This window comes from Taudactylus pleione, unplaced genomic scaffold (assembly GCF_031769625.1).
Source record: "Taudactylus pleione unplaced genomic scaffold, aTauple2 ptg000016l, whole genome shotgun sequence".
NCBI lineage: Eukaryota > Metazoa > Chordata > Amphibia > Anura > Myobatrachidae > Taudactylus > Taudactylus pleione.
This window is the reverse complement of record NW_028284418.1, coordinates 41,507,866-41,613,765: the sequence shown is the minus strand read 5'-3', so window position 1 is coordinate 41,613,765 and position 105,900 is coordinate 41,507,866. Positions and strand designations below refer to the sequence as shown.

General features: G+C 44.1%; 1 protein-coding gene across 5 annotated transcripts; it reads right to left on the bottom strand.

Annotated features, from left to right (window-relative positions):
- Positions 1-18,428: 18,428 nt before the first annotated feature.
- Positions 18,429-88,799, bottom strand: P4HA1 (prolyl 4-hydroxylase subunit alpha 1). 5 transcript variants are annotated; one of them, XM_088475740.1, is made up of 15 exons: positions 88,569-88,798; positions 55,386-55,480; positions 53,854-53,950; positions 50,514-50,665; positions 47,796-47,933; positions 47,201-47,440; positions 45,409-45,593; positions 45,108-45,284; positions 42,381-42,451; positions 35,880-35,979; positions 27,578-27,631; positions 25,981-26,046; positions 22,608-22,676; positions 20,375-20,471; positions 18,429-20,247 (listed from the first exon to the last, which is right to left on the bottom strand). In XM_088475740.1, the coding sequence occupies exons 1-15, from the start codon at positions 88,571-88,573 to the stop codon at positions 20,177-20,179; spliced, it is 1,617 nt and encodes a 538-aa protein (XP_088331866.1). In that variant the 5' UTR covers positions 88,574-88,798; the 3' UTR covers positions 18,429-20,176. The 5 variants fall into 5 exon arrangements, with proteins under 5 accessions (XP_088331866.1, XP_088331865.1, XP_088331867.1 ...); XM_088475739.1 differs by lacking the exon at positions 42,381-42,451 and adding an exon at positions 43,519-43,589 and having other exon boundaries at positions 88,569-88,797; XM_088475741.1 differs by lacking the exon at positions 42,381-42,451 and adding an exon at positions 43,519-43,589 and having other exon boundaries at positions 88,613-88,797.
- Positions 88,800-105,900: the final 17,101 nt, after the last annotated feature.

Genomic DNA, 105,900 nt, shown 5'->3' with positions numbered 1-105,900 from the left:
CAGTGAAAAGGGCAACTTTGGAAGAGGTATTCTCAACCTGCACCCCGTGGATATTGGGATTCAATCAGATTAGGGATGCCAGAGGTTCTATCACCAGGGCAAAGATCAAAGGGGACAAAGGGCAGCCCTGTCTGGTGCCATTTGAGATAGGGAAGTGGTCGGATGGGACGCCATTGATGGAGACTGTAGCGGAAGGGTTAGAGTAAAGGGCCATGACACCAGACAGGAAGTCTCCCGATATCCCAAATGATCGCAGGATTTAGGACATAAAGCTCCAGGAGATCCGATCGAATGCCTTTTCAGGATCGAGAGAAAGAATTACAGCCGGTGATCTCCTAGAGTTCACAATATGAATTAGGTCTATGGTTCTACGGGTATTATCTCGGGCCTGGCGTCCTGGCACAAAGCCCACCTGATCATAGTGGACCAAGGAGGGAAGGACCTGGTTGAGTCTGTTAGCTAAAATTTTGGCATAGATTTTAACACTAAGTTAAGAAGGAAGATGGGTCTATAACTAGCACAATTATGTGGGTCCCTACCCTCCTTAGGTATCACAACGATCCTAGCCTCAAGCATATCCATAGGGAAGGAGCCCCCATGTAGATCATTAAAAAGGGAATGCAGGTGGGGAACTAACTGCCCCATAAATTTTTTATAATATGCAGCCGTAAAGCCGTCAGGCCCAGGAGATTTGCCAGATTTTTGCTGCTTAATTGCAATTTTAATTTCTTCCTCTGAGATCTCTCCGCTCAAACCCTCCACCGTCTCCTGAGACAACCGAGGAAGGCCAGCAGCGGAAAGAAATTCTTGAATAGCCGACTCAGTAGCTGGGACAGAAGTTGGGGGAGAGGTAGATTTTAGGTTGTATAAATTACTATAAAAGCTCTGGAATTCAGAACAGATAGCTGCCAGGTCATGAAGAAGGTGATTTGTGGAATTTTTAATCATAAGGATATTTTTATGGGTTTGTGCCACATGGAGTCTAGATGCCAAAATCTTGTCTGCTTTATCTCCTTTTTCGTAAAAGGTTTGGCGTAACCATTTAAGACGTTTAGCAGTGTGTTGGGAGAAAAGGAGAGCAAGAGAATGCCGAACACTGTTAAGCTCCTGTTGTAGGGAAGGGTTAGGGGACTGTTTATGTTGCGACTCAAGTTGTTGGAGCCGAATAGAAAGGGAATTAGTACGAGTTAGGAAGTCTTTTATTTTCAGAGGCCATACTAATCAGATGCCCCCTTAAAACAGTTTTATGAGCCAACCAGAGGGTGGAGGGAGAAGTGCCTGGGAGGTTGTTTAATTGAAAATAATCTGTAAAAAGGGTATTGAGACGGGTGACCATATCGCGAGAATGAATAGTATCATTTAAACGCCAGGTCATTGGACAATGACATTCAGTAATGTAGGAGAGGTCAGCTGAAACAGGGGCATGGTCAGACCAGATCAGTGGATAGATATGAACATCCGTAAGTTGGAGGGCTAGGTCATGGCTGAGCAAGATCATATCTATACGGGAATAGGAGTTGGTATAGTCTCGAGTAAGGGGCTCTCGAACCCGCCAGGAGTCATAAAGGAGTTGGGACTTCATGAGACCAAGAAGTGCTTTAGAGTTACGGCGGTCCGCCCTATCGGAGTCAGTGGTCCTCGGTGTAGATCTGTCTAAAGAAGGGTTTAGAACTGCATTAAAATCACCGGATACAATAAGGGAGCCCTGTCGTTTACGAGAGAGGAGGGTATCTAGTCTAGTAAAGAAGGCAGGCTGGGCTTGGTTAGGGGCATATATGTTAACAATAGTACATAGGTTATTGTTAAGGGTGCCCACAAGGATAAGGAAGCGGCCCTCCTTATCTTCATAAGAGTCATTCATATTGAAAGTGAGGTGGCGGGCAAAAAGAATAGCAACGCCTCGTTTTTTTTGCCTAGAGTCGCAAGCGTGGTAGGTAGGATAGGCTTTAGAGCGGAGTTCTGGATGGAGAGCACGTAGAAAGTGAGTTTCTTGTAGAAACACTAGGTCTCCTTTATACATATTAAGGGTGGTAAAGAGTTTGCTGTGCTTTTGGGGGCTGTTGAGGCCCTTCACATTGAAGGAGAGTACCCTAAGACCCATGCGCAATGGTTGAGAGGAAGGCCAGAAAAGAAAACAGCTGAATATGGAAAGTTAAACAACAGTGGCACATCATCGAGTATATAGGAATGAAAAAGGAATGTCCTGTTTGAGAAAAAAGGGAAACCGCAGAGGGAAATGGGAGGTAGGTTGGCCAAGTGGGACAAAAGTCCAAGGCCATGGGTGCTGACAAAGGGGAGGGGAACTATGCACTACAAAAGCACATAGGTCAGCAAATGGGTACAAGACCCTGGAGGGGCGCGGCAAGGGTGAGCCACTTACATTCAATAATGGCATAGGGAGAAGGTAGAACCCTCCCATATACCCTAAATATACTAAGCAAAAACAGAAAAATGCAGTATCTTACAGGTGGAGTAGAAAAAAAGTAAAATAAAAAATAAATACATAAATAAATAAATAAAGGGAAGGAAAAGAAAAAGGGGGAAGGGAATTCAAAAAAACATGTAAAACAATATACAGAAAAAAAAAAAAAGGCCTAGCCATATATGAATAGACAAGATCTGCACATATATAAATATAAATGTACAAACAACTGAACATAATCTCAGTAGGGTAGTACTGAACGAACAGGCAGAATATGCCTAAAGATACATACTATGATCCTTATAATATAACCTCAGAAAGATATAACTAAAATAAACCTCTATAGAGACAGAGGGGGGAAAAAAAAAAGCCCACCAAACACGTTGAGTTGCAAAGAACATATAGCGAGATATCAATAGTAAGTATGCATAATGGAGGGAGTCCTCAAAAGTTGAGGGGCCTCACCATGTGACCATAAAAACAATACAACAGTACACCTTCAGAGGGACTCAGGTTTTAGAGGTCGGAGTGGAAGATTTGGAGAATGCAGGAACAGTAGACCATTCTGATGGAGGGGGGCGTCGAGTCAGTCGTCTGTCGAGGTCTTTGGGGAAGAGGGGCGGAGGATGTAGGGGCAAGCTCTTCGTCTATACCCAATGTTGAAAGAATAGGTTGAGCTTCAAGGACAGATCGAGCCACATGTAACTGGTTCTGATGCCATATTAAAATGCGGAAGGGGTAGCCCCAACGGTATCTTATGTTGTGGCTACGAAGCAGGTTGGTGAGAGGTTTAAAATCTCTATGTTTAGCAAGGGTCAAGGGGGAAACATCCTGGAAAATCTGGACAGTTGCATCTCTGAAGGTGACCGAAGCGAGCTTGCGGGCCTCCCTCATTATAGTCTCTTTGGCTGTAAAGTAATGCATACGTAGAATAACATCTCGAGGTTGAGAAGAAGATTGAGAGCGCGGTTTGAGTGCACGATGGGCTCGGTCGAGGAGCAGGCGATCTTCCGGGGTAGAGGGAGATAATTGCATAAACAGGCCTTTGAGGTAGAGCTCAAGATGGGGGAGTTCAATATCTTCAGGAATACCTCTGATGCGTAAATTGTTACGTCGGGCTCTGTTATCTTGGTCTTCTTGGCCGTCTTGGAGCTGGGCAACATCATGGCGTAGCTGTGTGAGATCAGCATCATAAGACTGTTGTGATGTAACCACCTCCTCGACTCTACGTTACAGTTGGTCTGTTCTAGAACCAATAGCGGAGATTTCTCCTTGCATGGTATGGAGGGCCTGAACAGATTTTTTGACATCTTTGAGTTCTTTAAACAGGATAAGGAAATCTCTACGAGTAATAGGAGAAAGGTCGTCTTCTTCTGAGTCTGAGTTAGAGTGGTCAGGAGCCGAATCCGGTACGACTTCCTTAGGGTCAGGCATGTGCTTATGTTTCGTAAGGTATTGTGTGAGGTCACCTGAAGAAGGTTTCTTCCCTCTAGGCATTATGGACGTAGGTATATAAAAAAAAAAAAAAAAAAAATTTTTTTTTTTTAAAAATTCCCTGTGTATTTATTAGGGGTGGGAGGGTGTGAGGTTTCAGTTAGTACACATTGTAGCCTGCAGGACGGGGATCCCAAAGGTGAAAGTTCAAATTAGGTAAAATTGACAGGATGGAGTGTACAGGTCAGAGACACACAATCAGCCCAGGGTGATGTAACAGAGTTGTGGCACCACAAGTCCCAGGAATAGCTGGAGAGGCAGGAGACAGGTAGGTACTCACAGTGGGTTGAGGTAATGGATGTTCCACAGTGTGTAGGAACGTCAGGGGCTCCAGCTGTCAGCAAACTGCAACAGCCCAAGATGACCAGCACACAAGGGGAGAGGTTAGCAGAAGAGAGGGGGCCCAGACTTTAAGTAATAGAGGGCAGGTCTCCAGTAACCTGCACAAAGCAGACGGCAGCAGAGAACCAGGTGAGACAGGAGGGAGAAAGCCAGGACAGGCTGGTCTGAGACTGCAGGGAGCCCAGCGTGTCCCACACACAAAATGGCGGCTGCCTGCGATTTGCGGCTCCGGATGTCTCCAGGGGTCCCCCAGGGGTATATATCACCTCCACAGGGTCCTCAGCCAGCCAGTGAAGATGCGGTGGAGGCAGGGAGGTCGCGGTGATGTCCGGCGGGAACCGCGTCAGCGCCGATCTGCAGAGCTCCAAAATCCAGGCCGGTGCTTCTGAAGGTGGTGTAGGCCTCAATGACTCTGGAGCTGTAAGTCACTCCCAGAGCCCGGATAGGGTGTCAGCAGGGTAGCGGGGGGACCAGGCAGGGGGAGAAGACCCACAGGAAAAGTGGGGGTCAGCAGGAACAGGATACTTTAGGGGAGAATCTGGAGAGCTGCAGGGAAGCACGTCCACCCTGTTTGGCAGTTAGGCCACGCCCCCCCAGGTAACTGATCTTCTAATAGAGTACAATTTATAATTCAAGAGCACTGTCCAGAATCTGACATTAGAGGAGGGGGTCAGGCTTCCTGTACCCCAGTCCAACCGGTTTGTCATTAGACAGATAAATACTTAATCTCACTTTAAATGCAAAGAACCTTGAAAATTCAGTGAGAGTCAGGCTCTCATACCCAACCCGTTTCTACCAGCTGTTTGCCCTACCACACTCTCAAAATTGTGAAAGCAGTATAAGGCTGGATACACAATAGACTATGTCACCCAATGCGACCGAGATAGCGCGCACATAGTCTAGTGTATACCCACTATGCGCGCTCCCGCAGGTAGTCAGCGACATCCGCCGTAGGTCCTACATGCAGGGCCAACAGGGGATGTTGTTAGCAAGGGCCATGCTACCGAAAGCAGCATGGCCCCAGCCATCGCTCCCTGCATCGGCAAGTGTGTACCCAGCATTAGATTAGAACAAAGGGGTTTAAGATCTACTGGAGAAACATCTCATCTTTCACGTTTCCATTAAAACCACTCCAGCAGAAGCTGCAGAAAAATGCCAAGTTACCAATAGCTGGTCTTTGCCATCTGTTTTATGCGATTGTGTGATCCCCTCAATGAACCAGTGCTGCAACATAACTTTAGAAAAAATTATATATATATATATTTGCTGCAGTTCATGCTTTCCATGAGGTATACAGGGTCTAAGTTTGTAATATGTCACGTTAATTATCAATGTGTGGGGCATCCATCTACCTGGGAAAGTTGTCCATGTAACCCTGCAGGATACTTTCCACCATGGTTTGTCTCTCTTACTAGGCATTGTTTGTCCAATATAGTCTTCCTTTCCCTATATTTACTACAGCGTGGGTTTTTAGAAGTGGAATTGTTGCCAATATCAACCAGATTCTAGTTATTATCTTCTAGAAGGGGCTAGATAAATGTTTTGGTTGCCATGGGCAACATCGCCACTTCTAAAAGCCCACACTTTTATTAAATATACCCCCTAGTGTCTGGACTCTAAGGGGCATATTTACTAAAGTTTTTTTAAATAGATTCAAAATCAATAAAACATCGATTTTGTGATTTTGCCCCAGAAACAACATTGATAGAGTAAAAATTGCTTAAAAGCTACCCTTAGTAAATACTTAGGTTCTCATTTTCTCCTCTGGTGGAATGTATAATATATTGTAAAGATGAATGGTCTGCATTACAGAGCTCTGGTGTTCCTCTAGCTTAAAAAAAAAAAAAAAAAAAAAAAGTCATGAGTACAGGTTCTAATGCTCCAAGAGATTTCCAGACAGGACCCATACCAAAAATGTATTCTCCCTCATACCCAATATGGTGGTCAAATAACTCAGTTGTCTAGTGTATTCCATTTATTACACTCAAATGTAGGAAATGAAGACTTTTACAAACTCAACTTTAAAATATTATTTTGTTTTAGGTTGGTAATATACAGAATGTCAACATATGATTGCCACTTTTATATCTAAATGTATAACTGATGCATGTCTTTAGTATGTTTACAATTGTAATCAAAAGAATTCCAAATTCCATTGGAGAAACATTCAAAGTTGTACAGTCAGAATACAGGATGAGACAAATACTCCAGAGAACAGTTTTGGAAATTTTCATTCAATGGTGGATATGGCAAACCATATTTGGTCACAGGGCGACTAAAAAAAGTCTTGCGATCTAATCTTTTTTGATACATGTTGGACCGGTTATATGTTTTATTCTCTGTTACAAAACAAATGTAAATTATACAAACAATGAGAAAAGGGACTTACTGTATGTCTTACAAAGGTAAGTCTTCCTTTTAACTCCATAGGGGACACAGGCTTGACCATGGGTATAGGGTGGAGCAGGAGGAGTCCGGGAACCAACTAGTTATTCTACTATCGGCCCCGTCTCCTCCCCCTATACCCCGTCTCCAGGCAGGCCAGTTTAGGTAGCAAGCCCAAGGCAGGAGCGAGGAAGAGAAGGAAACCCGACCTACACATACTGGTCCAACACCCAGAAACGCTAAAGGAGGACTGGAACAGAGTGTAAAAAAATAAATAAATACTAGTCCGGGGCAGACATAAGTCCTCTTTTCTTCTACACAGTCCATAGGGGACACAGGCTTGACCATGGGATGTACAAAAGCAATCCCATTACGAGAGGGACTGCACTGAGAACCCTTTCGCCAAAAACCACATCCGCGGCAGGGAAGGTGTCAAACAAACAAAACCGGAAAAAAATATGGGCGGACCCTCTCTCTACGAAGCCACTCTGCCAAGGCACTGCTGGCGAGCGACCCAAGTAGAACCCAATAAACGGGTGAAAAAAAAAAAATCCCGTGAGGTACCCGAAAATCGAAAGTAAAAACTGACAGGTGCTAAAATATTAATATTTAATATTGATGTAAGAAGACCACAATGGAATAATTAAAATATACAAGAAAAATTAAATGAAGATAAAATTAGAAACGAAGCAAGAGATAATAAAAAGACATTGTAAATACAATTAAATAGAGAAAATGGATGAATTAAGCTGAAACAATATTATGAATGAATTAACAAAATGTATGGATAATTCTAAATAGAGGTACATAGAATCTTAGCTAAACAGAAAAAACGATAATGCAAGATGGAATGTAAAATGAATGTAGCAATATAAACAATGTACAATGACTTGTTATAAGCACAATAGACACAAGTAACATAGAAAGTGATATCGTTGATAGGTAGCTCTTAAATAGTCCGTGTTTAAATGTATGAGAGACATTGATTTATATCCATCTCATGAGACTATAAGAGAGTGCTGTTTAGTACACCATGGTAAAAGTATTTCAGCCTGTGTGGCACAATGTGGGTTATAAAGGGGACTGCCGATGTCCAGTAATATTCTGAAAAAAATTGAAATATATATAGTATGAATTATGCCCTTGGAGCTGGGCTTAGTAATTGTTCGTCCTGGAGCGTATGGCTGTTTAGCGTTTAGAGCCACTCCTGATACGAGTAGACCGCACAGCCGTAAATAACTCTGTTCAGTGTATCAGAGAAATAAAAAATGGAAAATTGTGCACATTTAGGCATGCATGCTTTAGAGGGTTGTCACTCACAGTCTGATTGTGACCATATATCACGCCGTGATCCTCACTAAGCTCTCACATGCAGTGGCCTCACAGCAATCCGAGGAGAGGAATCGGCTCCGATGCAATCACCCGTCGGTGAGCAGCGTGCAGCGTGGTTGTTCGTCCTCCGTATAGAGTGGCCAGTGACTCACTTGCCCAGCTTGCGGTCTCACGTCCCGTCCTCTCTACGCGTTTCTCCTCCTTAGGGATATCGGCGGCTTCCTCAGGAGACAGATTTCTATGGTGTTGGTACAGTTCCGTTTATAACAACGTAGCTCTCATTTGCTCAGCTGTTGTTAGAGACATTACTCAGATGTCAGGTGTGCAGACTGCTGCTGCATTACGAGCCATGTTTTCTGACATAAATTTTATACTTTTTTATGTCTGACATTTTTAGCAAAAATATATTCGGAACAAACAACCACTAACCATTTAAATACAATGCGTTAAATATATAGTTGCAACAATCTAACACTTTTAAAATGTATCTTTTAGGGCATATGATATCAGATGGTTTGGATCACAGATATACTGGATATTTGTAACGATAATTATCAACATACTTAATTCATCGTATCCAGCCTTTATATATTTCTGTTTAGAAACCAGTTCGTAACCTGATATCAATAAATATCCCTCTAACAATCATCAACCCACTTTGTGTAATATATATATATATATATATATATATATATACACACACACACACACACACACACACACACAGTCAGGTCCATAAATATTGGGACATTGACAGAATTTTCAGATTTTGTCCTCTATTGACCACCACAATGACTTTGACATGAAACAAACAAGATGTGCTTTAACTGCAGACTTTCAGATTTCATTTGAGGGTAATTACATCCAAATCAGGTGAACGGTGTAGGAATTACAACGGTTTCTATATGTGCCTCCCACTTTTTAAAGGGCCAAAAGTAATGGGACAAACTAAACAATCCTAAATCTAACTTTCACTTTTTAATACTTTGTTGCAAATCCTTTACAGACAATTACAGCCTGAAGTCTGGAACGCATAGACATCACCAGACACTGGGTTTCATCCCTGGTGATGCTCTGCCAGGCCTCTACTGCAAATGTCTTCAGTTCCTGCTTGTTCTTGGGGCATTTTCCCTTCAGTTTTGTCTTCATCAAATGAAGTGCATGCTCAAATCGGATTCAGGTCAAGGGATTGACTTGGCCATTGCATAACATTCCACTTTTTAGCCTTACAAAACTCTTTGGTTGCTTTTGCAGTATGCTTCAGGTCATTGTCCATCTGCACTGTGAAGCTCTGTCCAATGAGTTCTGAAGCATTTGACTGAATATGAGCATATAATATTGCCCGAAACACTTCAGAATTAATTCTGCTGCTTTTGTCAGCAGTCACATCATCAATAAATACAAGGGAACCAGTTCCATTGGCAGCCAAACATGCCCATGCCATGACACTACCACCACCATGCTTCACTGATGAGGTGGTATGTTTTGGATCATGAGCAGTTCCTTTCCTTCTATTCTCTTCCCATCACTCTGGTACAAGTTGATCTTTGTCTCATCTGTCAATAGGATGTTGTTCCAGAACTGTAATGGCTTTTTTAGATGTTGTTTGGCAAACTCTAATCTGGTCTTCCTGTTTTTGTGGGTCACCAATGGTTTACAACTTGTGGTGAATCCTCTATATTCACTCTTGTGAAGTCTTCTCTTGATTGTTGACTTTGACACATATACATCTACCTCCTGGAGAGTGTTCTTGATTTGGCCAACTGTCATGAAGGGGTTTTTCTTCACCAGAGAAATAATTCTTTTGTCATCCACCACAGTTGTTTTCCATGGTCTTCCGGGTCTTTTGGTGTTGCTGAGCTCTCCAGTGCGTTTTCTTTTAAAGAATGTTCCAAACAGTTGATTTGGCCACACCTAATGTTTTTGCTATCTCTCTGATGGGTTTGTTTTGATTTTTCAGCCTAATGATGGCTTACTTCACTGATAGTGACAGCTCTTTGGATCTCATATTGAGAGTCAACAGCAACTGATTCCAAATGCAAATGTCACACCTAGAATCAACTCCAGACCTTTTACCTGCTTAATTGATAATGAAATAATGAGGGAATAGCTCACACCTGTCCATGAAATAGCTTTTGAGTTGATAGTCCCATTACTTTTGGCCCCTTAAAAAGTGGGAAGCACATATTGAAACGGTTGTAATTCCTACACCGTTCACCCGATTTGGATGTAATTACCCTCAAATTAAATCTGAAAGTCTGCAGTTAAAGCACATCTTGTTTGTTTAATTTTAAAACCATTGTGGTTGTGAATAGAGGCCAAAATCTGAAAATTCTGTCAAATGTCCCAATATTTATGGACCTGACTGTATATATTGAACACATTTTATTTAAATGGTTAGTGGTTGTTTGACATTTTTAGCAAAAATATTTTCGGAACAGACATAAAAAAGTATAAAATTGATGTCAGAGAAACATGGTTCGTAATGCAGCAGCAGTCTGCACACCTGACATCTGAGTAATGTCTCTAACTAACAACAGCTGAGCAAATGAGAGCTACGCTGTTATAAACGGAACTGTACCAACACCATAGAAATCTGTCTCCTGAGGAAGCCGCCGATATCCCTAAGGCGGAGAAACGCGTAGAGAGGCCGGGACGTGAGACCGCAAGCCGGGCAAATGAGTCACTGGCCACTCTATACGGAGGACGAACAACCACGCTGCACACTGCTCACCGACGGGTGATTGCATCGGAGCCGATTCCTCTCCTCCTTGGATTGCGGTGAGGCCACTGCATGTGAGAGCTTAGTGAGGATCACGGCGTGATATATGGTCACAATCAGACTGTGAGTGACAACCCTCTAAAGCATGCATGCCTAAATGTGCACAATTTTCCATTTTTTATTTCTCTGATACACTGAACAGAGTTATTTACGGCTGTGCGGTCTACTTGTATCAGGAGTGGCTCTAAACGCTAAACAGCCATACGCTCCAGGACGAACAATAACTAAGCCCAGCTCCAAGGGCATAATTCATACTATATATATATTTCAATTTTTTTCAGAATATTACTGGACATCGGCAGTCCCCTTTATAACCCACATTGTGCCACACAGGCTGGAATACTTTTACCATGGTGTACTAAACAGCACTCTCTTATAGTCTCATGAGATGGATATAAATCAATGTCTCTCATACATTTAAACACGGAGTATTTAAGAGCTACCTATCAACGATATCACTTTCTATGTTACTTGTGTCTATTGTGCTTATAACAAGTCATTGTACATTGTTTATATTGCTACATTCATTTTACATTCCATCTTGCATTTTCGTTTTTTCTGTTTAGCTAAGATTCTATGTACCTCTATTTAGAATTATCCATACATTTTGTTAATTCATTCATAATATTGTTTCAGCTTAATTCATCCATTTTCTCTATTTAATTGTATTTACAATGTCTTTTTAGTATCTCTTGCTTCGTTTCTAATTTTATCTTCATTTCATTTTTCTTGTATATTTTAATTATTCCATTGTGGTCTTCTTACATCAATATTAAATAGTAATATTTTAGCGCTTGTCAGTTTTTACTTTCGATTTTCTGGCAATTGTTGGGAGGGTCCCGTTTCCTCCATTTTTCTGACGGCTGCTCTATATTATATAGTAATTTCCTGTTCCTCAGTATACTCCCCACCTATCCTTTGGTACATTGAGGTGAACATAGTCCAGCGCCTACTTTTGTTTGTGTCCATGAGGTACCCGGCCAGTCCCATTGACGAAAGACGTAGGAGACAAAAAGGGTATCCATTTCAGGGAGAACCTGAGTATTAACCACAAAGATCTGGAGGGCTGGCACAATCAAAAGAGGCTTCCTCGCTATAAAAATAGGTGCCTGAAACAGAGACCAAACAGACCTGGGTGATTAGAAACCAAGAGACTACCATAGGAAGGTAGCTAAAGCCCCGTCCCAGTGAGAAAAATAACAAAACACACTGGGTAGGAACAGGACAACGCTTCCCAGAGAAACACTCGCTGGGAGTAAAAAAAGCGGTCATCCACTTAAGCTAACGAATGTCAGCAGAACCCAAAGGTTCAAAGGATGACAACTGAAGAGCTCGAAATACTAAAGACAAAGGCCCTCATTCAGAGCCGTACGCTCTGAGCAGAGCGCACGCTCTGAATGAGGGCTGGGCTCCATGAAAATGGAGCGTCCTCCTGGACGCTCGTATAGCTGTGGGTCACCACCCACAGGCTATACGAGCGTGCATTGTGATGGCCGCGATGGTCGTGACCATCGCGACCATCGAAATTGCGAGCCGGAGCCTGCGGTTGAGGTTTTCAACCGCAAGCTCCGGAGTGATTTTGGCTCTATCAGAGCCAAAATCACTCCCACTGACATCACTAGTGATGTCAGTGGGCCGGCTTTTGACGGGAGGCGTTCCCATGGGAACGCCCCCGTCAGGGAGGCACGCCCACCAAAGGGGGCGTGCTGTCAATCAACATTGACAGCACGCCCCCTTTGATAGGACACAACGAGCGAAGGACTTTCCTTCGCTCGTCGCGTCTGGCGCATGCGCACGACGGAGCTCCCTCCGTCGTGCGCATGCTCAGTCCATAACATCGACCCACTTGCGAGCGGACAGCCGCTCGCGAGTGGGTCTGAATCAGGCCCAAAGGCCCAAGCGCCGAGGATCAACACCGTCCGAGGAAAACACCTGGAAGGGAAGTTCGTACGTCAGACATTAGAGTAATGCATCTCTGAAGAGGACAGCAAGTGTGGAAACTTACAACTTCCAAGAAGAGAAGCGGAGGGAAAAATCCAGCTCCACCTGCAGAAGGGAAAGGACCCAAGAGAAGGAAACACTCTAGAAAAAATGGTCAGAAAACCAAGCGAAGGAAATCCTCCAAAGCAGTGACAAAGTCCTGCTGAGGAGAACTTACGGGCATACAGCATAGTACGAATAACTGTCCTAGAGAACCCAGTAGTGCTCAACACTGAGTCAAGAGCACGGGTCCTAAGACAGAAAAGCGAACCAGAAGGAAGATACAGCAGAGCATTGATAGAAGATCTGCGTACCAAGGCCCATAGGAGGCCACCAGTATTACGGCAAGACGTCCAGCCGAAGGGCTCATGGAACCCTGGCAGTACCATGGTAGTCTGTGTCGAGATTCCAACAAGGCAAAGTCTGGCCACTACCAGGGAAGAACTAGAATCCGAAAGACATCTGGATAAAGCCCTATTCGTCTGGGTGGATGCCCAGGTGGCCGAGGAAGCTCTCTTCCCCCTTTCGGACTCGGAAGACTGTCGACAGAGCCAGAAGCTGACAGACTGCCCAGATGAGAGCACGACCCACCTACTTCAATGTGCAGTGACTGTGGGTTGTAGGCAATGGCAGTCACATTCTAGAATTGAACAGGGACCAGACGATGCTGTAAGAGTAGCTGAGCCAGGCAGAAAGCTCAGAAGTTGTACACTGCAAACAGACCTCCCAGAAAACAGACCTCCCAGAAATTCAAGGAGGTTCAGAGATTCCCCAGAGCCAGTGCTAGAATGATGGATAAAACAAAGAAAAGACTGGCAAAAAAGTCCTGCCTCTCTAAAAGGAACTGGGACACATTCTGAAAGCCAGCCGGGAGTGAACAGAGGGCCTGATTCAGACCCACTCGCGAGCGCTGATGTTGGCCCAGTGCGCATGCACTGATGTTGGCCCAGTGCGCACGACGAAGCCGGCTCCGTCGTGCGCGAGACCCGGATAGCGACGGGCAAGCCGTCGCTCCGGGTCTCGTACCAAAGGAGGCGTGCTGTCGACGGTGTGTGACAGCACAGCCCCTTTAGTGGGCGTGCCGGGGGTGTGGCTGCCCAGACTGAGGTGTTCCCTGGGAACACCTACCGTGTGGGGCCGGCCCCACTGACATCACAAGTGATGTCAGTGGGAGTGCTCTAGGCTCTGATAGAGCCGAAAGCACTCCAGGGCTTGCGGCAATGAGACCCTACAACAAGGGTCTTGTCGCAAACCCAATGGTCGCGATGGTCTTGACTATCGCGACCATCTTCCTGGCCGCTCGCTATAGTTGTGGGTGGTCACCCACAGCTATAAGAGCGGCCAGGAGGCCGCTCTAAAAATTAAGGATGGCCCTGATTCAGAGCGAGCTCTCTGTCAGAGCGTCCGGCTCTGAATCAGGGCCAGAGTCCCCCAGTGTTTCCGCCTTGTCTTTACTGGAAAGCCTATGAAAAAATAGGATCTGAGGCCTTTCCTGAAAGGCTACAGCATAGTCCCAGGAGAGAAAACCTTACCCTCAGGCATCCTACACGGTTGCCATCCAGATGATGAAAACAGCAAAGTCGGCCTCCAACACAGGGACTCCCCTAGATGGAGTGTGAAGTGCCAGCTGATCAGCATGCTTGGAGGTAGGAAAACTGGTCAACCTGAGCCGTTTAGCTTGGGGTCTAGTAAGAGTAACCCGGAGCCTGGAGAAAGGCTGCCTTTGGCCCTTTCCTCCGAGGAAAGGAGCGAAAAATAGAAATTCGCAACCTAGGTCACAGAAGGGAGAAAGGCCAACCTGGACGCAGTCATTGTGGCTACAATCCCATCCAAAACAGGATCTCAGCGAATGACCTGAAGCAGAAGAGCCCCTATGGTCTAAATGAAGTGTGAGCAACCGCGCCAAAAATTAATCCAGAGAGTTCGCCTAACGGCCACCAAAGATGCTGACATCTAAAGTCAGGACACCGGTGGCTAAAGTCGCCTCTTCAACATCAGGGGACAACATCTGATTTTCTCACCTGACGCAGCTGAGGCTCTTCTAAAGAGCATCCATCCAACCTCCAACGGCTTTAGCTACATAAGGAGAAGTTAGGACTAAATGCACGTTTTAGAGGAAAGTTCCATTGTCCTGTCTGACTGATGCCAAGGGATGGCGTATTTGGACTAGGAAAGGCAAAGATCTTGACTAGGTGGACCAAATGCGCATTCCCAGAGGAGGAGGCCAGTCCGCAGCAGGTAGAGAATTAAGAGGCGGCGAGGAAACGAGCAAGGAAGGAAACGGTCATAGGAAACGAGTCTATGGCATCCACACTTTGTAGCTGTAGAATAGGTGTACTTGCCCATGGAGCCACCTGCTATACTTAGCTTAGAAACCTGGAGGTACCTATTAGGGCGAGATCTCTGTAGAAGATCCACACGCTGTGGAAAGACGGGAATATAGAAAGTCTTTCAAAGCATGAAAACCGAAGCGCTAGCCTTAGGAGTACCGCACCTGGTATTCCTAGGCGGTCCAAGTACTCACCAAGACCTGACCCTATATAGATCAGACAATATAGAGCGCAATCAGGGTGGTGTGGTCGAAGACCTCGGTAACCTTAAAGCTAAGAACAGTCCTTATCCTGGTTAAACCGGGCACTACATCTAGCGTTGGTATGGGATAGACAAAGGTCTGAAATATCACACAGTGGGTCTCACTTCAGACCCACTCGCGAGACGGGGACTTCACGGCACACGCCACTGCGTCGGCCCTCAAGTGCGGTTCCTGTCCAGCTTTAGCTGGAAAGATGCAGACACCTGCCTGTGAAGCGAGAAGTGCTGCATCCATGGCTCCTAAGGCAGAATGCTATAAAAGCACCCAGCTAGGTCCCAGTAGGAGTAGGGGGAGCAGGCCCTGGGGCTGCCCATCCATGTGACGGACACTGCAGAGGATGTGCATTAGTGCAACCTTACCTATAAGAGAGGCAGTGCATGGCTGACTGACAGTCTGCTGCGGTTTGCGAACACTGGAGCAGAGCCCATCGTGGTCCTGAGGAGAAAGTACAGAGGTACAAGTCCTGCAGTTACACAAAACACTGAAGCACCCCCATCCCTGGGTGCTTTGCCCTTGGAGAACGTGGTAAATAATCCAGGGCAGTCCCCACACACCAGTTAGGTAAACTACCGTGTGCCATAACAGGGTGAGAGCAATGAATGTGACCTCACCCCACAATGAGTGGGGATTTACAGGTGAGGTATTTACTAAACTGCCAGAAATCTATAAGTAAAATGTACTTCTGAACACAAATGCTGTACATGCACACAGAGACATTCAACGCTGTATTAATGGGCAGATACAACAATCCATACCCCAGTCGGTAGGAAGGAGCTTAGTGTATAAACCGGACCCCAGAGGGGATAGGTGTACAGGGAGACACGAGCCCTTTCTGCTCTCCAGTCACTAACTGAAGCAGGCACAGCAGTAAAATGGCTGCGCAGTGTGACAGTTGGGAGGGGAGAATCCCTGTGGCATGGCTTCTGCGGTGAGGGAGCGCGCAAAGGGAGCAGGGGAGGGCTGAATGGGGAGAGTTACCTCCCCCTAGCTGATCTAGATCCCCCAGGGCAATGGCTTCTAATGAGGCGTCCCATTGCCTGTGCCTTGGTGGTTTAACGGAGGCACCAGACGGCCTGGACGAACGCTGTCAGCACCGCTGGTGGTCTCTCCAGACCGGCGGTAACAGCCGCTTCAGCACGGCTCCCTGTAAACAGGGAGCCGCTCTTACCTCAGAGCACCATGCATGCTCTCTTCCCTGGCATCGGGTGCAGGTCCCCGGCGTTTGCTGTAAGACCGGCCGAGGTCACTGACCTGCTCGCCAGTGCCGCGGCCACTGGTGGAGCACCAGTTCGGCCGTCCTATTAAAAATAGTAAAAATAGATCAAATAAAAAAATTTAATAAAAAGGAAGTTTAGAGTGCAGAGCAGTCTCTAGCCATGTGCCTTGCTCTTGCAGGGCACAGAACTGAATTGGCATGCCTGGGGGCGTGGTATAGGGGGAGGAGCCGGGGCTGCTGGAAGAAGTTTAACTAGTTGGTGTCCGGACAACTCCTGCTCCACCCTATACCCATGGTCAAGCCTGTGTCCCCTATGGACTATGTAGAAGAAATATCAAATTTTATTTAAATTTGTTGTTTAGTGACATTATGATTATTCATTGAGCCAAATATAAAGTTCAGCTCAGGTGTATTTATTTCTCTGTCTAGACATTTTCTGTCTGACTTGAAAAAAATCTGAATTTGGAAATTTGGCAAGAAAAAGCATGATGACCAGAAAACCTAGGTCATTCACATTTATTAGGTCTGCTGAACTTTAACAGATGTATTTCATAAACAGACGCCACTTGAAAACCAGACGTAATCTGTAATTTTGGCAGTTACAAAAAGGTATATTCTTTTCAGCAATATACTTAGGGTTAAGATGGGAACTTTATTGTAGTAAAAGGTCTTCTAAAAACAAAAATAGGTTTATGTCCGAAGCAGAATAAACACACACGTTTTTGGCTATAGGACTAATGAAACAGTTACAACTTTGACCCCTTCTGCAATGTTTGCAGACTTCCAGCACCAACCAATAAAGAATATTCACAATGTGCTCCTGGGCATGTGCGCTGTTGGTGGGCAAGACAGAGAAATTAAGCATTTGTTGTGGAGAGAAACTGAACAAAATCTATTCTGGAAGACATCCAATACATATGTAGTTAGAATTGTACACTTATACCCCTATTACACCAAATCCCAGGTCTGACCCGTGTTGGAACACTGTTCCAACACGGGTCAGACCGTATTAAGACCGCGGCTCCGACCTGGGTTATTCCCGGGTCTTCACCGTTTACACTGCACACGGGTGCAGAGGTTCTCTCCTGTTGGCGATTGGAAATGGCAAAATACTTTCCCACCACAGTCTTTGCTAAAGATGTAGGATAGAAGCTATGTAGGAGGTTTTTTTTTTACCACTTTACAAACTTGTGCTTATTCACCTAGTGTCTTTGTGGCGTGACATATAGCACAGATAGCCAGTTTCATATGGTCTTATTTTAGCATCTTTTTCACAGTGCAACCACACGCCAACAGACTTGTAATGTCCTGGGGACTAAGAATTTGATCTTTTCTCACAATCATGGCAGTGTAAATCTACACGATAAAACGTGGCAGAATGCAGGGCTCAGTCATATCTGCCATTGGTTTTTGGCCTTTTTCTCAGATTACCGTCTTACCATCCTTGTCGCACTGCTTTAGCACGCAGTTCCAATAGTAATGCAAAGGCTTAGCATAATTTCTGCCTTTGCCACAATAGCAGTGTGAAAAGATGCAAATTCAGTAAAAATACTGAGCAACGGGAAGCTTTGTCACATTTTACATGGCATGCCGAAAAGGGCTATTTGATCCGATTTACGGATAGCTGTATAGGGACACATCTGTACATACAACATGTAGACAATACTGAGATGTTGCTGGATTCTGGCCAGCAACATGGATAATGAAGATAGAAGAGACCCAAGTACAGAATCTGGAAAACTTGCACTGTAACTCAGCATAGCAAACAGTCTGATCTAGCCAATCTTGCCTACACAATCACACTTCTATTAGCCAATAATAACCCATAGGCACATCCTCTTTTCACCTTGTAACATGCCTCTTCACAGAAAGCACACAGCGGTTTTGTAAAAGAAATGTAATTAGGGGAAGGTTGCAGTGCACAAGAATATAATAATAGCACACTATTTGAACAGAGTGTGGCTTTGGCCAAAACGGTTCTTACATTAAATTACTGTATGTAAATAGAGAACACTTCACATTCCACAACCCATAGAGAGAAGTACAAAAACAAAGTCCTTTAACAAGGGTTATGGTGCATAGACACGGTCAGATTTGTCAGATCTGTCAGATGAACGATTTTACCAAAGATTTGAACGATTTTTGACTGCATTAAAATGAATGGAATCGTCCAAGTCTGACTGCAAACACATCAGATGTCAGATATCGTTATCTGACCATCGGGAACGCGCATCGTTCATCGTCCTGGCATGTCAGATTTTCCTTCAGATATGAACGATTGAACGATTTTTTAAATCGTTATCGTTCAGATCTGAAGAAAAATCTGACTGTGTGTATGCACCATTATAAATAGGTCATGTTTTGCCACAAAAAATGTTACATTTCCTGAACATTGTAGTAACCACTCCATGGTCTGATGGAAGGAGGGCTAAGGCACAGATCTGTCACAGCACAGAGAAAAAGCTAGCTATGTCTGCACCACAATAAATGTATTCTCAGCAGGTTACACCAACACTTACAAGCAACACTGCAGTACAGTGCTTCACAAACTTGGTCCTTCAGGCACACCAACAGTCCAGGTTTTACACATATCCATGCTTGAGCACAGATGGTTAAATCAAAAAGGGACTGATGTACTACTTAAGTCACCTGTCCTCAAGCATGGATATCCTTAAAAACCTGTCTTCACAACAGAGTTTGAGAAGCACTACTGTGGTATAATGCACATTCCCCATGTTACTGAATAGTGAACTCCTTCTGTACAGATATTATGCTTCTTTAGAACAAAATTGGGGGGAGTAACGTATTGCTGCTTTTCTGTGAGCCATACAGACACGATCACCATAGGTTTCTCCATTCAGTTGCTATAAGAGCTCTGCTATACAATAGTCCGGTGGGAAAGGTAGTGTGTGCAGGTAGCTTTACTAACATTCCACACACAAGCGTGAGACTAATTCATTTGGCAACGTTAGTTTGATCAATGCAATGCATTCAGAGCATCATTTAGAAGTAATCGCCACTTACTTGTTAGGTAAATATATATATTATATATATATATTCCAGGAATACAGCATTTCATTATCTTTTGCCAAATGCAGTAAAGCTACAGCTAGTTAGACTTAGGTTTTTATTAAACTACAAAATCAGATATTTTTTAAACTTTCAAAATGGCTATTTCACAATATATTACAGGATGATTGCAAAAAATAAATCTCACCTAGAAAATCTTAAACCACAAATGAAATTTTAGAAGGTAGAACAAAAAACAAACAACAAAAAACCCTGCACCAAATGGGTGGTCAATGAAAGAACATGTGTCGCATTGTTATATTTTTTCTTGAGGTCTCCAAAGCAGGAGGGTAAGATACATTCTTAGTTAGAGAAGTACAGATCTTTGCAATGGCATATCCTCCGGTTTTTATCAATGCATACTAGAAATTTTGTGTAGATTTAAATGCCTATATTAGAGAGGCTTAATAAAAATAATGGATCCTATCCCCCGCAACGGACTCTCCCCCAAGGTTTTTGGGACATCGGCATTGTAGTTCATTGCTAGCAAACTGGGCAAAGTACAGTCTGGAAAGCTTTGCGGACGAGATTTGTTTCTTTTTCACATAATGTAGGGCTGAATCATTCCAATTCAGACAATTTGCACGGCCTTCGGAATTCCTGACCTCGTTCATGAAGCCATTTATTGGATACTGCAAGACAAAGAACCCAAAACGTTGTTTATTCAATGAACTGAAAGACTCTGACCTCATGCAGAAATGTATGCAAATTCTATCATGCAGTTGTGCAGTAATATTAGATAACCATCTACATACTCACCCCATTTATTTCCAACTAACACAGGACAGGCTGCATGCCTTGTACTGTAATCTCCTTCTCCACTTTCAAACAGATTGTACCAAAAGACTGCAGTTCCCTAGAAATATACAAAGTGTGTGACTTTGTGCAAAATGTTGTACAATTAGTGCATTTAAGATCAGTAGAAAAACACTTAAGGTAGGTGAACAAAAATCCAGATGGACTTGATTAGAATTCCTATTTATTTGTGGTTTTGTCGATGTATGTTGGGGTTCATTTTAACAGCAACCTGCCATTATTGACTACTAATAGTGTTGAGGGGCCCATACAACGAACGACGGTTTGCACGATTGAATCCGCCGGTCGGAATTGCCGACTATTGATGTTCCACGATCCATAGGTGGATCAGTGAAATTCTCCATGTTCCATCCTGACCTCACAAGGAGGGGAAAAGAAAAAGAATGTCTATGGTATGGCGCACAACAAATGTAATAGAAAATAAAAATCAATCTTTATTAGATATGCACTGAAATGCCCCCACATGGGACATGACCAGCGAAATAGAGGTTAAAAATAGAGAAAGATAATTATATGAAAATGATAGAAATTAGTGATAATAAAGAGAACCCTTGCTGTGTGACCGTATTTTAATTCTTAAGTCCAAATATGGGTGAAACTCTCAGTCTCTGTGTCACTTGCAAGTGACACAGAGACTGAGAGTTTCACCCATATTTGGACTTAAGAATTAAAATACGGTCACACAGCAAGGGTTCTCTTTATTATCACTAATTTCTATCATTTTCATATAATTATCTTTCTCTATTTTTAACCTCTATTTCGCTGGTCATGTCCCATGTGGGGGCATTTCAGTGCATATCTAATAAAGATTGATTTTTATTTTCTATTACATTTGTTGTGCGCCATACTATAGACATTCTTTTTCTTTTCCCCTCCTTGTGAGGTCAGGATGGTATATACTCCTTTGTCTTTTGGCAGCAGCCCTTATTTATTTAAGGATTGAAGGGTTTCTCTGGAATAGTGTTGAGTGCAGATGTCTTTTCCTTTGTCTTTTCTCAAATTCTCCATGTTAAATTTCATGATCATATTTTGATAGTGAGCTGCAAATCAGTGAAAACAAACATGTTGGATTTCATCGATCCTGCAACCCGGCATCTCTGGATTGCGACAATCCATCACTAGTGTATGGGGGCCATTACTTGGTTACCAGACACTCCCAGACTGAGTCTGCCAAATGCAGACTAGTGGTAGGAGAGTAGTGGCTGCTACCACCAGGAGCTTTCACTGGCACATGGAAGCAATCATTCTGGGTGTTGTAACAGCTGGGATTTTATCCTTTAAGTCTCCTAACCATAATACATGGAGGGAAGACCTAGGATACCCATCAGGCCTGGCCAACTCGCGTCTTTCCAGCTGTTGTGAAACCACAAGCACCTGCATGCCTTACCAGCTGATTGGTGTGAGGGTATGTTGGTACTTTTAGTTTCACAACAGCTGAAGAGGCACAGGTTGACCAGGCTTGCCCTAGATCAATGCTCCTGCAGCCCCCCATGAGTTCACATGGTATAGTCCCTCAACACACTGCACCACAGCAATTCAATTACCATAAAAACCTGCCAGAGGAACCCCAATCCCCACCGGACCATCAGGGTAAGTAAAGTCACATTTAGCCAATATATTTAAATTTTAAAATACAGAGTTGTGTCCAAGATATCTATTTGTATACTTGGCGCACAGTGCTGGGCTTTTGGTGGCACAATGCATTAACATTGCCACAGCAATACATTAAATATACATTATATTAAATACACTATATTCACACACAACAGTAAATTGTGTTGAAGTAGAGAGAGAGACATGTTGAGAGCATCTCAGAGGTCCTGGCTTTCTGATCTATTTGGATTTAAATATGAAAAAAAAAAAAAAAACTAAAACGACCAAAAGTGATAAACTGTAGAGTAGGGCTTCTCAACGCCAGTCCTCAAGTACCACCAACATGTCATGTTTTGTAGATTGCTTTAATCATGCACAGGTGAGCTAATCTATTTTGCTGGATCAGTAATTATCCCACCTGCTACCATAGACAGAAATCCTCAATACATGACCTGTAGGGAAAACTTGAGGGTTGAGGTTGAGGACCCCTGCTGTAGAGATTAGATAGAGAGTATTTTAGATCTAGGTTGTGAATATTTCTGGATCTGTTGCAGCATTCATTTGCAGTACACAGATGTTATACCTTTTTAGGATAAACCGCAGCTCCTACATCTGTAAAGACTGTGGCGCCACCTGCTGCTACATCGCTCATCTGCAAGAATGACATTTTATTTTTTATTGCATCTTCACAGAGAGGAATATCCGCTTTGACAAGTGTAATATTCAAATTGCAGTTTAAAGATCTACTTAATCAAAATACAGAGCAACACAGAATGTGTACAAAGCACTTCTGTTAACTAGGAATCTGCAAGCCATTCACTCCGACAGACTGGTGGATGGTAGATAAGAAACAAGCTAATGAAGTGCAAAGATATGGGACAGACAGCATACCAGAAGGATTTTGTTATGTATGCCATATTACTAATGTACAGTATACTAGTGACTTTAATCCAGGGTTCAGTTAGTCCCAGTTGACTTGCAAGGACATCCTGGTACAGACATCCAGGACAAAAAAAATGAGCATACTTTGTGAAAATAGACCATTGATGTATAATAGATGTGAATGACTTATTATAGTTCAGCTATTGGCATGAATAATCAAGTACCAACTAAAATATTTAAGGGGAACTGGGAATTGATTTTGTAGGTCTGTGACCAGCTTTCCGACTTTAGAGGACTGCCCTTAGTATATGATCCCCTGCAACTTGTTCTACTGTAAATATTTAGTTTTTGACTGTGCTTTCCAGGAATCTCCTTTGTATCAAGGTTGTCCTCTGATGTTGTTCTTTGATACAATTTTATCCAGAGTGCAGCTTTATAGTGGATCAAATTAAAAGCATATAGCAGCTTTGTCATTGCTAATGGTAATGAAAATAAACATTTGCCTGATTACATAAACAAAATTGCTGAAACGCAGAGAAAAAAAAAAAAACTAGAACGATAAGCCATGTATATAGAAGAAGTTACAGAATTGCATGTACCTATAATTTAAAGTCACATTTCATTCTATTGGGTTTAAGGGCTCTATTTATTAACATTATTTTTACTAAAATAACGTGAAAAAGGGTGTTATCAAACCCCTTTTCACATTATTTTAGTATCACCTACATTTACTAAAAGGAAATTGGAGTAGAATTCGTAAAATTCTACTCCAAGCCCTAATTCTCACTATTTTAAGGTGCATACACACACAATGATTTTTTGAACGATTATCGTTTATCGTTCAATCGTTGAAAAAAATAGTTCACTTTCTGAGTTAAAACGATGAACAATTATCGTTCATGCGCGTTCACGTTTGTAGTTCAGTCAGACTGACCAATTTAACGATTTTCAGTAAGGGAATGTGCAAAAATCGTTTGTAGTTTACTAAAATCGTTCATTTACTAAATGTAATGAACAATTTTTTTTTAACGATTTTCGTTCACTTTTCCCTTGAAAAAATGAACGGAAATAGTTTACTATAGCTGCATACACACACAACAATTTAGTAAATGAACGATTTTAGTAATCAAATCGCATTTCCCATAATTGTAATGGGAAATGTGATCTGCCTGGGATTTACTAAAAATTAAATGTGAAAAAATACTGGAAGTAAAAATAAAAAAACCCCAACAACTTACCTGCATCCAGGGCCAGTGATTGGGGCTCTGGTGATGTTCTCCATAGCTCCAGTCAGCTGGTTTCCAATCCTGCACAGTGTCCCAGCCAGCTGACTGGGTCACAGTGCAGGATGGGAGACCAGCTGACCGAAGCCACAGAGGACATCACCGGAGCCCCGATGTAAGGGGGTGGGTGGGGGTCGCGGGGGGGCTAGAGTGACAGTTTGGAAAAATACAGTGATAAGGCTACGGAGGGCATTCGCAGGGACAGAGCTTTATCGCAAGCTCTGTCCCTGCAAGGGATTTTTAATAAATCCCTGTGATATTGCCTGAATTTGCAATGCGAATTCAGTCGGAAATACTCACACTACAATCTGCATTTTAATGCGGATTGTAGTAAATAGGGCCCTAAATGTTACAAATATGTCTCTAGGCACACATATATCATCAAGTAAACAATTTGTCCTGCAGTACGTTGGATGTACAATATATATGTGACAGGTTGGATGCTAAGTATATTTATGAAGCCCATTTTTCTTAAAATTATGCAGAAACCTCAAACCTTGTTTATGCACAGAGCATTTGTGAAAACTGCATGTCAGACAAATAAATTTAATAAGAATGCAATGACATAGGAAATGTTCCATACTTTGGAACCCAAAAACATTGCCACTTCCTTCCTTATAAAAATGTAATATCTAGAAGTAGAATACCACCTGTATTTATACACTAAACCTACATGAGCAGTCATACAAATATTAGATTTATTGTATTACTTTGCATATGATTCTATAAAGTTAATGAGCATGGATTAAAAAAAAAAAAAAAAAATACAGAACAGTCTAGAAAAGACAATAAAACCTGTATTTACAGGTTTGACCCACACAAGCGGACATTTGTATTTATCCTTATATTATTTAGCATAGTTTATGTGCAAAACTTCCATTCTTGCATATAACTGACCATAGTGAGGGATTCCCTAAAAGCTGCAGGAGAAAAGCCCCCATACATCTTGGGCACTTTAATTAATCTTGATGCTTCCCAGCAGGCATGGGGCATAAGTGGGAAGAGCCGCAGACCAGTGTTAGAATTTAAAGTGTCCCCACTCCTCCAGTACACCAAGGTTTTCACAGTAGGCCCGATTAAAAGTTGGGTGCAATTCCCATTGCGGCTGCGATCCCATACACAGCGGTTCTGAGAAAATATGCAAATGTTGCAGCTGCAGGGATTTGCATTGAGACGCCCATTAGCGACATCTTATGTCTGCCTATAGCGTAAAAAGACACCATCTGGCTTCTGAGAAAGAGTATGGTTGCTCAAAATGTTAGTTTCAAGGAGGACGCTGGAGCCTTACCCACTACGTAGGAATTCTGTTGCTGGCTGTGACACGCAACCGAAAAATCACAACACGCCTTTGTTTTAGTCCCCACTCCCGTTACCTTCCACAAACGGTCACTGTCTGTAAATCTCTCTGCATCCTAATCCACACTGACCGCCATCACAAAACCGTTGCGGCACGTGCGCAGCCCGACTCGGACGCATGTGCAGACTGAAAACGTTGACCGCTTGCGACCAATAGACACTGCATCCACCTCTGACCATCAGGCCAAAGGTCTCCCAATAAGTGATAAAGGGGTGCATTGAACATGGCTGTTGCAGGTTTTGCACACTTGTAAATAACCTTCATTATGTGATCACTTTCACTGTGTGAACCTTTACATAGAACACAAATAGGAAATAGAGGTGTCAGTTTGCCCAGTACTAGGCGACACATCCCTCTCATTAAACACAGAAACATAGGTCAGAGAGAAAGAGGCATACAGTAAGAGGCAGTTTTGATTTTCAATAGAAACTTACATAAAACAGCCAGGTAGCTATTCTGTTGCCAGTACCAAGTTCTTTAAAAGCATCAGGTTCATCTTTCTGTGGAATACACAACACTTTAGTAGGATATAGGTCTTTTATAAAAGGATAATTTCACATGCATGCTTACATTCCTTGTATCATCATGAGGGAGATTTACAATGGAACCTTGTGCGCGAATGCGAATCGGGTTACCCAGACATTAAAATCTTGCCTGCTTTAACATCGTGGCCCTTAGTGTAAGGTTCTCCTCACATAATTACCCTGTATGTGCGCAGATGCATAGCACACAAGGTTCCAACAGTTTCCTGTGCTTAACAGAGTCTCCCCCATTGCATTTGAAGATCGATTTAGTTATGTGGGTGTCCTCAAATGATCCTTAATCTGATAATTTATGTAATAGAATGTCTTTATACATCAGATTTTACAATGCCAGTTTATAAAACGTGCAGATTATAAATTGCAGTTTACATATTAAACAAACATTCATGAAACTCTGAATAAAGCCTTAAATACCAGCATTTGATTTGGATGAAAGATTGGTTGAGAGCTCAGAAACTCTAAATCAGGAGTCTTCAACCTTGGCCCTCCAGCTGCTGTGGAACTATACAACCCAGCATGCATTGCCACTTTTTTGATATAACAGCATGCTAAAACTATGGCAGTGCATGCTGGGATGTGTAGTTCCACAGCAGCTGGAGTGCCAAGGTTGAAGACCCCTGCTCTAAATCCATCTCATGCTACAATGCAAACAGGAGCTGATTCAGAGTCAGATGCTATGCCGATATTCATGCAAATGGGCAATGTTTATCACAGAGTCTCATCATCGATGGAGATATACTGGGCGCTCCTGGATGGTGGCTATTAAGATACACCATCTTATACGTGTGTTATGGGAGTGCGTGGGCATGTCACTGAATTTTTTTTCATAATTAGGCGCTTAAATTGCTTACATTGGCGGCCATACTCTGATGGAGGACCAGCACCTGGCATGGGACTGGCGCCAGTTTCTATGAGGCGTCCCATGATTGCATCTAAAGGCGCACCAAGCATGATTGTTGTATCTAATGATGCACAAAGGGGGCGTCACAGTCCTTGCACATCCTGATGCGAGGACACCAGGAAAGGGCTTCTACTAGTATTTAACAAAGTCGCAGACGCAACTGCGGCAAAAGATGCACATGGACGCCTCTATGTTCAATTTAGAATCAGCCCCACAATGAGACCTTCTACAATATAAACATACAAAACGGTAAATCTATTCTCAGTATTGCTTGTATAGTTTCTTTAGAAATTGATTTACCAGGACAGATTAAAATATGGACGTACAATTCAATTGGACACACAAGAATAGAGGCATCAGTGAAACAGCATTCCCATTAACTTCAGCTCAGACACTTCTCTTTTTTAACTAGAGTATCAGCAGACAGGCTATTGCAGTTCTATGTAAGAGCACAGAGGTGGGAGTGCTGCTTGTATGACCTCAGAGCGTTACTTGCCCGTGCAAAGTCAAAGTGCGGTTCATATTGTCCTCCCATTCCATAATTTGCCACCTGGAAGAGACAAAAGACAATATGAAATATGGACTTACCCTTCCAAAATCAAAATGGGGCTCATACTGGCCTCCGACACCATAGTTGGCCACCTAAGAGAAGCAGAACACAGAACACAATGCAGACTGAGAGTGAATAGACATCAATGCGATTCTAATTTCACCAAGTAAAGGGAACCTGGGCAGCTTTAAACAACCCCCTCTAAAATAGCGATCAGGCGGCACTCGCCGGACTTCAAAAACAATTGATAGTGGTTTATTCCATAATCAACGTTTCAAGACTATTGTGACACAGTTAGGTTAGGGGGTCCCTCTCCTGGGTAGAGGACTCCTTCCTTTCACACACAGCAGCTGGGAAACAGTACGCCAGACTGGATGCAAGTACAAGCTGGTCGGCGCCAGTCTTTATTGTACAATATCAGAAACAACATAAAGAAAACATAAACATAAATCCTAGCCCTGTCGGGGCACTAACTTCATAGGTAGTTCCCTCACTACCAGAACCTGGCAGGGCCTAATGCCCTCACCAGCAACAAAAGCACAGCACAACACTCACGGATAGGTTTTCAAATGTCTCTGAGCAAACTCCCTGTCTGCTCTCCCAGGTGAGACCATCAGCCCTAAACACACTAGGCTTATATTGGCCACTCTCAGGTGGAAACCCTAACAAGCCTGTTACCAGGCTAAGAGAACCAAAACCTGGAGTGGCCGTGGGTGGAGCCCTCCCTCTCCTCTCACCCACAACCCCCAGGTCCCAAACCGGCTTTTCAAAAAGCCGAAACTCAAGCCTGCTACACTGCAGACTTTCTCCTGGGGGTTTAAAACACATAAGACAGGAATCTGGGACAAATGTACCTGCCACAGACCACTTTACCAATGATCCTATCACATATCCCCCCCCTTTGTTTCGACCTGTGGGGTGGAACAACTGAAGCCCCCAAACAATGAACGCGTGACAACGCGTCAGCATTGGCCAGATGGCTTCCTGGCCTGTGTTCCACTGAAAATTTAAAAGTTTGTAACGCCAAGAACCATCTCGTAATTCTGGCATTACTGTCCTTCTTTTCGGACATCCACTTCAAAGGGGCATGGTCAGTGATCAATTTGAACTTTCTTCCAACCAAGTAGTACCTGAGAGCCTCTAACGCCCATTTTATGGCCAACGCCTCCTTCTCCACTGTGGCATAGTTTCTCTCATGTACATTCAACTTTCTGCTAAGATAGAAAATAGGGTGTTCCTCACCCTCCTTGTTCTGGGACAGGACCGCTCCTATACCTACTTCTGATGCATCGGTTTGTACTATGAATTCCCTTTCAAAATTAGGAGTCATCAGGACTGGTTGGGAACACAACGCTACTTTCAACTCCTGAAAAGCTTTCTCTGCCTCAGGACTCCATTCTACCATGACTTTTTGTTTGCCTTTGGTCAGGTCAGTCAGTGGGACTGCCATGGTGGCAAAGTTGGGTATAAACCTCCTGTAGTACCCCGTAATTCCCAAGAAGGCTTTCACCTGCTTCTTATTCAGAGGCCGTGGCCAGTTTTGTATGGCATCAACTTTATTGAGCTGAGGCTTTATCAGGCCTCTGCCAATGGTGTATCCCAGATATTTTACTTCCTCCATGCCTAGACAACACTTTTTTGGGTTGGCTGTCAAACCTGCCTTATAGATGGAGTCCAACACTGCTTGTACCCTGGGTAAGTGAGACTGCCAATCAGGACTATGAATGACCACGTCATCCAGATAAGCAGCCGCATACCGTCTATGGGGCCTTAGAATCCTGTCCATCATTCTTTGGAAGGTAGCAGGTGCCCCATGTAGCCCGAAGGGCAACATCTTGTACTGAAACAAGCCCTCTGGCGCTGAAAAAGCTGTCTTTTGTTTGGCGCTCTCGGTTAACGGTACTTGCCAATACCCTTTGGTTAGGTCAAGAGTGGTTAAATACCTTGCCGTCCCTAGTCTCTCAATCAGTTCATCCACTCTTGGCATCGGGTAGGCATCGAATTTTGAAACACTGTTCAACTTTCGGAAGTCATTGCAGAAACGCACACTCCCGTCGGGCTTTGGAATCAACACAATGGGACTTGACCATTCACTATGTGATTCTTCAATAACCCCTAACTCTAGCACATTTTTAATTTCTTTCGACACCGATTCTCTTTGTGCTTCTGGTAACCTATAGGGCTTTAGATTAACTTTAACCCCTGGGTCAGTGATGATGTCATGTTTAATGACCGAGGTTTTCCCAGGTACGTCAGAGAACAGCACCCTATTTCTGATCAGAAACTCCTTGACCTCTTGTTGTTGAATTGCCGACAGGATTTTTGCCACTGTCACTTCGGGAACTAAGGGCCCTGGATTTACTGGAGGGGCTCAGACGGCCGACAGTACCGTTCTATCTTTCCAGGGCTTTAACAGATTTATATGGTATATCTGTTCCGGCTTTCTTTTCCCCGGGTGGTAAACTTTGTAATTGACCTGCCCCACTCTTTCTAAGATTTCAAAGGGCCCTTGCCATTTAGCCAAAAGTTTATTTTCTACAGTGGGAACCAATACTAACACTCTGTCCCCAGGAGCAAAGCTGCGTAACCGAGCATTGCGGTTGTATACCCTCTGCTGTGCCTGTTGAGCCCGTTCCAGGTGCTCTCTCACTATCGGCACTACCGCAGCAATTCTCTCCTGCATTTGAGAAACATACTCAATCACCGTTTTGTAAGGACTAGACTGCCCCTCCCATGTCTCTTTGGCAATGTCTAGTAACCCCCTTGGGTGTCTCCCATACAACAAGTCGAAGGGTGAAAACCCGGTGGAGGACTGGGGAACTTCTCTTATGGCCAACAATAAATACGGCAATAAGTAATCCCAATCCCTACCATCCTTGTCGACCACTTTCCTAAGCATGTGTTTTAACGTCTTGTTAAACCTCTCGACCAGCCCATCGGTTTGGGGGTGATAAACCAAAGTTCTTAACTGTTCGATTTTGAACAGGCGGCATAACTCTTTCATGACTTTTGACATAAACGGTGTACCCTGGTCAGTTAGTATCTCCTTGGGTATACCCAGCCTGCTAAAGACATGAACTAGCTCTCTTGCAATGGTCTTGGTTGACGTATTGCGCAACGGGATCGCTTCCGGGTACCTGGTAGCGTAATCCATTATGACCAGAATATACTGGTGTCCCCTGGCAGACTTCATTAAGGGTCCAACCAAATCCATCGCTATTCTTTCAAACGGCACCTCTATGATAGGCAATGGAACTAGTGGACCCTTAAAATGTGGCCTGGGAGCATGATACTGACACTCAGGGCAGGATGCGCAAAAGTCAGACACCTCTTTATGAAGCCCGGGCCAGAAAAACCTCTGCATTATTCGCTCAGTGGTTTTCTCTACCCCTAGATGGCCTGCCGTTATATGACCATGGGCCAGATCCAACACTGTTCTTTTGTAGGCTTTAGGAACTATTAGTTGTTCCACAATATCTTCCCCCTTCTTAGTCACCTGATATAACAAATCCTGACACATTACCATGTGGGGATAGGACAAAGGACTATCAGGGTCTACGGGTTTACCATCAACTACTTATACATTCTCCCTGGCTTTTATCAAAGTAGGGTCATTCAACTGCTCCACGGCAAAGACCTCTCTTCTGACCTCTAAATCAGGCAGACGATCCACTGCCCAACAACACTTCCCACCTCAATGGGAGGCACATCAGTTGGTGGGCCATCGTCACGCTCCGCATTCTCTAGTTCGCCAACCATAGCAGAAAAAGGGAATAACTCTGACTCAGAAGAAACTCCCTCCTCCACTACATCGACAACCTTCTCAAATGGATCGGGGTTGTTCACCTCTGGAACAAAACGGCTTTCCCACAACTTCCAGAAGTGAGCAAAGTCTCTCCCCAATATTGCATCGTACACCAGACCATGCACCAAACCCACAGAAACTATAGCAGAGCCACATGGTGTCTCGATGTTCACCTCGGCCGTAACATAATATCGAGTATCCCCATGTATGCAGGTCACACCAACAGTTTTCCCTGTATGCCTCAAGGGGTTCACCAGCTCAGCTTTTATAAGTGTCACCAAGCTACCAGAGTCTAACAGTGCCTCTACTCGGTTGCCATCTACAGTGAGTACACACATGTGCTTATCAGTCTCAGCCTGCCGGTCAGCCGTACAGGCTGTCTGTGCAAAGAAAGACCCCCTGCGGTAGACATGAGCAGTATCACATTGCATAGGTTCAGTTGTAAGTGAACAATTAGCGGCAATATGGCCGAAGCCACCACATCGGAAACACTGAGTCATATTAATGTCTAGTCGTTTACGGGGCAAGAACCTTCCTGGCCTGGCAGGCCTGTCTCCAGGTTCTACACCCTCAGTCTTAGGTACATTCCACCGCCCAGCACCCTTCTCCCCTGGAACAGTCTTACCAGTGTCTGTGGGAGTTCGCCGGTGCGCCATCGGGGCTCGGTGGGGCATACTCATCAGCTCCTCAGCCGCCACGTACCTCTCCACCAGCTCGACCAACTGGTCCGCGGACTTAGGGTCTGCATGGCTCACCCACTTACGCAGAGTCACAGGAAATGATCGCAGGTACCGGTCCATCACGACCATTTCCACGATCTGTGGTCCAGTCAGCGTCTCGGGCTGTAGCCATTTTGAGGACAGATGGACGAGGTCATGCATCTGTGAACGTGGAGGCTTGTCCCTATGGAACTCCCAGCGGTGGACCCGTTGGGCACGACCAAAGGTGGTGACTCCCAAGCGAGTTAGGATCTCCTGTTTTAGTTTTTTATAGTCCTTGGCATCAGCCAGGCATAAGTTGAAATATGCTTTTTGTGGCTCCACAGACAAAAAAGGTGCCACCAGACTTGCCCACTGCTCCTTGGGCCAACTCTCCCTTTCGGCCGTTCTTTCAAATGCGGCGAGATAGGCCGTCATCTTTTGGAGGAAGTGACTGGCTCGTACGGAGTGAGTGGCGGTGGGAGGACCAGTATTAACATCGCTGGGTCGGGCGACCAGGTGCTGTATCACCTCTTTTATGGCCTGGCTGTTTTCCTCAATGGAGACCTGTTGAAGTCTGTTAGTCTCCTGCTGAGCTGCTGTAGCTTCCTGCTGAGCCCTGGTAGATTCCTGCTGAGCTGCTGTAGCTTGGAGCAAGGCCTTAATAATGTCCTCCATTTTGTCCTGGGGTGTAGGTTGGAAGCTGAACCTTGCCTCTCTGAGCATTGGCTGACGCCTCCGCTATGGGACTCCAAGGACACAGTGTTATTTCCACACTCACAAATTGGGTGTCTGTCCCTTTAATTTTTAAATGGAAAGTTTTCCTCTTGCTGCAACTTCAGTGTGTGTGGTTGCCCGCATTCTCCACCATATTGTGACACAGTTAGGTTAGGGGGTCCCTCTCCTGGGTAGAGGACTCCTTCCTTTCACACACAGCAGCTGGGAAACAGTACGCCAGACTGGATGCAAGTACAAGCTGGTCGGCGCCAGTCTTTATTGTACAATATCAGAAACAACATAAAGAAAACAAACATAAATCCTAGCCCTGTCGGGGCACTAACTTCATAGGTAGTTCCCTCACTACCAGAACCTGGCAGGGCCTAATGCCCTCACCAGCAACAAAAGCACAGCACAACACTCACGGATAGGTTTTCAAGTGTCTCTGAGCAAACTCCCTGTCTGCTCTCCCAGATGAGACCATCAGCCCTAAACACACTAGGCTTATATTGGCCACTCTCAGGTGGAAACCCTAACAAGCCTGTTACCAGGCTAAGAGAACCAAAACCTGGAGTGGCCGTGGGTGGACCCCTCCCTCTCCTCTCACCCACAACCCCCAGGTCCCAAACCGGCTTTTCAAAAAGCCGAAACTCAAGCCTGCTACACTGCAGACTTTCTCCTAGGGGTTTAAAACACATAAGACAGGAATCTGGGACAAATGTACCTGCCACAGACCACTTTACCAATGATCCTATCACACTACACAAAAGCTTTTATGTATATCCTGATAAGACTTATGTAGTTTTGAAACGTTGATTATGGAATAAACCACTATCTGTTGCTTTGAAGTCCGTTGAGTGCCGCCTGATCCCTGTGTAAGAGGGGGTTGTTTGACTGTACATTTACTATGGATGGCACCTCGGCAACATAACATTTACTATGAGTGCCCCTCTACAAGACAAGCTATATCATATATATAGATATATATATATATATATATATATATACACACATACATACATACATACATACACATACACATACTGTAGGCTGCAGTTACACAATTTTGTTAACAGTTCAGGTCGAGTCACTGTCCATTCAGACTAATGCACAATGGCAGAAAGCTAAATATTGTGTACACCACGCATTATAAAGAAAACCTTGTGTGCACACATTGCATATCAGTTTCCTACACTCCCGTTTGGCAAGCTGTTAAAGAATATTAGTATAATGTTATATGCTATATAGTTGTCTAAAATGTACCCTGTTGCAAACAAGGAATGCTAATTTCATATATTACAATACATGCTAAACTGGCAAAAGCGAATAATCATGTGAGATGCACCCACTCACAGGAACATGGCATAGCACCAGCATCTGGGACTAAAGTAGTCACTACTGTATTAGGATGGCAGGACAGTCCCATAATAGCTGCATTTTTTTATCAGGATGTATGTAGATGCTAAAATGTAACACACTATAATTAAAGTGCTACAACTTTGTGTTATTTACATGAGAGATGTATAAAATAAACAAAAATCTATTTTCTGTCATAGAGAAAAATGAATGAAGGACTTAATTTTTACATAACATCAGGTCATCTTATACACATGATTCCGCAGCACATATCCTAACCCACTGCTCCATGCTCCTTCCTCACTATCTACCCCATCTGTGTCGCCCCTGTCTGTCTGCCCTTCCCCTTTAGAATGTAAGCTCTCACGAGCAGGGCCCTCTTCCCTCACGTGCTTCTCCTCCCCCTACTTATAGTATCATTTACTCCTAACTCCCCACAACAGCACCTAACACCTGGTTGCTCATGTCCTGCTGCTTGTGTTATGCTTATAATTATGTACTTGTCCTGTATTGTTTTATATTACTATTAACTGTTTTTCTTGTGTGCTCATTTATGTACTGTGTAAGGCGCTGCGGAACCTTCGTGGCGCCATATAAATAAAGGATAATAATAATAATTGTTTATTTATAAGGCTCCACAAGTTCTGCAGAGCCGGACGGGCCCAGAAATAATTAAAGTGACCAAAACAAATAAATAGAGACAGGAGACGTGGGAGCAGCTGTGCTGCAGGACTGGACGTGTGTCTGAATTCTCAGAGCAGGTATAAATCAAACAACTCTGAACAGATGCAAATGATACATACATCATACAGCTAGAGAGGCATAAAGGTTCATCGGGCCATCCTCATTACAGCTGATAGTCTAGAGGAAGGAGGTTAATGGTAAATTCTGCCCTAATCTGTGCAGTTTTCACACACTATGAAAATTAATTAAATCAGATTGTCAGCACAATTCTAGCTATGCTTTATCCCAATTGGCAATTGTGATAATGATCAATGTGTGTAATGTCATGTGTGATGTGTACTTGGATACAGGATGCCATAACAAATGTAAATTGGTAAAATAGATATATATTTAAATAAATAAAAAAAAACTACAGATGTGCCCTCATACCCCTAGCCTCAATATGCCATACGTGGCCTGAATCGCTCCGAGAGGTGTAGCATACCATTTCTTTCTTTACATTTTGTGTCTTATTTAGATCATACTATCCTAACTGTACTTGAATTAGTTTTAGACACATACAAAGTCGCAGATAAAGCACAACGGAACTTGGCGTGAGAAAAGGCCACGGCACTGCATTGTAGAACTTCTTATACAGACTCAGAAGCACACACACACATGTATAAATGTCGCACATCAAAAATTTATCAGTGTAATCTAGCAAAGGAGCTTTGTTGCTTCCAGTTTTATTTGTGCAAATAAGATGCACATTTTGAGCGAGAAAAGCACTTGGTGCGGCTGAGTTGCTGGTGACCTGGCTCGCTGAGAGTTTGTCCATTGGACTTTACCTTGCCTGAACACAGTATGTGGATCCTTACCAAGCACAGAGTCTGGGGGTCAGTGCAAGTACTACAAACTTGTGTATGTGCTCACTAAGCCCATGGTTACATTTCACATAAGTATAATATGACTATGTAGCTGCTCACAGAAATACATGCTACATGAAGACATACAACATGAGAAAGACATTCTCCCTATGACAAGAGTAATCATCCTGTACATCCTGTGCTTTCCTATCCTTCAGCATTGCCTAGAACTTACCTGCAGTTCTTCAGCAGTGGACACATCTAACCCTGTTAATTCTTGTATTCTTGCGTTAATGCGAGCAACCACAGGGTCCTCATAACTAGACAGCCAAGCACTAGGGTAAAGAGAAATAAAGGAAACATTATTTTACTTACAGCAAGTATTTTTCCCTATATTCTTTCCCTAAGGTATATTATATGTACAGAGAATACACAATGCATAGAGCATCTACCTGGCTGAATATATGTGCCATACAAAAGCTCAGTTTGTACCAATTTACAGATCCTGTAATAATAATTAGTCAGTGCATCAGCTGAACCAGCCACCGATGTGAGCTCCTAAGAAACAACTGACTATGGAGCCAAATAAAACTCAACCAATATTACCACATCCTAGCCCACCTTGTTGTCAAATGCATATCTAATGCGCTAGTAGCCATGGACATCAGAAACGAGAGATGAAGGACCAAACTACTTCTACTCTTGTCTCAGGCACAATAGGAGTGTAGCTGTATGTGGTTAGGGTTAGAGCCCAGTGTATCAAATAGTGCAATTAGCAAAGGAACTCCTGCTCTATGTTTCTAGCGCAACCCAACATTTTGGATCTGGAGTGTAGTTCCATTGTGGAAGGTGGCCCAATTTTGCAGCTTTATAATAATGAGTAATGTTGGGTGCTTTAGGACTTGTAACTTTAGGACTTGATCAAGAGAGTATGAACCAAATACACAGCCATCTAGGTTCATGAATTAGATTAGGTAGGGAATCCTTGAGCATCTAACTGGGGCAGGATTCTCCCACAGGATAGCCATAAATGTGGTAACTAGGTGGGGCGCTAGCAAATAAAAAAAAAAATTCTAATAAGAGTGAGAAACCATCAAGACCTAGATTTAAGAGCTTAATAGATTCCAGAACTTCATCTACATATGTTTCCTCATACATCAAGCCTCAATACGCAACACCACGCAACCTGTCTGGCGTGAGTGAACAGCCAGGTCCCATGCTACTCTGCAAGCAACTTGCTACTTTAGATGCATTTTCTCTGAAAATGCATCTAAAGTTGCAATGGATGCACCAGCAGACTGTGCTGATTAATTTGATATGCGACACTTGTATATCTGTGTGAGATAGAGTCTGTATATGAACCACAACGGAACTTGGAATGAAAAAAAAGCTGTGGCCGATACATTGTAGCACTTGGTATATTGAATCAGAGACTGAGTCGCACACAGATATACAAGTTACACATATCAAATTAATCAGCACAGTCTGCTGGTGTGTCATAGTCGCATAACATTGCAACTGTAGATGCATTTTCGGGGAGAAAAAAAAAAAGGAAAAAAAGATGCCCGGCGCTATGAAGAGTTTCATGGGATCTGGCACGCCAAGAGGGGCTTTTTAGCGCGACTGCTGCAATGATGTATAAGGATGATGTAGAAGGACACATATACTGTATGAGATTAAGATTCCTTACATGGGGTGCCCAGGTCATTGTCTGCTATGTAATTACATATGTTTGACTTTGAAGTAAGTGGATCTTTGACCAGTGACCAGAAATTGTAAAGATCAGTACCAAAAGAAAATAAAAAAATTGAGGAAAATGCACATATGCAATCAGTTCACTCACTCGAATTATATTTTGGACAGAGGCCATCTTTAGATGGTTGTGCTAATAAATGTCATTAATTCACATTAGAATATAATTTTTGCTTAGTTCAGTCATTGTTCGACATCGCGTTACAGCAAACCATTAAGCACCCCTCTAATTCCTTTTAGACTTTCCCAGATTGTGCAGTCACTTGCACTTTTGTGGGCTCTCTCATGACTTCTACGTTTTATGGTGAGAGAAACATTTGTGCAGTTCTCCTCTGGTTGTTAGAAGCCAAATTAATAAGCAGCTCTACAACTACTTCTTTATAAGGTCTCAAGTTGTGGTAGAGCATCAGTGAAATTAGGTTAAGGAGAGATTCTCATTCCACCGTCTGCTGAACTTAACTAATGCTTGGCATACACTATGCAATTATCTGTCAGATATCTGTCCAATCTGGCTAGTTGGAATGAAAACCTGGTAATGACAATAGAAATTTGCTCCCAAATACTACAAAACGGACCAGATTTTCCTTCCCACCAGACAGATTTGACAGATAATTGTAGAGTGTATGCCCAACATTAGTGCCGAAAAGATCATAATGCATATTGTGCAGTGCCTAACAGTGAGTAGCCAGGGTACACTGCATCAGCAGAAGATACGTGTAGCTGTTTTTATGAATATTGGGGGATTTGCATAATCAATTTTTATTGCATTAACCTGGAACTGGGTAAGAAAACCAGTTGACCCAAAAATACATGGGAGACAGGAAAAAAAAAAAAAAAAAAAGTTTTTTTTTTTTTCTTTTTGGAAGGTTCATGAGACAGGAACATAGACACATTGAAACATGTGACAGCAGATAAGAACCTCTTGACACATCTAGTCTGCCCTGATAGATGGACAGACAATTGAGTAGAAATTCTAAATCATGCAGGTAGGCCCAAAACAGATACTGTTGGTGTACCAGCTATTTTCCAAACTCATGGCATGTGCGAAGTTGGCACAGGTCATAGGGTTAGCAGAGGTGGCCTGGATTAGGTTATACAAGTCACTTGAGCAGGGAGCTGCCATTAGCCTGCTTTTCATGTGTCCTTCCTCATCAGCCCTCATGCAATGCCCCACAGCTCTTTTAAGTTTGTAATCACTTAAAAAATGCACACTGCTGATGCTTCAAGGAGGTCAAACTTGCTTCTTTGAATACTTCTAGGCTTCCATGTGACATTATATTTTATCAAACTTTAAGCCATTACCACACACATCAAAAGGTGCAGAGCGCCATCTGGTGGCAATATCCAATATGGACAAGATTGAGGTTTATAGAAAGTACGTATGCGCTAGACCTGCCAGACTCCATTTTAAGAGTCCGATGAAGGTATAGAAAGCTCTAGTGGTGTGCACAGGGGGCCCGATTCAGTAGGGATCGCTATTACAAATACGCATGGTCGGCCGATTGTTGCGTTCTGCGCATACATCACAGTGAGTGGGTTACGAAGACTCCACAGGCCCATCGCAGAGTGATTGACAGGAAGCACAGTTTGTGGGGGTGGGGAGTCATCGAAACCCAGACGTGTCAGAGCGCTTGAACGCCGTTACAGGGACGTGAATAAATTAGCCACTGTGATGCCATACGCAGCTTGGGCTTTCACTGCGTGCAATGAATTTAGCAATTTCTAAGTAAGATGGTACTCGCCGTCACTGATGGTTCGCTATTTTGCTAAGTATTACAGATGTGCGTAAGGGGATGTGGGTGTCCTTATGTTAGGCTGCGACGGCATTGCGATTGTAATCATTAGCATATTTTCGCAGTGGATCTGGTGTGATTACGTATGCGATTGCAATAGCGATCCCTACTGAATCAGGCCCAGAGTCTGCCCCATATTGTGGATCAGCTCTTCAGCGCCCATATCATATGATAAGGGCAGATTACTCAGTGAATAACTACATTATTACAGCAGAGCTCTGTCGGTTGACCAATGACTGTGTTCTGTGCCCACTGCATCAGTAATATCCTTCTCTAAAGTGCTTGACCAACCATACTATGAGGCTGCTGGCTCACTCCCTCGTTTCATATTTACATTTGCTTCTCTGCACAGCTCTGTGTGTTTATCCAATGCTCAGAAATGGTTAATGGATAGCTGCTTTCCTAAAGTGAGACATTAAGATTAAATCTGACTTGAGCAACTATTACTTCCAAATATAAACCTATACACAAGAAAATGTATCAATCTAAACTACAGTTTCTCCTACCCAATGCAGACTTCAGAATTTGTTGGTACAGCAAACTGTAAAAACAAAAAACTAAAAAAGGATGTGCCGGGGAGGAGAAAAGGCTGAGTTGGGAAATATACTTTTCCAAAGTCATTAAAAGTACAGTGACCCTTTTGAAAGTTGGAATTCCTAGAATGCCAGCAGAAAGCTGTAATTTCCATCTTGTGCGTTTGAAAAATCACAGGCTGCCCTGCTGCATTAAGTCAGAGCCAGTGGTTTAATCCACCTTGTGTTGCCACGTAATGTGTACAAGGACAAGGAAGTATTGTAATGCAGAGCAGGCCAAAAGTAGACAGTATTAAAATAGATGAGACGTCTAGATGGAACAACATACACAAGGACTGTCCTCTTGGTGCCACTTTACACTTCCCACTTTCTGGCCGAATAAGATCTGTACCATACATTATGTATTGTAATATGCTGTACATTATAAAGTACAGCATATTACCATACATAAAGTACAGCATATTACCATACATAAAGTACAGCATATTGACAGGTTGGTGCCACAATCTCTGCTCCATCTCATCATAAAAGGGGCTGCAAATCCATTAAACTGAGCAGCCGGTCTTTATATTCAGAAGAGTGTGTACAATGTCTATATTATTCATTACTACAAATGTTATTCACTGGGTAAGTTCTCAATTCAAGTGCTTTGTAAAACAAGACAAAGTTCTGCAAGGAGAGAGTGTAAGTTGCAGCAGCCAGTACACACAAGCGTCAAATGTGATAAAATGTGTGATTCCAACGCTTAGGCTAAAGTAACGCGTTGTCTGCAGCACATCGCTACACAGTCACAAGATCGTAAGTTTTCTTAACTGGTAAACTTTATATAGGCATACATATAAACCAGAAACAAAAAATGTGTAACAAAGTGTTGGCGAGTATCGTTTAAACATGATTAGACTACAACTCCCAGATACAGTTATAAAACAAGGAAAACTGAACACACGACTATATTCTTACACAACACCATTACAAAACTCTCAATTCATAGAGATACTGTATGCCATCAAACATCTCTGCGGCTTCTGGCTGTGCAAATTACAGTAACTGATCTTTATTAATTTTCTCATACGCCTCTATGGATGAGAGGGAAAATTAGATAAGTTATTTGTCGTGCCTTCACCCAACCATCCTGGAGGGACATGGCAGCAGTCGCACTGAGCAGAATTCCCCTCTATGTGTTCAAAAGGCCCCTACACACTACACAATTTTGTTAATTATTTGGCCGATCCCAACGCATCAGAACGACAAATCGTTAAAGTCGTGCAGTGTGTTTGCACTATATCGTGCAGTGCGCGTGCCAGTGTGGTCATCAGTCGCATCATCTGATCTTTTGTACATGCTGTCCAATCAGACGATGTGGCTGAAGACCCCATGTGTGTACAGGCCGCCCGAGATGCCTGCCCGTCTGGGCGGGGGGGTCGCTGTTGCATCGCTGGGCACACACATAGTTTAGTGTGTACCCAGCTTTACTCTCAAGCAAGCAGACATTAGCTTTTGCTGCTAAACGTGTACTAGATGAATCACAGCTGATGCCTCGCTGGTTGCTGTGGTTACTATACTTTGTTGTTAGCAATTAAACACTGATGTATAAGATTATTATAGATAATTGAACTCAGGATCCCAAATATTTTTTTTTTTTTAACCAGAAATGGGTTTACAATATAAAAAGAAAAAAGAGGGACCAAAGGAAACTGAAATCCAAACAGAGAGTTAATTAAACATTATGGGCCAAATGTAATAGGGTGAGAGTTTAGAAAATGTGTGAGTTTAGCAGTAAACTCTCACATTGGTTGAGTTTTATCTTCAAAATGGGAAAACATCTGAATGAGATTTTAAATCGTGAGAGTTTAAGTCTAAAAAAACATGCAAGTTCGCTCTGTTACTTTGTTTTTGGACTCTATTACCTTGGCAAAGTTTAAAAAGTGTCAGAAACTCTCACTTTTCTAAACTCTCACCCTATTACATTTGGCCCTATATGTCTGAATAAGCCAGAGTCTTATTAGATCTCTCATAATAAAAAGGTCCTTGGAGAGTTGTTACAGTACCTTAATCTAGGGGTTCTCAAAATCGGTCCTCAGGACCCCACACTGGTCATGTTTTCCCTGTCACCCAGCAGGTGCACAGGTGTAGTCATTACTCACATTTTAAAAGATCCACAGGTGGAGCTAATTATTTCACTTGCAATTCTGTGAGGAGACCTGGAAAACATGCACTGTTTGGGGTCCTGAGGACAGAGTTTGAGAACCTGTGTCTTAATCTATCCGCTCAGCACAATCTATTCCCTTGATTCACTAACACAGAGCCCTGAAGCCTAGTCTCAGACATCCAATCGAGATTTCCTTCAGTTATATTCATCACAACAATGTGTAGAAGCCCCTCCTTACATCCAACATACTATAGTTCCTACCCTTATACCCTAGCAAATATTTTGTCCCCAGAGCCAATAATACAACCACCTAAAGTAGTTAACACTAACGGATTAGAAAAAAAAAATAGCATTGTCTGAATACACTATTGTTCTGCTCATTGAAAACGTGACAACTTAAAAAAAAAAAAAAAGTTACCCTATCCCTTAGGGAACAATGAACCAAAAGGACTTTGATTAGACCTCTCCCCATTGGAATCAATGCAAAAGCCTACAGGACTTTACCTTACCTCTTAGAGACTCTGTATTGTGCGGTGGTCAATTGTCCTGTCAGAGGGTCATGCACTGTAGCCCGTTTCAGCTACAAAAAGAGAAAGGACTGTGCTGTAATTTGGGAGCAGGCATGATGCGTGCCGTGCCAGTGGTTCTGATTGGCTTGGGTGAATTTATGTTAGCAGTAGCTTGATTCTCCTTGAGAAGATAATTGAGAAAACTATTTGGTCTGCAGCTTAATGTCCTTTCGCTTTTTTGTTAGAGACACAGAAAACGTATCACGGAATGGTGCAGAGTTTCGAGTACATCTAGTTTTGGAAGTTCCAATTCATATAAAAAAAAATGCCTTCAAGAAGGCTGAAGTAATGCAATTAAAATGGAGATATTATTAAACACTATTTTAGCACTTTATAACTCAAAGTCAAACGCTTCACCATAAAGAGACAAATCCTGTGACATCATTAATGCTCCACATGGTACAAGAGTTTCATTGTACCGGCCGTGTGTGCTTACACATGCATGGCTTTTAATGTTTGAGGCAAGCATATGCTACTAACAGGATCAACCAGGTAGCTTCTGGAGGAGGCCTGCACTTTTCCATCACTGGGGTGGTCAAGGGAGAGAGAGCCAACCAGCATCTAATAAGCAATATTGCTTTTGTCCTTTCTTTCATAGAAATTACAAAAATCAATTTGTGTAGTTTTCCAATGTCTCATGAACAGTAGTACATGATGACTAAGATTTATGTGCTACGAACACAATCATTTGAAAAGGAGAAATTTGTTATGGTGCCCTCTTTAAACGGATATCCCGAAAGATGCCTGGTCATCCCCGCAGGTCCAAGGACGGGAAGGGATCTCATTAAGTACTACTACGGGGGGCTTTCTGGATACCACTTCAAAAGGTTGTGCGGAGCACCATGGACTGCAGCCCACTGCACCTTCAATTAATTGCACAGAGGGCGGGAGAGGTTGGCCCAAAAAAACAAAAAGGCTGTTGCAAAAACTCAAGTACTGAAACAAAAACTTCAGCATTAAAAAAAAAAAATAATAAAAAAATAACTCTACATATGGACATAACCCAAACTCAATTCATTGACACTGCCTGCCCCAAGCAATGCATTACATATAGCGTTATAGAACATTTTGTGCTTACCTTTTGCTAATTCTGTAGTGTGCTGTCTCCAGGACTCCTGTGATAGGGTTTGATATGGTGGCTCGCCTCAGCTGTGAAGCCAACCAATCACATAAAATTGTAATAAACATAAGCTACCATTCACCCAACCAATCAGAAGCCATTTGGATGCACGTTAAGATATACGTAAATTAAAAAAAAAAACATTTTAAAGTCAAAACTAGTAGAGGTACTCTTATTTCATATGCTCGATTCCTAAGTATATGCTTTACAAATCATGGTTTATCAATTTTCTACTGAAGTCTTAAGATGACCACACCAGTTAAGTTGTCCATTTAGTCGACTGAACCAAAATCGACAAAGCTTCACTGTGTGTGTTCTCACCAGACCAAAAACCAAATAGATTGTTAAAGGATTAACTGAAGATGCTAAGAGATTCCTATGTGGAGGGCCATTGTCCAACACATATGTGTTTTTCTAGATAGCTGGCTGGCCAGTGCAACACCATTGAGGCCTACAAGTTACAGGTTAGGTCATCTGATATGCAACTCAAAAATACAGTAAGTTAAAAATAGTCTCGTCGTCATCAATAAGTCATATAAAAATAACCATTATTTGCAAATTGATAAACTGTGATATATAAAAAAAAATTCGGCCAAAGTTCCCTTTCAATAGAAAATAGGCAGCATTAGAGCATGGCAAAACACAAGTTATCAGACTGAGTTACACGTTTCTGATGCCTTACTTATGAACTAGTAAAATACTACCCAACTATGTAACCTTTTAGAATTTTGTTTTGTTTTGAATATTTATAATGCTTAAAATAGATTTTAAAAAAAATAAGACAGTAGTGATGCAAGTAGTAGCATTTATCAATTGTGTTATAGCTTCAATATAGTATTAATTTGAATACTATTATATCATGTATGTTTAAGAATAGCTTGTTGAATTTCAAGAAATATTTCACAAATGGCTATACAATTAAAACATTAAAATACTGCGGGTTGACTTACTAAAGCTTCTAAAAAAGAAAAGTGGGAGATTTTTACCATAGCACCCAATCACATTATCTCTATCACGTTCTGGAATGCAACAGACATAGGATATGCAGAATCTGATTGGGGCTATGGGGGAACACCTCCAATTTTCATTTTTAGAAGCTTTAGTAAATCTACTCCTTCCCCACACAACTATGAATATCTCATGTTAACATGATACCTGAATCTCCCATTTAAGTTTAAAAATATATTTAATATTTCAAATACTAGAAAAAATAAAAGCTGGCCACATAAGTGTGATCCCTTTATGCATCATCTTGCACTGCAAACAATGTAATATTGGGCCAATTGTATGATATTGGCTACATTATCACAGCCTGTACTCAGCAAAGATTATTATTATTTTTCTTTGGAATTTAAGCATACCTGTTCAGAATCACCTCTTACTTGCAAGGTTTCTATTAAAAACTGAATAACTGAAACTGCAGATAGACGCAAAGTCTAGACAGACTGTGGTTCTCCATCATACTAGACACAACTGACAGCATATCCTGTCCAGCTCTTAACTTAGAGACAGAACACTAGTTACAAGGGAACACAATGGTTACTCACCCTGGGCTTTGCTAGCTCTTTGACTTTAGCAATCTCCTCATCAGAAATGATATCATGAAATCTTACAATATGGGGTCTGTCCCATTCATCCTCTTGCTTTGTAGGAGACAAAACGAATATGGGATTCCTATTTCCATCAAAGTAACGGCAGAAGAGTCTCTTTTGTCTGCGAGGAGTCTAAGAACATGGATAAAACAAAAGAAGAACTTTATAAAAGGTCATTGTTAGGCTCCTACGGAGTGTGGCTCACACTGTGTAATGCCCATTCTGTTAGCCATCCAGCCACATGTGGTTTTATTACCATTTTAATACCCTCTCCACGGCACAACATCTCATACTTCTGCCTCTCTGGCAGGTGATCTTTGGGGCGACCTTTCCTTGCTGTAGGATCTACTCCAGCAGAATTGGAAGTGGACTCGTTTGCCTGTTTTGCCATGATATATTCGAAGTACCGCAGATTGCCATTCCCTCTTTGATGATCAGGATCTAAAATTTTAAATTAGGATTAATCAAATGTTTCAAAAATATTATAAACTTATTACAAAGGGGTTATCAGATCTTCACATAAACTGTCCACATGTTAGTTACAGAGAGGACTGCATTTGTTGGAACTTGCAAATAGTTAATTCACCTTCCCCTTAACTGTAGTCATGTTATGCTTGCACTGGTAAATATGAAACATAATGTATAATATGGCTTAAGTCGCTCTCCACAGAGACATTTGTTTCAAATTTGAAAGTGCCGTTATGTGCAGTCCGAGACATTTAAAACATCCTACAGGCTAGTCTCAAAACCCTTTGAAAGTGTCCTTCAACTGTACAAAATCTTTAATTACTCAAATATAGCAGAGCTCTAATCTCCATAGACTAAAGGCGGGTATCCACTTATACAAACGAGAGCACGATTACGACATTGCTGTCGTGCTCTCGTTTGTATATCTAGTGATGTGCTTAGACTGAACGTTCATTCGTTCAGTCCAGGCACATCACTCATCCCCGCACATGCTGAACCTGACGAGATCGTCAGGTTGACCAGCATGTACGGGCGATGTCGGAAGCGACCAGCGGGCACGCGCATTGCTTCCGACCAAAACATGCCCGATGCATGCACGATTTGCAAGCGATTGCACGATAACGACGTCGTTATCGTGCAATCGCTTGGTTAAATCGCTAAGTGGATACCCCCCTTTAGACACCAAATAGAAAAAAAACAAAAACATTTTGACACTTTGCCAAGACACTCATTTAACAATGTAGATTTTATTATGGCTGTAGTTACATTTTTTATTATTGTAAATTACTTGTTCACAACAGTCAACCTCATTTTCTGGCCTTTTAAGAAATCATAGGAACGTTACACAATGTGGTGGTATCAGGGGGTTTGGTAGAATAGGTTGGGATTCATAATCAAATCTCAACATGATCAGAAGGGTATCAATATGGTTTTAAGGCAAGTCTAAACCTAACCCTTAAACCCAAATCTAATGACAACATATTGACAATGTTGTCATCGTCAACATCCAGACTGCATACCATGTAAGGCTAACTGGCAACTTCTTGAACAGATAATATGATGTAAAATAATAGACTACACATTTAGTTCAAATGATGTACAAGTCGCATAATGCTGCCCTACAAAAAATATCCTTGTCAAAACTATCCCCCAAGTGGTGAGCAAGTGAAGCTTCATTATAGACTGATCAATCAATAAACTGATGATGTAAGTCCAAATCATCTGACAAACATGTACTATATAGGACTATATCCATGGTTACCCTCGTGACACCGCACTGCAGTCATGGAGCCTAATAAAGACATTTTGTAACTCCTCTGAGAATTGTGTTCATTTAAAGTATTTTTTACATAAAAGTCCCATTGTATCTTTTTACTTTTTTTTTAAGTCTCCCTACACATCATACCCAAACTGCTGTGACACACGGACCCTAGCTTGGATTTAAAATGGGGTTTGAAATTGCTATTCTATTCGGTACTGTGCCAGGAAAACAGACCCAGCAGATTACAGTTACCATTTTGTTTCAGATTACAATAAATCATTTATAATGCACACGATCAATTATGCTGCTGACGCCTTACCTAGCTCTAGTAGTTTTTTGGTTAGCATTAAGGCTTTGTCCAAGTCTCCTTGTTGGTATACTGAATAACTGAGGTAATCTAGAACCAAGACCTTATCAATGGGGGATTCCTCTCCAGCATTCAGCAAATTCAGAGCTTGCTCCATCCACAGCTCTGTGTGGTAATAGTCAGCTTCCGTGTAGGAAACCTTCCCCAAGTCAAAGCAGTCTTCAGCAGTCAATACAGATTTGTGCGTTACACCTATGGACAGTCAGAGTTAGTAACTCCTACAAACAACCACGTCTTCTCCATCCCCTGCCTAATGCCTGTGGAATACAATGCTTATAGGAAAGAATAGGAAGAGAAAAGAAAATCTATAATACACAAAAACCACATAGAGAAAAAAAAGCAAGTTATCAACCAAACTAGCATAGTATGAAAAGCAAACAATAACAAACAGACAGTGTGCCCTGATTGGACACCTTGGAAGCAGGAAGGTTTAAATATACAAAATATATTTTTAGTTCATAGATGACAAGTTTTACATGAATAAAAATGGATTTCATGTGAAATGAAAAGCTAAGGAAATATGTGAAACCAATAAGCACATGATTACCTGGCAAGTTCCCATTGGAGATGGTCTCTGTGTCTAAGTTATAGGTGTCCTGCAGACGAATCAAAGCCTTAGCTGCCCCCTTCTGGTCATCATCATTGGGGAAGTACTGACGTTGGATAGTAAGGTTGGATATGAATCCTTAAAACATAGAATACAGGAAACAATAGTTTGTAAATAAAATATGAACAAAAACACATTGAACAGTTATGCCAGTTGGAGTAGTATGTGTGTACAATATTATAATAATTTATATATTATATATATTACACACACACACACACAATTATTTAGAGGTCTTGCTTGCTCTTTTCTTTAGTGCACAAGCACAGTAAGGTGTGTCAGGTCTGGGGTTTTAGGGGGATGTGTAGATGTGGTCAAAGTACAGCAAGGTCGCGTTGATGCAAATTGCTTTCAAGATGGTCGGTCAATCACACATATGCCTGTTTGGAGGGATTGGACTTGCAGAAACCAAAACCCTGGTGCAAGTTACAAGCTGATGAGGACGGTCACAAACTATATCGGGTTGGTTAAATGCGCCCAAGTCACACCCATTGATGCAAATAAAGTTAAGTGCTGCAACTGAGAGTTAAAAAAAAGAAAAGAAGATTACATTGTACTGAATACTCAGTTTACAAAAATAAAGTATATTTACTACTCTGTTTGGGAAGGCTGCCCATATTTTTTAATTGTGTTTGTATATAAAAAAAATAAATAAATAAATAATCATACACCTTGATCAGATCTACTAGCAATACACAAGCTCCAACAGACTCGGGCATTTATCTGCACTCTCTGGCCATTTACTACAAGGTGCATTCATTGTGATTATTAACATCTTTTGTACTCAGGGCCTGATTCAGAGCCACTCGTAAGCGGCCGCTCGTTCGCTCTGAGCGATGTTCGCACAACTGCGCATGCGTATGGGTCGTAATGCGCATACCAGTCATTGCGGTCGGAAATCGTGCGCTCGCAAAACAGCGAGGGGCTGCTAATTTGATTGACAGAATGTACCGTTTGTGGGTGGTAACAGGGGAAGGTGCTTGAAAATGGGGAATGGAGATCCGAACGCAGGCGTGCCAAACGGTAAAAAGGGCGTTTAATGGGAGTGCATAATTAGTAGAGGAGCGTCATCGACCACGTCACTTGGTTGTCATTTAGCCTGAACTGCTCGCAGTGATAGCGGTAAGAAAAACCTACCACAACCACTGCGAACAGTTCGGATGCCTTTTGATGTACCCGATTAATCTAATAAATACCGGAGATGACGTGTGTTGTGAACGGCAAAGGGGCGTCTTTACAAAATAGCGAGCGCATTTTTCGTTTGCTCAGACATAGAGGCGTCAACAAACCGCAAAGAGCGAGCGCTCAATTTAAATAGCCGGCCCCTTTTTTGGAACGACCGTCCGCCTCTGAATCAGGACCTCAGTCAGGCCACACCTCGTATCAAATCACTGGCACATATGCTCCTGACACTTGCATTGGGAGGGAGGTGCATTTTCAACCTATGCAGAGTTGATTGCATTTCTCTGGCTACAGTTTGTCCCAAACATAGTGCTGTGGACTTTGGTGGTCCAGGACCAAATCAAATTTATGGTCAATGCAATAGCCAAAACCAGTGCATGTGGCTGCCACACAGAGCCGTAACTAGACTTTTTGGTGCCCTGTGCCAGAAAGAGCATTAGCGTCCCCCCCCCCCCCCACACACACAATTTTTTAAATAGGGACATAAGATGTGCACCCGAAAAAAGGGCCACGGCCTCATGGAGAAGGGCCAGGGAAGAGATAGGGGAGTAAGGGAGATGCTAGGGATAAAAGAAGAGGAATCTACAAGTGAAAATGATAAGACATTTGACATGCCCAAACAGCACCCCTTGCTTTGCGGTGCCCTGAGCCATGGCACAGATCGCACCACCCTAGTTATGGCCCTGCTGCCACACATAAAATATGTGGACAAACAGAAGCGCAATCCTGTCCACCACCACATAACTGACCCCAAGTATGACAGACTGTACCCAAGGATGACAGGTAAGCATTTGATTTAATAATCGTTAAAGAATTTCTCAACGATAGACTTTGGTCTAGGGGTGCTATGGTAAAAATGTTGACCCTCTAGGGTGCTGTGAGTCGAGAAAGTTGCTTTTCCATCATTAAAAAAAAAAAATAAGAGGTGATTTTGTTATGGTCTAAAACAGACCCCAAATAAATATGTTTTGTGTGGAAAGAGCCCCAGAGTTGGCAAGTTCATTTTCAATTTCAGTAAGAAGCTCATTTTGTGGAGTTAGCAGTCAATTCCATGAATCCATATATGAAAAAAGAAAAAACAGAGAAATAGGTCTAATATGGCAAAATTGTTTGCTTAGTATGGGCCATCCTCCATAACAAAGCATAAGCAAGAAAACTGGCCAAACAGTATCTATGGTAACTCTGACAAGATGACACAGTTTGGGAGAATATCCTGAAAAAAATTAAATAAATGCATAAAAAAAAAAAAAAACCCACACAATGCTGATGGAAGATCACATTAAATTTACAACAAGAATAAACTTTTTGAAAATAATGATCTGGAAGATTTACAAAGCGGCAGGTTGCAAAACACTTTGATCGGGTTTATGACAGATATTTAAAAGGGGCAGTGCTTTTACGAGCAAGACAGTGAAACTGCATGTAAATATTTAGCCCAGCTGCATGTCATTTGCAATGTGTTAGACAGGCCATTACCATCAGACATATCCTTGAGCACCAGATTCTCTACTTCTAGCCACTCCGTGTTGAGTCTCTTCATTAATTTGAAAGCATTGACTGGGTGACCCAGGAAACCCTCTGGGTCCTTTATAGCAGTTTCTGACACTGCATCAAATTTCTCTGCCCACCTGAAAAATAAATAAATAAATAATGAAGGTTACTTTAGAAATACCCTCAGTAGCTCAGACAAATCACAGAATCAGCCGGAGAATCATCCTTTAAATGGAAAACTTTTATAATTGTTTCTTTCAGTAACACACATGGAACAGCTGCATCTGTCCAATTCGGCTGCACACATCAACTGGAGAACATTACAATAATGAGTGTCTGCAGGCAACAGTGAAGCATGGAGGAGATTCCTTGCAAGTTTGGGGCTGTATTTCAGCAAATGGAGTTGGGGATTTGGTCAGGATTAATGGTGTCCTCATTGCATGATGAATAAGTACCTGCCTGTATTTGTCAGCATTACCATCAGGGCGATGCCCGATTGACTCCAAATTTATTCTGCTGCAGGACAATGACCCCAAACATACAGCCAATGTAATTAAGAACCATCTTTAGCGTAAAGAAGAACAAGGAGTCCTGGACAGGGGTGTTCTAAGAGAGGAGGGGGCCTCATGCCAGAATCTACAGCGCATGCGCGGGTGTCCGGGAAAATGGCGCCCGCACTCTCTTTCCCAGGGACATCTTTTCTGCGTCTGTGCAGATCACTGGGAAAATGTCCGTCGCCATTTTCCCAGTGGATGCGTTTGCTGCTCTACAGCACCGGTTCGGCGCTGCAGAGCAGCACTTCAGGAATTGGAGAGGTAAGGATAATTACCTATGGGTGCAGGGTGTGTGTCCCCCTGTTAATTGCTAAAAATAAACTATTAAACATCTATTTTTTTAAAGCATTCTTACTCTGCAGCATGTTTTCCACAGTAATGTGTATGTATGTATGTATGTATGTATGTATGTATGTATGTATGTATGTATTGCCTCCAATAATTCGGTATGGTCCGACAACCGTAATGCTGTCGGCATTATAACTTTACACATAATGCTTTACCTTCATGTGTAAAGTTACATAGTTGACAATGTTAAATGCTTTAATTAACATTACTACGGCATCTGCATTCTCTGTTTGACCTTTTTACTGTCGACAGTATTGGATGATTTTCAGGTGCATCAGTTTTCATCATGAGGTGGTATGTGATGGGTAAGTATGGGAAATAACAGAAGTGTTTGGAGACTATAGATGGGTGTCATGCCAGAACACTCTGGAAGTCACCACACTGGTGGGAGGGGTCAGAGTAAATTTACTAAAGGTAGGTTTTTGCTCTAAACTAAACAGACCATCATGGCCATCGTTTTGAAGTGCAGAAACCGGATATTTACCAACAGTTGAATTTTAGCTTCAATTGAAACCAATCATCAATGTCAGTCGGTTTTTGCAGCTCTTTCTTTACATTTTACACCCAAGAAGGCTTCTCAGACTTGCTGTAGTTTTTTCACTTCTATTTGCCATCAGTTTTGAACTGAAATATCAAAACCGATGGCAAATAGAAGTGAAAAAACTACAGCAAACCAGAGAAGGTTTCTTAGGTGTAAAATGTAAAGAAAGAGCTAAGAGGAAAAAAATAAATAAAGAAATAAATGTTTTATTTGGTCGGGTTTGCACCGAACATTAGTAAATCCTCAGGATCTAAAAGTAGTCTTGGTAACACAGGTGGAGTCTCCCATATGCAAAATGCTTAGGACCAGGGGTACTTTGGATAATGGAATATTCCGTATTTTGGAATATTTGCATATCATAATGAAGTATCTTGGGAATGGGATCACAATATACACACAGAATGCATTTATGTGTTATATACACCTTATACACACAACCTGCAGGTAATTTTATACAATATTTTCAATAATTTTGTGGTTCAAGCAAAGTTTGTGTACAGAAATGAAATTCATTTATGTTTCATATACACCTTATACACACAGCCTGAAGGTAATTTTATACAATATTTTTAATAATTTGTGCCTTAGACAAAGTTTGTGTACAATGAACCATCAAAAGGTTTCATTATCTCAGTCATGCCAAAATTATTCAATATTTTGGAATATTCCGTATTTCGGAATATTTGGATATAGGAGACTCAACCTGTAGTATTGATTGTTGGTCAGATGTTCTAAAGTTGGGTTTGCAATCTGTTTTCCACCAGTTTTGCCTTTAGTAAATATGCCGTTTTGGTAGGTTTGCAAAATCAACCGAAAACATAAAACCGACCTTTAGTAATCTTACCCCTAACAGTCATTACATAGCAACGTGATGACATTAATGTGTTAAATTATAAACCTAACACTATTTTCACAACAGAGTCTCTATTAGAACTAGGTGACAACACAGGGTTGTGTTATAATGGGTGATTTTATGACAACTCTGCTGCCACCAAGCTCATTTTCTACACTTACCTTTTGGCCTCAGCTGCCACTTATCAAGAAGGGCACACCCATGGCCTAGTCTCTACTAGTGTCTGCAGGAATCTTTGCGCTATAGCTCTGCCACATCTGACATTCTTCAGCAGCTCCTAGCACCATCCCAACTCTCCCCTGCTCTTACAGCTATGTACTGAAACAGATACAACTACCTTTACTCTGGATACAAAAGCCTATGAGCCTCATTCAGAGTTGTACGCTATGCAGAGGTTTACAAGATTATCAGTAAAACATGCTTGCAGCCAAGTCACACTGCACATGTGCCAAGGTACATTACCGAAGTTGTATGCAGCGATTGACAATCAGAGAGCATTTGGGGGAAGTAGCGGCAAAGAACGCAGGTGTGGCGCGACCGTTTTAGAGGAGTGTCTCTCGCCCATTCCGCAGGACCATAGTTTTGACAAGGGAGCAAAAAAAATAATTAAAACTGTTTTTGGGGGGCACTCTTAATGGTAAATTTTAAATTGAATTTTTATTGGTATACATTAAAAAGACAAAAACAACACTATCGTCTCTCAGGTGATTAAAGACACAACCTGAAAGGCCCTATGGGTAGCCTCCTTGGTACTCTAATTTTTGTTTATTAAATTTTGTATTTTATAAAAAAATATTCACAATGGACAGAATTTTCCAATATTCATCTGGATTTTGTAAGTTTGGGGTGGGTGGATTTTGTAAGTGTGGAGTTTCAGTGTGAGCACTAATTTTTGCCCCCCCTTTACTTAGACATTGCATTGATGATGTAATATTGGTGTATATCATGCACATTGCTGTCGTCATCATGAACATTAAATCAGATCTTTTCATACTGGATCCAGTGTGCAAGGCAAAAGTGCAAACTCACTTCTTAATCTCTTCCAGCTTCATCTCTTCTGCTTTTATATACTCTTTTAGGGACGTTACCAGATCCTTCTCAGTGTGGAGCAGGTCAGTCATGTGACCTGGAATGCAAATGAATAATATAAAAAAAAAAAAAAAACAACTTTTCTATCATGAATACTCTCTGGCTGATATTTAATGTTTAAAGGACAAGAGGACAAACTCGGCAGTAGACTAGTAGTTTATTTGCATGACAGGAAAAGTAACCCTTTTGTGGCCAGGCTATTATTCGTTTAGAAAACCTGATTAGCCAGAGGAGAGTGACGGTCCCCCAAGACTCAACACTAATAAATTCAGTATAATCAATAGATCTACAGGGTTACTGTAGATCTGCTAGGGCTGAAGTACAGGGAGACCTGAACTGGTGGAAATAAATTTTGTGGGTAGAAAAAAAAAAAAAAAAAATACGACTGTAGAATCTATATTTCTATTTTCTGATAATCATCCAGACAAGTTCAAATGATTGGAAATTTTTAAGTCACTCTTAACAAAAATATAAACCCAACAGTAGGAAAAAGACAAAGCATTTAAATAATGGTTTTCTATAAAGTGTGAGACAAATGGAGATTGTGTGCAGGCAGAACTTTAGCTATGGTCCACTAAGAATTTGTAGCTTGTAAAAGCCACCCCCTCCCAGCTTTTAATAGCAAAATATGGGAGTCTTGCCCTTTTAAATGTTGGGCTTAAACACACAAGCAAGCAGCGGCTTTAACAAGCCGATGCCAAGTAAATAAACCCCTTTCACCTACTCGACAGCATTCAAACACACTGCATGATGAACCAAAGATTCAAAAATGTAGATTAAATCGCTCTATAAGACCTTCTTCCAGTCTTCGGTAGCTCACTGGTGCTTCATGGCCCAGACTGGCCATTGTTGCAGAACAGCTGTAAGTTCGTCACCCATTACTTCTTATTAATGATCAAGGCCTTTTTTTGAGGAGTATGAAATGTACATTTTTCAGTTTTTGCCAACCTCGTTTTTTCCAGCCTCTGGCAGTTTACAGCTCACCATTGTAACATTACAGGTTATTTGCTGGATATGGTCAAATTTCAATTCTGTATTTTTTTCATGATAATAGTCAACTTGTTTGACTTATCCAGTGCTCTCTCCCCTCCCTTCCTCTTTTTTCTTTTCTGTACTACACCCCTCCTACCCCCTTCTTTATACGACTGAAAATCTTTCAATAATTAAAAAAAAAAAAATGGACAAATGTGGATGTTCTAAAACTTTTGGCTAGGAGTGTATATTGGTAGAGTTGTGTATTTGCATCACAGATTGGGTGTCCAAGCATCATCTGCAGTCATCAGGCAATCTCTGTTGGTGCTGCAGAGATTGATCTTAGCTCCATTATGCCCTCATTTCTTAAATAGCTTTTTATGGCGGATGATAGATGGATTCTTCCTGTGCTGTTCAGGAGGAGTACATGGTTGTGGTCTTATGTAAAGAAAAAACCCCAACAATACATTTTGTTAAGTATGTACAGAAAGGAGGCTTACCGATTGAAGTGAAAAAGTCAGTATGTGCTCGACATAAGGAAAATAGCACCAAGGCGGGCAAGACATGTAGCACCTTCATGGTCTTCATTGTACACCTGTAGCAAAGTAAGAATCATAATTAAAAGTGGAAATTACATTTTAATTAGCAAGTCGGTTCTCCATTGGCCAGACAATAGCCATTGTATCTACTGAATCTGCGCCATCAGCTGGACTCCGCCCACTCCAGAACTGCCACATTCCCAGAATATACCCGTGGTGGTGGCACTGTTCTTCACTTCAATATCTCTATCTGTATACAGGAAATTAGTAAGGGCAAATTGATGTGGGCAAATTGAATTATTGTAAAAGGAAACGGTCTCCATTTTTGGAAACAGACCATTGACCCCAGGGTTTTATTAAGTCAGATTTACAAAGCTTCGGTGTGCATGCTAATTGAACAGTGCGCTCTGAATTTAAGGATACAGTTGCTAGGTTAATGTAGCCATTTTCAGCAGTATTTACTATAATTTAGTTTAGCTGTTTAGTACATCAATAATCTGTTTAAACAGAAAAAAAAAAGTGAAAAAAGTGATTTTTTTTACAACAATATGGGTATCATTGAGTCACTATGACTACAGCTAACAAGTACATGGATTTCCAGCACATTGTCAAGGTTAACAAATATAAAATTGAAGAAAAATACAACAATTATTTTAACTGTAGACATCCAAGACTAATAATTAAACATTTGCACATTGGCATAAGATTAAATGGGGCTCTATGGGAACATCTATTAAGTACATAATGGGCCTGATTCACAACGCACATAATGCAGTCGCAATTCAGAATGCCCACAGGGAACGGAATTATAACAAACTATATGCCCGTATTCTCAGTTGTACACATCTATGCGATCACACTGCCCACAGTCCGCCCTCTGAAAGGGCATCAGCCATCACAATCAATGCCACTTTCACCTACACCGTGCCAAGTGCAGGACATACAACTGAATTTGGCATACGCAGGACACAGAATAGGTAGTAACTCTGGCTACACGCCCATAGAACGTTTCTCTTACGTGCCGTTCATTCAGCCATTAGAGAGTAAAGACTGAGTTGCATAAGAACCAGAATCGCTTGTAACTTCATAATGATGCGCATGCAGCTCCACAACGCATGTGCAGTTTGCAGCTTAGAGGTGCATTAAAGAAAGCCTTATAAAAGCTAGGACAAAGTATGAAAGACTACCTGGACTGAAAGCATGCAAGACCGCTGCAAAGAGAGTTGTTAGAAGGGCCATATACTATACGCATTAAAAATACAGCATGTATTTGACAACCGACTGAACTGCAAATGCCCCGAGTGTCCCATTTTTTGTGCCAGCAAAGCAATAGGATCTGCCTTGGAGCAGCGGGAAGGAGCTCCTCGGGTACAGCAGTAAAACGGATTAAGCGCAGTTTTTTTTTATGTTTATGAACGCTTCCATCCCTCATATCATTGCACAGTAATGTTGAAAAACAATATATTTCAAGGGCATTATGAGCCAACCGCCAACTTTCAAAAGGGGCACACATTGCCCTTATTTTAGGAATGAGGAAAAAAATCCCCTCAACACCACAAAATCTCTTAGCCCAAAATTCCACTCCAACCTCCCACTTGAGCCAAAATAATTGTACATGCTCTCATACTCCTGACTACCATATGTCTCCGGATCCCACATGTACTTCAAAACTCTCCCACATGCCGCTCTGTCCTCCCTACATGTCCCCTAAACAAAATGTTGTCAGCAAGCCTACACGATATGGTAAGTGCTCATTATTATTATCATCATCATTTATATGGCGCCACAAGTGTTCCGCAGCCCCTTACAAAGTACATAAACAAATTGTAGACAAGCGACTTACAGAATACAATACAATACAGGACCAGGGCATGGATAATATATATTGCTACATTAGCGACCATAACACCCAGATAAGCAACAGAGCATAAGCAACCAAGTGTTAGGTGCCCCAGTGGTGAGTAAGAAGTACATGAAACTAAAGTAGGGAGAAGCACAAGAGGGTAGAGGGCCCTGCTCGTAAGAGCTTACATTCTAAAAGGGAGGGGAAGACAAACAGGTTTGACACAGATGGGGTAGATGGGGAGGAAGGAGCATGTAGCAGGGAGTTAGAATGATAGCTGGAAGGCTTTGATGAAGTAGTGGGTCTTGAGAGCCCATTTAAAGCATTGCAAAGAGGTGGAGAGTCTGATGGGGAGTGGGAGAGAGCTCCAGAGGTGGGGAGCAGTGCGGGCAAAACCTTGGAGGCGGGAGTGGGAGGAAGTAATCAGCTGGCATGAAAGGCGGCGTGCATTAGTTGAATGAAGAGAGAGGAGAGGAGAGTGAAGGGAGATGAGATCAGAGATGTATATGGGAGAAGATTGGGTGAGAGCTTTGTAAGCGAGCGAGAGAACCTTAAATTGGATTCTAAAAGGTAAGGGGAGCCAGTGGAGGGTTTGTAGGAGAGGGGAGCGTTTGGAGAGGAAGATAAGCCGTGCAGCAGCATTAAGGATAGACTGGAGAGGAGAGAGATGGGATTTGGGGAGGCCAGATAGGAGGTTACAGTAGTCCAATCTGGAGATGAGCAGTGAGTGTATGAGGGCTTTAGTAGCATCCTGAGTGAGATAGGGTCTGATCTTAGAAATATTTTTGAGATGGAAACAACAGGACTGTGAAAGGTTCTGGATATGTGGTTTGAAGGAGAGGGATGAGTCCAGGATAACTCCAAGACAGCGCACCTTGGGACTAGATGATATAGTTATTCCATCAATTGATAAATAAATAGTGGGAAGTGAGGTTATATGGGAGGGTGGGAAGACGATCAGCTCTGTCTTAGACATATTAAGTTTAAGAAATTGCTGGGACATCCAGGAAGAAATAGCAGAGAGACAGTTGAAGATACGAGTCAGAAGAGAGGGGGGGAGATCAGGGGAGGAAAGGTAGATTTGAGTATCATCAGCATTGAGATTACAATGGAGGTCAAAAGAGTTGATGAGTTCACCTAGAGAGGAAGTATAGAGTGAGAATAGGAGGGGTCCAAGAACAGAACCTTTGGGAACACCTACTGTAAGAGGCTGTGGGGGGGGGGGGGGGAAGAGGAGTCATGAGAGGAAAGATCAGTTAGAGAGGTAGGACGACAGCCAGGAGAGGGCAGTGTCACGTAGACCAAGGGAGTGAAGGATATGCAGCAGGAGAGGGTGGTCCACAGTGTCAAAAGCAGCAGAGAGATCAAGGAGAATGAGAAGAGAGTAGTGGCCCTTGGATTTGGCAGCAAGGAGGTCGTTGCTGACTTTCGTGAGGGCAGTTTCAGTGGAGTGGAGAGGATGGAAGCCGGACTGAAAAGGGTCGAGGGAGTGGGAGGAAAGAAAAGTGGTAAGGCGGTTGTAGACAATCTGCTCAAGGAGTTTGGAGGCAAAAGGGAGGAGAGAGATGGGTCAGTAGTTAGAAAGAAGGTTAGGATCAAGGTTAGATTTTTTTAAGAATGGGGGAGGCAAGGGCATGCTTGAATGCAGAAGGAACAATGCCTGATGAGAGGAAGAGGTTAATGAGGTGGGCAAGATGGGAGCAGGCAGAAAGAGAGGAAGCGGAGGAGGCGGGAGGGAATAGGATCAAGGGGGGAGGTGGAAGGGGGGGGGGGACCAGATGAGGGCCATGACTTCCTCTCCAGATACAGGGGAGAATGATGTTAGAGTTGGTAAAGATGATGGGGAGGGGTGATCTGGGAAAGGAGGAGGTGGAGAGCTGGGGGACTGGTTGGATATGATGTCCTGACGTATGGAATCAATTTTAGATGTAAAGTAGGTAGCAAAGTCAAGGGTAAGAAAGCAAGGAGGGGAGACGAGAAGGAGGTGGGCGAAGGAGGGAAAATCTGCCTTAGAGCGTGATCTTCTCCGTCGCTCGGCGGTTCGAGAACACTTTTGCAGGTATCTGGTACATTTGGCATGCCAGGGTTGAGGAGTAGATCTGCGAGTGTGAGTAGTGATCGCCGGAGCAACAGAGTCCAGAGCAGAAGTAAGGGAGATATTGTATAGGGAAGTGGCTTGTTCAGGGCAGGAGAGAGAGGATAGGGGGAGAGAAGTGAGTCAAGCAGGGAAGAGAAGAACAATGTGTAGATAGTGTCAATGTTACGCTTAATAATGGTGGCTTTTGGAGATAGAGGAGGGGAAGGAGAGAGGGACAGGTTAAAAGAGAAAAGGTGATGGTCAGAAAGTGGGAAAGGGGAACTGGAGTGATCAGAGCAGGTCAGTACAATACTGCAAAGTAGCAGCACTTTAGAAATATTGGATAATAAACGCTGTAATATATTTGCGCATAACATCTTATTACACTAACTCTTAAAAAGTGATGCCAATTGCAGCATACCTGTGAAACTGAAAGACCATCTCCATACAGGATCTATGGCATCCAAGTAAAGAGTAGTTTCAGCTCCTCTCTTGCAGTTTACATCATGCTGAGTATGTGAGGTATGTGTTAACAGCACTTTCATTTCCATTACAGAAAACGAAAGCCATCCACCCACACAAGTCTATTATAGCACATGCCTGGCCGATTTATTCAGAATGCTATTGTAACTAAAACTATATGCAAAAAGCTCAAAGAGAAAGTCTCCCTCCCGCCTACTATTGTCTTAATTGTCCTGCTAACAACTATAACAACTGTGTTCATATATTAGGTCAGTGTAACCACAGAATCTACATTTCTGATTACTCCACAAATAGCATTTACCATGAGGGGTGAATTTGTGTGCATTTCAAACCCCCCCCCCCCCCCAAAAAAAAATAAATAAATAATAATTTCACCACATCACAGCCAATACCAGTATAATATCATTATTGTATAACAAACAGTGTAAAGTTCTTCCAGTTAAATAGATTATTCAGCTAAACTTGAATTACCATGTTCCTCTGGGCAGCACACAGTTAATGTATCACCCTCACTGACCCCCCCTGTCTGCTCATGCCCCTAGCATTCGCAAAACAATGCAGGGTTGCCATGACTAAGATGGACTGTGTTGCCCAAACGAAGTTCAAATGAGGTGGGGCATGAAATCCTATTTCACATAGAATAAGAAGCCAGCTTATCCTTTGCATCGTTCTAGAGCTGCCAAATGCACGGGAACAACTTGTCACCCAAGCGCATGGAGACAATTCTGGTGTTCCAAAGTCAATTGTTGCGTATCCAACTGGAAATGCTAAAGTTTTACTGAAAAGGTCTTCAAGTGGAGATTAAGGCCCTGATTCAGAGCCGGACGCTCTGACCAGAGCGCTCGCTCTGAATCAGGGCCCTCCTCCATTAAAATGGAGCGTCCTCCTGGACGCTCGTATAGCTGTGGGTCACCACCCACAGCATATACGAGCATGCAGGGTGATGGTCGCGATGGTCTTGACCATCGCGACCATCGCCACTGGGAGCAGAAGCCTGCAGTTGAGTTTCTCAACCGCAAGGCCAGGAGTGATTTTGGCTCTATCAGAGCCAAAATCACTCCCACTGACATCACTAGTGATGTCAGTGGGGCCGGCTTCTGACGGTAGGCGTTCCCTTGGGAACGCCTCCATCTGGGAGGCACGCCCACCAAAGGGGGCGTGCTGTCAATCAACATCGACAGCACGCCCCCTTTGATCAGACACAACGAGCGAAGGAAAGTCCTTCGCTCGTCGCGTCTCGTGCATGCGCACGACGGAGCTCCCTCCGTCGTGCGCATGCGCAGTGCAGACCATCGACCCACTTGCGAGCGGACAGCCGCTCGAGGGTGGGTCTGAATCAGGCCCTATATTTTTTCTTGGCTGATTATGTTTGGACTAATGGACGTACGAAATCAATGGATGGTTAGCCTATCATATACTGCAATGCGTGGAACCACCAATCCGTTTTTTTAATAGTTTAATGATCTTACTAAATATAATACAGTTACATGATCTTACTAAATTCCTGACTAACATGTAACACCTTAGGGGTTAGTGTAAATATAGCACAAGCCTCACCATACAGTACAGATTCAGTATGGCTGTACTAGTTTAGGAAGAAAACGGTTTTGTGTGGAATGCTCATAAGAACATATTACTGCATAAGACAGTGCCACAATTCATTCACTATAAAGTTGGACACTCACCAAAACGTTTGCAGTGTAATTCTCTATTTAAAAGCCAATGATGTCAAGATTTCCAAATATTTAAGAGCCATAATGACTTGTTCACTACGATCACAAAATACATAACATTCATGTGCACTTTACATTTAAAAAAAAAAACACCAGGAAAACTAACTGCTCATGCATTAAAAGACACATTGTCAAATTCTAATAAACTGCATTTATACAACAAAAGAGCCACAGATATTTGGGCACTTTCAAGGCATGTAGTTTAGGAAACCACTCATCACATAGGAAGCGCAGTGCTAAATGCTTTACTTTTTGCACCAGTGCAACTAGATGGTCTGCCTATTAAGTATACAGCTATGTGCATTCAGGCAATCTCTACATAAACTTGCTCGTACTGCTTATTTAAAGGAACTTAATAGTGGGCGAGCAACTTAATACTATAAGCATTGGACAAAACTAGAAGTGCACTTAGGTTTGCCGAGATGTGGTCACATCAATTTTCTAACCTCCTAACACTTTTAGAACTGACCCATCATTAGATTAAAAGCTTTTCATTTAACACACAATTCCACTGATGAAGTTGCTTAAAGGTAGCAACAAAAACGCGCTACAACTATATCTTCAATGGCCCTTTACTGTATATCTTTTTTGGACTTTACAGTTGCCTCTCAGCACGCAACTGGGATTGCCATTATAAAGAGAGGATTCGGGATAGGAAGAATACAATAATGTTGCAAGTTTTCTTGCCAATTTAACTTCCACATGGTAGGTAGACTGAACTGGTAAAAGCTTATGGTATTTTCCCAATCATTGGAAAGGGGTTCAGCTTTGTCAATTACATACTGCTGTCTTTAGGGTTAGGGTCTGGACACACACACACACACCTTGCCCAGGACTTGTTGCTATACTAATGTTTTTTAGCCATAGGGATCAACTTTGGGAGAACGTTGCTGGGGAATTCAACTGAATGCGATGTTGAATAGTACTGGGAATAGAGGGCCTGATTCAGAGTTGGGAACAGAGAGAGAGATAGCACTTAACTATGTACCTGGACAAACCATGTTGCAATGCAAGGGGTATAAGTACATAATTCTTATTTTGCATGTGGGGTAATACTGGCTGCTTTTACATGTAACCCACAAATATTGCAGAGCTTTATTATTACTCTACAATTTAGATGTCAGTTTGGACACCTCCCTCCCAAATCTAAATCTCTCTGCACATTGTAAATCTGCCCCACCTGCAGTGCAGCATTTTTTTCACCATGATTATCAGTTGAGAGAGATATCTCTCTCTCTATTCCCAACTCTGAATCAGGCCCAGGGTGCCCAGAGATATTCAATTTGACCACTCTGTAAACCCCTGACTACAGGATTTCTGCTCGTACCCTCCTGAGGTGTGAGCAGAAACCCGACTAAACTGGTGCCACAATGCTAGTTGCAGGCTTACCGCGTGCGCTAACAGCACACTCTGAGATTGCGGTTTACTGTTACTAAACCCCTGGCATTAGTAAACTACAACTCCCAATTTAAGTGCCAGACATGATGCGGACAATTGAATAACTCCAGGCACTCATTTCTGGTGCTATTCAACATCGCATTCAATTGAATTCCCCACATTGTTTACTGGTCCTATATTACATTATTTTATTAATACAGTCACAGGAGCAACATTACATGCAATTTTATTAATTAACTTCTAATACAAATTTATAGCGTGATCCAAATTGTATTAATTTTCATATCTTTTTTTTTTTGGGGGGGGGGGGGGTTCACAGTGCTGTATTATCCTTTATACTTTAATTTACGGTTTTGTTTTTTTGACATTTTCTCTTCTATGAACTATATATAATCTAATGTCAGCCTATGTTCTGGTGTGGTATCTGAAACTCAAGTGATTTTAGAAGCTATTCTGATTTCTGTTCTGTAAGTCAGTCTGCCTCTGATACACACAAGTACAGACGGTATGAGAATACACCTGCCTGCACTGTTATAGGTGAGGACCATGTAAAAAAATGTAAGGCTGCAGGTGTACTCCAGGGTCCAGTCTTCAACCCGGGCAACGCTGGGTATCCCAGCTAGTTATTAATGATTTAGCACAGGTTAGTAGTAGAAACACAGGATTATAAATGGGGGCAGTATAGGGTCACATTACAGTTGGGGCTAGTCGTGGTAGAAGTAGTGACATGACAGGTGGGTGGGGCTAGAAACAGTAGGGACAGATGACAGCTTGTGTTGGTAGTAGTAAGGGCACATGACAGCTCAGTGGCGGTATAAGTAGTAACATGGAAGAACAGCAGAGTAGTAGTATGGATACATGGGATGACAGGGGGAGTTTTCACAACCAATCGCAGCTGGCAGATTCTCATCTACCTATTGCTGCCGGTGTCTCTTCCACCACTGGGTACAGACCGGCTGGCTAGAGATGGATGCGTGAACAAAAGCTCCCAGAATCCCCATGTCCGCCTTCTGCAGCTGTCGCTCCCTCAGACTTTGGTCACTCTCCCTGTGCTCCTGACTCACTCAGGTCCCTCTCCCTTACACTCTGATCCCGCCTCTGTGATGATGTCGGACCCGAGCAGGGGAGATGCCAGCAGCATCGGCTTGTAGGTGATGGCCTCAGTGCAGAACGTTGCAGACCAGTCGGTGCTGTAAAATACATCCAGAAGCTGGTGCTGCTGCAAGTCCTGGAGTAGAAGAGCACCCTGGAGCAGATGAGGAAGTTCCTATCTGACCCTCTGTGGCGCTGCTGGAGAGGAGCGCCCTGAAAGGTGAGGTCCCCGCCCTGGCCAGCTGTGTGGTCCCTGTCCCTGGTGTTACTGACGGGCTCTGTGACCAGTCACTGGCAGGCTGTGTTGCCCCTTACCCTGGTATTCCTGGCCAGCTGTGCACTCCCCCCTAATTGTGACTACGTAACGGTTTATCCTCCCTGACTGTGTAACTGTGTGCATTCATTCACTAGCCCAAACTGTGTAGCTATGTGTATTTCAAATTTACCCTGACTGTTGACTGTGTGCATCCCCCACCACTGTATGGCCCTAACCTCCCCCTTGCCCCCAACACTACCGCAGCTATCTACCCTTGCACCCTTAGTACTATCTTGCCCCCAGTAATGCCCCAGTTGCTATCCACCATTTCCCCCTCCCTACCCACAGCTCTGCCTGACCTAACTCCCCTCTAGCCCCAGCTTCTCCCTGCCTTTACCCCCAAGCTCTATCCCAACTGCTGCTTGCCCTTAAGCCCCTGTACCCCAACCACTACCTGCCCCCAATACTGTCTAAACTGCTGTCTGCTCTCACCCCCCAATATATGTGATGGGACCCAAAAGCAGTGGAGTAGGACCCCAATTTATCAAAGTAAGGGTTCCCTTTTGTTCACTCTGTGCGATCACTGTGCATGTCAAATGTGTGAGTGTTTTACTGGTGTATGAATTCCCCCCCCCCCCCAAAAAAAATAAATTGTACAACCACAGTTCAAACAATTTTATAACATCACTCCTACTTTTGAGCAGTTAGTATCTTTTATGGAAAAGCCTAGGCTTTTCCATAAAAGATACTAACTGCTCAAAAGTAGGAGTGATGTTATAAAAGTGTTTGAACTGTGGTTGTAAAATTTTTTATGGGGGCTTTGCAATTTTTTGGGGGGGATTTGCAAGTCAAAGTTACAGCATTTCCCGTGGAGCAAACATTGCACCTGTAAATGGGAAGAGTATGGCGGTTTGAGAGCATTCCTTTGCAAGCGCGCCTAGTTTTGCATAAAAGGAAGGTGCCTATTCCTCTTGTCAGCAGAAGAACTTTGATTATCTACTACCTCATATGTCCCAGAGATAGGATTTGGTCTCTGTATGTGGTCTTATTGTATCTAGAAAATCACTTTACCACCATGTAACTACCTTTAAACACTCAAAACTGAAACATGGAATAGAGACTGTCCTGATGTCCTTTCTCACGGTAAGGTAATTTCCCCTTCAGATTCTGTACCTGGAAGTGACGTAAGTGAGGGCAGAAGTGCAGTTTTCTGCCCATACTGTCCACCAAAAAGAAGAAAGTTGTCCCCTAGCAGGCTCGCTTCGGTCGCCACGCTTCGGGCTCGGTGGCTCGCTACAAGATTACATTACCCCTCTATGCACACGTTGGACAGTAATGGATGATGTCAGGGTCTATATACGGAAGGGGATCTAGCTATAACCCCTTTCTCACAGTCAATCCAAGGTATAAATGAAGCAAGCAGCATATTAGGACAAAATAAAAAATTTACAAAGACATGAGGCCTAATGTAATAGGGTGAGAGTTTAGAAAACATGAGAGTTTAGCAGTAAACTTTTTAAACTCTGCCAATGTAAGAGTCAGAGAACATGCAAACTCCCATGTTTTTAGACTAAAAAAACTCACGATATAAACTCATCCAGGACTATTTAGCATGACTGCAACAAAGGCCCGTATTCAACTGCCGGCGAAAAGTCCCGGACTTTTCGCATGCCGGAGATTTCGCAGTCATCGCTAGTTTTGCCTCCAGAAAAGTATTGCGCTTGTCCCCGCTATTTGCCCTATTCAATTGCAAAGGACGCCAGGAACACGTCCTGGCGAAACTCAAATCGGCGAGAAGTCCTGTCAGATTTGGCGAAATCAGCCTGACACCCCCCAAAAGATGCACTGACACGGGGGATCACTATGGATACCCCCAAATAGCCTTGCTGAAGGTATTTGGGGTACTGAAATGCTCTCAATTGCTGTTAATTAGCGTCTTTGCACAAGTGATGAAGAATAGCATTTTGCAATGTTTTTTGGCTAAAATAAGTAGTCCCAGCAAATTTGGGGTACATGAAAATGGCTGCAAGCATGGTTAAAAATCGCTAAAGTGATGTTTTAAAAAAAACTTTAAGAACGCACCTTCTGCAAACAAAAAAAAAAACAACACCTGGGGCATACTTGGGAGAGCCCCTGGATTCTATTTCGCTAGTTTTTAAGTTTTTCGCCCAACTTTGGTTTTACATTTGGGGGACTGTCCCAAGGCTGCAGGGGTGTTGCCGCAACTTTGCACCTCAAACCCCCAATTCTGCACTTTTTTCCACCTCCTTTCAGAGGCAAATTTTCCCGCTGGTTACAAGGCGCAGACTTTTCACAACAGCGAAAAGTCTATGGAATTGAATACGGGAAAAAGTTGTCGCCTGGCGAATTGACATCACTGCGAGAACTTTTCGCTGGCAATTGAATACAGCCCAAAGATATTTAAGGACACATCTTAACATACAGAGTTGCAGCAGTTACAAGCTCTACACAATGAACCATAGACTCATGTTATCTTTATGCAGAGTGGGATCTGGAAGACACTTAATGACCAGCTGCTGGAAATGACCTGTAATTACTGGTTCCGGCTGATTTAACCATCTTCCTGTGAGCAACTCACTGCCACTATATGGAGTTTTACTGTGACCAAGCATTCTTAATTGTGTACCTTCCAGACTCGTGACCCTTGGGTTTTGATTACTACATCTCTGGTACTTGAGCCCCTGATAGATTGAGGGATTTTTTAAATTAGTTTTGTTCCTTTTAACACCTTAAGGAGGCCCATTTAAGCATAATTCTACTCAAGACATTTATTCCAATAAATAACTATTGAGATACTAGGATAAACCATAATCTCTCATACAGATGTGTCCACATACATCTAGTCTCCTTGCGCATTAAACAGCCCTTCTAATCGCGCCATGCAGTGGCGTGACTTGGTAGCGCAAAGCATCTTTTTACCTTCACATGTGTCTTATTTACACAGTGATGCAAATAGCTAGCACAAGCAGCTCCTGCTGATTAAAATGATATGCAGCATGACTAATATAGTCATACACCCTCTGTGGGTGTATCTGAATGCGAAACACTATGTTACAGTGTTACAGCCGCTGACGTTGGCATGCATATACACCTGCAGTCGCACACAGAACATAGGCCCTCATTCAGAGCCACTCGCTAGCGGCAGTACGCTCGTTCCGAGCGATGTTCGCACATCTGCGCATGCGTACGGATCGTTATACGCATGCGCGAACCAGTCAGTGCGGCCGAAATTCATGGGCTCGCAAAATAGCGAATGCCTGATAATTTGAGTGACAGGATGAGGCGTATGTGGGTGGTAACAGGGGAAGGTGCTTGAAAACGGGGAGTGGAAATCAGAACGCAGGCGTGCTTAAAGGTCAAAACGGGCGTTTTATGGGTGTGCATATTTAAAACAGCAGCGTCATTGACCACGTCACTGGGTTTTTTTTAAGCCAGAACTGTTCGCAAAATTGTGGTAGCAAAAACCAACCACAAGAATAGCGAGCAGTTCATACGCTGGTCGATGTACTCGATTAATCTAATAAATAGCGGACATGACGTATGGTGCAAGCGGCCAGGGGGCGTTTTTAACAAATAAACGAGCGTATGTTTTGCACGCTCGTTCAGACTTAGAGGTGTGAACAGACTGCAATTTGCGAACGGATCATTTGAATAGCCACCCCTTGTTTTTGAACGAACGACCGCAAATAGCGAACGGCTCTGAATCAGGCCCATAGTATGCTGCAAATCATTTTAATCAGAAGCTGCTTGTACTAGCTATTCGCATTACTGTGTGAAGACACATTTGAAGGTAAAACATTGCAAGAAAGATGCTCGGCGCTACCGAGGCACACTGAGCTCGCGCGTTGTGTGGCGCGACTTGTTGCGCATGGAGGATAGAGGTATGTGGACAAATCTGTAAGTTTTTTAATATTGGAATAATTGTGTTTTTAAGCTTTCCCATTAGTGCAAACACTTCTATAGTAGGCAACGACCTCTCATTATAATTGTAGCTTGGCCAAAGTCAGTCTCCTAGACTGAGTTTAAAGAGCAATGCTGGATGCCAACATACAGCCAACTGTATGACTTTCAATCCTGATAACATCACGACGTACAGAAAAATTAAAAATCATTAATTTTACTTATTAATTCTGGTACACCACAAAATGTTACAGGGCTATAAATGGAATGACCTTTTTAATGGAGCAGTTCAAGTGTGGTACACAATGTACCTATAAAGAGAAAAAAGAAAAAAAAGGAAGGACAATGTAGAACTAGAATCTTGAAAGGTGTTTTGTTCTTGTATATAGCGAAAATAAAGCTGGCAAACACAGCTGTTGTGTAATACATAAAGACAACTGCATACTAGCGAGGAAAAGGCTGGCAGTACTCACAGTATGTCAGATAGGGTTCACTGCATAAAGGGAACAATTATTCCCACTAAGACATCCAAACAGTATTAAACATCTACAGTATTGCTTCTAAACCACATTGGATCTTATTTAGAGTCAGTCAAACGCAATTTGAGACATTTTAAGTCTCAAATTGTGATATTTTGCACTGCATGAGTATCTGGAATCAAGTGCCTTTTTTTTAGTGGTTGAGATTGCGACAAAGGAACAGACAGCGGGGCTGGAATGGGCAGAGAATCGCGGGAAGTGGCAGTGCAGTTGCAACAAAAGTACAGTGGGTGTTTATTCACAAACTAATAAGACTAGCATGGTCACAGAATAATCTAAAAAAAAAAAAAAGTCTCCAGAAGGGATCTGGCACTGGTGCAAGTGTAAAGTTGATCGTCATGACTGCAAAGCTGCTAATGCTGACTGCATCCAACTGTTCGCAAATGTGAAACACACAGTGAAAGAAACAAAACAAACACTTTATTTTCAGAAGAAATAAAAAATGTTAATATATAAATTCAAGGAGACTTCTGGTAATTCTCCCAATTTTTTTTAACTCGTGAAGTTTGGCTCATCATTTTTTCTATTTTTGTTATTTGTGACCAGTCTATTGGACAATAAGTCCATTTTTTATTCTATGTGATATTTTTAAATTGTGTTCTTGAAATTAAATAGTGTGTGATGTACACCATATTCTCTACACGATTTCTTGTTTTTCATTATATGAAACAATATGAGATATGGTAAGAACTTACCCTTGTTATATCTATTTCTACGAAGTCCATAGGGTTCCACAGGCTACCTTGGGGTATAGGTGTGACGTCAGTCATCGGGCACCAAAGAGTTAAGCTTTCAGCCTCCCAGGATGCACTAGGTCCCCCTCCTAAACCCCGCCCCCGAGCCAAGGCATCTCAGTTAGTTACCAAGCCGGAGGAGGAGAAGGAAGAGAGAGAACAAAGATCTGGACACATACAAGAATCACATTCTCACCAGAGGGAGACGGAAAACCGGTGACCAGAGCAAAGCCCATCTGCAGCACAGGTGCGACAGGGCGGGAGTCCTGTGGAACCCTATGGACTTCGTAGAAATAGAGATAACAAGGGTAAGTTCTTACCATATCTCATATTTTCTACTTCAGGGTCCATAGGGTATCCACAGGATACCTTGGGGATGTCCCAAAGCAGTATCCTTTAAGGGTGGGGACGCTCCTGTGCAGAAAGGAGAATCCGCCGCCCGAAGGAAGCATCCTGAGAGGCGAAGGTGTCAAACCTGTAATACCTCACGAAGGTATGGACAGAGGACCACGTAGCAGCCTTGCAGATCTGGACTGCAGAGGCACCACGTCGAGCTGCCCACGAAGGACCCACAGACCTAGTGGAATGAGCCTTCACAGAAGGAGGAACCGGCAGGCCTTCATGAAGATAAGCTTCAGAAATAGCCATACGGATCCAGGCTGCCAAAGTTTGCTTTGAAGCAGGCCAACCCTTTTTACGGAAGCCATAGAGGACAAACAAAGCGTCCGACTTCCTAAACGAAGAAGTGCGGTCAACATAAGTCCTTAAGGCCCGCACAACATCCAAAGAGGCCTCACCCACGGAAAGACCCGGTGAGTTAAAGGCCGGAACAACGATTTCCTCGTTAACATGAAACTGGGAAACAACTTTGGGGAGAAACTCGGGCCGAGTGCGGAGCACTGCCCTGTTCCCATGAAAAACCAAGAAAGGGGCTCTTTCTTGTAGACCCCCTAACTCAGAAACACATCTGGCCGAAGCAATAGCCAGAAGGAAAACAGTCTTAGCTGTTAGCCATTTAAGATCCACTGAGCCCAGTGGTTCAAACGGCGGTCCTTGGAGAGCCCTCAGGACCACAGCCAAATCCCAAGGCGCCACAGGTGGAACAAAGGGCGGCTGAATGCGGATAACACCTTGCATAAAGGTGCGCACATCCGGGATTGTAGCAATCCTACGGTGAAACCAGACAGACAGGGCCGAAACCTGTACCTTCAAAGAAGCAAGGCGAAGCCCATGATCTAGTCCCGCTTGTAGGAAGGCGAGAATCTGAGACAGACGAAACTCCCGCGGTGCATAACCTCTCGGTCGACACCACTGGAAGAACGTATGCCACACGCGATGGTATATCCTCGCAGAAGACGGTTTCCGAGCTCGCAACATGGTACGCACCACAGAGCTGGAAAACCCCCGGGACCTCAGCATGGCCGTCTCAACAGCCACGCCGTCAAAGACAGCCGTGTCAGGTCCGGGTGAAGACAAGGACCCTGAGACAGAAGGTCCGGTCGTAGCGGCAACCGCAGAGGACTGACCACGGACAGACCCTGAAGGTCTGAGAACCAGTGCCGTCTGGGCCACGCGGGAGCTATTAACAGGAGCGTCCCTCCTTCCTGTTTGAATTTCCGGATTACCCGTGGAAGAAGGGAGACCGGAGGGAACAGGTATGCGAACCGGAACGTCCACCGGACGGACAGAGCATCCACCAGAGACGCCCCTTCGTCTCTTGTGCGAGACCCGTACACCGGCAACTTGTTGTTGTGCCGGGATGCCATGAGGTCGATCTCTGGAAGACCCCACCTGTCCACCAGCAGTTGAAAAACGTCCGGGTGCAGGGACCATTCCCCCGGATGAACGTCCTGGCGACTTAGAAAGTCCGCCTCCCAATTTAGCACTCCGGGGATGAAGACCGCTGATATGGCCGGAAGATTGCGCTCCGCCCAAACCAGGATCCGAGAGACCTCTACGAGAGCCGCCCGACTGCGGGTTCCTCCTTGCTTGTTTATGTAGGCCACGGTGGTAGCGTTGTCCGACTGGACCTGTACCGGGTGACCCTGGAGAAACCGATGTGCCTGCTGGAGAGCATTGAAGACCGCACGGATTTCCAAGATATTTATGGGAAGCTCCGCTTCTGTCGGCGTCCACCTGCCCTGGAACAAGTGTGGACCCAAAACCGCTCCCCAGCCCCGAAGACTGGCATCCGTTGTCAACAGGACCCAATTTGGAACCCAGAACGGACGTCCCTCACTGAGGTGGGTCGTCTGTAACCACCAAGCAAGGGACAGGCGAACTTCCGGGGTGAACACAATCGTCTGGAACTTCAGAGACTGAGGCAGCCCGTTCCACTTGGACAGGATCAGGTGCTGCAGAGGTCTGGAGTGAAACTGGGCGTATTCCACCATGTCGAACACCGACACCATGGAGCCCAGTAACCTCATCGCCAAGTGTAGGGACACCCGGCGGCTGTGCAGACAACTGCGCACCCTTGACTGTAAAGCAGAGATCTTGTCCTCCGTCACGAAGATCCTTTGCTGTCCCGAGTCCAATAAGGCTCCAAGATGCAGAATCCTCCGAGACGGGATTAGAGTGGACTTCTGCCAGTTGATTAGCCAGCCGTGCCGTTGCAGCAGTGCAATGGTCAGGTCCAAGTGGCGTAACAGGAGCTCTGGAGATCCTGCCACCAATAACAGGTCGTCCAAGTACGGCAACATGCGGACTCCCTGCAGCCGCAGAGAAGCCGCCATGACCGCCATCACCTTGGTGAAAACCCGTGGTGCTGTCGCCAGGCCAAAAGGTAACGCCCAAAACTGGAAGTGGTCGCTGCGGCTTGCAAACCTGAGGAACTGTTGATGGCGCAAAAGAATAGGGACATGCAGGTAAGCGTCCTGTATGTCCAATGACACCATGTAGTCCCCAGGTTCCAGCGCCAGAATGATGGACCGTAGGGTCTCCATCCGAAACTTCGGTACCCGCAAAGACCTGTTGAGTGCTTTGAGGTTGAGAATCGGACGATACGACCCATTGGGTTTCTGTACCAAAAAAAGATTTGAATAGAAACCCTGGCCCCTCTGGGAGAATGGAACAGGCACTATAACTCCAGCCTGGAGCATAGTGTGCAATACCTTCCGCAGCTCCGTAGCCTTGTTCCGGTCTGATGGTAGACCCGTGGTGAAGAATCGAGCCGGGGGTCTGTGCCGGAAGGAGAGGGCGTACCCGTGGGAGACCACCTCCAGAACCCAAGTGTCTGTCGTAGTGGTCGACCAACACTGGGCGAACTGCAGCAGGCGGCCTCCCACCCTGGGATCCCCCAAAGGGAGGCCCAGACCGTCAGGCCGCAGGCTTGTCATCTGGCTTGGGGGCCGGACGTCTGGTACTCCGTGTCTGCTTCCGGGGCTTGACCGATTTCTTAGGGCCAGCCTGTCCAGGAAACGACTGTGGTTTGGGCCTGCCCTGGGCCCTAGATGACCGAAAGGACGATGGTCCAGAACCAGAAGGAGCAGCGGCGAGACGGGAGACAAGCCGATTTGGCTGCCGCCAGCGTGGCCACAATCTTATCCAGATCCGGACCGAAGAGAACTTCTCCGGTAAACGGCAACGCCTCCAGACCCTTTTTGGAATCTGCGTCCGCCTTCCAGGATCGCAGCCACAAGGTGCGACGAGCAGCTACCGCTGCTGAAGAAATCCTAGACACCAGAGTACTAATGTCTAGGGCCGCCTCGTTGATGTAGGTGGCCGAATTACGGAGATTGGCAATCAACTCTGCCTGTTCGGCCGGACAGTCGGAATCAAAAGAAGCCTCTAATGAATCCGCCCAGCGCTCCATCGCTCTGGCAACCCAGCAAATGGCCATAGCCGGCCGTGCTGCCCCCCCCCCCCGCAAGGGAATAAGCGGACTTCAGGCAGATCTCCACCTTGCGGTCCGTAGCATCCTTAAGGGAGGACATGGATGGCATCGGCAATGTGGCACTACGGACAAGACGGGTCACGTGAGAATCCACCTGTGGAGGGGATTCCCACTTTGCAAAATAATTATCCGCGAACGGATAAGCCACCGCCAGGCGTCTCTGCGGCTGGTATCTTTTGCCAGGCTGTTTCCACGCCTCCTCTAAATGGTCCACCAACTGACCCGAAAGACGAAAGACTGTGGCATCGCCCTTCACATCTTTGAAAAAGGCATACTTAGATTTAGCCGCTGGGGGAACTTTGTCCTCAATCACCAAGGCTGTGCGGACCGCCCGAATAAGTCCAGGAATATATACTTTGGACTTAGCATCAGCGTCCTTAGCATGGAGAGGTTCCTGATCGTAAGGATCCAGAATCTCCCCATCATCAGACGTCCCCTCGTCATCCTCATAAGGAGCCGACAGACGCCACCGGCCGTTTATGCGGCCGCATCACAGACTCCCCTTGCAACACATCCGACAAGTGCTGTACAGAACTCGTCAGGGAGTTAACCCACGCTGGCTCCTGAGAAACCGGGAGCGGGGAAATAGGGAGACTGTGGGGTACCACCAATTGTCGTGGGAAACCCTGCATGGGTGACGACACCACTGACTGCTGGGACAAACCCATCGGTGTAAACGCGGCCTGCGGAGCTAACTGGCCCACTAAGGCTGTAAGCGCTTGAGCGAAACAAGCCCAGGGCGGCTCCTGTACCGGTGCAGTAACTGTAAGAGGCTGCGCCATAGACAAACACTGCCGGCAGAGGCCCTCCGCGCTACCCTCCCCCTCCGCTAACGGTACTTTACACGTAGTACACTGTAGCCGGAGGAGAAAATCACTTTCAGACATGATGGCACCACGTATGTGACCCCTCTCACCAATTATATATTTAAGAGGCGAGAGACCACCCTGCAGCACCGCACCGCAAGGGCTTAGCAGAAAAAACAGGGACAGTATAAAGCTGACAGTTTAGAAAAAAAGTTACAGGCAGCAGCGCTAGCACAGTCACATACAATGCAGAGAAATAACAATTCCTGCACTACCAGCGCTGATCTCTCAACTACACAGACACAGGGCCTGGTAGGACACAGCGCTGCATACACAGACCTGACCACAGCGGAGGAGAGGTATGCGGGGGGACCCAGACCACGATGCTTCCAATGCAGGCTTCCAGCAGTGTTCACCATGCTTCAGAAAAGATGGCCACCGAGGAGCAGAGAGAAGGCTGGCCTGGGGGAGGAGCGCTGACACAGGGCCAGTCAGCACAGTGCAGAGAGGGCTGTGTGCAGTGGGGGAGGCGCCGCCTGTGAGACAGGGAAGGCGCGCTCCCCTGGCATGCATTTAACCCCTGGGATGCCGCAGCGCTACCGCTCTGCTGCGGTCCGCTGTCCCAGGGGGTAGTGGAAGCGCAGGTTGGTCGCCTGGCTCCACGCTGCAGCCAGTCCCCAGGGAGCCCCCTGCCTGGGGACTTAGGACCATGTGATCAGCGGGGACCCCCCGCGGGACCCCGCTGCTTACCTCTGTCCCCCTTGAATCCGGCCATGGTCCGGAACATCTGGGGTCACCGCTAGCTGTGACCCCAGATGTCCACCAGCATCCCCGGATCAGTACCGGCGTTCTGGTACCGGCGGGGTGTAGGGAAGACAGCATGGACGTCAGGACTGACCGTCCATGCTGTTCATCCAGATGTGCAGCCACAGCTGCATGAAGAAAAAGCTTCAGGGGCTCTTCTAAGCCCCCCTCTAGCAGGTGCCTCCGACTACGGCCGGGCACCAAACGAAACTGAGATTTCTTGGCTCGGGGGCGGGGTATAGGAGGGGGACCTAGTGCATCCTGGGAGGCTGAAAGCTTAACTCTTTGGTGCCCGATGACTGACGTCACACCTATACCCCAAGGTATCCTGTGGATACCCTATGGACCCTGAAGTAGAAAAACCATCTACCCTGAGGAATGCCACTAACACACAAGACCCAATGTGTAGAATTTTAAGGAAAGTATATTATTTAATTTGTAGGACACTAGCGCACTCCGAATTACCTCCACTTCTTTATTTTGCTTATTATATAAATTGATCACCAAAATAAGAAAATTATGCTTGAGGGAGAAGAGATTATACTTTGACCTGCAATGATTAACTTGCATAACCCTAGTCGGAGTATCCATTATTGTGCGTATGCAAGTCCCAGTGTGGGCCATGGCTAAGTCAAAAGCAAAGCGTAACCCAAGCAATAGCCTCCAATGCGTTTCGTGCGATAGCACTTTGTCAAGGATGGCTTGTGTCCCTTGACAAAGTGCGATCATCGCACGAAACACGTTGCAGCTATCAGTGGAGACCGGCAAAAGAAGACTGCACCTAGCAGCTCTACCCGCACACTAGCAACAGTGACGTCATCACCATCGGCCGGTTAGGCCAGTCACACCGCAGAAGAATGCTGACAGGAAGAATCAGCGTGGAGGATATCCAGGTCAGGACTCGGCAAACTGCACCAAGTTGCCGCTGCCATTTTAGAGGTAGGGAAAGCAAGTATCTGGAATATTATTTTACATCAGGATTGAATATCCGGCCTCCACTAACATATCTAAAAAGAGCTATAAACATATTTATGCATCATAACTGATATACTCTGCTGTTCTTTCTCTTTTTTTTTTCTCCTCCCCAATTTTATTTTATTTTTTTAATCTTATTTAATTTTTTAAATATAACTCTACAGTGCCACCAATATCTATAGCGCTCTTATTAATATTTTTTTTGCCCAAACCAGGAGTTTTGAGCGTCTAAACCTGGTGCTTCTGGGCGCGTTAAACACTAATGGGCGTCTATTGGAGAAACAATTGAATTGCTCCGATAGACGACCATTAGTTAAGATGCCCCCAAAAACAATTGAATTCCTCCCATAATATATACAGATATGCCCTTATACATCTAGCCTCAATACGCCCACAGCACGACTTGCCTGGCGTGAGGGAGTCCCCAGATCCAGTGCTACTTTGTTAGCGTCTGGCATCTTTTTTTTTGAGACGAAAATGAATCCAAGTCGCAATGTGATGAGACTAGAACGCACCAGCAGGCTGTGCTGATTAATTTGATATGCAACATTTGTATATCTATGTGCACCAGAGTATATGAACCACAACGGAACTTGGAATGAAAAAAAGCTGCGGCCGCTACATCGTAGCACTTTGTACACAGATTTAGAGACTCAGGTGCACACAGATATACAAGTGTCGTCACTTGTAGATCAGCAAAAAAAAAAAAAAAAAAGACTCAAAAAACGACAGTCAGTGTTAGTGGAGTCTCACGGGACTTGGCGCGCAGAGAAGGACTTTTTAGCACGACTGCAGTAGAGACAAGTCAGGAAATATCTGTATATAACATAATCCCCAAGGACATTTAACCATGTAAATCACAAAGGTACTAGTACAGGTAAGTGCAAGATAAATGTTATATTTGCGTCCTGTATATGGGTAAAAAAAACAACAACATTACCAATCATGTGACAACATGTGTTACATCCTGTACATTAGAAACATCCACCACTTTTCCTTTGAATTCCATCAGGTGAGGCCATATGTTCGGTAATATCAGTCAGCCCTTAGTCTCTCAATCAGCACGTGAAGTGCTATAATGCAGCGGACACAGCTTTTTTTCATTCCAAGTTTGTTTACAGTCTCAGTCGCACACAGATATACAAGTGCCCTATATCAAATTAACATAAAAGAAGACCACTATCTCAGCCATCAACTTGGGGACCGGTATGAATGACCGCCGGACCTATGTCCTATGTTATGGCTTAAACCTAACCTCCCCGTCCCCACAGCCTAAGCCTAACCCTCCTGGGTGGGTGCCTAACCCTAACCTACTCCCGGGGTGCCTGTGCCTAACCCTAACCCTCCTAGGGGGTGCCTAACCCTAAGTTCCCCCTTTGGAGCCCCTAACCTAAAGGACTGTCCGCGCCCGCCGCCCGGCTTACCTTTGTTCAGTATGCCGGGCGTCAGGCTCCCGGCGTAGGGATAATGATAGGCGTCGGGATTTCGATGTCTATCATTTGTCCCGTCAGGATTGCACAGTCGGGAAGCTGACATTTCGACCGTCGGCTTCCTGACTGCATACACAATTTTGTGAAGAGCCTTTGAGCTGAGGAAAAACTAAATGGGAGATCTGAAAAATTGAACATTTCTGAGCTTGCCCTTTGCTGGTATGGATACAACTATAGGTCTGATAGTCTGGGTGATTTGAAATCAGAGCACAGGAAAAACCTGCATATATTTGTATTAACTCGACTCTATATTCGTACATCTCTACTCATTAGAGTACAGTTGTACACAACTTGCAATGTGACCGCCCCCTATGTGTACACATGGCCTTAATCAGAGCACACTAGTAACTACCTTTTACTAAAAGCATACACATTCAAACAGGCATATTTGTCCCTACATGGGAAACGCACAAGATACACTGCACATACAGGCATACATTCACCTCCGCAACAGTCCCATTGTCTCAGTTTTATTTTATTTTTTTTGTATTTAATTAACCAATTCAGGAATTTCAAATTTCAAAATTGTCATGTGACTCCCGCTTAGTTCCTATCAGAGAAGACTGTTGAATGAAGGTTATTTTAATGCTAGCTAAACTTATAAGAGTACTCAGTGGCCACTAAAGCCATTAGTGGTTACCCTCTTATATCAGCCATCTTATCACCACAACTCTTTTCAGTAGCTTAATGGTGCGTACACACTGGGCGATTAAAGTGGACGACTGAACGATAACGATATCGTTATCGTTCAGTCGTCCACTTTATCGTCCATTTTTAACACAAAAAAGATGAACGATGAGTACGACGCGCGTTCCCGCGGGTCGTTCGTCATCCTCGTTCATCGGGCTGACATGCAGGCCAACCTGACGACCTCGTCAGGTTGCTGCATGTCAGGGAATGGGTGAGAGAGCCCGGCGCTGAACGATATCGCTAATGATATCGTTCAGCGGCTGTGCTCAATGTCATGAACGACATTGAGCACAGCCTGCCGGGGACACACTAGACGATATCGCTCAGGGAGCATATCGTCTAGTGTGTATGCACCTTAACATTTCTGATCTAGTAACATGCTGGAATTTATCAGGAATCTCAAGGGCACCCTGCAGCAATGGAAGCCCTGTATATTTTAGTTGAAACTGTATTTTTATCAGTAGTATGGAAAATAATTAAGCAAGACAGGAAAATGAGAATTCACTATTTAAATATATTGAATGATTGCTACACAAATACTCCAATAGAAGGGGTTTTGTTTTCTAAATACCAGTAGTCTATAAATAATAATAATAATTAAAAAAAAAAAACTTTTTTGTTCTATTGGATAAATGTGTTCTAGAAACTGTCCAATCCATGTGTTAAAAAAACAAACCCTACAAAAACTTAATTAATATAGGATTCATATTAAAGAGCCGATTGCAATAATCATAAAATCTTGAATAGGTGACATATATTTGACAACTGAAAACTGTAAGGGAAATGTTTTTCCTTTCTTCCCATTTCACACCAGCCTGCATGGAGACAGCAGTAAATTTAATTCTGTATTTACAGATAAAGTAATTTTGCATTTACAGTAGCAGCATATCAATGCAACTGTAATGTTAAACATTAAGTTCTGTCCAGGGATAAGGAAACTATTACATATTGTAACAGGCACTAGTGAGTAGTGGTGTAACTAGGGTTTTTGGAGCCCAAGGCAAGATTAAAAATAGCGCCCCTCACTTTGTGCCAAAAAAAGTGGATGTGACCACATGCCACAAAGGGGCGTGGCCACTGGAAATGGGGGCATGTCAACATGACAAGCCACCAGTTCTCGTCACTCTGAGAACATTCCTTTCCATTCCATATGCACCTAAATGCCTCCAGTAGTAGTGCCCCTTACATATAAGACACACACACACACAACACAATAATAATTACCAAAATCCCCGCTCCAGCTCCTACCGCCATCCGTTCCTCCTGCTCTGCACTATGGGACAGACGTCATGACGTTTCTTCACCTACTGCGGGAGTCGGAAGGCAGAGCTCATGAGCGAGCTCTAGCCCAGCTCCGGTCCTGGGTGCAGCAGCCAATGAGAGTGTCTGCCTCTTTTTGGCTGCTAAAACAAACACAGCGCCACCGATTAGTACTACCCGGCGGCGGTGTGTTTGTTTTACTGTGTGCCATCGGTCCGACTCTGCCCAGGGCACGTGTCCCGCTTGACACCCCACCCCAACCCACACACACAGTTATACCACTGTTGGTGAGCAGCCTCTCCATGCCTTGGAGTTCTAGATCCTGATTGATAACTTATGCCCACAACCCAGTGGCGTAACTTCATCCCAGGTGCCCGGAGGCAAGATAAATGTTGGTGCTCCCCCCCCCCCCAAACTAAAATGTACCACCCCCCAGCACCTATGCCAGCCCCAGCTGCCGCCGCCCCCCTTACGCAGTTCCTTTTGTATAATGCCCCCAGTAGTGGTCCCCCTATGCAGTGCCCACCTATATAGTGCTTCCCAGTAATGGTCCCCCTATGCGGTACCTCCGGTAGTTGCCCCCTGTAGTGTAGGCCCCTGTAGTGATGGCCCCCACTGCACGCGCACACACACAAAAAAAAAAAAACCACTTACCTTTATCCCCGCTCCAGTGCTACTGCCGTCCATCCCCGGCGCCCGCTCCTTGGCACTATGGGAGTGACGTCATTACGTCACTCCCATAGTGCACTGCGGGACCAGGAAGATGAAGCTCACTCCTGAGCTCTGTCCCCGGCGTCCGCTCCTCGGCACTATGGGAGTGACGTTATGACGTCACTCCCATAGTACACTGCGGGACCCGGAAGACGGAGGGAGCTCCGTCCTCTGGCTGCCGCCGGGGGTTTGAATAGGAGCCGGGCGCTCGCTGGTAACACACTCAGCGGGCGCCTGGCAAATGGAGGGTGCAGGGGGTGCGACCGCACCCCTTGCACCCTCTGTAATTACGCCAATGGAGGTGGAGCGCCGATCAGCGGCGCTCCTTCTCCATGCAGCTCCCGGGGACAATGGAGCCAGGTGCCCTCTTCAGGGCTGACGCCCGGCGGCAAGTGACTCAATTGTCTCCGGGAGTTCCGCCACTGCCACAACCATCTGCAACTCAATAAGACAGCTCAGCGTGGAGTAGTGGTTTTTCCTGTGGAAGACAGGAAAGCCAAACACAGGACCAGATGGATAAAAACAAGGTTTGCCCCGTGAGCTAGATTACACCAAACTAGAAGCTTTTGAGAGTCCGGTATTTATGACAGTCTACTAAATTGACCACTTATGGAGAAGAGGCATCCTGCACCCGAAGAGCTGGAACCAGAGCGATTAGTGGAGTACGGACCCCAGCAGTACAATAACTATACAGTATATTCATGAAAAGTAAAAGGGACGAAGAAGTCTTAGCACTTCCTATGGGGTATAGATTTGTAGTTTTCTTGCTGAATAAAGCCAATTTATGCTTCAAAATCCAATAGTAGACCTGTGTTTTATGCATCCTATGTCAATCACAAATAGCATTGTTAAATTAAAGCTACCCATTATTTGGTTACTACATATAAAAAGCAGGCAGTAATTTTCCTGCAAAAAATATTAATTTGTATCGCAGCTCAGGGGATAATGTGCTCCCTTTATTTGCTATGCTCCTAACCCAGTCACTGACCTTAAGGCTGCTACCTTGGAGGCCTTTACCATTACAATATAAAACTCCCACATTTTAGAAGTTGCCTTTACATTGTGAACTAACATTGTCTTTTTGAAAGCAGACAGGTAGAGTAAATTGGTGTTTGGGGGGCACAGTTTCACTAAGATCACATGAAATTTTACCAACTGCTAAGAAAAAAAGAGACCACTGCCAAAGCCGCAGATAAAAATGAATGGGGATTTTTTTCACTCTGCATAAATCAGAAGGTTACCGCATATTCCAGGTCATACGAGTACATAACTAGACTTTTTTTGTGCCACAAAGATAAACCCATATAAATTAATTGCTGTGTTTTCATAGTCTGTGCCCAGATTCATGCATTTTGGACTATTTTGCAGACGTGCAGTAGGATATAGTTAGCTTATTTAATCATGTCGGGCCAATTTCCAGAAGGAGCAAATATGCCCCAAATCACTGCTGGTGACAGAGTGTTTCAATTATTTTTCATGTCGCGGTAATTAATGGGTGCCCAATGGTGCAATTAAATTGTTTTGGATGCCCATTATCGTGCTCTTCACGGGTAATTAGACTATGTTTAGTTGAGTAAAACGGCCAAGTCCTGGTTAGGGTGCCAAAACCAGGCTTTATCGCACATTTCTGCTAGTCTCCTCAGGACCGGAGGTGTACAGAAATGCCGGTGCCACTACCTGCCGCCGGCGAAAAACAATTCTGAATATCTTCTAGCTTTAATATTGCATTATCCAGAAGAACACCTTGGACTAAATTTACTAAGAAGCAGCTTTTTCAAACAGCTCCTTCGCACCGTGTATAAGCCCATATTTTAAAGCAGCAGCGTATCAAATTACCATTTTAAATTTTGGACTTAAACATGCGATGGCTGGTTAGTAAATATCCCCCTTTGATTGTTAAGCATTACAGTGGTTGCGCATATTGTAGTATCTTATACCATCTTGCCTGCTCATCACTACATCAAATATACTTCCCTATGTTCACCCGAAGGGGTAAATTTACTAAGATGGGAGTTCTATTTAAGAAGTGATGTTGCCCATAGCAACAAAACAGATTCTACTTCTCATTTATCTAACACCTTCTATAAGATAATACCTGGAATCTGATTGGTTTCTATGGGCAACATCACTTCTTAACAGAACTCCCATCTTAGTAAATTTACCCCTGTGTTAGATATCAGATTGAAGCATGAATGATAGATAAAAAAATGATAAAGGAGCATTAAGGCCTGTGGGGGCCCTGGAGCAACTCACTCGTGTGGGCACCATCCAAAAAAAATTGACCCCCTACCCACACATCTGCCGCCACAACCCTTACTGGCAGAGCCGCAGTGTAGTATATCATGTTAGCAATGCTGCCGGCAGTGATCCCCTGTTCTCACGCTTACCACCACCACTACAGACCGTCCAACATAACCCGTTCCACCAGATACAAAATGCTCTGCTCCTGGACTTCCTTCTTAATTTATGATTGCAGACACCTGTGTTGAATCGTAAAAAAAGAGGGAAGTCCAGGTGCAGAGCATTGAGTACCTGGTGGAAGGGGTCATGTTGGAGGGTAGGCTGCTATACCCCTTACCGGCAGCATCACATCATGCCCGCAGCAGTGCCGGGAACCGGTTCCCAGCAGCAGTTGTAATGTAAAACATTACAACACTAACAAAGGCCGGCCAAGGGCCAATGATTGGGTCAGAATAGGGGCAACTGCCCCGTCCACCACCCTATAATTTGGCCCTGTTAATCAGTACACAAGTGTGGTATGTTAATAGGTAGAAGTAGTGTGACATGTGGACAAACACCTACACAGGAAAAGTCAAGCTTAGGCCAGGAACAATATCTGCCATCTAGCTTGAAGAAACAAATGTGGCGTCTCCTGCAAACAAGAAAGGTGGAAGATGGGGCTGACCTGAGCAGGCAGAGCTGAAGTCTTGTACATCACAATGAACTTTTACTCCAGGCAGCTGTGGAATTCTTGTTTCTGGAGGAGCTACAACTCCCCCAGTCCAAGTATTTAACTCCCTACTGGCTGGCAAGCCCTATAGCAGTGCAGCAATGGGTGCAGGCCATGTGAAAATAAAGATCATCAATGCCTCTTTACAGACTTATTTTTGTTATTCTTTATTTATATAGTGCTACCAATGTACGCAGAACTGTAGAGAATGTGTCATTCATATCTGTCCCTACCCCACAGCTTAAGCTGCATACACACACACGATTTTCTGAACGATTTTTTAAAGTGTAATGAACAATTTATTTATTTTTTTTAACTAAAAACGATTTTTGCATATTCCCTTAATGAAAATCATTCAGTTGGTCAGTCTGACTGAACTACAAACGTGAATGCGCATTAACGATAATCGTTCATCATTTTAAAGCTACATACACATGTAAAGATTTTCTGTCCAACCATCCAACTAGTTGACTGGTTGGAATGAAAATCTGGTAACGTATGAGAGTAAATGATGATCAGCAATTTGCTCCTAAATGCCAGAAAACAGATGAAAATGGTCGTCAGACAAGTTTGTTAAATGTTTGAACTAAACAATTTGTTCAAACAACAGTTTGTCCATTTTCCGGCATTTGGGAGCAAATTGCTGATTGTCATTTGCCTTCATACCTTACCAGATTTTCATTCCAACCAATCAACTAGTTGGATGGTTGGACAGAAAATCTTTACGTGTGTATGCAGCTTAACTCAGAAAGTGAACGATTTTTTCAACTGAACGACATCGTTAACGATAATCGTTCAAAAAATCGTTGTGTGTGTGTATTCACCTACACAGTCTAATTCCCTAACATACAAGCACTCCAACATTAGTGTTCATTTTGTCAGATTCTAATTAACCAGTATGTTTTTGGAGTGTGGGAGGAAACCAGTATGTTTTTGGAGTGTGGGAGGAAACCAGAACACCCTGAAAACCAGAAGAAAAAAAAAAAAGATTTTTGTTTAAGTTTTTATTTTTTTCATCTTTTTTTGCACGGTTTTACTACAAAAATTAATCCTGCTTATTATATTAATACTCTGAAACATTACTATGTATTAGAAACCATCTTTTAATGTTTTTTAACCGTACTGAAAACACACACAAGCACTGGGAGAACATATAAGCACCACACAAATGAGCCATGACTGGTTATTAAACTCATCAGTGCATACAATAATACTACCCACTATGCCACCATTCTACCTCAATTGTGTTAACAAGTAGGCTTTGTCGCAGTAATAACAATAATGAAAAGAAGGGACACTTGCTTGCCATGATTATATCTGGACAGTCTCAATTTTTGGTAATGAAACTATTCATAACAGAATGATTATTCTAAGGATTAAAACTCCTGATGACCAAAACCAATTAGTTTTATAAAATTTTAGCACCCAAAAGGATGCACAGGGTGAAACAAGACAGTGTTGCACATAAATCTTTAGCTGCATACACACACGATTTTTTGAACGATTATCGTTAAAAGATATCGTTTAACGATAATTGTTTGAAAAAATCCTTCACTTTCTGAGTGAAACGATCTTTCATGCGCGCTCACATTTGTAGTTCAGTCAGACTTGTCAATTGAACGATTTTCATTAAGGCAATATGCAAAAATCGTTTGTAGTTAAAAAAAATCGTTCATTACACTTTAAAAAAATCTAATCTGACAGATAATCGTTGGTAACAAAATAGTTTTGTGTATATGCAGCTTTTGTTTTTAGATTCACAATCATGATATACCAGTGAAAAGAATATGATTGATAGAAAAACCTATCATGAAGCCAACAGCATACTCTGCTAGAGAAAGTGCGTACACACGTTACGATTAAAATGCACGATATGAACGATAACATCATTATCGTTCATTTTTCGGTGACTCCAACACACCAACGACCTGTGATGTGCGGGCAAGTATGGACGATAAAGCCATCGTCCATCGACCGTGCATGCAGGCCAACCTGGTTGATATCGACCAGGATACTATAGGGACCTGCGATCGTTGATCGCGGGTCGCTGGTGTGCTGGATGATAGATAATCCAGCACACCCGGGACATCGTTCAGAGATATCATTATCGCTGATGGTCGTCCCATGTGTATGCACCATTAGGCACTTTACTCACCGGTTACAAAAATACCAGTGGCATAGCATGTAAAATACGATCACGTCATGTAGTAACCAGTATTTACGCTCATGGCTGACACCATTGATCCAAAGCATTCCCAATACCATTCAAAAATGCACCACTGCAGATCCCGACCACAGGCCCAAATGGTTATGTAAGTCACTGGAACAGGTTACTATACACGTTTATATGCTTTTACTTGTGTTAAATGCTAATGAAATCATGATTTTTTTATTTTATTTTATTTTTAAACAGGGCCTTAAAAATGCTATTTTTGGGTATAAAATATTATTTGGATTATTTGCCTTCTGCATAAGCCACGCATAAATGCTTTATTTTAGTTTCTATCTTTGTACTGTATGTACTACTGCTGCACTGTTTGTGCAATTACTTTAGTACAAGAGTTGAAGTAAATTCCTGTAAGGCATTTCAGCTAGTGCCCTGCTGGCTGGCACTTCAGTATTATGTTGCGCCCCTCATCATCCTTAAAACTTTATTAAGGACTATTTTCTAGCTCATTATTTTTTTTTGTAGAGTTTGACGGACCAACAGTTACAACATATACGTGCTCCTATTTATTTAAATGCTTGGGATACCACCACTGTAAAACCTCTAGGACTATTTGAAACATGAGTAAGGTCCAGCAATGACTTAAAACCAGGTCAATGCCACTTTATAAAAAGAAAACAAATCATTATAAAAATTAATTACCCTTCACTGTAAATACAGAAGTCCTTACGCTGTGAACTCTATTTATATGCCAAAAGTGGAAAGATAGTGATTTGACTATTTTTTATCTATTGTACAGATTTCTACAGGTAAAACTAATTTGTACAATATATTGGGGACACGGTGACTGCAAATGAAACTATGGTTTCATAGAACAATATTTTTTTCAAGCCACCTCAGCATCTGTAGTCCCTACTCACTTTCACACCCCAGAGATTTTATTCATCCAAAGGAAATAATGAAATAAACCTCTTGAACTAAATCTGTTTTCGCTTAGCACACATTACGAATTGACTTCCTCTATCAATTTTTCTTAATCAGTCCAGAATGAATTGGGCATATTTTATGTAAATGTATGTTTTTAGCTGGAATGATGCAACTAAGTACGGATTTTAAATCAGACTAAATGAAAATAATGCAATGGATTAAAGCTAAAGAATGAATTCCACATGTACCTCACCTACATACATTATATATACTGGTTGACCATTATTGGAATTGCCCAAGTCACGTACTCATGAGGTTTTAAAGTATTTTGACTACACCCCTTTGGTGGGCTGTGTGCTACACATAATTTGGAATATGGAGCATCATGAGTATTACAGATGTGCACACTTGGAAAACCAGTTGTTTTAACCATTAAGCCAAAAAACACTTTGTACATGCATGTAACGCATAGGTGGAAAGTAATAGGAATAACATTAAAATTAAAGAAAAAAATATAACTTTATATTAAGTACTGTAATTTTATATTCATTCTGGCATCAAATGGATTAATGATATATTGTTATTGGACACATTTGTTAGCAGAAAAACATTCAGTAGAGAACAACAACATACTAGTATGAAATACTTAATAAATATATATATATTTTTTTAAATGACATTTTATAGTATCAACGAATTCCTAACAGCTAAGAAAATAATTTATTTAAAGTCTGTTTGACGAATACTAATGGATAGTGAATTATAGCAATGTATTACTGTATTTAAAAAAATAAAAAATCTGTAAAAAGAATTTATTAAAAACCAGAGCCAGAATAAAAATCTGAAAAGACTTCTGACTGGCTCCAGTCCAACCATCACAGTGAAACACACCACCCTGCTACAGAGACACAAGACTTGCAAACTATTACCATGACGAATGATAACAAGATAGAAATATTAGACATTAGTGAAATTGTGAAGAGGTTTCTATAAAGAAGTAAAAGTAAACAAAGTAGCGGAAGCAGCTGTTTTGGAGAGGGAATCTGGAGTAGTAAGGTTGAATGTGGAAACCTCTGCCACGTATATATCTATATATACCCCTCCCCCAGCTGGAGAATGTCACAGACCCCCAGAGCACAGGCTACTCTGCAGAAATCACTCAAATCCAGCATTGCTGCTTTCTCACACATCACGTCTGCATTCAGGATCTGTCCCAATCTCTGCCAAATGCTGATTTTCTACATAAATCACTGGGAGGAAGCATAAAGAAGAAACTAGAAATCTCTAGCAGACTTTGCCCGCTTCTGCTGAAAATAAAAAGAGAACAAGCTGCCTGTTTGGCACTGTGTGCTATACCCATCAACTTCTATAACCATCATCACACACACTGGAGGGGTAACTGCTTGGCAAGCTAGGGGAGCCTTATTAGCTAGATGAAGTTAATGCCAATAAGACACAACTTCAGCATTGCCCAGTAAGCAGCTACTGCACAGGACTGTGAGAAATCACCCAGCACTGTGCCCCCCACACACAAGCCAATGACACCTCTAGGGGAATAAACTGCATATCTGAATTCATCACTGGCCTGCTGAGAATAAGGGAGCTCTACTGTATAGTTACTCAGGGAATATTAATGTACAGTTATGCCAAAGTACTCTATCACCATTCATGGAACATTAGTGTAGGGTTACTCAGAGGCTCTTCTCAACCTCTGAAGGAACTTTACTGTATGGTTGCTCAGAGGTACTCCGCCACCACTGAGGGAGCATTACTGTATGGTTACTCAGAGGGTCTTCATTACTCATTACTGTATGTGGTTACTTGAAGGTACCTCAGTACTCAGGGAGCATTACTGTATTGGTACTCAGAGGTACTCCACGACTCAGGGAACCTCACTGTATGATTACTCAGAGGTACTTCAGCACTTAGAGAGACACTGCAGGTCCCTTAGATACTTTATAACATAACACTCATTACCAGTGCGGACAGTAACAGCAGACAAACTCGCTTACATAAATACCAATATTCTGTAGTTTTACAGTTGTCATGGCAAAAGGAAAACATGCCATGTCAAAGCAGTCAAGCACATCTCTCTTACGAAATGCAATAGGAGAATCCCTTCTGACCACTCACATCCCCAGCAACAGTGCACAAAACCTACATTGCAGAGCTGCAGGGGCTGTGATTTATGGGTGCACAGTGCACAGTCTGGGACATGACCAGGCTGTGCACTGGTGACGGCAGAAAAGGCAATGAAAGTTTAGTGAGCTGCATGAGTGAGTGCAGGAACGGCTCTCTCTCTCTTCTGTTTAGTGAGCTGAATGGGTTAGTGTTAGAACAAGTCTCTCATCGCTAAGCGAGCTGCGTGGGTTAGTGTAGGAACAGATTCTCACCGCATAGTTAGCTGCGTGGGTTAGTGCAGGAACGGCTCTCTCACCTCTGCTCAGTGCTGCGCCACTCTCCGCACTTTTACCACTGCCCAGTCCCGCCAGCAGAGTGACTGTCAGCAGCCGAAGGCTCCGGCCCGTGTTTTATATCCCGCTGTGTTCCCTCCACCCCTCTCTCCAGGCTGCTCAGCCCCTGTCTCTGTTCTACGTGAGACTCCTCACACTGGCACGGTGAGCCGGCGCAGGCGCACACCAGCACACTACTGCGCATGCGCCCCCTCCAGCTCCCGAATTGTGCCGGGAATGTACGAGGTCACTCGCCTCTAGTACTGATTTGTTGTTTTGTTTTTAAATCAAAGTAACTTGTTGCAATTTTATTAATAGTGTGTGCTTTTATTGTTTAGAAATGGTTTAACAATCAAGCTCACAGAGGTGTATTTATGAAAAAATTACCAAACTGTTGAAAATTTTTGGCATGTTTTGCCGTGTCAGGCAATATTGGGACACCCGGGAAGGGTGTAGTGTAGTTGGGGGACACAGGCAGGTGACATACTGATATGGACAATGCTATACAGAACACGGAGTGACCACCATAAAATATAGACAGCATCACAGTGTCCACCATACAATATAGACATTAACGCAGTGGTCACCATACAATAGACATTATTGCAGTGACCGCCATACAGCAAATTCGCTATCCCAATGAATGCCATACTGCAAAGACATCATCCCAGTAACTGCCATACTGCTCAGAGAGCATCCTATAGTCCACCATATCACACAGCACGCATGGGACTGCGATACAATACAATCACCACATATATTATATACTAGATGTTGCCCGCGGCTTCGCCCACAATGAAATCGCTTCTGACAACTTTTTTTTATTTGCGGTGTAGTTGTATTGCTTTACATATGGACGAGAGTGGCCCACGTGACCAGCAACGCTATACAGACTGTTGGCAGCAGCGCCCTCACCCACCACTCACACCAATGTCCCTGTGCACAGACTGCTATGTAGTCTATCTTATTCAAGTGACCGCGGGCCCAAAGCCCCTCTCCCCCCACCCATTACTGGCCGCATGCATGGTGCAACACTTATCTAACCAATGTCAATGTGTGCTCTGTGGGGGTCATTCAGACCCGTTCGCTCGCAAAGGACGCTCGCAAACGGGTCGATGTTGCCCCACTGCGCATGCGCACGACGGAGGGAGCTCCGTCGTGCGCATGCGCGAGACCCGGACTGCGACAGCCAAGCTGTCGCCCCGGGTCTCGCACCAAAGGGGGCGTGCTGTCGATGTTGATTGACAGCACGCCCCCTTTGGTGAGCGTGCCGGGGGCGTGGTGGCCAGACGGAGGCGTTCCCATGGGAACGCCTACCGTCTGAAGCCGGCCCCACTGACATCACTAGTGATGTCAGTGGGAGTGATTTTGGCTCTGATAGAGCCAAAATCACTCCAGGGCTTGCGGCAGTGAGACCCTACCGCAGGGTCTCCGTCGCAAGCCCGATGGTCGTGATGGTCTTGACCATCGCGACCATCATCATGGACGCTCGCTATAGCTGTGGGTCATCACCCACAGCTATACGAGCGTCCAGGAGGATGCTCCATTTTCAAGGAGGAGGGCCCTGATTCAGAGCGAGCGCTCTGGTCAGAGCGTCCGGCTCTGAATCAGGCCCTGTGTCCAGACTGTTCAAATCCCAAGGCCAGAGGATTGGCAGGAGTGAAGATCCAGACAGGGGATTAAGGTAAGTAAAACTAACCCTCCCTTAGGGGTGCCTAACTCCAACCCCCCCTAAGTGCCTAAACCTAACCCCCTCGTCCCTGCAGCCTAAACCTAAGTCTCCCGAGGGGGTTGTTTAACCCTAACTTCCCCCCAGGGGTGCCTAACCCTAACCACCCCTTCCCCTAGCCTATCCCTAACCCTCCCGGGGGGTGGTGCCTTACCCTAAGCCCCCCCCCCCGGGAGCTCCTAACCTAAACATCCCCCTCGCGCGGCTGTCCGCGCTCGCCACCCGGCTTACCTTCGTTCAGTATGCCGGGCGTCAAGCTCCCGGCGTAGGGATGATTGGCGTTGGGATTTCGACGCCTATCATTAGACCCCTGCCGGGATTTCAGTCGGGAAGCCGGCGGTCGGCATTTCGACCGTCGGCTTCCTGACTGCATCACGTCGGGAGCTCTCAAATTGCAGTGGCACTACAAGTTCCTTCCAGCACATCCAGTTGACAAGGTGTGCTTAGACTTGTAGTGCCACTACTGCTGGATACTTGTGTTCCCCTCCTTGCTGCCTGGGCATGGTCATGTCAGTTACATGGAGTAATACAGGACTTGCATAACTTGCAGGATCTGTAGCTGTGGTGGCCAAATGTTGTAACATGCTGCATGTCATCTTGGGAGGAAATAGCGAAACAGTGGGATTGGAGAGGAGAACACCATGCTGATCCAGTACGCTGCGCATAAAATGAGTGTGTGCGTCTGTAGTGCCAGCAGCAGTTTGTAAAATAAAAAAATATGCCCTCAAAGTGAAAGGGAGCGGGGGGAATCCAGTGATGTCCAGGAAGAGTAGGGGGGCCAGTGAGGAGAGAGCCGAGGGCTGGTGTTGCGATATACGCTGACATCACAGAGCACTTCAGTCATGCGACTGTCAGTGTGCTGCTGAAGTTGTAGCCACGCTGAGACCAGCACAAAGACATCGGCTGCTGATAAGTGCCGGGGGGCGCGGCTGCTGCCAGCAGCAGCCCCGTGTGAAAGGATGTGTCTCAGAGACATCATTCTTTTTTTGTTAGGCAGCTTAGCGGCAACCTCCAGGTGCCGGCGCTCTAGGCAGCTGCCTAAAGTTGCCTATGTGGTGTACTTTCGCAAATGAAAAAATCTGCCACATATCTGAACAGTACTTGCCGACTCTCCCGCAATGGCTGGTGGCACTCTCAGCCACCCGCAAAAGAGGACAAGTCTCCCAACACCGAGTTAATCAGTTAATCAGTGCATTCACCAACAGTGTGTTCTGTTGGAAAGCATTCCTGAGAATAAAGCAGTGTAATGCCCTTTTCTACTGACCTGATAAATGTAGAGTTTTTGCACGTGAACGCGCATTTACCCGGGATTTTTGTCAGTGGAAACGGCTCAACCCGGGGGGGCCAGTGTCCCGGGAATCCAACCCTGGTAGCTGGCAAAGTTATCCCTGAGAAGGACTCGGGAAAGCCTCAGTGGACCCGATCACAGCAGCGGGAGAGCCTCTTTCCCAGCTCAAGCAGATGATCTCATCACCAAGCTCCGGCATTGCACCCATTTGCAGTGTCAACGGCGCCGACCTGGGAATTTCCCAGGCCGGAGCCGCAGTGTAAAACGGGTTGTCTCGGGTCTGAGCTGGTTTGGAACTGTGGGCCAGATTCAGACCCGCTCGCTAGATGCATTCGCACGCAACCAAAGTATGCAAATCCCGCGATTGCACGGCAAGGCATTAGCACGTCCACTATGTCTTGGCGTGCGATCACAGTGTGTATTGAGACACCCACCAGCCTCTCTTAAGACGCCCACTTTCCCTTAGTGATACATGTCATCTCCAGGAAGTGTATGCAACAATCGGTAACATCGGACCCATACGCAGCACTTGTGGCTGACAATACCCTACTGCAAGCAATGCGAGTGCTTCAGTGTGTAATTCAGCCATGTGACATTATGAAGCTGCATCTTAATTATTCACGCCTCTGAAACGGCGTTAGGATGCTCAGACACGCTTGCGTTCGCACCACCACTCCCCCGTTTCCATCAATTATCCCATCACCACCCACAAATGGCTCGTCTTGTCACTCATTCTAGCGAGGTGGCTATGTGCAGCATGCGAACGCTTCCTGAGCGCATGGACTAGTTCGCGCACGCATACTGCGTCTTTTACGCATGCGCACATTGCAAACATCGGCAGGCTACGTGCGAACGTAGTGAGTGGGTCTGAATCAGGCCCTGTGTTCCAATTCCCGGGTCAGACCCAGGACTTTAGTAGAAAAGAGGTATTTCTGATATAAAAAAAATGTAAGAGCCCTTATCTAAACTAACCATTTCAGTGTGGTATATTATGTATGTATATATATATATATATATATATGTTGCAATTATTATGTCAAAATGTCTTCTATGTCGATATTCAGTGTGACGAATTGTTGTAATGTCGACAGTGGGCCTGATTCAGACCCACTCGCAAGCGGCTGTCCGCTCGCAAGTGGGTCGATGTTATGGACTGAGCATGCGCACGACGGAAGGAGCTCCGTCGTGCGCATGCGCCAGACGCGACGAGCGAAGGAAAGTCCTTCGCTCGTTGTGTCCGATCAAAGGGGGCGTGCTGTCAATGTTGATTGACAGCACGCCCCCTTTGGTGGGCGTGCCGGGGGCGTGCCTCCCTGACGGGGGCGTTCCCACGGGAACGCCTCCCGTCAGAAGCCGGCCCACTGACATCACTAGTGATGTCAGTGGGAGTGATTTTGGCTCTGACAGAACCAAAATCACTCCGGAGCTTGCGGTTGAAAACCTCAACCGCAGGCTCTGGCTCGCAAATTCGATGGTCGCGATGGTCTCGACCATCGCGACCATCACAATGCACGCTCGTATAGCCTGTGGGTGGTGACCCACAGCTATACGAGCGTCCAGGAGGACGCTCCATGAAAATGGAGGCCGGCCCTCATTCAGAGCGTGCGCTCTGCTCAGAGCGTACGGCTCTGAATGAGGGCCAGTGTCTTATTACTGTCACTCTATCCCTAACCCTAATGCACATGTTGACATTTTCACAATGTCAACATTTCATGTGTCAAAAATCTTTCCATGTTGACATTTTCCAGGTGTCGACATTTATGGTGTCTTAATTTTAACCGTGTTGACATTAAAAATGTCAACTTACTGACTGCATGCCCTCCATTTGCTACTGCAATTATTTAGGCTGCATTTTCAACTAAAGAGCAGTGTTTTCTATATCATCAATCAATGATCCACTTTTTTCTGTGATCAACCACTTAACTACCAAAATTTAAGCCATCCGCAGTACTCTCTCTTCTCTCCAGCCTTCTATGCCCACCTCACAGCCTCTACCCTGAGCCATCTGCCTTACCACTCTTTCTGCCTTCTCTCCCACCGCTTGGGATAAAAAGTCTGCATCCTCTTTTCCTTGTCTCTCCCTGCCACTTGCCTCCTTGACTGTATTCCCTCCCACCTCCTTCACTTTTCTATCCAGATCCTCTCTCTCACCTTACCCATCTCTTTCTCATGTCCCTCTCTTCCGGCTCTGTCCCCACTTTCTTCAAACATACCCTAGTCTCCCATCCTTAAGAACCCCTCACTTGACACTGACTCTCCTTCTCTAATTAATGCCCTATATCTCTCCTCCCTTATGCCTCCAAGCTCCTACAGAGGATAGTCTATCTCTGCCTCACTTTGTTCCTTTTCATCAACTCACTTCTTGACCCTCTTCAATCTGGCTTCCATCCCCTTAACTCCACTGAAACTGTGCTTACCACGGTCACCAATTACATTCTCATGGCCAAATCCAAGGGCCACTTCTCTCTGCTTTTCCTCCTCGGTCAGCCGCCTTTGACACTGTCAACAACCCTCTCCTTCTCCACTCCATTGGCCTCTGCGAATCTGTCATTTTGTAGCCAGGTGTAATAGTGTAGAACAGGGGTGGGGAACCTTTTTTCTGGCGAAGGCCACTTTTATATAACATTATTCGCAGGCCAGTGCAGGCCACACCTCCTCTGTGTGACATCACACAGGGGCGGGGCCACAATAGCCAGTGATTACAGCAATGCCCGGAGCTATAAGGGCAGCGGTGTGACCATCTGAAGAATCCTAAGGACGCTCCAGGCGGCACTGCTGCATAGATTCTGGCTGCAGGGTGCCATTCTAGGTACCCTGCTAGCCAGAAGAGGCTAGCAGAAAAAAGCTCAGAGGGCCAGACCAAATGATTCCTGAGGTTCCCCATCCCTGGTGTAGAAGCACACTGTAGATGGCTCTTGGAACTTGTACTCTTAGCAGGCAATGGTAGTTTGCAGAAATATGAAATGTTAACTGCGTACAGGAACTAGGTGGATTGGTGCAGAGAGTTCCAGTGTGATAAATGGAATACACACAAAGTAACCGGCTTTCTTCAAATACTTTGCAGATGAGGCACAATGCAGGCGCGCACGCAGGGGGGTTTCCGAGTACCTGGGAACACCCGCTGGCCCAGTGACGGGCTGGGCTGGGGGGCAGGGTGCCATGTGTTCCCCCCGGGCTGCTCCATTGCCAAGTCGCCGCTTCCTTGGACAGGTAAGGGACCCTGGGCTGCAGATTCCATGCAGACTAGCCATCCGCATGGATCTGCTGAAAATGGCCTCCAAAAATGGCCGCCGCCAAGGAGGACAGATGCTAGAGGTGCTAATTGACCTCTAGTGTCTGTCAGGGAACATAGAGTGCATAGCATTACCCGGAAGTGCCAGGAACGCTGGCGCCGATGGGAAAAGATGCAGAAAGCTGCATCTTCTCCCATATAACCCGACAACGAGCGTGAGACCCCTGACAATGAGCGTGAGACCTCTGACAATAAGCATGAGACCCTTGACAATAAGCGTGAGATCCTTGACAATGAGCGTGAGATCCCTGACAACAAGCATGTAAACCCATAGCATAAAACCCCTGGCAACGAGCATGAGACCCTTGGCAACGAGCATGAGACCCCTGGCAACGAGCATGAGACCCCTGGCAACGAGCAGGTAATTGAAAAGTAATTTGAAGCCTTACTATGGGGCATAAAATGGTGTTAGGGGCATAATTGTATGTGGCATAATGTGTAATTGGCATTACAGTGTGTAGCATAATGTGTAATGGGCATTACTATAAGGAGCAAAAATGATAATGTAAACTGTCTATGGGGGGGTGAATTCGCATTTTTAACTGTTCGCACTGGGAGCCAAATTGCCTATAAACGGCCCTGCATTAGTATTAGCAAAATGCCATGGGTGGGAGGGCGCCAAAAACTTTTTATGGCAGGTGGCGAGCAAAATGTATAGTTACGCCACTGCGCGGCTGCGTTGACTAGTTGGGCACAGTTTCTCCATCTAAACATGACCTCTGTAGCTGCGGCTCTGAGTCTGAGAACACAGCAGCTTTCACTGATGACCCCACAACACTCCCAAAACATGCCCATGACATGAGACGCTCTTTTTGCCTTCACTTCAGGTCACCGCCCAGGAATGCCCATCACTCTGCCACTCCATTTTAATTACCATCTGATCTGATCGCAACAGCATCATTGTGTGTACACTCAGGGTAACACATTTGCCGTACTGGCTTTCTGAGGTTCTCGCACATGCACAGTTGCTAAAAATCACATTGTGCAAGTTTTATGCCCAGATGCCTTGTTATTTATATTATTTATAGTTATTTATATTAAAACATTTGAAGTACACAATAAAGTATATTGCAGGCTTATTCTGGTTAGACTTTTTTGTCATTGGCTCGGTAACAATTATTTGGAAACCCCCCTTTCAAAATCCTGCGTTTGCCACTGCAATGGCATATGAGAGCTGAGCGCCACAGTATCACTGGAACAAGAATCACAGGGTGAATGCAGTGCCAGACAGATAAAGATGGAGCTGGAAGCATAGCGCTTGCGAGCGGGTCTGAATCAGGCCCCGAGTTTTCTGCAGAATTAACAGGCAGCAGGCTGAGAATATCTAGCTCCAGAGGTGGACAGCACGGGATGTAGTTAAATTACTGGTGGCCACCATGCCACCGGTCAAAATTCCAAAGGTTAATGCCCAACGGGGGATTTAAGATAGGCTTCGATATGCCGACGCCTATCTTAATCCCAATGCCAGAACACAGAAGTACGCTGGACCGAACGAGGTAAGTCCGGGGCGCCCTTACTGTTAGCCGCGGGAGGGAGGGTTAGTTTTAAGCACCCCTGGGGGGGACTTAGGGTTAGGCAAACCCCAGTGAGGGTTAGGGTTAGACTAGGGGAAGGGGGGGTTAGGGTTACGCACCACTGGGGGGAGGTTTTGGGTTAGGCATCCCCCCGGGAGGGTTAGGTTTAAGGTGCGGAAATGGGTGGTTAGGATTAGGCACCCCCGGGGGGATTTAGGGTTAGGCACCCCTAAAGGAGTATTAGGGTTAGGGGGGGACAGGGGAGGGTAATAGCACTTACCTGCCCCAGTCGGGATCTTCATCCTGTCGGGCATTCGCAGTCGGTATTTCAATACCATACCGGACAGCACAATTAGTAGACTCACTGAAGCTCTATAATGTAGACACCAGAGCAGATAGGAACACAGGCGTAACTAGGAAGATTGCAGAATGAAGTAATGAAGGATGCTACATGAACAACGTAATCTGATCCAGAGGAGCTATATGTGACACTGTGGATAATATTAACTTGTCTTCTCACAGGCGTATCTATAATGGGTGCAGGGTGTGCAGGGCCCACACCAACATCACTGAGAAAATGGCGATGGTCCCCTGGTCAGGGACCCAGGAATTAGCAACTGACAGGTAGGTAATGGAGACAACTGAGTCGTTGGATATTATCACTAGGGAATATCGATAGTAACCGATGAGTCTCACTAAAGAGTATCGGTATTGATCGATGTTAAATATTACTGGAGAATATCAGTAGTGACTGATGTTGAATATCACTGAAAAATATCGGTAGTGACTGATGCTGAATATCACTGGTGAATATCGGTAGTCACTGATGTTGTATATCACTGAAGAATATCAGTAGTGACCGATGCTGAATATCACTGGAGAATATCACAGAGACTGGTGTAGGATACAACATCGTGAAGCCTGGAACATTGATCCTGAAGCTAGCAGCTACTGGAGAAGAGAAGTTGTTCAGGCGACTTCATGTTTCCTGGAGTCCTGCTTTATACCCTTAGGTAGCTGTCCATTGGAGGAGAGAGTCAGCTGAGAGATGACCAGGCTACCATTGGTGGAAGGTCTGGTCAGGTGAGGCAGACAATATGGCTGCGCCCACGACCGCCGTCGCGGGAACTCCGATATGGAGGATTGCGTTGAAGTCAACAGGGCCTCAGGGATAATACTCAGCATGTCATCCGCCGCTGCACCTGGCATCTGACCGCGCAGATGATCAGGGGAAGCTGGTGCCGCAGTGAATAACGGCCGATCCCAGGCTGAATCCTAACAGTACCCCCTCCTTTTAGGGTGGACTCCGAACACCATGAAGGTTTAGCAGGAATTTTTCTATGAAAAGCACGAATAAGCTGCAGAGCATGAGCATCATAGGCTTTTATCCACGCTCATTCTTCTGTGCCGTAGCCCTTCCAGTCAATCAAATACTGAAGATGACCCAAATGATGTCTGGAATCAAGATTACGTTCCACATTAAACTCAAACCCAAGTTGAGTGCAAACTTGTGGAGTTTTAGGTGGAGTGTGATAGAATTGATTGAGAACTAAAGGTCGAAGCAAAGAAATATGAAAAGGTATTAGATACCCGCAGCTGGGAAGGTAATTCCAATTTGTATGCCACCAGGTTCACTACCTTTAAGATACTATAAGGACCAATGAAACACAGAGCTAGTTTCATACTTGGAACTTTCAATCTTAAATTCTTGGTGGAAAGCCAGACCCCATCTCCAGATCGTAGAAGAAGAACAGCCAAACATTTGCGATCAGCAAATTTCTTGTAATTGCTAGATGCTTTCGTTAATGAAGAAAGTATTTTCTTTCAGATATGGGAGAAAGATTCAAGACGACTTGAGACAGCAGGTACTTCTACCGGTGGTAAAGCTTGAAACTTTGGGACACAAAGATGCTTTCCAAAAACAGCGAAGAAAGGAGTAGAATTTGTGGATGTGTGGTAACGATAATTATGAGCAAATTCTGCCCAGGGCAGCAGATCAAACCAATCATCTTGAGAAGAAGCTACAAATTGTCTGAGTGTCTCCAGTTCTTAATTCTGTCTGCCCATTAGTCTGCGGATGATGGGCAGAGAAAAACTTACATTTTATCACACAGGAAGAACACAAGGCTCGCCAGAATCTAGCTACAAATTGTACACCACCGTCAGACATAATTTCTTCAGATAGGCCATGCAGACAAAATATTTTACGGAGAAAGACTTTGGCTAATTGTGGTGCAGAAGGGAGATGAATCAGAGGTATGAAGAGAGCCATTTTAGAGAATCGGTCCACCACTATCCAAATCGTGTTGTGAGCCTTGGAGGAAGGTAACTCAGAAATTAAGTCCATGGAGAAATGAGTCCATGGACTCGACAGAATCAGTAAAGGTCGTAGAGGACCTACTGCCTTTCTTCGAACAGATTTGTGCTGAGTGCACTTTGCACAGGAGAATAAAATTATTGACATCATCTTTCATGGACGGCCAACAGTAGGAACGTTGAAGGGGTTTAAAGGTTTTATGAATGCCAGAATATTGGGAGCCACAAAGACTTTGCCAGGAGGAGGAACAGAACTAACTTGACTGCGTGCAAACACTAGAGGACTGAGAATAGAATGTTTCTTATGTTGATCTTCATTTTCTTCCAGAGGCAAAAAAGGATCTAGAGAGAGCGTCAGCTTTCCGATTCTGCACTCCCAGATGAAAGAAGACCTTCAAATTAAAACTGGAGAAGAAAAGAGCCCAGCGGGCCTGCCTGGAATTAAGACATAGAAACATAGAATTTGACGGCAGATAAGAACCACTTGGTCCATCTAGTCTGCCCCATTTTTAAACATATTTTTACCTCAAACCGTATTGATTCTTACTTCTTCTGAAGGATATCCTATTTGAAAACGTTGAGCCGTCTTCAAATATATCAGATTCTTGTGATCTGTACAAATAGTTACCGGGAACTTGGGTCCTGATTAAGACCCGGTCGCAAGCGCTGTGCGCTCGCAACCAGGTCGATGGTGAGCCAGTGCGCATGTGCACGACGGAGCTGGCTCCGTCGAGCGCATGCACGAGACCCGGATAGCGACGGGCACTCCGTCGCTCCGGGTACCGCGAGACCCTACCACAAGGGTCTCGTCGCAGGCCCGATGGTCGCGAAGGTCTTGACCATCGCGACCATCATCATGGCCGCTCGCTGTAGCTGTGGGTGGTCACCCACAGCTATGCGAGAGGCCAGTAGGCCGTTCTAAAAAAAAAAAAAAAAAAAGCCCGGCCCTGATTCAGAGCGAGCGCTCTGTCAGAGAGCGACCGGGTCTGAATCAGGGCCTTGGTTCCTTCCAAAAGATGTCTTTATTCCTCCAGTGCAAGTTTCATGGCCAATAATTCTTGATCACGAATAGCGTAGTTTCTTTCTGGTGGAGAAAACTTGCTAGCGAAATATCCACAGGGATGATTACGTTCATCCTCGGCTATTTGAGATAACATGGCTCCCACGGCGACTGAGGAGGCATCTACTTCTACTGTAAAAGGTTTTTTCAAATCCGGTTAACACAGGATAGGATCAGAAGAGAAAGCCTGTTTGAGAGTCTGGAAGGTGGCTACAGCGGATGGCGACCAACGAGAAGGATTAGCCCTTTTCTTCCTGAGTGCTGTAATGGAGGCCACTATGGCGGAGAAGTTGTGGAAAAACCTTCAGTAGTAGTTTGAAAGCTGTTTTTACGGTTCCTTGTTTTTTCAAAGAATTAGTTTGATGCCAATCCTGAATGGCATTCACCTTTTCTGGATCCATCTGTAAGGATTCCCCTGAAATGATATGACCAAGAAATGGCACAGAAGGCTTTTCAAAAATACACTTAGAAATTTTTCAAAAAAGGTGATGGGCTCGAAGATGGGAGAGGACCTCTTTTACAGGAAGACAGTGAGACTGGATGTCCCTTGAAAAAAATCAAAATACCGTCCAGATAGACCACTACAGTTAAAGAATATCCCGAAAAATCTCGAAGTGGCCGTCGCGAGTATTGAAGGCAGTCTTCCATTTGTCGTCTTCCTTTATCCAAATCAGGTTGTAGGCCCCTCGAAGATCTCATTTGGTAAAGATAGTGGCACCACGCACCTTATCAAAAAGTTCAGAAATGAGAGGAAGATGATACCTATTCTTCACAGTGATCTCATTTAATCCACAGTAGTCAATACAAGGCTTAAGGCCCCTGTCCTTTTCCACAAAGAAAAAATCAGCTACGACGGGAGACGTAGATGGCCAAATGAACCCTTTGGCTGTTTTCTCTGATATAATCAGACATGGCCGCAGTTTCTGGGACTGAGAGTGGATTGACACGACCACATGGTGGAACCTTTCCAGGCACCAATTCAATGGCACAATCCCACGGGCATTGTTCATTAGCGGCTTGTTCACACAAAAAATTTTTTGGTAGGGCTCGGGCAGCTGAGGGCCTTGTTTAGAATTTTCACCCGCAGAAACTGGAGCTGTGCCTGAAGAGATCTCAGGAGTCGTTTGATGAGTCCTTGAAGGAACTATTCGAGGAAGACATTTCTGGTGGCAATTGGATCCCCATGCTAGGATATGCATGGTAAACCAATCAACAGTAGGACTATGCACCTGGAGCCAAGGTAATGCAAGAACTAAAACATGAGTACACTTTGGTAGCACTAGAAGCTCAATTTCTTCCTGATGCAAAGCACCTATACTGAGCGACATGGGTAGCGAAACTAACGTTATGGTACCTCCCTGGATAGTACTGCCACAGATAGCGGAGAGGGTCAATGTCCATGGAAGCGGTTAAACTGGAATCGTAAGTTCACGCTCCAAGTTTCTGAGATAAAAGTTACCCGCTGCTCCAAAGTCAATTAAAGCATTAATTTTCTTTGTGCCGGACCCAGCACAAACTTTGATAGGCAACAGAGAATCAGCGAAATTAAAGGAGTTAGATAGAACCCCCAACCGGACACTCCTGGAGCCGATCAGAGTTTCCCGTTTTCCGAGAGTTGAGGACATGCTCCAATGAAGTGTCCCAGAGTGGCACAGTAAATGCAAAGCTTATCACAGATACGGTGAGTCCGCTCTGCTGTTGTCAAACGAGAATGGTTTATCTGCATAGGTTCATCCTTGGGTGGAAAAGAAGGATTCATATTGGTAGATATAGGAGATCCTTGCTACGATCCTCTTGCCACTTACTTGATTGTCTTTGCCTATGACAAAGATCAATTTTAATACAGAGAGAAATTAATTCTGAGAGTGAATCAGGTAGGTCTCGCAAAGCCAACTCATCTTTCAATTTTTCAGACAAGCCATGTAAGAAAGCAGCCCTAAGAGCTCCGTCATTCCATTCCAGCTCGGATGCAATGGTTTGAAACTGGTCTACGTACTGACCCACCGTGCATGAGACCTGGCGAATCCATAGAATGTCAGAAGAGGCAGAAATATACCTGCCTGGTTCATCGAAGATCCTTTTAAAAGAACAAATTAAATCATCATAATTGGAGACCAAGCTGTCCGCATGTTCCCACAAAGGAGAGACCCATTCCAGAGCAGATCCGGAGAGTAAAGAAATAACATAGGCTACTTTTGATCTTGGTGTGGGAAAATGCTGAGGCAGACATTCAAATTGAATCTCACACTGGTTAATGAAACCACGGCAGAGTCTTGGATTCCCATCAAAATGATTGTGGGTAGGTAATTGAAGACGAGACTTTGGAGAAGACGACACAGGAGGAGAATTCACTGGTACAGTTAAGGAAGAGGCTGGAACTACTGAAGCTAGGGTGGACTGAATAGTAATTACTTGAGTAGAAAGTTCCTTAAGATAGTGTGCCACCTGTTGCTGAGCTGCTTCTTGATTCTCTATACGAGATGCAAGGTTCTGTGTTGCCCCGGCACCTTGGAGATCCTCGACATCCATTAGGCCTGAACAAACTGTCACGACCTGGCCCTTGAGGTTTTTAGTCAGAGGATTGGGAGTTGGGTTGACTAGGTGGGGAGGCAGCAATAAACAAGGAGGTAGTAAATATGACTTCCTCATCGGCTAATTCCGGGTGTTGACGAGAACTGACCAGAGGTGCGGAGTCTAACTCATTGGTGGTTTTCACCAGTGATTCCTCCAAATGGGATATGGGCTTAGCTGTGCCCAATGAGCAGGTCGTGGCCCCCTGGTCAGGGACACAGGAATTAGCAACTGACAGGTAGGAAGGAAGACAACTGAGTGGTTGGATATTAACACTAGGGAATATCGGTAGTAACTGATGAGGAATATCACTGGAGAATATCTATAGTGACCGATGTAGAATATCACTGAAGAGTATTGGTAGTGACTGATGTTGAATATCACTGAAGAATATCGGTAGTGACTGATGTTGAATATCACTGAAGAATATAGGTAGTATTGGCTGTGACTGATGTTAAATATAAATGGAGAATATCAGTAGTGATAGATGCTGAATATCGCTGGAGAATATCACAAAGACTGGTGAAGCGCACTGAGGATACAACAGCATGGAGCCTGCAACAGTGTTCCGAAGCTAGCAGCTACTGGAGAAGAGAAGTTGTTCAGGCGACTTCCTGTTTCCTGGAGTCCTGATTTATCCCCTTAGGTAGCAGTGACGTGCAGTGAGGTAAGTGGCTGGGGAGGCACTGGCTAGTATCAAAGCCAGATTTACACATACATATATGAACCCGAGCATTCATGTGGGCATTATACAAAGGTGCAGCAGTATATAGTGCTGGAAATCTTCAGTTCCTACAGTTTTCTTAAGCATTATGGCCCTCATTCAGAGCCGCTCGCTATTTGCGGTCGTTCGTTCTAAAACAAGGGGTGGCTATTCAAATGAACCGTTCGCTAATTGCGGTCTGTTCACGCCTCTAAGTCTGAACGAGCGAGCAAAACTTGCGGTTGTAATTTTGAAAAATACGCCCCCTTGCCGCTCGCACCATACGTCATGTCCGCTATTTATTAGATTAATCGAGTACATCGACCAGCGTATGAACTGCTCGCTATTCTTGTGGCTGGTTTTTTCAACCGCTATTTTGCGAGCAGTTCTGAGTAAAAAAAAACCAAGTGACGTGGTCAATGACGCTGCCGTATTAATTATGCACTCCCTTAAAACGCCCGTTTTGACCTTTAAGCACGCCTGCGTTCGAATTCCACACCCCCGTTTTCAAGCACCTTCCCGTTACCACCCACATACGCCTCCTTCTGTCACTCAAAATAGCAGGCATTCGCTATATAGCGAACAAACGATTTTCGGCCGCACTGACTGGTTCGCGCATGCGTATTAAAATCCGTACGCATGCGCAGATGTGCGAACATCGGTCAGAACGAACGAGCGGCTCTGGATCAGGGCCTATGTTTTTATTGAAGACCATAGCATAATACAAACATCAAATCTCTCATACAAAAAAATCCAATTAATAGCATAACAAAAGAATCAACATTTGGTTTTTCAGTTTGATAAAAATAGTACAAAATATGATCACATTTTACAACATAACCTATATCTTAAACAATTATATCAGAATGAAAAGAAAATAAAAAGGGGGGAAATTGAAAAAAGGTGAAGCAAACAGAAAAGCCTCAAACCAGATAGCAAAAACAATACGTCTGACCATCTGCTTCTAGTGAACTACAAGATATCTCCCAGAGTCTATTTGTTATCTTCCTTAATTCCGACTGAGCGTCTTATAATGGTCAGACTCCTTATAATGCAACCATGGATACCAGGTCACAGTGAAATTTTGGCCCTTATCTGTATGGGGTAAAATTAAATCATCCATAGACATATAATGACGTGTACACCATTCCGACATGAAGGGACCCAACCTGATCTTCCAGTGGACAGGGATCACAGCTTTGGTAGCACTCAATATATGACGTAATAGAGGCTTTTTGAAATGAGCATGGGGTTTTCGAATGAGATTCAGTAGCCAGAAACTGGGGCAGGAAGGCAAATCTTCTTGGAGAATAAGACTTGCCGTTTCAATTACTTTGTCCCAAAAAGTTCTAAGAGAAGAGCATTCCCACCAGATATGTAGAGGGGGTTCCCCTTTCCGTCCCACATCTCCAACAAGTGCTAGGCACTCCTGGATACATTCAAGAGAGCTGACTAGGACAGCGGTACCAGCGTGAGAGGACTTTGTAGTGTGTCTCCATTACTACCGCATTTGAAGAGGCGGAGAAAGTATTTCTGAAGACCTCTGACCAATCATCCTCTCCCATTAAACCCTGTAGATCTGATTCCCATTCAGAAAGAAATTTAGGTCTAACAGAAAAAAGGCGTTCAATCAACATTGTATAAATTGATGACAGTGGGTGTGACGGAGGCTCTCGAGTTACACACATATTTTCAAATGGGGTAGTCCTCCACCTATATGCACTAGGTGGGCCCAAATTCGAGAGAAAGTGCTTTATTTGAAGGTATTTCAAAATCTCACTGTTAGACAAACCCCATTTAGCTTGAACAGAGGGAAAACTCATAATTTCCGAACCTTCAAATAAATGGTTGACATTAAGAATCCCCTGTGTACGCCACAATCGAAATGAGTTAGTTGGGATACCGGGAGGAAATTCCGGATTACCAAATAAGGGGGTTAAAGGAGAAGGGGTAGGGGAAAGAAGAGGGTGTGAGCGGAGGTGCACAACAGGAGATGATTGGTAAGGCATATGTTGCTCGAGGGAAGTTCGCTGGCCAAGGAAAACCTAAATCTGCTGAAGGGAGGGAAGCTGTCTCAATATCAGCCCACTGCTTTCTATCAGATAACCTACTCCATTCCATCACCCTTGTAATGGAAGGGTGATGGAATGTAATGTGTAAGTAGAACTGCATGGTAGTAGGTGAGAAAATGTGGCAATTGTAGACCTCCCTGATGTTTTCTCCTACAAAGTATCTCATGTTTGAAGCGAGGTTTGCGGGCCGCCAAAACAAAATCCCTAACAATTCGGTGAAGGGTAGTAAACCAGGAACGGGGTATTGTAATTGGGAGCGTTTGTAAAGAATAAAGAACCCTAGGAAGTACATTCATTTAACTAATTCCTATCCTAACTGTCCACGAAATCTTCTTGGGACCCCAGTTAAAAAGATCTGGCCCTGATTCAGAGCTGGACGCTCTGACAGAGCGCTCGCTCTGAATCAGGGCCGTCCTTCTAAATTTTTAGAGCGGCCTCCTGGCCGCTCGTATAGCTGTGGGTGATCACCCACAGCTATAGCGAGCGGCCAGGAAGATGGTCGCGATGGTCAAGACCATCGCGACCATCGGGCTTGCAACAAGACCCTTGTGGTAGGGTCTCGTTGCCGCAAGCCCTGGAGTGCTTTTGGCTCTATCCCATGGGAACGCCTCCGTCTGGCCAGCCACGCCCCCGGCACGCCCACCAAAGGGGGTGTGCTGTCACTCACCATCGACAGCATGCCCCCTTTGTAGCAAGACCCATAGCGATGGCTTGCCCGTCGCTATCC

Bases quoted from the DNA above. Each gene is read 5' to 3' on its own strand.
- P4HA1 (XM_088475740.1), bottom strand. The intron at 47,441-47,795 runs GTAATCATGTGC...GACTGTCCATAG, and splicing joins CTCCAATGGGAACTTGCCAG to GTGTAACGCACAAATCTGTA. The intron at 20,248-20,374 runs GTGAGTATGTAG...TTTGTCTTGCAG, and splicing joins GTTAGTTGGAAATAAATGGG to TATCCAATAAATGGCTTCAT.